Genomic DNA, 144,179 nt, shown 5'->3' with positions numbered 1-144,179 from the left:
AAAATACTGGACTGGAGGCATGGCTCAAGTGGTAGAGCATTACCTACAAGCAAACAAGCCGAGAAAGATTTTGAAGTCCTGAATTTAAGCTCTGTACCAGCACACATACACATACAAAAAGAAATACTATAACATACATTTAGATATTTGCCAAGAAGATAGTGTTAAATATGTATATATATGCATTAAAATATGTACATAATTACAAATATGTAAGGTGGAAGAAACTTTTAGAGGCCTTTTGTTGATAACTTCACATGTATATGCCTATTGAATTCATGAAGCTGCATGTATTACAGTTTTTATATCAATTATACCTCAATAAGTGAAAATTATTTTCTAGCTAGACATGGTGATACATGCCTTAATCTCAGAATTGGGGAGCTTGAAACTGAAGGATCATAACTTGAGGACAGGCTAAGTTAAAAAGAGAGAACCTAAGTTCCTTGTGGAGTTTATAAAGCCCTTTTGCTGGTAGATTATGAAGGCTTCCTTCTTCAGCATCCTAGTTTCTATACTGAGTATTCTATCTTATGTGACCCCTCCTCAAATTCAAGGTTTATACCACCATGTTGGATCATCCATTCAATTGCTGGTTTTTATTTGGTGGAAATCTCAAACACTCCAATGTTGTGCTTGGTGAAGATGAAGGGCAAGTTCTAAGCCCAATAAATAATGTCATAACTCTCTATTCTATTAGACTTTCACACTCCTTAAAATCTCCTTGATGATTCATTTTACTTAATGATAATAACAGACACTTAAATATCTAAAGAAGGGGCCAGGAGTTTGGCGTAGTGGTTAAAGTGCTTGCCTAGCATGCATGAAGACCCAGGTTCGATTCCTCAGTACCACATACATAGAAAAAAAAAAAGCCAGAAGTGGTGCTGAGGCTCAAGTGCTAGAGCTCTAGCCTTGAGAAAGTCCAAGGACAGTGCTCAGGCTCTGAGCTCAAGCCCAGGACTGGCAAAAAAAAAAAAAAAAAATCTAAAGAAATAGGAGGGGCCAGGAGAGTGCTTGCCTAGTATGCACAAAGCCCTGGGTTTAATTCCTCGGTATTACATACACAGAAAAAGCCAAAAATGGTGCTCAAGTGGTAGAGTTCTAGCCTTGAGAAAGCCCAAGGACAGTGCTCAGGCCCTGGGTTCAAGCCCTAGGACTAGCAAAAAAAAAAAAAAAAAAAAAAAAAGACAAGAAAGAAAGACAGAAAAAAAGATATGAGAGTTAAGGAAATGACTTCTCATGTATTCTAATACAATTAAGCAATAGGATTTGGAAGGGCATCATACTATAATGGAAACTGAAAAGTAGGGTGTTATTAAGCAATTACATCTTGAAACTATGGTGGAATTAAGTCCATATATCCATATATATACATATGTATATGTACATATATATGTACATATATATGTGTGTATACACACACACAGATCCTATATTGAAATTCTTGAATTACAACTGAATATAAAAGATGTGGCCAGGGGGCCAGGAGTTTGGCCTAGTGGTTAAAGTGCTTGCCTAGCATGCATGAAGACCCGGGTTCGATTCCTCAGTACCACATACATAGAAAAAAGCCAGAAGTGGTGCTGAGGCTCAAGTGGTAAAGCTCTAGCCTTGAGAAAGTCCAAGGACAGTGCTCAGGCCCTGAGCCCAAGCCCAGAACTGGCAAAAAAAAAAAGGTGTGGCCAGGTACTGGTGGTTTATGCCTGTCTGTAGTGCTAACTACTCAGGACACTGAAATCTAAGGATCATGGTTTGAACCCAGCCCAGGCAGGAAAGTCCATAAGACTCTTATTAAGCACCAGAAAAGCGGAAGGGATACTGTGGCCCAAAGTGATAGAGCTCTAGTTTTGAGCAAAAAAAGCTAGGGAGAGCACCTAGGCCCTGAATTCAAGCCCCACTATTGACAAAAAAAGTTTATGTATGGTAGCAGAAGTTGAGCAAAAACAGCTTTCTGAGTAGGCATGATTGTTCATGTCTATAATTGGGAGATGGAGATAAAAGGGTCATTGTCTAAAGCTGTCCAGTAGTGAAAGTGAGAAACCCTATCTAAAAAACAAAAACAAAAAAACAAAACAAAAACCCTGAAAACAAAAGGAAAGTGCTCAAGTGGTAAAGTACATGAGGCCTAGACTTGAATCCCTAGTACTATACAAACAAATAAACAAGCAAAACACAAACAAAAGCCTAGCTCTCTGACCATGACATGTGTATGGTATCAGAGTAACTAGTTAGTTACTGTCTGAAGAGCTAAAATGGGGATGTGAGAATGATTACTGCCAGAATTGTTGTAAGGATAAACATGGACATTCTGCTTCAAGCAGTGTGGCACGTTAGTAAAATACTGGAGAAAAATCAATGACAGCAGTTCTCAGAAAAAAAAATCCTAAGTAAAGATGGAAAATGTACAGAGTTACAAACAGTAACAGGTAGTAGGATGGTGGCCGCTGTTGTGCATTTAAAAAGGAGTATGTGAGCCTTATGCAGAAGAAATGCTCTAGGGTATTGCTCTTAACACATCAGTCACTATCTTTGGTAGAATTAGTTAAAAACTGGCTGTTAAGAAAACTTAAACCCAAAATATAGTTTTATTAAGAAGCATTTCAGTATAAGGTGTATGATTGTTAAATGAAATCACACACACATCACAGATAAGAGTCTCATAAAAGTCCATCAGTCTCTTATCTCTAATTAACTGCCCAAAAACCATAAGTGGTACTGTGGCTCAAAATGGTAGAGTGTAAGCCTTGAGCTGAAGCTCTGGTCCATGCCTATTGTAAGGTCTACCCCGAGAAGGTGGTTCTGGAGTCCCCCTCCCCCCTCCCCCATGCCCTCCTCCCCCCAAGTCCAAGGACAGTACTCAGGCCCTGAGCTCAAGCCCAGGACTAGCAAAATAAAAAAAAAATTTAATTTGGACCTCTATATTTTTCTATGCACAAAAATTGACTCAAGCCTGGCACTAGCAGCCCATTCCTGTAATCCTAACTAATCAGGAGGCTGACACCTGAGGAGCTTACTACTTTCTTAACCAATAGAACATAGCAGAAGTAAATATGCCAGTTCTGACCGAGTTCTTAGAAAGCTTTGTATTTTTTCCTCTTAGTCCTGGGGACTGCTGCCTCCACTGTGAGAGTAAGGCTGGGAACAGCCTGTGGGAGATTACAAGGATGAGTATTTTAGCTAGAGCCACTAGTTCAGTCAGCTTTCAGCCAACCTGCCCAACAAACTACATACACAGTAATCTCCACTGAGAGCAACTCAGATCCAGAGTTGTGAACAGAGATAAATATTTCATATACCAAAAGAAACAAATGGAAAAATGTTTATCATTGAATCTTGGCTAATAAATGTTTTGGTTTTGTCTAGGGTACTAGAGATTGAACCCAGGGCCAGCTCAACTACTTGTTGGAAAGTGTTGTCTCTATATATCTTGTCATCAAGGCAGTATTCACCTGAAAAGCGTAACCCTGTAGAATCAGGATTGCTAGCATAATCAGCTCATATGCTCATATCTATGAACTTTTCAGAATTCACAGCTCTTAGCCACAATGATCACCTAACAGTATTATGAGAACTTTTAAAGAAAAGAATATAAGTAGTTGTTATTCCAGCTATAGGATGTCTTATCCTGGAGATCACTGGAGCTGACCTGTTTGCATAACAAAAGAATTTGAATCCCCACTGGTAAATGTCCTGTTTGGAAACAGTTAATACAGTAAAATCTGAATGTTGTTCCCCAGGACTAACAAGAAGTGAGGTGTTTTACAGTATTTTCTCAGGTAGCTCTGTAGGTCTCTGGTGTTTCCTTCATGATTTGGAGAATGTCTATGCCTTTTTTTTTTTTGTCAGTTTTGGGGCTTGAACTCTGGGCCTTGACTCTGTCCCTGAGCTCTTCAGCTCAAGGCTAGCACTCTGCCACTTGAGCCACAGTGACACTTTTGGTTTTTGGTGGTTAATTGTCGATAAGACAATTAACAGGCTTCCATGTCCTGCCTGGCTTTGAATTGTAAACCTCAGCCTCCTGAGTAGCTAGGATTACAGGCATGAGCCACTGGAGGCAGGGATGCCTTTTCTTTTCTACTGAACTGAAATTGTTCCATCCTGTCCTGGTAGGTCAGTCATTTATTTGTTCTGGGCCTCAGTCTCCTCATCTGTAACATGAGGTTATTGGATGTTTTCTTAGTCTTCTCATATCCTTGTGACTTCATGGCAATTTCAGATACAAATTCTACTTTTTTTTTTTTTCCTGTGCCAGTACTAGGGTTTGAATTCAGTTTCTGGGCACTATCTCTGAGCTTTTGAGATCAAAAATAGTGCTCTTCTGCTTGAGCCACAGTTTCACTTCTGGTTTTGAGATTCTTAATTGGAGATAAGAGTCTCCTGGAATTTCTTTCCCACGTTGGCTTCAAACCATGATCCTCAGATCTCAACTTCCTGAGTAGCTACGATTACAGATGTGAGCAAACTGTACCTATACAAATTCTCTCTAAAAAAAAAAATTGCTCACAATCATCAGACATTTATTTCATGTCCATCATGTGCTAGGTACTTCATTATCATTGTTGGTAAAGGAGTGAAAAATGAGACAACCTTGTTCTAACATCAGTCCATCATCAAGAATATTCACTATATTGCCCCATTAAGGGTTCTAAAATACTTTCCCAGGCACGTGTGTCTGAGTGTGTACACATGTGTGCACATGTGTGTGCAAATGTGGGCATGCTGGTCCTGCAGCTTGAATTCAGGACCTGGGACTGCCCCTGAGCTTTTGTGCTGGAGGCTAGCAATCTGCAACCACAGCTCCACTTCCAGCTATTTCGGTGGTTAGTTGGAGATTTCCGTGGTTAGTTGGAGATAAGAGTCTCATAGACTTTCCTGGTCTACTTGGCTTTGAACTGTGATCCTCAGATCTCAGCCTCCTGAGTAGCTAGGATTATGGGCATGAACCACAACAGCAACCCAGGCAGCTTCATATTTGACCCTCAGTGCAGTGCCATTAACTGGTTAGGACAAATTTTTATGATCCATGTTTTACATATGAAAAAGTTCAGATAGAAATATGAAATAAGTTGGCCAAAGCTACATGGAACTGAATCAAACCCAGGGTGGTCTGCATTTGAGGTAAATACTCTACCCACAAGCTTTTCTTCTGGTTCCAGGAGTTCATAAAATTATTGTGAAATAACAGTGTAATTCTGCAATAAATCAAAAAATGTGTAATTATCAAAACTTTGGAAATTTATCTTCCTACTTCATTTTTACTTTATAATATTTGAAGCAAATCCCCTAATTCATGTTGTTTCAATCCTTTTAATCAATATAAATCTTTTTAAGAGGAATAATTGTAATATCTACACTCAAATACTTTTGCACCTAATACTGTTAATGATAACTACATTATCCCATTTAGAGATAATTCTTCATGTTCATTTAGATAAAGTTTTTTGTTGTTTTGTTTTGCTTTTGTTTATTCATTTGTTTGTTTGATGCTGGGTCTGCAAAACCTGGGGCTTGAACTCAGGGCCTGGGTGCTGTTTCTGAGCTGTTTTGCTCAAGGCTAGTGTGCTCTACCATTATGACCCAGAAATAAGAGCCTCATAGGAACTTTTGCCTGGCCTGGATTTGAATGACAATCCTCAGATCTCAGCTTCCCGAATACCCTGAATTACAGGCATGAGCCACCAGTAGCTAGAGTTTTAAAATAATGTTACTATTCTGTTGAATATTGGCTAATATTGGCTAGACTGTCTCCCCACATTCTTGCACTGGGGATTAAGCTTTTAACATGAGACTTTCCAGGGGACAAATATACTTAACCCACAGCACTTAGTGATATATCTTTTAGCAAGAAACACGGTCACAAAGAATAGAATCTTCTTGCAGCTAGGTTTAGGCAGGTGAGTAAACTCTGGCCCATGAGTTGTAACTGAAGCAATGCACTGAGCTTCTGGGAATATGCTTCATGGAGAGCATGGTTTCTTTGCTGACTAGAACACAGAAACAGTAGCAGGCACTTAAACACCTCCACCCACCAGGCTGTGTACTAAGCAAAGGAAGTGAGGTATGAAGAAAGAGACAATGATCTCTGCAGATCATGGAGCCATCACACCAGTTTGGAAACAAATTTCTGTCTTGCAAACTTCAAACCAATGTATTTATCTGATTGTTTTCACACAGGTAGCCACATGAATTCTAACTAATATGTATTTCTGCTTCCCCATCCCTCAATTATGGTAGAGCTAGACACAGCAAAAAAAGAGGGAGGTACACTCTGAGCTAATGTGCTTTCAGGTAATATAGCTATTTGTAAAAATGTAGTCCATAAAACCATGTTTTAAAATGGTAGATTTACACCTTACAAACCTCTCTCCTTCGGGACTGCTTGTTTTGAAATCAATATTTTTCTGCCTTCTTAAGTGATAGTCTACCCACACATACTAATTGCTTGGTTTTTAAAAAAAAACTGTTTTGTTCCTAAAGTTTTCCAGAAAGATTTTCAGAAGGCTGGAAGAAGTCTGAACTACTTAGAGTAACAAAATTGGATCCTGAAACAACTAAGTCTTCTAACCTGCTTCAGATCTCTGAAAATACATTGCTGATTTCAGAACTAGTCTGGTGAGCTATGCCAGCTGTCACTATTGATGCAATCATTACCAAAAGATCACAGTCTATGGACAGAAGTCCAAATATTGTCAACAGTTCTACATTTAAAAGGTTTCGTATGTAATTTTACAGTTGGTAAATCAACCCCTGATGACATAGTGAAATAGAACCAGGATATTAAAGCATTTAAACATGGGTTTTTAATTTGTTAACCAAACATTAGGACATTTCCATAGTCTCTTTTCATACATAAAAAAGAAAGAAAAATAAAGGAAAAAGACCCATGGTTAACAAAGGAAAATAATTAAAGATTCCCTTTTTTTTCTTTCAGGCATATTTCCAGTTATTTCAAACCCTTGGATTTGGTCATCAAATGAAAGCTAATAAAAATGAATGCGCAACTGAAGCCACATACCTGTGGTTCATGCCTATAATCCTAGTTACTCAGAGGCTGAGACCCAAAGGATCTAGGTTCAAAGCCAGCTCAAGAGGGGAAAAAATGTCTGTAAAACTCTGTCTCCAATTAACTAGCTGAAATGTTGTACTGAAGGTGTGACTTGTGGAAGAGTGCCAATTGTGCACAAACAAGCTGAGTAAAAGCACAAGGCCAGGTACCAGCATACCCCCACACACACACACACAGTGAAAACACTGCTTTTTTTAAATATGGACTATTTCATAAATCTTATTTCTAGTATATATGCCACTAGAGTGAATGCTAGTATTTTTTTTTGTACTATCAACTCTCTATTGAAATAGTCTATCTGGGTTTATGTTAAAGCAATGATTGAACACATTCTCCGCTGCAGTGTTTTCAGCCAATGAAAAACTCCTGTAAAATTTTGGGTTTCTTGCTGTTTATTTGCTCATGAGAAGCTTAACGAATTTGAGCTGAGAATGTGACTTAGAGGTAGAATGCTTGCCTAACATGCATAAAGCCCTGGATTGGATTCCTCATACCACATAAACAGAAAAAGGAAAAAGTGGCACTGTGGCTCAAGTGATAGAGTGCTAGCCTTGAGCAAAAGAAGCTCAGGGACAGCTCCCAGGCCCAGAGTTCAAGCCCCACAACTGACAGAATAAGGAGGAGGAGGAGGAGGAGGAGGAAGAAGAAAAAGAAGAGGAGGAGGAGGAAGAAGAGGAGGAGGAGGAAGAGGAAGAGGAGGAGGAAGGGAATGATACAAGGTCAGAAAATACCCAGTGATTCATCTTGCACTCTTCACTATAGGAATTCACATAACTTGTATTAAGAGTCCAAACTTGTATTAAGTCAGGAGAGGTGGCTTACATCAGTAATCCTAGCTACTCAGGAGGCTGAGACCTGAGGATCATGGTTCAAAGCTAGCCCTGGCACTAAAGTCCCCGTGAGACTCTTATCTCCAATTAACCACTAGAAAACTGGAAGTAGCGCTGTGGCTCAAGGGGTAGGGTGGTAGCCTCGAGCTGAAGAGCTGAGTCCAAACTAGTCCACCAAGAAACCATATAGTAAGTGTCCCAAATATGGTATGGGCCGGGAGTTTGGCCTAGTGGTAGAGTGCTTGCCTAACGCACGAAGACCCGGGTTCAATTCATTGGTACCACATACATAGAAAAAAGCCAGAATAGGTGCTGTGGCACAAGTGGTAGAGCTCTAGCCTTAAAAAAAAAAAGTTCAAGGACAGTGCTCAGGCCCTGAGCTCAAGCCCAGGACTGGCAAAATAATAATAATAATAATAATAATAATAGGTGGTATCATCTGCCAGATATGTGAGTGAAGATGTGCCCTATAATTCCAGCCCTCAGTCCTTCAGTGTCTTACCTTCCCCAACCCTGGAGCCTTCCCTAGTGAGGTTTCAGATATTACAGAGCAAAGACAAGCAATCTTGTCTGTGTACCGACACTGCCTGAATTCCTGACACCCAGAACCTGTAAGCGTGGTTGTTATATTACCATAGTAATGATAGTTTCCATTTCTATAAACTTCCCCTGAATGCAGCAAATTTTATGTAGTCTTTAAATACGAAATAAGAACAAGAGAATTGGAAGTACAGCTCAATAGTAGAGTACTTCCCTAACATGGGTGAGGCCTTGAGTTCAATTTCCAGCACTGTCAGAAAAGGAAAAGAAAAAAAAAAAAGAAAGAAAATAGTGTATGATTCTCATCTTGCACATTAAAAGACCAGGATATAGAAAGGTCACCAATCATACAATATTGTATACTTTTGTTATGATTAGAACTAAGACCTCTGTCTTCTTGTCCCTTAAGTTAAATCCTCAGTCAAATTTGTCCCATTTAGTTTCTTCCCCAAATTTGTCTCCATTTGCAGTCTCTTTCTTGAGTTATAAGCCTTTCACATCCAAAGTAGCTTAAGTTTTATTTAATTTATTTATTTATTTATTTATTTATTTATTTTTTTTTGGGGGGGGGTCAAGGGCTTGAACTGGCCTGGGCACTGTTCCTGAGCTCTTCAGCTCAAGGACACTGCCCTACCCTTGAGCAAAGCCCCACTTCCCATTTTCTAGAGGTTAATTGGAGATAGGAGTCTCAGGTTCTTTTTTGCCCTGGCGAGTTTTGAACCTTGATCTTCAGATCTCAGCTTCTTGAGTAGCTAGGATTACAGGTATGAGCCACTGTGCCAGGCTTAGCTTAAGTTTTTCTATTTGGATATCCCCTAATTTTCTCAAACTTACTTGGTTTTAAGCCAAACTCCTAGTCTTCTTTCCATACTTAAATCTTCTGTGGGAATAGTAAGGTGATGTAAAACATTAAAATCAGTGGATCTGATAAAGAATACATCAAAGTGTTTATTCATATGATACTTGCAACTTTTTTGTAAATTTACCATTATCGAAAATGTTTTGTCCCAGAGTTTGGCCTAGTAGTAGAGTGCCTGCTTAGCATGCATGAAGACCAGGGTTAGATTTGGGGGTACCACATACATAGAAAAAGCTGGAAGTGGTATTGTGGTTCAAGTGGTAGAGTTCTAGCCTTGAGAATGCCTAAAGACAGTGCTCAAGCCCTGAGTTAAAAAGCCCCAGGAGGGTGGGGGAGGGTAATGGGTACCAAGACATGTGAAAGGGTATCAATATATGTGAATTAATGCACCTTCTATCTGGCAAATATCTTGTAACCCTTTTATTAATTACAATAAAAAAAAAAGCCCCAGGACTGGCAAAAAAAAAAGTGGATTTTGTTTTGTTGTCAGTCCAGGGCTTGAGCTCAGGGCCTGAGCACTGTCCATGGGTTTCTCAAGGCTAGAGCTCTACCACTTGAGCCTCAGCACCACTTCTGGCTTTTTTCTATGTATGTGGTACCGAGGAATTGAACCTGGGTCGTCAAGCATGCTAGGCGAGCACTCTACCACTAGGTCAAACTCCCGGCCCTCCCAAAATAAAAAAAGTTTTAAAACAACACTAAGGACCAGAAGAACTGACTCTACAACACACTTCTTTAATTCTGGTAGTGAATCTCTATTATTACTGGCACTGAAACTTTCCAGACTAATCCTTCTTTCAAGATTTCCTCAGCTAAGCTGCGTTTAGGTAGCTAATGCCTGTAATCCTAGGTACTCAGGAGGATCTGAAGATCACAAACCAAAGCCAGCCTCTGCACAAAAATCCATGAGATGCATCTTCAATTAACCACCAGAAAATTGGAAGTGGTGCCTGTGGGTCAAGTGGTAGAGTGATAGCCTTGAGCTGAAGAGCTCAGGGACAGTGCCTAGATCCAGAGTTCAAGCCCCACTACCAAATAAATAAATAAATTCCTCAGCTAGAGCCTAGTGGTAGCTCAGGCCCATAATCCTAGCTACTCAAGAAGCTAAGATCTGAGGATCATAGCTCAAAGTCATTCTGGGCAGAAAAGTTCATGAGACTTATCTCCAATAAACCACTCAGAAAAAGTTGGAAGTAGAGCTGTGGCTCACGTGATAAAGTGCTAGCCCTGAGAGTAAGCTCAGGAACAGAGCCCAGGCCCTGAGTTTGAACTCCAGGACTGGAAAAAAAGAAAAGAAAAGAGATTTCCTTAGCTTTCTGTCTAACCAATCAAAAATTTTGCCTTTCTTTACATTATCTATAGTGAACCTTTTTTCTTTTTTGTCTTGTCATATCTCATTTCTCTTCTTCAACTGACAGAGAGACCAAATAAGTTTGGGATAAATATGGAACATCCAAGTAGAAAATCTCAACCACTTTGAGAGTGAAAGGCCTAGAACTCAAGAAAGAAATGAAGTTACAAATGCGAAGAAATAACTAAATGGGACTAAGTTGGATGAAGACACAATTTAGAGTATAAGATTCTAGAAAACACCAGGTCTTAGTTCTAAAAAGGCATATGATGTATGATTGGCCATTATCCCATATGTTGGTTTTCCTTTACTGTACAGGTTTTCCTTTGGCGAACCATTCTTTTTCCAGCTTGGAATCTTTGTGTAAGAGTGAAATTCAATACATTTCGTGCCTCTAGGAATGGAACTGTAACACAGGTTTAGCATGGCACAGATGATCAATAAATGACCAGTAGAGGCCTTTCACTGTTCAACTAGTTAAGGAAAGTCCTAACTGCTGTTGCTAGGTCTGCTCCTTTTTCTTCCATTCTATTCTTCCTTAGATAGTAATGTGCATGCACTTGCAAATAAATATTCTTCAAGGTAAGTGTACTGTAAAAAATTATATTTTCTACAAACAAGTTGATATTCTATTTCTTTTTTTTCTTTTTCTCACCATGACTCAAATATCTCAATCAAAATATCATATTTAGGGGTTGGGAGTTTGGCCTAGTGGTAGAGTGCTTGCCTAGCATGCACGAAGACCCAGGTTCGATTCCTCAGTACCACATACATAGAAAAAGCTGGAAGTGGTGCTGAGGCTCAAGTGGTAGAGCTCTAGCTTTGAGAAAGTCCAAGGACAATGCTCAGGCCCTGAGCCTAAGCCCAGGACTGGCAAAAAAAATCGTATTTAGTCAGTAGGCAGGGAAATCTGAAATCAAATTCCAAGGACCAGAACCTTGAGCCTTTATATTACAAGAATGACTCTGATCTCTTCTGCAGAATCACCAAATAACAATCTCCAGAAGACCCACAAAAAGAGGAATCTTACTAAAAGGGGAACACCAGGAGAGAGAATGGGGACCAAGACATGAGAAAGGGTATCAATGTTTGTGAAATAATGCACCTTCTATCTGGTGAATATAATGTAACTTCTATTAATTATAATAAAATATATGAAAAAGAAAAGAAAAAAAGGGGGGTGAACCACCATTCCACACCACTCTTGCTATTTTTTGGGTTGATTTTCCAAGTCTTGAAGCTAATCTTTCTTTCATTCAAGAGAAGACATTTCGATATTAATTGAATTAGGTCAGTTTATTTGTATTTAAGAAAGGATCATAGAACTACTAATATTAGGGGCCACAATTGTGAAGAGGATTTTTGTTCCAAAGCAAGTAAATGTTTTTTCACCAATATTCAAGGTAATCGCTCCAAGAAGTCCTCATGTAGAGCTTTCCCTGTTGACTCCTCACTACTTCACCTTTGAGATGCCCAGGCAGGGTTCCTCAAAGTTAACAATACTAAGTGCATCTCTCCTTCTCTCCGGTTGTGGCACTGTCATCATCCTTCTCTTTGGCAATGGCACACCTACCAAATATTTCTGGAAAGATGTTATAGTAGACTATTGGCTCTTGAACTATTTTCCCCTTCTTGCTAAGTCCCTGGAGACCGATCTTATCCCCTTTACCCATCCCCCCTCTTTTTTCTTTCTGTGCCCTTTTTAATAAGTGAAACCTTTACATTTCGTTTTTCTTCTCACCTAGAGGTTCCATTGGCAGGTTGGGGCCCTTGTGTGGTATCCGGTGATCAAGCTGAATCCCATCCTTACTGGTATTTGCTCCTTGGAGGTGAAAAAAATAAATGTTTTATAAAGCTCAAATTGGCCTTATCAAACAAAACATCTGCTAGATGAGTGAATGACTGGTGGCAGCAGGAGACAGCAGTGCTGGCCTCTCCTCTAGAAGTCACTGCAGTTAATGGAAGCTATTATGGGAAAATTCTGCCAACAAGTTTTCTTTTCCTTTTTTTCCCCCCTCTAGACAGCTAAAAAAAATTTTTTTCAAGAAAAAATGTATTCAGTTGCTAGGGTAACTGTGGTTTCAAAACTACCGTAACAAAAGCCAGATATCACATATCAAACTACCAAATTGTTAATTTGACTGGTTTTTAAAATAACTACTTGAAAGAGATATTTTCTCCTTATCAAGCTACAGAGAACAGAGGAATGTGGAGAACAAGAAGAAAATGGGAACAGAAGAAAAGGAATCTGGTAGAGATGTGGAAACAGCTTTTTGCATTTAAACATTGGTTGGAAATAAAAATGCATTCATGTTTTAGATATATTTGCATGCAGGAACTATTTGGTTATATTCAAGAAATAAAGAGGATAATAGGTTATCCTGTTTTCAATTTCTTTCCCCAAATTTCAAACCTTGTCTGGGTTTTAAGTGAACAGTTTTCTGTGAGTCCTTCGAAAACAACAACAACAACAAAAAACAACTCATTACTTAAGGGAGTCATGCATTCTGTAAAGTCTTTTATGGCGCTGGTGTTTTCCTATGTCTTGCTTTTCATCATTTGACTTAAGGTAATAAAATCAAGTTGTTAAGTGGTTGGTCCCTAGAGTCAGACATAGCTGTGACTGAATTTTTTTTAATCCATTACTAAATTTCTTTATCCTTTCTAAACATCACTTTCTTCATTAAAAAGAAAAACAAAACATCAGGACCAATGGCTGACCTAAATGAACAAATAAAAGGAGGGAAAATAAAATTAGGGGGTTATTTACTATAAAAAAGAAAAATGAGAAGAATCTACATATTAAAATACTTCAGACAAGTAAATATAAATGTTATTTTTGTGGGTATTTCGATCTAATAAAAGTTGTAAAATATGAGAAACCTGGAGACTTTACTATCTATTAGATAATATTAAAGGATTGTTATAAACATGATCAGATATAAATATAATGTGGTGTTGTGGGTTTTTTAAAAGATACCTGACATTTTATGTGGGTTGCAATATGTAGAAATAAAAGGACATCATATCTGAAATTTACTTTAAAATGAGGCAAGAGGAATTGGGCATGAAATAAATTGGGCCACTGATGACACTGAATGATGAACAGAGTTCCATAAAATACTCACTTTTAAATGTATATTTGGCATTTTCTATACTAAGAGTTTAAAAAGTGATTTCAGTAATGCCCATGTGATAAGATTATTGTGTATATTAAATGAGAACCCATACATAAGGCAGTTGTAATAATGCCTGCGATCTAACTATTACTCAATAAATGTTAACTATTGTCCTCAAGAGACAAGATCTTCTGAGATTGCAGGAACTAACTTTACTCCTTCTACATCTGGCAGCTGCTGTCTGCCATTGCATCTCCATGCAACCTGGTACTGTACTGGGCCCAGTGCTCTCTCACCCTAAACAACAGACTGCAGTTCTATCTCAGAGTGACTGTTGGCTTTGCAGTTTTTCCTTAGAGTGACTGTTGGTATTTCCACTGAGTGGTATTAAGTGTTGAACACATTGTTAGGAATTTAACCTTCATAATAGTCCTTCAAACTCAACATTATTAGCTTTCCTTCAGAGAGATGAAAACTGACAAGTCTTGAGGCTGACCCAAGCCCAAAGCATTAAGTGGTAGATTTTAATTCACAGATAGATCCTAAGATATCCAAAAGGCTGTGCTCACTCAGGGGCCCTGGCTATCAACACCCCCACCCATCTTTCTTTTCCTTCTTCTAGCTGAGAAACAATCACAACTCAAAAGACCATGTCTAAAGAATTTGATTCCCAATCCAAAGAAGTCTGAAGCATATTCATCTGTCCTATGGTTGCAGTCCAGGTGTGTGGTATGGTGGTGAAACATAGGCAGAGAAGATAAGGGATTGGGATTGTTGGGGCAGGCAGAAGAGAAGCTCAGGAAGAATCACAGAAAAAGGCTTTGGGAATTGCACTGACATTTGTGTTTAATCTTCCTCTTGTTCCAAAAGCTACTCTACTTTTAAGAGAAGAAAAAGGCAGAGAGAGAAACAGAGACAGAGGCAGAGAGACAGGAGGGGGGGGGCTTTATACAAGAATTGCTCGATTCCAAAAATTAAACGCAGCCAGCTGCCATCCCGTCCCGCGGGCTCCGGCTGGAACTGAGCTTAGGCACTGCACGACGCCTTCCTCTTGCACAGGACGGCTTGACTTGAGAATCTTCCGTAAAGAGAGGCGGTTCCACGCAACACGGGTATGTGGTTACAAGCGGAGTGCTGGGTTGTTTTCGTGGGAACGGAGCGAGACAAGAGGGGAAGCGGCGTGGGTGCCCAGACCCGAGGGCCAGCCTCCCGGCTCCCGCCCCAGGCGTTCTTTTCGAAGCCTCGGGAAAGATCCCGGGTTAACCCTTTCCCTACCGAGGCTCCAGGCCCTCCGGGGCGGCCGCTCCCCGCCGTGGGAAGCCCACTCAGCCCTCGCCGGGGCGGTGCCCAGTCCCCCCGGCCCTGCGCGCCCGAGCACAGCCTTCTCAGAAGTCACCCCTAACTCCGGGGCCAGGGACGAGGTGCCCGGAGCAGCCAGGGAAGAGAACTGGGGGTCGGGTCCACCCAACTTGGAGCCCCGCCTGCAGCCTGCTCGCGTGGCCAGGACGGGTGCGGGGTGGGGGGGGCTCCTCGCCCCGGCAGATTGGGGTGGGGGAGGCTCGGGGCTGCCTCCGAGCCCGCCGCGCGCTCCGGCCGGGGTCGGCGCGGGACGCGAGGCTCCTCTGCTTACCTCGTGGCGCTGGCCCTCGACCTCGGGGAGGGCGCTGGCCCTCGACCTCGGGGAGGGCCCTGGATGGCTCCGGTCCCCTCCTCCGGCTAGCCCGAGGTCGAGGGGAAGATGTGGCATTAGGCTGGAGTGAACCTTCCGCCTGCTCTGTAATTACGCACACGCTGAAATCTTCACAGTTGACTTAAGTTACTTGGCGCGGCGCGGGCTGGGCCCTGCATATGATTAAACGCAGCCTCTCTTTACCTAAAGAACGACGGTGGAGATTCGCAACGTTCACTTGATCACAATAATGGGGTTGACAATTAAGGGGCAATGCATCCCACATGCCAGGAGCCCGAGGAAGGCTTCGTGTGCAGGGTGTGGGTGGGCGGGCCGTGGGAGGGGGGCTGCGCGGGGACCAGCGCCGCGCGGAGCAGCCAGCCGCCCGGCCGGCCGGGAGTGGAAGGGAGGCCTCGCTGTGTCCGGGTCACGGCTCCTAGCCGGGAGGCTCTCGGCAGGTTTTGAGGGGCTGAACACTCCCATTACCGAGTTGGCTCCGGAAGCTCAGAGCCTGACTCCCTGCTGCGGCTGCGATGTCACCTGCGTGAGGCCTGGTTCTGGGCTGAGGCCTGGCTGAGGAGGAGAATGGTCACCAATGGCATGTGGCTGGGTGAGTGTGCGTGTGTGTACGTGTGTGTGTGTGAGAGAGAGAGAGCGCCAGTTTACCTTCTTGCTTGCAGAATCAGGGAGGTGGGCTAGAGGAAGGCCCACACGTCTAAAGGCGACAACCCTCTCTGTGGGTGTGTGTGCTTCCTCATTCCAAACTCTTGAAGACTGGAGTCTGGGGGGAGCCCCTCTACCTGAGGCTGGAAGATAGCGGGTGTGCATCAGAGGCCATTCCTCCAGGGCAGGGCTCTAGGGTGACTGAAATCAAGAGAGCACCGGGGTGTGGGCCAGGGCAGGCCCATCCGTGGGCGCGTCACCGAGGCCCTCGGACTCTTGAGGAAAATCTCTTTCTTTCTGAGGGGTCCTGAGCGAAGGGATCCCAGGTAGGAGGGGGTGGAAAGGAACTTAGAAGCGCACTCAGCAGAGTGGGATCTGGCGAAATAAGGACAGATGAGATGGGGATGTTGGTGAAAACTCATCGTCCTTTCGGATGTGTTTCTAAGTCCTTTTCTCCCGTGGCACGGTGGCCCGGGTTTGTCGTTGTTTGTCTGTTGTCCTGTCTCTCCTCCTCCACGTTCCATCACCACCCCAGAAGGTTTCCCACGCCTCGTGCACACACAAACAAAAGGATTTGTTCCAGACACTCATGAAGCAGCCAGGACGAAGCTCTTTCCCGCCAAACCGAGGCCAGAGGGTAAACAGCGCCTGCCCAGGCCGCTCGGCGCGGGAGCCGGGCCGCAGCCCTGAGTGGTGGGAGACGCGGGGGGGGGGGGCAGGCCGGGACCGCGCGGGGCTGGAGGAGGAAGAGGAGGGACCAGCATGGGCGGGGCTGCACTGGGGGTTCCGTCCGTGGCAATCGCCCCCTCCCGGCCCAGGGTCTTCCCAGCTCCTCGCCGCCTCCCCCACCGCAGAGCTGGAGGCGGACGGGGAGGAGGAGGGTAGACAAAGGGAGTCCTCCTCCGGGACGGTGACGCGCGTCCGTCCTCTCGTTTCAGGCTCTGGAAGACCAGGCCGGAATGTCCTGGTCCTGCCAGCGGAGACCCCTCTACAGACGGACTTGAAGGAGGGCGCGGGTGGGGGGACAGCTTTGATCGCCCCGGTTCTTCCGTAACGTGGTCCTCGCCGCGGAGATCGGCTGGGGGCGTCAGCCTTGGCGCGGAGCCGCGCCCTTCCACCTCACCCCGGAGCCAGCTCCCTGCTGCTCCCCAAGTCCCGCCGGAAACTTGAGGAGCTCCGGGTTCCGTGACCCTGCAGTAGGTGGAAGGCCGCCTGCAGCTCCCCCACACCCCGTTAACCGAGTGTGTGAGCCCCCGCCCTCGGCGACCAGCCCCGGGGGAAGAGCAGCAGCCGGCACCCTGCCGTGCTGGGCCAGGAGTGGACCCCAGGCTGCTGGCGGCCGCTGCTGCGCGGGGCCTCGGTCGTCTTCAGCTCTTAGAAGAAAGAGGGGCGAAGACCAGGCATCTCGCCACCCACCGGACAAACCGGGGAAACCTGTGTGTCTTTGCTTGAAAACTTTCCTAAATAAATCATGCTGGTGGTTCTCAGCTGTGATGGACGGGGTCTGGGGTCCCCTTCCTCTGCACAGCAGTGCCACGGATATAAAGGCTACAGGGCCATCCTCCCCCACCGCTTTCTTTCTTCTTCATATAAATCAGCCATATAAATCATTCACATTGTTTAAGGTACATTGATCAATCTAATGGCTTGTAATAGGTTCCTAATTGCTACTTGCAGAAGCCTAAAGGCTCACATCTCAACGGGGAAGGTTCTCGATGCCAGCCAAGACCACCTTAAGCTTGAGACTGGGTCACGACAGAACCCAGGAAAAGCCAGCAGGGCCCAATCAATACAGTCTCAGTGGCTGAGGAAGCGAGAAAGAAAAGGGAGCATTTGTAGGGATCTTGGCAATTCTTCCCCCCTGTCAAAACTTATGTTCAAATGAGCAAAGCTCAAGCTGCAGTTTGATTGCCAATTGAAGATCATTTTGGTCATATTAGACAGGAAACCTTCCTTATTTGTATGTGCTTTAAACAAAGTATGTTTTAAAAACTTCCATAGTTATCAACCAATATATGCTGTGAGTATTATCCTTTTTTTTTTCTTCAGATCCTGAGGCTTGGGCTCAGAGACTGGGCTCTGTCAAAGCTAGCGCTCTACCACTTGAACCATAGTGCCACTTCTGGCTTTTCTAAGTGGTTTATGAGGATGAGTTTCACAGACTCTTGCTTCGGCTGACTTTGATCCACAAACCTCAGATTTCAGTTTCCTGAGTAGGTAGGATTACACTTAACTTACTTTTTTATCAACAGTAATAGGATGTAACATAGTAGGGGGCATGTGTTCAAGGGAAAGAAGGAAAATGAAGTTTTGGGAGGGTCCTGGAGGTTTGCCTGAAAGCTTGCTTACCTCTTGTGATTGTCCAGTGTCTTCCTTCTCCAAACCCTGAATGGGGAGCAAAGAGTTGGAAATTGGAGAACTGCTCCAAAGCTGCCTATCACATAGTGAGACTGAGGAAATGAGTATCTTAGCTGGGAGAAACTGATTAATGACCAGAATCTTCTGGCCTCTGGATTTCCTTGATATAGCTCAAGATTAAATGGAAAAAAGGTCTTTTAATTTCTTCAAGGTGGGTTCCATTAGAGTTGGTTGAAACAACAAATATGCATCATTTTGGTAGATATGCTCTTGAAGGAAGTCAACACTAAATGCCATTTTGCTTAGGCCTAGAACCCGAATAGCCCCCCCCCATAGTTTCCCAGGAATGCAGTAAACAAATCTATGGTGCTTGTTGAATAATCTTCCAATAATTGCCATCATTAAAATCATCACACACAGTCTACCATCACCTTCCTTCCTTTGACACACCAGTTTTTCCTTTAATTGTTAATACCTTTTTGGCTCTGATAAACAGATCAAAGCAAGCTTAAAATATATTGCCCAGATACATCTAGTAGCAGAAAATTAGTTGTGTAGCCAACATTTGGACAGTACTTACTTAACACACTAAGGATTTTCAATTTCTCCAACAGATCTTATACAGGCACTGAAGATTTGCATCTGCTACCATCTCTAAATCTTAGTGATGCCTCTGAGATAGAAAAAAAAAGGTGAAAGTCTAATTGGCCTACTTATTCTCCCTTCGTCTTTTTTTTTTTTTTGGAACAGTTTGGCTAACATGAGGTAAGCGTTATAGAACAAATATTAAATGAAAGCTCAACTGAAATTGTGGGAGAGTTCCTCTATTTTTAATTAATTTTCTTGATCCATTTGATCTCAATGTTGGTGCCTTTAAATATATAAATATATGTTAACTAAAACAGATTCCTTTCTAATCAAAGGCTGCATTTCATTTTCACTCACTCTGATAAACCCCAACGGTGGAAAAAGATTCATGGGTTTAACAGGCCTTATACTGGTCTTTCTTCTTGCTCATAGCAGAAGACAGAGGTACACAAGCAGCTATTGTTATTATTTTTAGAACTCAGGTTATTAATATATCTTCCCCAACTTCCACATGCTGCTGACCCGAGGATCACTGCTCTCCTAAAGATCATGCAAATGAAATGCATAATTAATTGCACAAATGGGGTGTTGTCTTTTTTTTTTTAAGGAGCTCTGTGGCTTATCAAATGAACGATAAAGAAATAAGTCAGGTGGGAAGACAGGTCAAAGAAAACCTTTCTAGGGACTCCTTTCCCTCTTAACCTCACGTCCCCAGACCTGCCCCCTTGCAGCCAGATTGGCCAATTCGAGAACCTTTGCTTCCTCTTCTCCCAGTGCCTCCTCTTCCTCCCACATCCTACGGTCTCCGGAACTCCACATTATTCCACCCCTGTGCTGTGTTATCCTCTACTAAACTCTGCCAGATCAACGCTGTCAGGAGACAGGCAGCCACCTGATATTTACCCAGCTACAAGATCGAGAAGTTCAGACAATAACTGGTCTTCCGGGTCGCCACCCTGCTTGGTGCATCAGGGAGAGGCGTTTTATCTATGGCGTTGGAGCTCCAATCCTTCCACGGCGCTAATGATGGAATTGTTTCTCGGCTCTGCCTCCTAAACACTGCAACTTGAGCAGTTGCTCAGATCAAAGCTTTCGGGAGAGCTCTGCAAGATGGGAGAAACAATATTTGTTCAAAGGAAGTGAACTCTTCCCTTTAATTACCCTATTCTTCTTTATTAGGATTCATATTGAATTTTTTGCGAAAAATTATGTTGATTTAACCATAGTGTATTTACGATGTAAATATATTCCAAGATGAAAACGTGACGGATCAATTGTAAAGGACCCGGATACATAATTTTAAAAAATCAGTTTCAGTGTATATGAGGTTCTCACCCCACTTTCTCTGCTCAGTCAGATTTGTTTATGCAGAATCGACATTTAATAGTGCTAATTGCACTCCAGTTAAATTGCCCTGATTGCAGAAAGGGAAGCAATTTTCGTGCTCTCTGTCTGGGTTTGGAAGAAATTGTTTTATATTCACCTCTTTATAAAGAAGTGGAGATAAGGCACCGGGGCCTTTGCACAAATTGCACTTAGGGGCTGACTGGCAGCATTCAGGCGCTATAATAGAGCATTATTTGGCCGTTTTGAATAATGTAAAGCGTTTGCTGAAAGCTATTCTCCTGAAAATTGCTTTAACTTTTAAAAGGGTGATGATTCACTCCAAACCAGGCCTTTGTTACATTGTCATTATTTCCCCAAATGTTTTAACAGTCAGCTCAACACTTTAGCATAACACATTGATCTTTGTTTAAAAACTAGATTTTTTAGAGGATTAAAAAAAATCTGTCAAACGAAAAAAAAAAAAACAACAAACCGGACTTCCTCCGAAAGATTTCCTTGGGGGCCCCACTTCAGAGTTGAACTGGCCCGGGTGTTTGCCTGTGTTCCTTTGGAAGATTTCCCTAACTTTTATTGTGACGCTGACGCGTGTGTCTAAAGGAATATGCGAATGCCCTCGTCCGACAGGCTGACAGCTTGAACTAGGTGGAAATCGAGGGAGGGTACCAGGGGGAGGGAGACCAGCCGGGCGCTGGGAGCCCGAGGCGCCCGTTTTAAATGGTTGGCTTGAAAATGTCGCCAGTGCTAAATGGCTTTTTTGGATTGTCTTGTTTATTACTTTGTCAGGTTTCCTTCAGGGGAGGGTGTGCTGGGGGTGGGGGAGGAGGAGGACGGGGAAACCTCAGTACTTCCCCTCCCGGGCTGCGCGGGGCGCGTCGGAAACGCCTGGCTGCCACTTAACAATCCCCCTATTAGTAAATCGACGCGGAGACTCCACAGGAAGCCGAGGACCAGTCTCCCGTTCCAGGGCAGAAATCACCTGTTGGGAACGGTTCCTGGGTCCCCCTGCCGGGCTAGCCTGCTCTTCCAAGCCTCCTGATTTCCTTCAACTTTCCACCCTGCATCTTAGTGGCTTTACACACACACACACACACACACACACGCACACACACGCACCCCGATACCCATCCTACTCTCTCAGCTTCTTTGCAGCTGTAAGGGTTTCCCCTCTATTTATTTCTTTATAATTTCCTCGGTGCTTTCTCTACCTTAAAGCGTTTTAAAAAGATGTTCTGAACCTAAGCATTCTAATGAAAAGCAAAGGAAGCGACCCCATAGCCCTCCCCCCACCAAGTGCACGGGGTGCTCTCCGGATCCATCTTAGGGCAGAAGGCATCACTATGGTGGTGGTACTTGGGGCTAAGAGATCTTGTAGAAGAGAAGAGAAAAGACATTCCGCATCCTCCACGTTCTCCTCACTTGCTCCCCCTTCGCCATTTGTCTCTGGCACCCGAACATTTGGAGTTAGTAGTTATTTTTTGAAGATCAAGATGCGGGTCTGCAGGGGGGTGTGCTACGTTCAAACCAGTACCAGATCTGTTCACGGACACTGCTGTTTCTAGTTCAGAAGCCTCTGGCTACCCTGGAGAAGAAAGAGAAAGTGGAAAGCCCAGCAAGAAAAAGAAACAGCTCAGCTTTTGCACGCGCCAAGTGTGTGTGTGTGTGTGTGTGTGTGTGTGTGTGTGTGTGTACAGCTCTTTGGGCAACAAGGTCCGGAGAGGACTTCAGGATGCTTCCAGCATGTCGAGGCGCCCACGTGTGGCCTGGTCCTTGCCCAGCGGGGTGACTGCCGAAGGATTCGTCCACACGTCTGAGAAAAGGCAGAGTACAGAGGATGAACCGATCTCTTAATCCCACGCCCTAGCCCTGCAGACGAGCCTGAAGGCCCTGGCGAGTAGGGTTGGGTTGGAGCTGGGGGCCAGACAAATGACTCCAACCCTCCCCCTAAAACTCGACTCCAGGCTGCAGCGCGGCATGCAAATCATCGCCGGGTTAAACAAACAGCCGAGCGATCTGCAGCTTCAGCGGGGGTGGCGGTGGGGGCGGACTTCGCTCGCGCCGGTCTCTGTTTCCAAAGTTGTTACAATGTGAAAATAAGCGGCTTCGTGCAGCTTGTTGTATGGGCTGATGCCTCCCACCCCCACCCCAGCCCCCAGTAAAACCTGGCAGATAATCAGCACGTCCCACTGTTTAGTCATATTTGACAACTGGGTTAACCTGGTATCCAGGCGCTGGCGAATCCGTACAAAGGGTGCCCTTAATTACCACCAGAAGCTTCTGGCGTGAGTGGCACTTGTATTACCCCCCGGGTCAGAGGCCAGAGCAACAATTAGGAAGTCAGTTTAGTCCGCTGGAAGGAAATGGCGGGATGCAGCAGGCCCTCCCAACAAGTCTGTGGGTGTAGAGTTGTAAGGAGAGGCCTATTTGTCTGCTCTCGGAGGAGCTGTCCCTTCGTGCTCTCTCTTCTATGTGACTCGGAGAGTAAAACTGACTCCAGGGGGAATGAGAAACTTGGTAGACGAACAGCGGCAGTGATAAGATCGCGAGCGGCTGCCGGCTGAAGTTGGGCTCCGCAGGCAAGCGCCTGGACACACCGAGTGAGCGATGACATTTCCCTCTCCACCCGAGCCCTCCGCCTCCGCGCCCCCGCCCCTCCGGCCTGCTTTCCCACAAGTGGGGAGTAGGACTGTGAGCCCTAACTTGTAATATCTTGGGATGGCTCAGGGGGGCCTTGTAGCTCTGTCGCAACGGTACTTAAACCTGGCTTGGTGTGTGAATGTGTGTAAATTTTTAATTGCACTGTAATTTCTTCTGTCCCCAACCCGCCCTCCCCCCCCCCCGCCCTCTCCCACAGACTTGACTGGCACGCGCCGGGAGCCCGGGCTCGGGCCCTTCGGCGCGTCTGATTGGCTGCAGGGCAGCTCCCGTCTGCTCTGCCTGCGCCCTCATTGGGCGAGAGGCGCAGCCAGCGGCACTTCAAAGCGAGTGCTCCTCGCACTTAGGCTGAGTTTAGCCGGCGGGAGCCCGGAGTCCGCTTGGCGCGAGCGCGGGACGCGGGAGCCGCGCGGGACCCGAGCAGCTTCTGCCACCAGCCGCCAGGCTCAACTCGGCTCCTGGCCCCGCTGCACAGCCTAGAGACCTGCTATGGCCACGTCTATCCTGGGGGTAAGTTGCAGGCGAGGCGCGTTTGCTTTCAAAAAAAAAAACTATTTTTTTTTTTCGTTATGGCTTCTCTGGTTCCGTGGCTCCCAAGAAATGTTGCTGGACTGCAGATCCAGCTTCCTTTAAGCACTTTCCACATACCCGGGGCTGGTTCCTTCCAAGTTAATTGGACCTCTGAGATGCTTTTGCAAGAGGCTTTTATTTGGTTTTGGGGAAGGAAAAAGGTTGGAGGTTTCCTCCCTTAGAGATCCCCCTCCCTTTGCTTTGGGGATTGTTGCAATGAGACGACCGTGGAGTTTCCAGAAAAATATTTTTGCAGTCTATATAGTCAGGTTAATAAACATACGCATTTTGTCGACTCCCCTGCTCATCCGTGACTTTGAAAACCGTTGTTGGATCGTTTATCCCCGGATTGTTTCTGTAATCGATGCGTGTGCGCGTGTTGTGTGCAAATATTAAAAACCACAGTTTTCTATTTCAAAGCAGTCAAGTCGTAACCCCCCCTTGGAGCGAGGGTGCTCCAAGTTTTGAGGGTCCCCAGGTCGCTGTTGGGGCTTCTTCCGCCCGCACCCGGTGTTTGTTGTCTGTTTATCTTCACGCTTCACCCGGAAGGGCGACTTAGGGGCTTCTGGGAGAGGAGTCCGCTTGTAGGCTGGGGTTGCAGCTACTCCGGTGGAGAAAGCCCAGGCAGTCATCTTTGATTTGTAACCCGCCCCCCCCCCCCCCCGAGGAGCAACTTTGCGGAGCCCGGGACCTTCACGCGGGCGGTCGTTGCTGCTCCCGGCTGGGTGCGGCGCTTGGGGAGGAGGCGCGAGCCGGGGGTGCCACGGGTCCCCGGGCCCAGGCGCTGGGGGCCGAGGCCGCTCACGGGTGCACTTTATGTCTCCCCCCCACTTCCTCCTGCCCCCTCCTCCTCTTTCTTGCTCCCTCCTACTCCCTTCCCCCCTCACCCCCCAACTTTAGGAAGAGCCGCGCTTCGGAACCACCCCGTTGGCCATGCTGGCGGCGACCTGCAACAAGATCGGCAACACGAGCCCGCTGACCACGCTGCCGGAGTCGAGCGCCTTCGCCAAGGGCGGCTTCCACCCCTGGAAGCGCTCCTCGTCCAGCTGTAACCTCGGCTCTAGCCTCTCGGGGTTCGCGGTGGCCACGGGCGGCCGCGGCTCGGCGGGCCTGGCCGGCGGCTCGGGCGCCGCCAACAGCGCCTTCTGCCTGGCCTCCACGTCGCCCACGTCGTCCGCCTTCAGCAGCGACTACGGCGGCCTCTTCTCCAACTCGGCGGCGGCCGCGGCGGCGGCGGCCGGGGTGTCCCCGCAGGAGGCGGGCGGCCAGTCGGCCTTCATCTCCAAGGTGCACACGACGGCGGCCGACGGCCTGTACCCGCGCGTGGGCATGGCGCACCCGTACGAATCGTGGTACAAGTCAGGCTTCCACTCGACGCTGGCGGCGGGCGAGGTGACCAACGGCGCCGCGTCGTCTTGGTGGGACGTGCACAGCAGCCCCGGCTCGTGGCTGGAGGTGCAGAACCCCGCCGGGGGGCTGCAGAGCTCGCTGCACTCGGGCGCCCCCCAGGCCTCGCTGCACTCGCAGCTGGGCACCTACAACCCCGACTTCAGCTCGCTCACGCACTCGGCCTTCAGCTCCACCGGCCTGGGCTCGTCGGCCGCCGCCGCCTCGCACCTGCTCTCCACCAGCCAGCACCTGCTGGCCCAGGACGGCTTCAAGCCCGTGCTGCCCTCCTACTCGGACTCGAGCGCCGCGGTGGCGGCCGCCGCCGCCAGTGCCATGATCTCGGGCGCCGCGGCCGCCGCCGCCGGGGGGACTTCGGCGCGCTCCGCCCGCCGCTACTCGGGCCGCGCCACCTGCGACTGCCCCAACTGCCAGGAGGCCGAGCGGCTGGGCCCGGCCGGGGCGAGCCTGCGGCGCAAGGGCCTGCACAGCTGCCACATCCCGGGCTGCGGCAAGGTGTACGGCAAGACGTCGCACCTGAAGGCGCACCTGCGCTGGCACACGGGCGAGCGGCCCTTCGTGTGCAACTGGCTCTTCTGCGGCAAGCGCTTCACGCGCTCGGACGAGCTGCAGCGGCACCTGCGGACTCACACGGGCGAGAAGCGCTTCGCCTGTCCGGTGTGCAACAAGCGCTTCATGCGCAGCGACCACCTGAGCAAACACATTAAGACGCACAACGGGGGCGGCGGGGGCAAAAAGGGCAGCGACAGCGACACGGACGCCAGCAACCTGGAGACGCCCCGCTCCGAGTCCCCCGACCTCATCCTGCACGACTCCGGCGTCAGCGCGGCCCGGGCGGCGGCCGCGGCGGCGGCGGCGGCCGCGGCGGCGGCGGCCGCGGCGGCGGCGGCCTCGGCGGGAGGCAAGGAGGCGGCGAGTGGCCCCAACGACTCTTAGAGGCCGGAGGAGAGGCGCGAGCGAGCGAGAGGTTCGAAGGGCGAGCGGAGCCGCCGGAGGGCGGGGAGCTTAGGGACGCCCCCCCCCACACCCCGCTCCTCGCACCCCATCCGGGCGCGAGGTGCAGCCTCCTGGGGCTCCCCTGGGTTGTCTACGCCCAGATGGGAATCGAACGCGTGGTCCAGAAATAACAAAAGCGAACTGTCCTCCGAGCGGCAGACACTTTCAGAACCGCACACAGCCACCCACCCACCCCGCTCCTCCCGGAGAGCCGCAACCGCAAGTACTCACGCGCGCACGTCCACTCCACTCGCACAAACTTCTCCAGCGAAGAGCAATACACGGAATCGCTCCCTCCCCCACGCCCACCCCTCCACTGTCCTCTGGCCTTTTCTCGAAAACTAGCCTCCACCACCCAGCCACCCAGCAGAGGACTGCCAGAACGGTTGAAAACGAACGGGACCTAGAAAACAGACCCTTTGTGTGGATTATATTATATATAAAATGCTCCACGTCCTGCTTGATATCTACTTGCAATGAGACTTTCCCCCCCCTAAAAACAAACAAAAAAAAGGAAACATCAAAAAAGGCTTAAGGTGAGAAATTAAACTGGAAGTCTAGCGACAGTTTCTCTGTATTTCATGACATCTGTATAAATAGGGTTCAAATGATTGTGTTCTCTTTTTATTTTCTTGTAAATGTTCATTCAAATAGGTTTTTGGTGATTTCCTGAAATTCAGGGAGTTTTTTTTTTATTTTCTGATGCACTTTGTGAAAGTCAGTATATATGTAAAAGATATTTAAGATGTTGAGTTATCATTTCACTCAAACACGTAAGTTAAGGTCATCTAAAGAAATTAAATGCGTTTATCTGTATGAAGAAATCTTGACATCATATTTTCATTTTGGTGTTATTAAAGAACGCTGAACAATACACCCTCCCCCTTTAAAAAAATCCTGTTTCCCCCTCGATAACATTTATGTGGGGTCGATTTTTTTTTTGAATTGGGAAACAATTTCCTTAATGTTAGTCATAGGTAATGTAAAGTTTATGTGGGTTATAAAAGCCATAATACATATACATTTTGAGAAGTCAAAATTATTTATTTGTATATCAACGACGTAAATTAAATCGGGTTATAAGAACGTGTAGTTGTATTACTTAATGGGAGGTCTCTCAAAAGGTGACGTCTTAAATCTTGGACCACCTAAAAGAAGGAAAGGCCCTTCATAGCTTTAACCAAGAAGGTATCCATATCTCCCTTAGGGATTAGAAAACTCTGCTTGGGTTTGTTTGTTTTAAAGAAGTGATTTTAAAGCAATCAGTTAAAGGGGAAAAACGCTTTTTAAAAAAAAGTAGTCTTTTAGCTCCCAAGACCCTATGTTGGGGGGGGGAGTCTCAAGGGAATAAATCGCTAGAGTCAATACCCCGGAAAAGACATTTCATGCCTAAATGAAAATCTTGTTAAATGTTATTAATTTTGACTTAGAGCACACAGCAGCCCCCTGTGCCTTGTATTCCCTTATTAGGGATTCATGTCTTATCAAATATCTAATTAATCTCCTAGACATCATTTGTTCTGGCCAACTTTATCTCAGCTGGTCCACGGGGAAAACTCCAAATATTCTCTGTGACAAAGCTCCCTTGAAGATCTTTTTAATTGTCTAAATTAACTGCACCAAATTTGCATGTCAAACGGTAAAGGGCAACCTGAGATAAAATGTAAACGTTTTAAAAGCCCCCAAACTAAGCACTTGATTTGATAACTAGGCTTTTTAATGTTATGGAAGACAACTGCTCCTTTCCTTTTCAAAGAGGGCTGATCTATGCAAATAGTGAATTGGAAATGCCTGGGTCCCCGCGCCGTCAAATGGCCCTCGCAGGTTATTTGAATATCAGTGGCTCTGCTTCTGAAAAGGTTCAAGGATGCTCTCTGACTTCTTTGTGATTACTCAGTGCGGCGTCTTATTCTGAAGAAAAAAAAACTCAGGAATAATTAAAGGCTGGGATCAGGCCTGGGAACACATTTGGGACAGGAATCTCATTTAGACAGTCTCTTTCAAAATAAGGCACAGTTAAATTGACCAGAAGGCAATTATTGAAATGAAAATTATTTTCACTCTCTTTGTCTTCTGACCACCAACTTAACAGCCCTAGTTGAAAAGGGGAAAAAGGGAGGAGAGGCGAAAAGAAAATTGGTAAACGAGACAATTTCGCAATTTGAGAAAAAAAATGTTCATTTGGAAAATAAAGTACATATTTAGAGAATAGGAATATTTCTAAAAGGCTTCCACACACTAGGAAATACAGGCAAAGTCAGCACCAACAGATTTATTTTTTGATTACTGTCCTTCTTGGAAACTTGAACGACGGTTTTGACTGCTAGAATGGAATACATTATTGCGATTAGCAGTCAACAAAACTGTGCTTTGAAAAGCCAAGTAGCAAAGAAGCGAGGAAAGATCTCCAGCGGAGCGTTGGGCAGCGTGGGGGTTCAGCGGCTTCTGCCCTCAGCTCCTGGCGCTCCGGGCGCCTCCACCGTCGCGTCCTTTTCTTCCACTTTCTCCGTCCTTCGGTCGTTCCCCCTCCCCCATTTCCGGGCACAAAACACCCCCACCAGACACTCTCTGGGCGCCCCCTCCCAGCGCCTTTGAGTTGGGGTGTGAACCTGGGGGAGGGGGGGCTGGAAGGGTGCGTTCTCTCCAGCGGCTTGGCTGGTGCGGAGGGCGCTGGGTGCGTTTTGGGGGCCGCAGGCTGGCGGTTCGGAGGTGAGGGTGTGGAATGAGGGCTCGCGGGCGCCGGGCCCTGGCTGCTTTGTTTCTGGTGGATAATAAAGGCAGATCAAAGGGCCTGGCCCTGCAGGTCCCGCGGGCCACGCGGTCCCCTCCGCAGGCCAGTGATCAAGGCCTGTGCGCGCTGCCTCTGCCCCGCGGGTCAGCCAGTGTCCATCACGCCGGCTCCCAGGAGCCGCGGGCGGCCGCCCAGTCCGAGCGTCCAGCCGCCGCTCCGAGGGCGAGCCACGGATCCGGGAGGGAGCGGGGGAAAGCCGCCTGGGAACGCAGACCCCTGCGCCACCGCCCCGGACCCCCTCCCACCCCTGCACTCCCCGGGCTGGAGGAACCCGCCGGCCGGCCCCTAGAGCGGGGGCACCAGCGGGGTCCCCCGCGGAGGTGGGGCGGTGCCTCCCTAGGGCCATCTCGGGAGGGGGGGGGCCGGCGGCCAGGGCTGGTCCAACCCCGGGCCTGGGGGAGGCGGAGGTCCTGACAGGGTCCCCTGCAGCGAACGAGGGCCCGGGCCTGGCGGAGGTCAGCGAGGAGCCGCGGGCTGCGGCTCGGGCCCCTGAGCCCCGCTGCAGCCGGGGTGAAGGGAACTGAGATTTCGAGTCAGCGGGTTTCCAGGGGCTTCCCCTGTTCTCAGCTTCCCCGGCCAAGGAGGAACCCAGACCAAGTTTTCCTGGCTCCGCTCTCCCCCCGGCCCCCTCTCCCCAGGCGCTTTCCTCCCCACCCTTGGAGTGAACCGGATACTACCTGGTGAGGAAGAGAGAAAAGACATATTTTTTTTCTTTCCTCGAGGAGGGAAAACATTATTTTGACGAGATTAGATTGTGCACCTGAATAGCGTGTCTGGACATTCCGTCAAATCGTTGCAAGTCGTGCAAAATTGAATTTCTTTTTATTCAGATGGAAACTTTATTTATTTTAACTCTAATCTTATTTGCATCTATTATCTGTATTCACCAAGGCTCTCTTCCACTACAAAAATGCAGATGAAGTAAATCTCACATAAATCCCGCCCATTTGTGTAATTGGTATACTAAGTGTTTATTTTAAGTGAGAATAATTTAGCTACAAATTTTCTTAAGGAATAACATTCTTAACACATTAAAAAAAACTGAAAACTCTGATTTGCTTTTATGTTTGACAGTAGCTCTTGATTCCCTTAAGAGGAGCGCGGCGAGGGCGGCTCGCGGGCGCCATCTAGAGCTCGGAAGCGAGAGGACCGCGCCGGGCGCCGCGAACTCGGCTCTCGGCGCGCGGGGACCAGCTTTCGCCGCCAACTGTAGCGACCCGGTGAATCAAGGCAAAGAAAGGCGAGGTTTGGGGTTCTTGCGGGGCACGGACCTCGCTACTAAAGGGGACCGCTCAGCAGTGACTCCCAAGCATGGGGAAAGTTCTTGGAGTGTGCTAACGGAGAAATGCAAGCAGAATAACGCCTCTCTTGGCTCTGGTTCTTAGCATTGTTGCATTTAGCATCCTTTCCAAGGCAACTTCAGTCTTCTGATTCAGGGACGAGAACGCTGAGCTCCGGCGGCCGGAGGCGGCGTGGCCCTAGCTGTGGGCACAGCAGCCCGTTCGCCCGCCGCGCCCGTGACTTCAGACCGAGCGACTTGTGGCTGGTGGGAAAGCCCACTTGCACTAGCTAGGGATGGCCGAAACACAGGCCAGCAAGGCCGCGCCACGTCCCCCGGCCCCCTTGGAGGGGAAGGGAAGGCCAGGGACCCAGGCCTTTGACCAGCTCGAACCCGGAAACGGCGGCAGCAGCCTTCTGCTTCGCTGGCCCGGGTGGGCACCTCGGGCCAAGTCGCGCGCGCGGGGGGGCGTCTGGGCAGGCGGAGGCCGGGCTGGGTAAGCACGCCCCCCGCGAGAGCAGCGCCCGGAGCCCTCCGGAAGGGTGAGCACACTCTCCCGGTGCAGGCCCACCCCTTTTGTCCAAGCCTTTTCCTTTGAAACCCAAATCTAAAATCAGATAACAGTTGGGGGCGTTGGCCAATTTTCTCTCCTCAGTGCCTCGCCCTCCCCCCGCCGCCCCTTTCCCTCCTCTTCCTAGTCTACGTCCCCACCCCCGTCGCCGTCCCCAGCCGCGGTGCACTGATTTCCTCCCCTCCCCCTCGCCGCAGTTATTGTATTTTAATTTTAAAAGCAACACTTTCCAACCCCGCCGCCCTAGGCGACGGAGGCGCCCTCGCCCGCCTCGGTGGAGAGCCGGGCCGAGGCGCCCGGGAGCGGGGCTCCCCGAACTCCCGCCGGGGAAGAGCAGTGCGTTTCCCAGAACTCGCAGCACCTTTGCAGCAGGGACTCGGCTGGGTTTGTATTTGCTGTTTTAACACAAATCCCGCCGCAGTGCCTATTTCAAAGATGTGCTAATTACTACTTGGATAGCAGGGCGCAAAGTCCTTGTCCATTTCCCAGTACAAAGTAGGTTGCTAGAAAATTTGAAATTGCCTTTCAGCCTAAAGCTGCCTTACCTGAATGTCATAATTACAGTAATTATGTACATCCAAATTACATGCTAATTAAATTAGAATCAAATCGTTCTAAATCGAAATCAAATGAGGTAGTGAAGAATTAATCAATGACAACATAAATAGAGAGCTTCCTTCAGAGATATTTATTGTAACGATCCAAGGAGGAATCTGATCTGAAAAAGTCACCTGTTTATTTACTTTCAAATTAGTAATCAGTTATTATCCCTTCTCCACAATTTTAACCGTTCAGCGTTATTTACCCCCCACCCTTTCCAGACGCTGGAGTTTGTAGAAATATGTATGAGGTAAATACATACAGACATGCCTCTCCCATATATTATTGATATAAATACATATGGGGCGCTTGCCATTCTAGTTAGGGCGCTCTCAGAATGTCCGTGGGGACAAATCTGTGGTTCTAAGGGACCCCAGAAAGCTGTGCACCTAAGAGTTTTCCGCCTCGTGACCCTGGTTTGGAGATTCAATCAGGGGATGCTGCCAAGCTTTTGCAGGTATTTCAGGGCGATTCGTTTGGAATAACAAATGAGACGCGGTGGGCGCGAGTTCCCGGACTGTTTCCACTGGGGGACGGCGGGCGAGGGGCGGCCTTCACTCTCCGTCCCCCCCCCCGGAAGGAGCGGCTCGCGCTGGCTGGGTGAACCGCCCTTCTTCACCTGTGGAGCCCGAGGGAGCAGAGACGTGGGCTCGCCCGCGCAGCCGCCGCCTGCGAGTTTCCTCCGACCTCCGGCGGGCGGCGGGCGAGGGCCTCGCCGAGTGGCCTCGGATTTTCTGCCTGGGTTTGGGCCGCCCCGAGCCCCGGGACCCGGGCTGACAGCTAAGCTGGGCGCTTCCCGGCGCCGCCGGGCGGAGGAGCCGGCCTCGCGGAGACGCGGGCACACCCGCTGGGAGGGCCGGGCCCCCTCGTTCCCAGCCCTGCCATTCCGTTTTCCAGTGCTCCCCGAAGGTTGCCAGCTAATGCCAAAGAGGGCGGGCTCCAGAGCGCAGGGTGGCACAGCCTGGGAGGTGGAAGGGGGCCCCTCTCCGACCCTGGTTTAGGGAGAAGTCCTGGGCTGCCGGGGTCTGGCTGGCACGGGACTGAACCCCCCTACTAGCTTGAGCTCCATTGTCTGCCCACTCCCCTCGGGACGTCCTCTGGGCTACAGGGCCAGGGATTCTCCGCGTCTGTAAGTGGGGCACAGGCGGCTCCCGGGCAGCGCGGCTGCTGTGCCTTCCCATTTCCAGCAGCAGTTTTGTCCCCGCTGTCTCCAGGGGGCTCTGGGGCCCCGAGCGTAGAGGGAGGGGAGGGGAAAGCGGTTGAGCAGGTTCTTGGGGAAGAGGAAGGTGGCAGAGGGGGGGCTCTCACCTGCCCCCGGGTTCCCCAGTCTCCACCCCCACCCCTAACTTCCTTTTTGATCTGAAAACGCTCCGCAGCTTCGCTGCCGTGGGGCAAACTAACAAAGGTTACTTTCCTGAAAATACAATGGAGATTTGTGGAATACCCTTCAGCTGCGGAGCTAAGGCCGCCGCTTTCTTCCCGGTCTGGAGCTCAGGTGTGGAGGGGCCTGGCGGGGGGACCAGCACCAGCGCGCCGCTGGGGCCCTGTTTAGGCGAGAAGAGGAAAACTGCACGGGCCTCGAGGCGAACGCACGCGCCGCGTTCCGCGATTTCAGCGGAGAAACGCCGGCGCCCATAGCGGGGCCTGCTCCGTCTCCCCCCCACCACAGCAGTCCCCTGAAGAAACTAGCACGAAAGATCTCTTGGAACCTTCCAGATAAAACTCTCCCTTCAGATTGCAGACCTAAGATTCAAGGCCATGGATAAAAGGGCCTGCCGCTTGCTACAGCAACCTCTGCCTTTTTAGCATGGAAAAAGAGAGCGGAGGAAAGAAAAAGGAAGAGAGAGAAAGAAAAGAAAAGAAACAGATCAACTGTGGATGTACCCAGACAAGCCAGTCCTAACGTAGCTATCTGAATTTTCCTGGCCATTTGTAAATCGACAGCACCTCCTACAGGAATTAATTTGCCAGTGTTGTGTTAAATGTTCGGTTAGGGGGAACAGGATGGAGGTGTGTACTCAAAACCTTTGGACAGTTAAGATATGTCAGCTTTCCTTAAAGGAATTTCACCATACTGGATTTCTAAAAAGATGTCTTTGTCAACTAGTTTCGGTTTCTAAATCTGTTTAACTCCGATCTTCTTTGGCTTTTCCTAATTAAGGTGAATCCACATATGCAACTAGTCTTCCTTTTTATTACAAGATTCACCTTTGTTTTCTAGGTTGCATTTTAACTGTGAAAGTAGAATTAGATGCCTAAAATCTATTAAAAAAACTTCTAATTATCACCCTTCCCCCAGCATCATGCTATAATTTAGTAAGCTTTTTTTTTTTTACAGCTGTTTATTGTGACGGTGTGAGAAAATGTCTCCCATCCATTTCTAAGTTTGCAAAGTCTACCTGGGCTTAACACTGGTGACCAAGGCTGAAAGCTGAACTGCAAATGGCTATCCTCTGTAACTACATGGGATCTGTTCCCTCAGAATTAGGTAACTAAGGATATTAAAGCATTGTTTTTCAATCTTAAGATAAAAAAAGACACAAATATATGGCTATTTTTAAAAGCAGACCACACATCTATGAAAGTCAAATTGACGTATAAGAAATAATATATTTAATACATTCTTAATTACAGGATATATTTCAACATTTCCCTTCATGAACACTACATTGGTTCAGAAACCCTTTTTAAGGCAGTTAAGTATTGCATAGGTTTTGACATTACAAAAATTATAAAGTCTAAAAAGGTGGAAGGTAGAAAATAATCACTGCAACACTGATGAACTCAAGGTGTAAATTAGCAGTCTTTATCAATTGCAAATGCATGCTTTTTTTTTTTTAAAGAAACAGAATGGAACAGGATCTTTGCAGTGCACACTAAGTTATTAAAGAATACTGTAGAAGGAATTCAAGTTCTCCCACTCTTCCTCTTAAGTCTATAAAATCAAGAACTGTTTATACCTTTAACTTAGCTTCTTCAAAATTATTGTATAATTGTTTTATGCATACAGAGACAAAACAAAGATTAGACAACATGGAGTGGCTTTATTTAAATGTTGCACTTATTTACTATCTTACAGAATTCAAGAGACTACCAACTATCAAAAGCCATCGATCAATAGTTGCCTACTAAATAACATTTTTAAAAGAACCCTAATAAAAATACCATGTGAAGTGATTGTAAAATTGCATGTTACTTTCCATTTGTATCCTTTTGTTCCTATAGTTTTCCTTCAGTATATCCTTGGCAATACATGGGAAAATCTGCAGCTGAATTTTAAATATGCTTCATATATTCACAAAATGTCATTTGTATTTCATTTCTGTCATCTATAGATGATTAATCTTTAAAAAAAATAAAATCTTATAGCAGCAGAAAAGATGCATGGAAGATAGAAAAATAGACCCTCAAAGATGTATAAATCTTCAAGCCCTGGAACCTGTGAATACATTTCATGAAAAAGGACAAGTAAAGTTGCTTATCAGTTGACCTTATAATAGGGAGATTATCTTAATAGGAACAAGTAGGAGAGGAATGCAGAATCAGTATCAGCATGGCTAAAAGTGAAAAACTGACTTCTTTTTGTTAGTTTCCAATCAAATGGAGACAAGGAACTAAGAGCCAATGACTGTGGGCATTATCTAGAAGCTGGAATAGGCAAGTAAAATTTTCCCTAGTTTCCAGGAGGAACCTCTATTTTAGTCTAGGGAGACCCAAGACAGAAAGCTGATCTCCAGAACAGTTTTTGTATGGTAGTACAGAAAACAAGCAGATCATTCAATAGTAAATAGCTAATTCAGTGGAATAAGACACCTGAGTTTAAAAGGCTTCAAAATATATCAATTCATGCTCATTGTTTAATTCACACCAAATTTCAACTACTATACTTTGCTCCCAGCAAATTTAAATCTTAGAAGTAATAAACATAAACTGATAATAAAGAAGAAAAGTTTTAACTGTTCAATCTGCAGTCACTCTTTTAATGATGTTTTTGAACAAAGAAAATGTCACAGAGTTATTTGGGGTTAAAAAAATACATAGACGTCACAAAAAACAGTTATCAACAGAAAATATTTCTAAAGCCCACAGACTGCTATAAATATTTGCAAAATTCATTCTTAATGGTACTCATATAATTTTTGTACTTGAAATGACAGTTTGCACTGATAAAAGAGCTTTTTTAAAAAATAACAAATAGCCCCATACTTCAGCTCTTGCTGCAGATATTTAACAAGAAAGCAGAGCTGTCTTTATTCTCAGGAAATTGTTATACGTCTCTTTACTGTCTGCATCACTTCAGCGTGCTCTCTGTGTGTTCTACACAAATCTGTGCCATTGCTTTCTTCTGCTCTTTACTGGGACTTGGCTATCGCTGGTTCCTTGCCTCCCTCTCCTTACAACCACCAGGACTTCTGCTACGGCTCCTCCTCCATCTCCTCTCATCCCTGCTGTGGCTTCTGATGCTCCCCCCATTTCTTTCAGATCCTCTCTTCTCTGGACTGTGATGAAGGCTTCTGTACTTTTTATCAGAATCATAACGGCTCCATTTGCTATTCTCCCCAGAACTCTCTTGTTTTAAAAACCTAGGTTTTTCTTTGCTCCTTTCTTTGTTATGACTGCTAGAAAGTTCTTCAGAAAGTTTTCTCTTCTTATATTTGTCTTCTTCAGAGTCATTGGTACTATTTCCTGTGCACTTGATTTTCTTTTTTTTCTTCTTTTCTATTTGCTTTTCTTTGCTGTCACTCTCACTGCTGCTTTCAGAAGTCTCAGTAGAAGAAGAGGAAGAGGAGGAGGAGGCAACTTTGTTTTTATGTTTTTTATGCTTGCTTCTGCTCTTATGTAACTTCTTTTTTTTATCCTTCTTCTTCTTCTTCTTTTTCTTTTCAAGCCTATCCAATTTCCTGAAATTGAAGAAAAATAGTAAACTGAAAAACAGTCCTATTATTGACAGTCATAAAATGACTAATCAATAGACAACATATTTATTTATTTATTTATTTATTATTGGTTGTGAGACTGGGCCTGGGCGTTGGCCCTGAGCTCTTCAGCTCAAAGCTACCGACTGCCCTACCCCGTGAGCCACAGTTCCACTTCTGGTTTTCTGATGGTTAATTGGAGATAAAAGTCTTATGGACTTTTTAGTGCCTGGGCTGGCTTTGAACCTGGATCCTTAGATCTCAGCCTCCTGAGTACCTAGGATTATAGGCGTGAGCCATCACACTCGGTGACAACATATTTTTTAGAAACTACTAAAATAGTGTTCATATTTCAACATGTTAATTACTTTATTGGATGATATACTTTTTTTCCTTTTAAGTTATTCAAGGCATAATTTAAGGAAAGTAAGTAATACATGCACTGGATGCTGGTGGCTCACACTTGTAATAAATCCTAGCCACTCAGAAGGCTAAGATCTGAGGACTAAGGTTCAAAGCCAGCCTAGCAGGACAGTCTGTGAGACTATTTCTAACCATCAGAAAACTGGAAGTAGCACTGTGGCTCAAAGTGGTAGGGGACTAGCCTTGAGCAAAAGAGCTCAGGGACTGAGCACAGGTTCTAAGTTCAAGCCCCACACTCACTCTCTCTTTCTCTCTCTCTCTCACACACACACACACACACACACACACACACACACACACACGGAAAACGAGAGAAGCCTACTTTCTAACTATACTTGAATCAATACTGTAAGTAAATGGTCCTTCTGATTTAAAGCTCATGAACAGTGTGAAACACTGCAAACTCAAATGCATAACTATAAACAGGTAAAAACTAATTATGTGGATGTACTATTTTATTTTATTTTTTTATTTTTTTGCAGTCCTGGGCTTGAGCTCAGGGACTGAACTCTGTCCTTGGGATTTCTCAAGGCTAGAGCTCTACCACTTGAGCCTCAGCACCACTTTCGGCTTTTTCTTATGTATGTGGTACCGAGGAATCGAACCCGGTCTTTGTGCATGCTAGGCAGGCATTCTACTACTAGGCCAAACTCCCGGCCCCATTACTATTTTAAATATAAACATATTAGTCAAAATTTAATATTCTCCAGAAATGCTGTATAATACACTTTTTTTTTCAAGGCTAGCCCTTTGCCACTTGTGCCACAGCACCACTTCTGGCTTTTTTTCTACATATGTGGTACCAAGGAATCGAACTCGGATCTTTGTGCATGCTAGGTAAGCACTCTACCACTAGGCCAAACTCCTGGACCCCAAGAATACACTTTTTGGTATCTTTTTTGTTAAGACAACATAATAGAAGACTAGTTTCTAAAAAATAGTTTTATACATTAATAGAGCAATTATTAAAGCATCCTGAATTTCTAGACTGCTTCATAGTCTCAGAGGAGGATCTTGTTCATCTGGTACAGGTGATGGTAACGAAAATCTCATGAGCTCCCTCTATTGGACTTGACAGATATTTCTTTAATCCGGAGGTATTTTTTAACAAATGTCATATTTACCTTAAAGATTATATTTTAGCATTTCTCACATAATTTTATAAACTGTGAAAACATACATAGCCAAAATATTTTCTAAAAACAAACTGTACAAAGATATATTCTTTGAAAAAGACAAACAAGCCTACTGTTAAGTGGTATGTTCTGAAAAGTACCACTGTTCTAGTCACTTTCATATTACTGAAAAGAAAGAACACGATGAATCACTCCAGTTGAAGATTTAGTCAATAAAAGCGATGGATGGTTCAAGCATCTTCATGAGCTCTCAAGAATATGATACCAAGGAGAAACACAGGAAAAAATAAATCCACTAAAGATATTCTTTTAAGATAACCTGAGAATAGGACCGGGAGTTTGGTGTAGTGGTTAAGAGTGCTTGCCTAGCATGCACAAAGAGCTGGTTCGATTCTTTGGTACCACATACATAGAAAAAGCTGGAAGTAGTGCTGTGGCTCAAGGGGAAGAGTGCTACCCTTGAGTAAAGCCCAAGGACAGTGCTCAGGCCCTGAGTTCAAGCCCCACTACTGGGCAAAAAAAAAAGATTACCTGAGAAGTTTCTGTTTTTGTTTAGTTGTTAGTGACTTTAAGAATTCCACTTCTGGATCTTCTTCACCTTCACTTGCAACATATTCCTGAATAACAAAGACATTCAATGACTAGATTTTAGAACAAACAGTTCTGAGATAGGAAGGGTTTACATTTGTAAACAAGACGTTTTATAGATTAGCATGATATAGTAGATAAGTACAATATTCTGTATTGGAGAAATGGAAGGGAATTAAAAATTTTAGTCTACCTGCTAAGGTAGGTTTGAAGAAATTAACACAACTGCTTTGCCCACATCAGAAAACTTTTATGAAGACAGAGAAACACAGATAAGCTTCCACTCTATATTTCTTACATCTGCTTGTTTAAATACTTCCCCCCCCCCCCCCAGCTTTGGGCCCTGTCCCTGAGCACTTCAGCTCAAGGCTACAGTCCTACCCTTGGGCCTGGGCGTGGCTACTGCCCTACTCTGGGAGCCACTGTGCCATTCCTGCTTTTCTAGTAGTTAACTGGAGATAAGAGTCTCTGGTCTTTAGGGTCCAGGCAAGCCTTGAACTGTGATCATCAGATCTCAGCCTCCAGAGTAGCTAGGATTACAGGCATGAGTCACCGTGCCAGGCTTCTGTCTAAATACTTTTAATATAAAATGAAGATCATATGGGGGTAGGAACATAGTTTAGTGGTAGAGTACTTGCCTAACCTGGATTATACCCCAGACCACCACTGAATAAAACCTAAAACCCAGACTCCAAAACTCTTTGTTATCAAACATGAAATTAAACAAAGATCCAGGAAGTTGAGAGCATGGCCTAGTGGTAGAGTGCTTGACTAGCATGTACAAAGCCCTGGGTTTAATTCCATGGTACCAAATAAACAGAAAAAGCTGGTGGTGCTGTGGCTCAAGTGGTAGAGCACTAGCCTTGAGAAGGCTTAAAAACAGTGCCCAGGTTCTGAGTTTAAGTGCCAGGACTGGCAAAAAAAAAAAAAAAATCCTAATTTCTAGCCTGTATAATTTCAATAGCTATAATTTAAATCCAGCCATTTTCTAAATTTTATGAAGTTTAATTAATTTTTCACAATTTTCAGGGGTTTGTTTTAAAATAATTTTTTTCTATTAGTTTGATTTAATGTCAGCAAGGGGTGAGTTAGAAAAAAGGAAGAAAATAAAAATCCAACTCCAACAATCTTATCACCAGTTCATTCAGATATATTATTCATATAAACCTGAAAGAGGCATTTCACTTACTGAAACATAGGTTTATAAACAATTTCTCATTTAGGTTAAAATAATAAAAAGGCAAAAATCAAAATACATTTTGAGCATTTTCTTTGCTCTATCTTACTTTCCTATGGATATATGCATATTGGAAAGCATTAAGTAGCAATTCACAAGCAATCACATTTAGATTTATAGACATTTTCGGCTTACTGATAAAAAGATCATTACCTGTGATGGATCATTTGCGGTCAAGTTTCTCCCCAGTACATTTCTTTTCAGTGCAAACCCACTGTTTCTCATCTCAGCTATTAGCTCGGAGGGGTGCATCGATGGCCCTGTTCACAAAAAGCACAGTTTGAATGTATCATTTATATCTCTCTACCTTTCTCGGACTCCACAGTAGGAATGCAGTTGAAGCTTTGTTAAGTAAAATCACAGCTAAATCAACTCAATAATCTTCTGCTGAGCAAATAATCAGATATGATTTTCTAAAACAGCAGTGTGGAGATTCAGAATAGAAAATAATTGCATTTTTCTTTACGTGCAAGGGGAGTCTCTTATGTAACTTTGTCATACAGAAAAAGATAACATTTAGATGTTGTCTGGTTAGAAGTTTTTGTATAAAAATAAACAGAAAATGATAAAAAAGTACAATTAAACTTTTACTAGTTATTCTTTCAGCAGGAATCACTTAATCTTTTCCTCAAATACCAATACTGAAAGTATTGCCTCACTCTTGATAATATCAACCACTTGCATACATGTGCATATATTCTCTGAGTGACTAACAAGCACTTTAGTTAATCTCATTTATATACACCTAGATTTTCAAATTTTTAGTAAGTACTTGGGGGTTGGTAACAAGCAATTTTAGGTTGGCTATGTTTTAGGTTAGGTATGTATTATTTTTCATAAGCTTCTGTTTTCCACTTTTGCAATATTTTCAATTTTAAAAAGTTTTTGTTTTCATAAGTGGACTAACAAATGCTTTTAAAATGTAAAAGTATGCAACTTTCCTCAAACATAGGCTTATATGAGTGAGATTTTCCTCTTAATCTATTCCCACTTCATCTTATGTTCCCTGTAGGTAGTACATTAACTGGCAGCCTCTCAAGGCATCTCTAGACTTTTTACCTTATTTATCTACACTAACTATCTTGGGCAACATATCTGTAATAGAAAATAGGAATAACAGAGTTACTATCAACAAGGACTTCATAGTTTATTGATTAAATACTTTTTTTTCCTGCGTTATCTGTCACTTATCTATATGTCACTTACAGGTTATCATGGAAAGTCAAAAATGTTCTTCATTCAACCCAGTCATTTGTCAATGGAAATTCTGTTAAAAAAATTTTTTTTGGTGGGAAAAGTTTAGGTATAGGTCAATACTTTACTGTACTCTTTAGGCTGCATCATTCTCTTAATATTACCAAGGACAATTGAGTATTGCTCCAGTGTAGAAAGGAAGACAGAGGGAAAACTGCCTATTATTGAACTATGGCAAAGTAATACTCAATTCCTATGGGCTTATTATTATTATTATTATTTGCCAGTCCTAGGGCTTGAACTCAGGGCTCAGGGCTTAGGCACAGTCTTTGAGCTTTCTCAAGGTTAATGGTCTACCACTTGAGTCCAAGCACCACTTCTGGCCTTTTTTGTGTATGTAGTACTGAGGAATTGAACCCAGGGCTTCATGCATGCTAGGCCATGCTCCCAGTCTCCTATGGACTTAATTCAATGGTCGTTTAATTACTCAGTTTCACTGTTGATGATATTGATAAATTTTTAAATAATATTTGAATTTTAAATATTAAGATTAGTGGCCTCTAAGTGGCATAAAAGTGTTCATGTAATTATAGCTTTGAATGAACAACAGAATTCGTTTTGGTGGTTGTTCAAATTTCACATATAGGAACATAGCTTTTTTTTTGTTTTGTTTTGTTTTGCTTTTGTGGGTCATGGGGCTTGAACTAGGCTTGGGTGCTGTCCCTGAGCTCTTCAGCTCAAAGTTATTGCCCTACCCTGGAGCCAAGCCCCATTTCCCATTTTCTGGAGGTAACTGGAGATAAGAGTCTCGGGTCCTTTTGTACCTGGGATAGTTTTGAACCTTGATCCTCAGACCTCAGCTAGGATTACAGGCATGAGCCACCGCGACTGGCTAGGAACATAGTTTTGTAAAGTAGAAAATACACCTTTGGAATTATAACATTTCCTTTTCAACCACTTTATTAGACGTCAAATGAATTCAGAAAGGAAACATGCCAAGAATTCAGAGGGAAAAAAACCCCACTTCTTTAGTAAAGGGCCAAAAAGATAAGAGGTTACCATTAATTTTATTAGTTTCCTTCACAAGATGTTAAATTTAATAAACTGTCCTATAAAGTAAGTTTTTAGCAAAGGAAAGGATGACATTATCCAAAAAGATATAACTATGAAACAATAATCCCTCTGTATAACACCTTAATAATAACTAAGATTATATTAAAAAAAGAAAATGATCTCTGTATAAAATCTGTGTGACAGTATACAGAACATAAAATAAACACACTCTTCTAACATTTACAGGTCTCTAAATGCCCACTGAACATTATATAATTATATAGCATGTAAACATCACACTGTAAGACTCAACAAATGCTAGGCATGATAGCTCATGCCTGTACTATCAGCCTGTAATCTCTGAGGGAGGCTGAGATAGCAGGATTGAAAATTCAAGGTTGTCCTAGGTTACATAGTGAGCTTGTCCAAAAAGCAAAACTTTAGTAAGTGCCTAAAACAATACTCCAAAAAAAAAACCCCTATAAATCAACAGTTATCATTTTTCCCAGTAGGTATATAACCTTCATGACTATCTGGATGGTCAAGATATAGCCTTCAACATAATGTTGTATTAATAGATTAACGTTTCACTTATTTAAACAAGCAAATTTAAGAAATACAGGGTGGAAACTTATCTGTGTTTCTGTCTTCTTCATAAAAGTTTTCTGATGTGGCAAAGCAGTTGTGTTAATTTCTTCAAACCTACCTTAGCAGGTACACTAAAATTTTTAATTCCCTTCCACTTCTCCAATACAGAATATTGTACTTTTCTACTATATCGTGCTAATCTAGTGATTTAAAAAAAATAAAGTGCCTTAGCCAGGCTCGGTGGCTTACAGCTGTAATCATAGGTACTCAGGAAGCCGAGATCTGAGGATCATGGTTCAAGGCCAGCCTGGGCACTAAAGAACGTGAGACTCTTATTTCCAACTAACCACTAGACAACCTGGAGTACGGCTGTGGCTCTCAGGCTGGTAGCCTTGAGCTGAAGAGCTCAGGGACAGTACCCCGGCCCAGAGTTCAAGCCCCATGACACCCCTCCCCCCCAAAAAAAAGCGCCTTTGGCTTGGAGTTTGGCCTAGTTTGTGTATGCCTAGCACAAAGCCCTGGGTTCCATTCTTTGGTACCACATATACAGAAAAATTGGGAAGTGGTGTGGCTGATGTGGTAGAGTGCTAGCCTTGAACGGAAGAGCTCAGTGACAGCACCCAGGCCCAGAGTTCAAGTCTGACTACCAAAAAAAGGGGAAGGGGGGTTTGTTTGAAAATGTAGAATTGAGAGAGCTCCTTTTTAGATACTTTAAGTGAATTGAGTTAGGTATGCACAGCATGAGAAACAAGATTGTGGAAAAGCAGGCCCACTGAAGGAACACTCAACATTCCTCTACTTTGCAAACTTTTCTTTCTGCGATACATGGATGTGTCCAAATATTGATTGTGACTATAGTGTTCAGTTCTAAATATTAATTAGGCACAGACTACTTTCTCCCAAGAAAAATCCCATTTAGTAGTATGTCAGGAAAGAGAAGAGTTTTTAGAAAGTGAATTATGCTATACAAAACTGTAAAGGGCTTGCTCTACTCACTAGCAGCAATTATAGAACTAAACAAAAGCAGCACAATTGAAAGTGTTCCACAGTTAAACAGGGATTTTATCAGAGGATACATTAATATACCTGTTCTGGTTATAAGGAAAGGTCATGGAACTGACTCCACAACTGGAGGACAGCAATCCAAGCCAAGTGCAACTTACTAATGTGGTATCATCTGCTGGGTAAACGCATTCATAATTTTCTTCAAAGGAAGCAGTGCTAGTAGTAGAATCCAGGGCTTGCTAGCTAGCCAAGAGATTGACCACTGAGTTAGTACGCAGCCTTTACATATTTTATTTTATTATTAATTTTTACCCAGTCTTGCTATATAGCCCAGACTAGCCTTGAAATTATGGTCTTCCTGCCTCAGCTCCTTGAATGCTGGTTCAAAGGAAATAGTATTGTCTACAATTTTATAGTATTATGTGAGAGAAGAGGGGGCAGTAAGCTGTGGTTAGGTAAGGCTACATTAGAATTGTCCTTTCCTCTTTTCTCCAAACACAACGCATTACTTAATTTCTAGGATGCTTAAAAAAAGGAACAATCCTGCTATTCCTAATATGAATATACTTTTGCTTGTTTATATTTGTGCTGCTGAGACCAAACTTAAGGCATCATATATGTTAGGCATATACTCTATCACTGAGTATTTTCCTCATTGCTGAGTTTTTTTTTCCCCTTCAGCTCATGTGTGTTTTATTTTTTTTATGCTATGGAATATTTCAAACATGTATAAATCACACAGCTTTAATAATTAAGAATACTTTACCATTCTCATTTTATCTACTACTTCTAATTTTGGAAGTCTATTTTAAATAGGATCTCAGATATCACTTTAGCCTAAATCACTGATAAATAAGGACTACTTAAAATTGCAATACTTTTCTTGTACTTATCTGTAAGGATAATTTAAAAATATCATCTACTATTGACATTTAAACTTTTCCAACTGCATAAAAAGTATCTTCTTTATAGTTTAGATTCAAATGATTCCCATACAATGTATTTGGTTTACAGATCTAAGTCTCTTTCATCTAAAATACTGTCCCTTGCCTTTGGTCGTTATTCATTTGGTGAAGAATCTGGGTAATTTGTTTTGTAAACTCCCCACATTCTGGACAGTAATGCCATTTAATATGCCCTCGTAGCATGTGTAAATTGGTAGTTAGATCTAAAAGCTTATTCTTATATCATTTTGGCACTTTATACATACTACATACTTGAAGGAGCATATGTAAGTCCCTAAAAGTGTAGACTCAAAAAAAAAAAAAAAAAATGACCGCTTCAAACATTTCAAACTAAGGAAAAAAGGCTGAAACATCCACTTGTTATGTTCTTGTAAGCTCTTTCATCATGTATTTATTGCAGTCATAGTAATAGCAGCTAAAAGTTTAAAGTATATATATATATATATATATATATATATATTTTTTTTTTTTTTGCCAGTCCTGGGCTTGAGCTCAGGGCCTGAGCACTGTCCTTGGACTTTCCTCAAGGCTAGAGCTCTACCACTTGAGCCTCAGCACCACTTCTGGCTTTTTTCTATGTATGTGGTACCGAGGAATCGAACACGGGTCTTCGTGCATGCTAGGCAAGCACTCAACCACTAGGCCAAACTCCCGGCCCCTAAAGTATATATTTTAAAATGACCACTCCACTCCTCCCAAGCAAGGATGCAGCTTAGTCTAAAATGTCTAAGATCCTCCACTAAATCCCCAGCCACACGAAACCAACCCAAAAGTATCCCTTTGCCCGATGGTACAGTTTATTAACAGAACCATTCATGAGACCCTGGGTTTAATATTTATACCCTAAGTCAAGAAAACAAGTCTCTAAATATAGTCATTAATAAGATAATCATTTCCATGAAAGTATAACCTGTTTTTTTTTCCTTCAAGTTAAATTCACTAGTAAGTTATTCATGCCATAAAATAAAAAAGGATACTTCCTACTACTCGGCAGACAGGTAGGATTACAGAACCCAAGGAACTCAAGGATAGCCTGGGTAAAAAGAGTTAGTGAGTCCCTATATCAAGAAATAAGCTGGGGGCCAGGAGTTTGACCTAGTGATAGAGTGCTTGCCTAGCATGCACGAAGACCCAGGTTTGAGTTGTTGGTCCCATATATATATAGAAAAAGCCAAAAGTGGTGCTGTGGCTCAAGTGGTAGTGCTCTAGCCTTGAGAAAGCCCAAGGACAGTGCTCAGGCCCTGCGTTTAAGCCCCAGGACTGGCAAAAAAAAAAGGAAAAGAAATAAGCTGGGTCTGGTATCATAAGGTTGTTATACCAGCTACTCAAAGGCATAGATAGGAGGATCAAGAGGATCACAGTCTGCGACCATCCCTGGGCAAAACCATAAGTCTACCTGAAAAAAGAAGTAGAAAGTGCTGTGATCATGGTTCAGGTGGTAGACTTGTGTAGCAAAGGCAAACTCACACTCATGAGCAAAAAAAAGAACTATCTTATATTTGATTCCTAGTATTACCATAACTACTTTATTTTTAAACAAGCTCACAGAAAGTTGCTTTTAAGGGACAGTATATCATGAAGCCTAAGTCCCAGGAAAAAAGTGAACAAAACTATTAGTAAAGTGTGTGGGTGATTTTTATTTATATAGATGTGTGCTTTATGTATAGTTTTGTAAAGGTTATGTAAGAAACCAATGTACTGAATTCTCCATACTGATAATTTTCCTGACACTGCCAGTTTGTTTCAGTGGAGGCCAGAAACAATACCATTTCTTATTGCCCATACCCAAAGTTCATACTGAAGCTAAATGATTTCTATTAAAATCTACAATGTAAGCAGAAAGCAAATATTTCATTATAGTCTTTGTTTGAAAAATACAAAGGCAAAGTAACATGAAACTATCCTTATTGTATGCTAGTAGAAATTGCTATCTATCTATCTATCTATCTATCTATCTATCTATCTATCTATCGCCAGTCCTGGGCCTTGAACTCAGGACCTGGGCACTGCCTTTGGGCTTTCTCAAGGCTAGAGCTCTACCACTTGAGCCACAGCACCATTTCTGCCTTTTTTCTATGCATGTGGTACTGAGGAATCGAACTCAGGTCTTTGTGCATGCTAGGCAAACACTCTACTACTAGGCTAAACTCCTGGCCCCTAAATTACTATTTATTAAAAACAGTTCTGCCTTACAAAACAGTAAGAAGATACCTGACTTAAATTTGATTGTCTTTTAACTTGTGTTTTCAACTTAATTTATATGCAAATATTTCAAGTAGTACCACATCTGGCATTATCAAAGTGAATTCACCCCAGGGGACTAAGAAAAAACATTTGTGTTGTGAAACCATGAAGTATTAGAGTCACTACTACATATTTTAATACCATTATAGGAATATGAATGCCCTAGAAGAGTTTGTAACCATGAGCCTCAGAAACACTACACTGAAAGCTAGGCACTGATGGCTACTCAGAAGGCTGAAATCTGAGGTTCATGGTTTGAAGCTAGCCCAGGCAGAAAAGTCCCTGTAAGACTCTATCTCCAATTAACCACTCAAAAAACTGGAAGTGGTGCTGTGCTCAAGTGGTAGAATGGTTTATTGGAGATAAAGTCTCATGAACTTTCCTGCCTTTGTGTCTTCAAACCACGATCCTCCGATCTCAGCCTCTTGAGTAGCTAGGATGACAGGTATGAGACATCAACACCTATATTAAACTTTAAGAAATTAGTACAGAAAGACAGCTGGAAATCCTCTAAATAGCCATAAATTAAACAACACTGAATAACGTGTGTGAAGGACATCTCAGGAAAGAGTAAAAACTATTTGTATTTGTGTGTGTGTCTATGTGTGTGCTGATCCTGAGGCTTGAACTTGGGGCTGAGGTTCTGTCCTTGAGCTTTTGTGCTCCAGGATAGCATTCTCCCACTTGAGCTATAGGTCCATTTTTGGCCTTTTTTAATAGCTAGGATTACAGGCATGAATCACGGTTGCCCATCTAAGTAAAAAGTATTTTGAATTAAAGAAAATGAAAACTTAATGGCTGTGGAATATTTGCCTGGCCTATGTTCTCAGCTGGATGGATACACTAAATCCATGAAATTTCCTGAATAAGGGTATCTTTGTTATTCGTGGTATGTGAATAACAGGTACCTTATAGTTTATGTTAATGAGCTGACTCATGGATGGCTCTTACACAGATCATGCTAAAAAGACAATTCAAGATGGGTTAGGCTTGGAGCCAGTTAACAGCAGACCTCTGGGGAGGGTAGAAGGGCTGGAGATTGAGATGCCTTTGAAATTAAGTCTTAATTCAATCTAGGCATCAGTGGCTCATGCCTATAATCCTAGCTACTCAGGAGGCTAACCTCTGAGGATCACTGTACAAGGCCAGTCAGAGCAGGAAAGTCTGTGGGACTTATCTCCAATTAATCACTGGAAAATTGGAAGTTGCACTGTGGCACAAAGTGATAAAGAAGTAGGCCTTGAACAAAAGAGCTTAGGGATAGGGTTGAGGATTTAGCTCAGTGGAAGAGTCCTTGCCTGGCAAGTGTAAGGTACTGAGTTTGGTCCTCAGGGACAGGCCCTGAGTTCAAGCTCCATAACTGACAAAAAAAAACCCCAACCAATTTCAATTGATAACAGTGGAATAAAACTCTGCACTGAGATTTGAATGAGTATATTAGTATGCACTGATTTACAAGGTGAGTGACAGGTCTTGGTGACTTTATGGGAAGAAGAAACTGGAAGCTTTAGGTTTGAAACCTTGTACCTTGTCCTATGTATCTCTTCTTTTGGCTAGTCCTGCTTCTTTTTTACTATAATAAAACTGTAATCATAAGTAAAGGCTTCTCTGAGTTCTGTAAGTCAGTATAGTGGACTGTCAAACATGATGTGGTAGAAGGAATCCCTGAATTTGTAGGAGGTTCAGTGTATGTCTGGGAACTGCAAATATGCAGGTGCTATTTGATTTCAGGGCAGTCTTTGGAGGACTATTAACCTGCGAAGTTGGGCCTACCTTTGGGTAGTGTCAGGCAGTATTGCAACAGAAGGTATAAAATTTGAAGACACAGCCAAAACACCTTTAAAGAGAAAATTATAGTACTGATTGCACACAAAAAAGGAGACATACTTAAAACCAATTATCTGGGGCTGAGTGAGTAACTCAGTGGTAGAGGACTGGCAAGCATGTGCAGAAAGACCTTGAGGTTACTTCCATAGCACCACAAAAAACAGTTTTTCACCTTAGGAAACTAGAAAAGAACAAATTAAATCAAAACTGAGAGACAAATAAAATTGAAAACAGGAAATGAAGAAACTGAAAGCTGGTTCTCTGAGGAAGATTAGTAAAACTGATAAAACCCTAACCAGGCTGACTAAAAACTAATAGAAAACACAAACAAAGATTGATACTACAAGTGAAAAGAAGTACCATCACTACAGGTTCCAGGACTATTTTAGAGAAGTAGTAAAGGATTATAGTAAATAACTCTATGCCCTTTCTTTCAAGATAGAAAGCTTCAGGCCTAGATCAATTAATTGGTTAAACTTATGAAACATTAAAGATATTAATATTCTAAAATCACTTCTAGAAAATAGAAACACTATCTACAACTCATCCTATGCATAAGCCTAATACCAAAAGTCTTATAGATATGTGTGAGTGACTCATGCCTATTTTCCTAGCTACTCAGGAGGCTGAGATCTGAGGATCTCAGTTTGAAGCTAGCCTAGGCAAAAAAAGTCTGTGAACCTCTTATTTCCAATTAATCAGCACAAAAACTGGAAGTGTAAGTGTGACTCAAGTGGTAGGATACCAGTCTTGAGTGGAAAAGGCTAAGGGAGAGCACCATGGCCCAAGTTCAAGCCCAAGTACTGGCATGTACATGCACACACATGAGCGTGCAGACACAGATATTATAAGACAGGAAAGTAATAGACCATTCTCTCTCATGAACATGAATTTGTAAATTGTTAACAATCTATTAAACTAGTTGAATCCAACAATATATATACAAAAGCAATTATATGCCACAAAACAAGTAAGATTTAATCTAATATGCAAAGCTGGCTCAACATTTGACAATTAATGTAATCCATCACATCATCATCAAGCTAAAAAAATTATGATTGGGGTCAGGAGTTTGGCCTACTGGTTGTGTTTGCCTAGCATGCACGAAGATCCAAGTTCAATTCCTTAGTACCACATACATAGAAAAAGCCTAAAGTGGTGCTGTGGCTCAAGTGGTAGGGCTCTAACCTTGAGGGGGGAAAAAAAAAACAAACCCAAGGACAGTGCTCAGTTCCTGAGCTCAAGCCCATGACTGCCAAAAAAGAAAAAAACTATGATCGGGCTGGGAGTGTGGCCTAGTGGTAGAGTGCTTGCCTAGCATGCACGAAGCCCTGGGTTTCATTCCTCAGTACCACATACACAGAAAAAGCCAGAAGTGGTGCAATGGCTCGAGTGGTAGAACGCTAACCTTGAGGAAACCCAAGGGCAGTATCCAGGCCGAGTTCATGCCCCAGGACTGGCAAAAAAAAAAAAAAAAAAATCATATATTACTTTTATAAACATGGTATTCAGTTTAAATGCTTCCAACAAGTGCATTGCAGCAGGCCATAATTTGAATACCAAGCAGTATGAGGAATGCAGGGCCACACATTCACTTTCAGTGCTGGTCCAAGGCTGAATGAAATGGTAGTTAAGAAGCTGAAGCAGGGTTGCTATGATCTACTAGTGCTTCAGCAATTTCTAGTCTAGCTGTCACACACAGGGATTCCTTATAATTATGTGCTTGCTTTCTGAGGAGAAATCTAAAATTTAAACCTGCAGATTCACAAGGTCATATATAAAGAAAAGAGGAGTTTAAGAAATAAATTCTGAGCTCCACACGGTGGCTATGAAGCCTATAATCCTAGCTACTTAGGAGGGAGAGATCCAGGGATCCTGTTAGTTCCAGCACCAAAGTTTGAGATTTTATCTCAACCAATGGCCTTGATGCAGTGGTACATGTTTCTTAGCCCATTTACAGGGGAAGTAATGGCTGTGGGAAGTGGTGTGTGCCAGTTAGGATACTCTAACGGTTCCATATCTGCATGAGGATGGCAGCCCAGAGATACCTGGGTATAAAGAAGACCCTACCTCAAAACCAACCAACAAAAATGAGGTTGAAGGAAAAGGCTCAAGTGGTAGAAATAGATTTTTGAGCTGGTTATGATGGCTCAATCCTTTGGAATTATTTTCTTTAAATTTATTGTTATTATAAAGGTGATATAAAGAGGTTACAGTTACATTAGTCAGATAGTAAATATATATCTTTCTGGACAATGTCATCCCTTCTCTCATTCTTTCTCAGGTTTCCCTCCTGCCCCTTCCCACAAGTTGTATAGTTCATTTTCAACATAGTGTCTAGTGAGTACCACTGCTAACTACATACCCTTTGTCCCTCCATTTCAAAAGGAAATTTTTTTGTTTTAAATGCTTAGTAGTAGGTCTTGAACTCAGGGTCCCACTCTCTTGCTTGCTTTGTTACTCATGCTTGGTGTTCTACCTCCTGAGCCATGTCTCTACTCAAGCATTTTACTATTTAATTTGAGATAAAAATCTTGTAGAGGGCTGGGAGTGTGGCCTAGTGGTAGCATGCTCGCCTAGCATACATGAAACTCCATGGAGTCCCTGGAACCACATACACAGAAAAAGCTGGAAGTGGTGCTGTGACTCAAGTAGTAGAATGCTAGCCTTGAACAAAAGTGTCTAAGGACAGTGCCCAGGCCTTGAGTTCAAGCCCCAGGACTGGCAAAAAGAAAAAAAAAATCTTGTATACTTTTCTTCTTGGGCTAGCTTTGAACCATAATCCTCTAATTTTCTGCCTCTTGAGTAGTTAGGATTACAAGTGTGAGATACAAGCACCAGGCTAAGAAAGAGCATTTTGTTTTAAATTTTATGTACATAATTTATATACTAATTATTTTTTTCTGTTCCTGGGCTTGCTCTCAGGGCCTGGATGCTATCCTTGAGCTTTTTTGTTCAAGGCTAGTGCTCTACCACTGGAGCCATTTCTGACTTTTTGGTGGTTAATTGGAAATAACAGTCCAAAGGACTTTCCTGCCTGGGTTGGCTTTGAACCATGATACTCAGATCTCATCCTCCTGAGTAGCTATGATCACATACATGAGCTACCAGCTCCCAGTTTATGAATGTTTTATAAATACCTATACATAAACTCATATTGTTGTGGACAAGAATTTTTAATTACTATATTGTATATATGTTTGAACATAAAAGGAAAATACACTCCACAAAATGTCCAGATAGGCAAATCTATAGATGGAAAGTAGAGTAAAGGTTACCTAAAGTTGGGAACTAGAGTATAAGGCTAAGAGGTATGGAGTTCCTTTTTAAAATAATGAAAATGTTCTAAAATTGGGCCGGAAGTTTGGCCTAGTAGTGGAGTGCTTGCCTAGCATGCACTAAGAAGACCCAGGTTTGATTCCTCGGTACCACATACATAGTACAAAGTGGAAAGTGGTGCTGTGACTCAAGTGGTAGAGCTCTAGCCTTGAGAAAGCCCAAGGACAGTGCTCAGGCCCTGTGTTCAAGGCCCAGGACTGGAAAAAAATATTCTAAAAGTGATTGGTGATGGATGTATGACTCTACAACCCATTTTATTTTTTGTCAGTTATAAGACTTGAACTCAGGTACTAGGTACTGCCCCTGAGCTTTTTCAGCTCTACCACTTTGAGCCAAGTGCCACTTTTGTTTTTCTGGTAGTTTATTAGAGATAAGAGTCTTGTGGACTTTTCTGTCTGGGCTGGCTTTGAACCAGAATCCTTAGATCTCAGCCTTCTGAATAGCTAGGATTACAGGCATGAGCCACCAGTGCTTGGCTCTAAATTCCATTTTAAATAGGTAAATTAAACTTTAATAAAGCTAACAAACTCATTTCCTCTGTTGAAATATCCCATTTTTTTAAAGATGTTTAATTTTAATATGTATTAAAAATAACTTCAGATGCTAAGAGTTAGCAATAAAGATAAAGGCTATAAATAAAAGGCAAGGTAGACTGACCATTTAATTATATTACAGAATAATATATTTTATTAAAAAATCACCACTGAAGCATACAAGTTTTATAGATAATTTTGATATGTCTAGAGTAGATGAAAACTTACAAAGTTAAGATGATCTTATCAGTAGAAAAGATATTCTAAACCAGCTTAGCCCAAAGAAGCATTTTGATTGCCTAATTTAACTTTGTAAAGGAGAAGTAAATCTTATAGCTGGTCTCTGTAAACCTCACAGCTGGAACATTCTAACAGCACCTCGCAGTTTCCAGTGATCAAAGTAAGTTACTTTATATACTAAACTAAAAATTTCATAATAGAAATAATGTAACACCAGGGGGTACCGTTATCATGAAATAATTACACTCCTGGGAGATTACAGGCATAAGGCTGTACCCCAGGGGTGTGATTATCCCATGATAACCACATCTACTGAAATTGCCTTACTGCAAAAATAATCTCTATTCACTGGTGAGACATTATTCAATAGGTGATTTTTTTTTAAATGAAAAGAGTTTTTCTAGCTTGAATCAGCAAGTGGATTAGGAAATTGGTCAGTTTATTTTTCATTGCATTCAAATTCAGAATATAACATCATTATTTGCTTTCCAATTTGATAAAGAAGACTTTTTTAAAATTTCATTTTAAGAAGCCGTTAAGAGTTTCTACTAGCTTTAGTTAAGTACTATTGCTAAATTTAGGTCAAACTTTAAAGGCATTATTAGCTGAGCAAGCCAATTTAAATAATTTATTTCCTATCAATATCCATCTAAACATTTATAAGTACCTTACCTAATAGTTAGAAATACAGATATGGAAAAAGATGAAGCAAAATATCTTACCTACCTCTCAAACATAACCACTGTTAGTATTTTGGTTTAGCTTCTTCTAATCATTTTGCTAAATGTATCTGTTTCTCTGTCTATATGTCTACCTAAGATAAACACAAATGTAACTTCTGATTATTAGGATCTAGTGGTTCAACCCAAGACCGGTGAATACTAAGCAAAAATAACTTATAATTTGCTTTTTTTATTTGGGAGAATACTGTAAACAAAGTTTGTATTTTAAGCCATTTTCATACCCTTTGTGTGTGTATGTGTGCTTGTCCTAGGGCTTGAACTCAGGGCCTGGCACTGACCTTGACATGCTTTTGTGCTCAAAGTTAATGTGCTACTACTTGAACCACAACTTCACTTTTGCTCTTTCAGATAGTTAACTGGAGATAAAGAGTCTCACCGACTTTCTTACCTGATGGCTCTGAACTACAACCCTCAGATATCTTAAGTAGCTAGGATTATAAGCCCAATGACACCCACACATTTATATAGTTTTAATAGCTATTGTGCATGCATTTTTTGGGGGGGGGTCGGTTGTGGGGCTTGTACTCTGAGTCTGGGCGCTGTCTCTGCACTCTTCAGCTTGACCCACAGCACCACTTCCTGTTTTCTGCTGGTTAAATGGAGATAAGAATTTCATGGACTTTGGTGCCTGGGCTGGCTTTGAACTGCCATCCTCAGATCTCGGCCTCCTGAGTAGCTAGAATTACAGGCATGAGCCACTGGTGCCTGACTCATGTGTATTTTGGTGCTAGCACTGGGGCTTGAACTCATGGGTTTGGGCTATATCTCTGAGCTTCTTTTTGCTCAAGGCTACCGTTCTACCACTTGAGCCACAGCATCACTTCTGCCTTTTTCTGAGTAGTTCATTAGAGGTAAAAGTCTCATGGATTTTTCAGCCTGGGCTGGCTTTGAACTACAATCCTCAGATCTTACTCCTGAGCATCTAGGTTTACAGGTGTGAGCTAGCAGTACCTTGGCTTAAATGATGCTTTTGCTTTTTTCTTTTTTTGTGGTTATTGGTTGTGGGGCTTTAACTCTGGGCCTGGGTGCTGTCCCTGAGCTCTTCAACTCAAGGCTAGCACTCTACTCTATGAGCCACAGTGCTGGTGGTGAACTAGAACTAAGAGTCGCAAGGACTTTCATGCTCAGGCTGGCTTTGAACCTCGAACCTCAGATCACAGCCTCCTGAGTAGTTTGTATTACAGGCAATGAGTCATCGGTGCCTGGCTTAGATGGTGCATTGTTAACACAATTTTATCACAGTTTTTTGTTGTTGTCCAGTTATTTTTAGATAAGTTATAAGATTTAAGAAAGTAAAATACTTCATTGTATGTAGTATTATTTACTCTCACATACCATGTCAGTCTAAAAGGTGAAAAGGTAGAAATGGAAATTTTCCTAACCCCTTATTCTATAAAGACTGAAGCAAAGAATTAATTCAATCTGCTAGTTAGCTCTTATCATGAACATGCCTTTTATAACACACCAGTACCTTTCTTCTTTCTTTTGCTGTTCCAATTATTCTCAAAATGAATTTAATATGGACATATAAAGGAAAAATTTATTGCTCTGAAGAATATCATAGGACATTCAGCATTTGAAAAGCCTACATTGGAAAATTTCTTTTCCAATTTTAATCATAATTTTAATAAAAGAAAACATCATGTAATTTCAGCAAATTAACATATTAACTATTTTCATTTTTCCATGTGTCCTTCCAGTCCTAATTTATCTGTATGCAGTTTTATATTAGGGTCACAGTGCAGATTCAATTAGTATTGGTTAGTTCACTTAATATATCAAGTTTATCTTGCCATTCCTCTAGTGCTAATTAAATTGCCAGTAAAAATTAAGAAATATTAAGAACATGCTTCCTCTTTTAAAAAATAAACATTTTCAATATATTACTATATTTCCTTTTCCTCCACACTATTTCTCTTCCAGAAACATGCATACAAACATGAGCATTGCTCTTTGTCATTAACTTTTCTTACAATAGCTTTCACATCAAGAGCATGAACTGAGTATAACCCTGTCCCACTTTCTCTGGACTTCCATTTAATAGTCCCCTTGGATAAGGGCTTGGAAATAATACTTAAAATACTTAAATGATTCCTTACATTATATATGTTTAAGAAGCACAAGTTGCAGCATGAACAGCTAAACTCTTTTGTGCAGTTGTTTAAGAGACATTCAAATCTGATTTTTCTCAAAGTAATTCTTTGTACTTATTTTTTTACTTTTCATCTTTTTTGGAGCGGAGGGGGGGGTATCATTCTTTCTGTCTAAATTTTACTTCTCCAAACATCATTTAATTCCATCTTCTCTGTAACCACCTTATTTAACAGTTATTTTTTTTTCTAGATTGTATATGGGGTGCTCTTATGCTTTTGAAGCCAGCCTGGCTTCAAACTGTGATCCTCAGATCTCAGCCTCTTGAGTAGCTAGTATTACAGGCATGAACCACCAGTGCCTGGCTTGTTCTTGGGCTTTCTCAAGGCTAAAAGCTCTACCACTTGAGTCACAGCACCACTTCCAGCCTTTTCTATGTATGTGGCACTAAGGAACTGAACCCGGGTCTTTGTGCATGCTAGGCAAGCATTCTACCACTACGCCAAACTCTCGGCCCAAAGCTTATGTATTTTAAGAGCTACAACATAAAGTTTAAAACAACAACAACAACAACAAAGAAAACCGCAAACAACCTTGCTACTTGGATAGCAGAATGGGGGAATATTTGGTTCAAGGCAAGCCCCAGCTAAAGGTCATGTCCCTAACCCCATCTAAACCAATAAGCTACTTAAAGTGTGCATCTGCTATCCCAGCTACAAAAGAAGTGTAAAAAAGAGGATCATAGTCCATGATGGCCTGGGCATAAGAGAAAAAATTTTAAATAATAAAATTAAAAATTTGTTATTAAAACAAAAAGCACAGGGGGTTAAGTCTCAACTATGAGTGACCATGAATTTAAACCTTCCCGCTCCCCTCAAACGTAAGTATTTATCTTGTTTTTCTTGGCCACCTGTGAGCCTGTGCACCAATACTAGGGCTTGAATTTAGGGCGTGGGCATTGTCTTTTAGCTTTTTTCTGCTCAAGGCTTGTGCTCTACCATTTAAGCCACCGCTCTACTTCAGACTTTTGGGTGCTTAATTGGAGATGAGTTTCACTTTCCTGCCCAGATCTTAGCTTCCTCAATACTAGGATTACAGGTGTGAGCCGTAGGTGTCAGACAACATTAGCAACTTTTTTTTGGTCAGTTGTGGGGCTTGAACTCTGGACCTGGGAGCTGTCCTTGAGCTCTTCAGCTCAAGGCTGGTGCTCTACCATGTTGAGCCACAGTGCCACTTCCAATTTTCTGGTAGTTAATTGGAGATAAGAGTCTCATGGAGGCCAGGAGCGTAGCTTAGTGATAGAGTGCTCGCCTACCATACACGAAGCCCTCAGTACCACATACTCAGAAAAAAACAGAAGTGGTGCTGTGGCTCAAATCCCAGGACTGGGAAAAAAAAAAAAAAGAATCTCATGGACTTTCATGTCCGGGCTGGGTTTGAACAGTGATCCTCAGATCTGAGCCTCCTGAGTGGCTAGGATTACAGGTGTGAGTCACAGGTACCCGGCCATTTAACATCCTTTTAAAAATTCAAATTTTTATTTGGCAGAAACAATTCTGAGGCTTACAGTCCAGTCTTTTTTTTTTTTAAACAATTTTACCTAAGTAAGAAAATTATCCTATTTTTCCCGGTTACTTTCATTCTACTAGCTTAACTGCAGTTATGGTATCTTTTTAAAAAATCAAATTCATAGGGTCTTTGGTGGGAAGAATTAAAACTTTAAGTGTTAAACAGCATTTAAATTCAGCAAATATCAGTTTCTCACTGATTTCTTTTTTCTTTTTTGTAATGACTAAAGGTGGCTTGGATGGGGTAAGCTCTCTAACTCTGAACCTCAGTCCCAAACTTAATTGTTGTATTCCAGGGATGTCATTTGATCCAAAATAAATACATACATACATAAATAAATAAATAAATGTAAAATAAAACAAAGTAATACCTACAGAGATAAAAGAAAACATTATTTAATCTTTCCTTATCTGTCTACAGTCTAAAACAAACCAATCTTGTGCAGTACTTACCTGAGCCATCAGTAGGAACTGAACTTGCATTGATTCCGGAGAGACCAAAGAGAGGACATTCTCGATCTGTGTTGACATGACCCCATTTGTGGCATTTAATGCACCTCACATTCCGAACCTGAGTAATCGTAAACAGTCTTTAAACTCTCAAATTCTAAGAACTTAAGTAACATTCAACTCCTTTTTTGCTGTTTTTATTTCCTTTTCTTTTTGTGTTAGTTGTCTATATGTCTTTGGAAGAATAAGGAGAGCACAGAAGTGGAAGGAAAGGGTAAATAAATGCAGCAATAGTACTCACTGGACATTATATTGAAAATGAACTATACAAGCTGTAGGTGGGAAGAGAGGGAAAAGCTGGGAGAGATCAGGGAAAGGAGTAACATTGTTCAAAAGGAAATGTACTCTCTGCCTGGCTTATGCAGCTGTAAGCCTTCTGTTTTTAGCATTTTAAAACAATAATTAAAATATGATAAAAATAAAAGCTAAATGGAATCCTTTGACTCTTTTTATTTTTTTTGTCAGTTGTAAGGCTTGAACTCTGGCTCTTTAGCTCAAAGCTAGTCCTCTACCACTTGAGACATAATGCCACTTCAAGGGTTTTTTTTTCCTGAGTTGAAATCGTGGGGCTTTAACTCAGGGCCTGGGCACTGTCCCTGAGTTTCTTTTTTGTTCAAGGCTAAATTACATTCCCAGCCCATAGCTACATTATTCTTAAGGAGTAAAATATGTGTCACTTGCCTGAATTCCAAAGGGCTGATCTCTGATGTTCATATCATCTTTGGCGTATCTGTTAAATACATTATTAAGAATAATTTAATAAATTCAATGGAAGCTTATCTGAAAAAGTACAGATTTTACAGTTTGGCATACTTTATAGTTCTATATAGCTAATTACATAAAGAAAACTATAATATACACACACACATATATATGTATGCACGCGCGCGCACGCGCGCACACACACACACACACACACACACACACACACACACACACACTTTTTTTGGCCATTCCTAAGCTTGAACTCAGGGTATGGGCACTATCCTTGGGCTTTCTCAAGGTTAGCACTATACCACTTGAGTCACAGCATCAGTTCTAGCTTTTTTTGTGTATGTGGTACAAAGGAATCAAACCCAGGGATTTGTACATGTTATGCAAGCACTCTACCACTAGACCACACTCCTGTCTGATATATATACTTTAATGTTAATTTGGGATTTTTTTTAACAGTACTAGAGTTTGAATTCAGCGCTTCATGTTTTCTAGACACTACTATATTAGCCAGGTTCTCAGCCGTTTTTTTGCTTTACTTTTTAGATAAGGTCTTACATCTTTGACTAGGGCTGGACCCTTGGATCACAAACTCTCTACCTATGCTTCCCTAGTAGCTGGAAGAACAGGTATGTACCAACACATATAGCTTATTTAATTAAGATAGTATTTTGATAACTTTTTGCCTAAGAGCTGCCTTTGATCTTTATGATCTCTCTCAAGTAGCTGGGACTGCAGGCCTCAACCACTGTGTCTGAAAATAATTTGTGATTTTTTTTCTTTTTCTTTTTAAAGAATGAGACAGTGCTGGTGACTCATGCCTGTAATTCTACCTACTCAGGAGGCTGAGATCTGAAGGTTGCAATTTGAAGCCAGCCTAGGAAGGAAAAGTCTATGAGACTCAACTCCAATTAAGCACCAAATGGTAGAGTGCTAGCCTTGAGCACAAGAGTTTAGGGATAGCACGGAGGACCTGAGTTCAAACACACATACACACACACACACACACACACACACACACACACACACACATATACACACACCCCTGAAGTACTTTTAGCCAGGCACCAGTGCTTATGCATATAATCCTTCTAACTTAAGAGGCTGAGATCTGAAAATCATGGTTCAAAACCAGTCCTGGCAGACAAATCTCTGAGACTCTCACTTCCAATTAACCAGTAAAAAGCCAAAATTGGAAGTGTGTGGCTCAAATGGTAGAATGCCAGCTATGGGTGTAAAAGCAAAATTAGAGGCTAGTTCAAGCCTAGAACTGGCACAAGCACACACAAAAAATAGTTTTTTATATTACTTACTTTCTCTAATTAATGAAAAGACAACAAAGTAAGAGGAGATTGCAGGTAAAGTTAATGAAATTTTATCATAAAAGAAAACCAGTCCTACTTTTCTCGTGGTGCTCCTTTCTGCCATTCAAATTTGTATTCTGTCTCTCCTTCTGTCTCTTCTTTCTACAACATTTAAATTTCGTTTAATTTTTCCATAAAAATCACGATCAATTTTAAGTATGTACAAATAGAAAATAGCGCATTACCTCTTTGTTTTCTTGATTGAGAATCAAAAGTAAAGGGGGGGGAAAAAAGGTAAGTCAAGTTACAAAGTTCAATATAAAAATCAATTAAATATTATGTATCTTGTTATTTATAATTTGTAAGTTTTTCTAAACAAGATAAAAATTGAAATCACTTTTAAAATAAAAAAAAAAATCAAAGCCGGGGGTGAGGGTGGGGTTGGGGGGAGGGTTATGGGTACCAAGACATGTGAAAGGGTATCAATGTATGTGAATTAATGCACTTCTATCTGGCAAATATCATGTAATCCTTTCATTAATTACAATAAAAAATTTAAAAAAAATCAAAGAGATATTACTTACAAAGTATATTAATTCCTAATTTTTTAAATGCTTTTATGGGTTTCATTGATAGTGAATATCATGTTTTTTATTTATGTTTACTAAAGACTAAAAATATAGATGTAAATTATGAACAAATAAATGTACTTCTGCTACTACTGAGTTTTTTCTTCCCAAAGAAGACAAAATAATACAATATTAGGAAAACATTTTTAATATTTACATCTAGAAGAAATTTATTTCTATATTTATTATATTCATACAACAATAGTATCTAGAAGAGAACAACTTTTAAAAACATCTGGTCAGCAGTTGTCAAGTTTTATATGTAAACATACAGGAGACTTATAGGAAATGGGACAAGTACCTTTTTTAGCTCCTGGTGGAGCCTCATACATGAAATTAAGGCCATTCTTTACACGTTCATCTCCCATAAGCAATCTAAATAAAACATTAACAAGTTTAATGTCCCTCTTTCCAATATAACCCTAAAGGAATGAAGAAAAAAAATTCTGTTAGATGCAAATCTAAAAGTAAATTCCACTGACTACAGAGGACACAGAAATATCTGAAAGGAAGCCAGTGATACCTCTAGTAATTGGTTATAGGTTCTAAGACTATCTGAGAGTTCCTGGGGCAAGAAATGACATGCTCACTCTTATACAATTTTCATAAACTTTGAAGTACTGTTGAAACAGTGACAACTTTGAAATTCTACATGCCATTATAGATTTTATTAAGTTAAAGGATGTCAGTACTTTCTTAATTGTGAGATTAAACTGTTTTGAAAAATGAGTCTAGGATTTCCAAGTCAACAAGACTCAAATTCTTTAGTGAGACCAATACAGGGAAATAATTTAAAGAAATTCTAGAATGGGCTACTAACTATGATTGAATCAGTGTCTACTATATCTAAAAAAAATCATGTTTTACTGTTTTAACACTAAAACTTTGCTGTTTGGTTTCCATTTATATTGAGAGAAGTTAGGCTGTTTAGGAAAACAACAAAAACCTAAGCAATAAACTGAATGAAGTGAAGCATTGTTGAAAAGATTATAGAGAGATACTTTTGTATCTCGGAATATTTTTTAACAATAAAAAGGAACAAAGAGGGCTGGAATTTGGCCTAGTGGTAGAGTGCTTCCCTAGCATGCATGAAGACCCGAGTTTGACTCCTCAATACCACACACAAAGCTGGAAGTGGTGCTGTGGCTCAAGTGATGGAGCTCTAGCCTTCAGAAAGCTCAAGGCCAGTGCTCAGATCCTGAGTTCAAACCCAGAACTGGTTAAAAAACAAAACAAAACATAAAGCTGATATAAGTCACACCATGGATGAACTTCAAACACTATGCTAAATGAAAGAAAGCAGTCATGTAAAGACCTATATTACCTAACTAATATGACATCTCCAAACTGGCAGATGTCTAAAGACAGAAATAAACTGGTGATTGCTTTGGGCTGATGTTTGTTTTCTCCCTCCTGATAAAAGGGGCCAATGTTGGGAACTGGGGCATGGTCGCTAAAGGGTACAGATTTATTTTTCAGCTGGATGGCTCCCGCCTATAATCCTAGCTATTCAGGAGGCTGAGACCTGAGGATTGGTATTCAAAGCCAGGCAGAGCAAGTAGGTCCATAATTCCCTTATCTCTGATTGACCACCAAAAAGCCAAAAGTGGAGCTGTGGATCAACTAGTAGTACCAGAAAAAACTAAGGGGCAAGACCCAGACCTTGAATTCAAACCCTAGTAGCAGCATAAAAACAAAGATTTTTTCCCTAAATGATGAAAATATTCTAAAATTCAATTATGCTGATGACTCTAAAACTCTAATATATTTAAGAACTAATGTATACTTTAAATAGGTTGGTAAATTTTGCCTTAACATCAGTTAAAAAATTTAAATCAGGGTACATAAAAACTCAGCACCACGAGACATTATAGAAATACAAATTAAAACAAAGCATAAGCTTGCACTCGGTGGCTCATGCCTGTAATCCTACCTACTCAGGAGGCTGAGACCTGAGGATCATAGTACAAAACCAGCTCGGGCACAAAAGTCATGAGAGTATTATGTCCAATTAACCACTAGAAAATCGGAGGTGGCAATGTGGCTCAAGTGGTAGAGCACTAGTTTTGAGCTGAAGAGCTCAGGGACAGCAGCCAGGTCCACCTGGAGTTCAAACCCTATGACCAACAAAAAAATAATAAAAGAAAAACAAAACCAAAACCATAAGACGCTATTGCATACTAATCAGGATAAATAAAGAAAAAACACAAATGTTCAGGATGTAGTTACTAAAACTATTCTGTATGATCTCCAGGATATGGAAACAAGAGCTTTATATTATGTGATTGTTGTTCTTAATGTACTGTTATTTCTCTTTTGTTGCCCTTTGATTAATCTCATATTGTTACACTATCTGACTTTCTTACCTGGCATATTGTATATACATTTATTTGAAATAAGAAAGGGAAGGGGGTAAAACAAGATGATTGAGCGGGGGTGGGAGGAGGGGAATGGGGACAAAAACATGAGAAGGGGTATTAATGTGTGAGAAGTAATGCACCTTCTATCTGGCGAATATAACTATAACCTCTCTATATATTACAAAAAAAAAAAGGTTGGTGGTTCTCTAAAAAATAACTTAGAATTGTCATATAATCTAGCAATTTTACTAAGTGTAATCAAAACAGGTAATTGAACAGATACTTTTATGTCATTTTTAGCAGCATTATTCATAACAGTCAAAGTGCAAGGAATTGAAATGTGCAGAAAAAGATATATGTTCTAAAAGTTTTGGATGAGAACAAACTTTAACTCAGAATAGACTATGTAACCAAAACACTGTGATATATTAACCAAACTGGCTTCAGTTGTAAACACAAAGTGACAGCAACTAAAGCACAGGCACCATGCTGGAAGAAACCAATGAACTCTAGCCATAATATAAGGCCCATGAGATGTTTCACTTTCTTCTTACTTTTTTCATTTTAGTATATGTTAAAGAGATACCTTTTTAAGAGGTTAAAATATAGCAGTTCAAATACAGGTATTTATTATTTCTGAAAGTCTTGCATTGAGAACTTGCTCACAGACTGTACCTAAGTTGCTTTAAGCTGTATTTTTAAGTGAATTGTGGGTAAAGTTGAAGAGATATCCACCTATGAGAGTAAAGAAAATTCAGGAAGCAATTATTCTCACATAATTTATTATTTCATTCTAAAAACATTGACATGGTGCCATTTCTTACCTGTTATCATATGATTCTTGTTCTTTAAGGTATTGTTGCATTAATTCTTCTTGTTTCTTTTTATCATAGGATATTTTCTGTTCTGCCATCCATACCTAAATTAGTGAAGTAAATAAAAAGTATAAATTAAATAGTTGGATTTATTACTTTTTTTCAGTCATGAGGTTTGAACTTAGGGCATAGACACTGTCCCTAAGCTTTTGCAGTCAAAGATAGTGCTCTACCACTTCGAGACACACTGCCACTTCCAGTTCTCAGGTGGTTAATTGGAGATAAGAATGTCACGGTCATTAAACATAGAGCTCCCCTATGTCCCAGCAATTCCACTCTTTGGCATTTACCCAAAAGTCCAGAAACAAGAACATACTAAAGCCACTAGCACAAGGATGTTCACTGCAGCACTCCTTACCATAGCAAAGATATGGAACCAACCCAGATGGCCCTCAGTAGATGAGTGGATCAAGAAGATATAGTACTTATACCCAATGGAATTCTATGCTGCCATCAGGAAGAATGGCATCGCCCCATTCATAAGGAAATAGAAAGACTTGGAAAAAAATCATATTAAGTGAAATAAGTCAGGCCCAAAGGAACACAGGCTCAATGGTTTCCTCATTTGTTATAATAATAAGTACATATCTAGACTCTCCTAGCAGAGGATTACAATAGCTCAAAACCTATGTATAGAAGGTCATAGAGGATGAGACTAAATGAAATGAACTCTAGGATATGGAAACAAGAGGTTTATCCCGTGTTTATCTCTTCTCTTTTTTGCCCTTAAAGCTAATCTCATGTTGTTACTGTATCTGACTTTGTTATCTTGTATATTGCATATACATTTATTTGAAATAGGGAAAAGGGAAAAATAAGATGATTGGGATGGGTGGGGGAAGGGAAACGGGGACAAAAACATGAGAAGGGGTATCAATGTACAAGAAGTAATGCACCTACTACCTGACGAATGTAACTGTGACCCCTCCACACATTATCCTGACAATAAAATTTAAAAAACAAAAACACCCTCACAGTCTTTATTGTCTAGGCTGGCTTCAAACTGCAATCCTCAGATCAACATTCATATATTCCACCCCCCTCCTTGAAAGTCCTGGAGCTTGAACTCAGGGCCTGAGCACTGTCCTTGGGCTTTCCCAAAGATAAGAGTTCTACCACTTGAGCCACAGCACTACTTCTGGCTTTTTCTATATGTGGTACCAAGGAATCAAACCTGGGTTTTCATGCATGCTAGACAAGCACTCTACCACTAGGCCAAACTCCCAGCCCCCTCAGATCTCTTGAATAGCTAGGATTACAGATGTTGGATAGTTAGACTTTGTGCATGTGTGAGATAGGGCTTGAATGCTGTCCATGAACTCTTTTGCTCGAGGCCAGTGCTTTAGCACTTTGAGCTACAGCTTCACTTCTGGCTTACTGTTAGTTAAGTGGAGATCAGTCTTACGGGGACTTTTCTGCCTAGGCTGGCTTTGAACCAAGGTTCTCAGATCTCACTCTGCTGAACAGTTAGGATTGCAGGTGTGAACCACCAGCACTAGCATCAATAATTGTATTTAAATTAAGAATATGCTTTATTCTTTGCTGGGCGCAGTGGTGTGGTGGCTCACACTGGCACAAATGAGAACTGCAAGGCACATTGCTTGTCAGAGTAACATACTACTTCCAATAGAATATTATTTATTTAAAGTGTTAGATTTTCTATTACTCCATAGATCTCAACTGCTCAAGAAATCAAATTATGCAAGTTGTTTTAGACAGGCTCTCACTATGTAGCATGGCCGGCTACAAACTCAATTTTCTCCTGCTTCAGTAGAAAAAGTTCTGGGATTACAGCCATGCACCACGATACAACAGGTAAGGTTTGTTATTTGCTTTTATTAAGTATATTCACAGGTAACTAGTATTATCCATTTATTGTGTATGTTTCCAAAAAGGGCCCAATGGACATACTTGTGAAACCTATGTACACAACATACATTTTTTACATGGCTGGTACCATACATCGCTCATCCCAACTGATTTTAAAGACAACTAAAGCTAATTTATTTTTAGTTTTGTGTGGAAAGGCATTTAATATATGCTCCACTACTCCTATGCCATACAGTATACCTTCATTTTACTAAAAATGGTTTTTCTACACTTTCCCATTTAATCTTCACCACGATTTTACAAGTCAAGCAAACTAAACACCGGTCATTCTTCACTGGTAGAGTGAGGATTTGTGATATTCAATAGTTTATTCTAGGCCTCCGGGCTGAAAGTTGGCTGTGCTGGAATAACCAGAATCCAGGTCTACCTCCAAAGTTCAGGCATTTCATACTTTATCACTCAGGTTTTGGTGTTTTTTTTTTTTTACTACCATCATTTTCCACGTGGACTTCACACTGCACTTAGATTCGGCATTCATTTAAAACACTCAACGTCATCTGAAATTGGATAGGGAACGGGGGAAAACAAGATGAGGGGTGGGGGGAGGAAAATGGGGACCAAGACATGTGAAACGGTATCCATGTATGGGAATTAATGCACCATCTATCTGGCAAATATCATGTAACCCTTCTATTAATTACAATAAAAATATATGAAAAAAACCCACTCAACGTCACTGAGCTCAGGGGGCCCTACACTAGCCAACCAGAGGGACGGCGGGACGTGATGTGAGTTTCACCTATTCGAGAAGCGCGCCCAGAGCCGCCGAGCACCGAGGACGTCGGGTGCGTCTCCCTGTGTGGATTTCCCCTCGAGCCCGCGGAGCCGGCGGGGGGTGCGGGCCTCCCGCCTCGCGGCTGCGGCGTCCACAGAGGACGCGCTCAGCCCCCCAGGCGCGCGCCGCGGCTCCAGGCCTAGGAGGGGCGGCCGACCCCGCCACCCCGTGACGCCTCTCCGGATCCCTCCACTCACCTTCTTGATGTTGGATTTAGAGGCGGGGTGGAAGTCCTTCTTGCACATGAAGTTGGCGAAGGACTTGCCCATCTTGAAGTGCGAGCGAGGGAAGCCAGCCGCTGGGTGTGAGAGCGACGTAAACAAACTCTGCCGCCTAGTCGGAACTGCACCGCCAGCTGCAGCAAGAACTTCCGCGGTCAAAGGTGACAACTTCCGGCAACTGGCGCCTTCCACTCCCGCCCCTTTCGGCTGTCGCTCCGGCGAGCTCCGAGGCGTGAGTGAGGGCGCGCACAGGGGGCGGGGCGTGCGGAGACGGCTGGCGGGAGTGGAAGGCGCGCACAGGGGGCGGGGCGTGCGGAGACGGCTGGCGGGAGTGGAAGGCGCGCACAGGGGGCGGGGCGTGCGGAGACGGCTGGCGGGAGGGCTTGGGGCGTGGACTTCGGGCGTAGCGGCGCCCGTCTGCGGTGAGCGCAGCTGGGTCCGCGGTCGTCCTGGTGGCCCGGTACCCGAGGGCGTCACGCTCAAGCCTGCGTTGCTAGTGACATTAGTTGCTAGACCTTTTCTGCACGGCTTTTCTCCTGTTCGCTGGAGATACTTTGTCCTCCCCTTCGTCCTCGGGTGAGGCTTTTCCAAAAGCACTGGATGAAGAGTAGAATGGCATTTCCTCGGGAGCAAGTGCCCTGTGCACAAATATATTGAATGGTAAATACTCGTTGCGTGGGAGTGGGGGGTCAAAGTTTCATCTCGCTGGAGACTAGGTATCCCCCTAACTGGGTCTGGTAACGAAGGCGCCCATGGTGACCCTTTAAAGGTCACCAGTGGTTGTGCTTTTTGCTTTTTAGGCCTTGGTTTTGTGATACTAAGGTTTGAATTCTTTTCTTTTTCTTTTTTTTTTTTCTTTTTCTCCAGTCCTGGGCTTGAGCTCAGGGCCTGAGCACTGTCCTTGGACTTTCTCAAGGCTAGAGCTCTACCACTTGAGCCACAGCACCATTTCCGGCTTTTTTTCTATGTTATGTGGTACCGAGGAATCGAACCCGGGTCTTCGTGCATGCTAGGCAAGCACTTTAACCACTAGGCCAAACTCCCGCCCCCCCCCTTTTTTTGGTCCGTAGAGGGGCTTGAACTCTGGGCTTGATCCCTAAGCTCTCCAGCTCAAGGCTACCGCCCTACCCCTTGAGCCACAGCGCCACTCCTGGTTTTCTAGTGCGAGATAAGTGTCTCACGGGCTGTAGTACCTGGGCTGGCTTTGAACCTTGATCCTCACAACTATAATCATAGCCATTTGGGAGGTCAAAGTCAGCCTGGAGAGAAAAGACTGGAAAGTCTTTATCTCTAAAATAGCCATCAAAGAAGCCGGGCTGGAAGTATGGTTCAAGTTGGTCGCACACTACTTGAGCAAGTGGGAGGCCCTGAGTCTCAAGCCTAATACTACCAGCTCCCTCTCCTGAAAACAAGAAGTCATTTGTTGAGGAATTTATTCTTCTGCTAGATAATAGTAGTTTTTTTTTTATTTGTGAGTCTACTGTGCATGGCTTGTTGGATTTTCCTAACAGACCACATAGTATTTTAAAAATTATTTTACTACTGAGCTTGGAAACAGAGGGATTAAGTAGCCTGTCAAAAGTATGTAGTGTAGGAACTGATTGGATAGGAGAGTGAAGATGGAAGGGTTGAAATATACTAAAAAACAAACAGAAAGAATGTAAACCCCTTTTCTGATCTTAAGATTTCCCCCCATAAATTCATGGTAGCAACACAAATATTAATAAAAATATTCTTACCTCTCAAGGATCTTACTGTCCAGTAACAGGACTCATGCAAGTACACAAATATAGTAGACTATGGCCTTAACAATACTATATTAAGTGTAGAGATCTCCAATTATAAAAATAGTGAAAAGAAATTAAGGGAAGTGGTTGGGAGTGTAACCTAGTGGCAGATTGTTTTGCCTAGTATACATAAAGCCCTGGGTTCAATTCCTCTGTACTATATATGGAGAAAAAAAAAGCCAGAAGTGATGCTGTGGCTCAAGTGGTAGAGTGTTAGCCTTGAGCAAAAAAAAAAAAAAAATCAAAGACACTGCCCAGGCCTTGAGTTCAAGCCCTAGCACTGGCAAAAAAAAAAAGGAAAGACAGAAAGAAAGAAGAGATTAAGGGAAGACTTTAGAGAACAAATTTGACCTGTGGACCTGAAGAAGGTATATTGATTCTTGTGTCTGATTGATTCCTGTCATTTTTTTTGTCAGTTGTGGGGCTTGGACTCAGGACCTGGATCCTGTCCCAGAGCTTTTTCCCTCAAGGCTAGGGTTCTACCACTTTGAGCCACAGCTCCACTTCTGGCTTTTTTGGGGTCATCTTATTGGAGATAAGAATCTCACAGACCTTCCTTCCTTGGCTGGCTTCAAACTGTGATCCTTAAATCTCAGCCTCCTCAATAGCTATTATTTCAGGTGAAAGCTACCAGTTCCTGGCTTCTGTCATTCTTTTTACTTTAAAAATTTTTAACTATAGTATATGATGTTTAAAACTTTAATGAATACTCTATTAGATATGACAATACTAGCCTTTAGTCACAGAGGAAAACTGTGTATACTTACAATGTTTTCTCTTTTTATTTTGAAGTTTCTACATGATTTTCAGGTTTTTTACTTTTCAAAATGGAGCCTTGTTCCTGTGACACTTTTGTGGCATTACCTCCTGCCACCACAGATAATAGGATTATTTTTGGAAAAAATTCAGATAGACTCTGCGATGAAGTACAAGAGGTAGTTTACTTTTCAGCTGCAGTTCATGATAATTTGGGAGAGAAGCTTAAGGTAGGTGATATACATGTTTTGCTTGCAATTTCTTTAAAAGAATCATAAATGATTATTCTTATCATTAGCTACCAATTGACAGAACACTATAGAAGCTGAAATTCAAGAGTTTAAATGTGAACAAGAATTTGAATAAGATATAGATTTCTGTCTTTTATGTCAATAATTTAGAAGTTGGAATAATAAAATTGTTAACTCTTTAATCAAATATTTCAATGCTTTTTTCAGTTTTTTTTATATGCTATTGTGTTAGGAAGGGCTAATAAGTCTTGGACAATATCTTATAGGAGCTTAGAGTCTAGGAATAGGCTATATTTACAACCAACCCCAGTCTAAAATTAAGGGATCAATAATGATTGACTGTGGAGCTGGGAGTATGGCCTAGTGGTAGGATGCTTGCCTAGCATGCACAAAGCCTTGGGTTTGTTTCCTTGGTAACACATACACAGAAAAAGGCAAAAGTGGTACTGTGGCTCAAACAGGAGAGCATTAGCCTTGAGAAAGTTCAGGGATAGTGCGTAGACCTTGACTTCAAACCCCAGGACTGGCAAAAAAAAAAAGAGAATGTTTGACTAGGAGTTGGGGTTTCCTTTGTAGTTTGATAGATAGGAAAGATTCTCATCAGTATAGAATGTGTCAAGGTTAATGTATTTATTATTGAAATTTTTGATTTAGTTGTATTTACGTCCTTCATAAGATCATAACTTCTGAATAATGTTTTAAATTCTGAGTTTAGATAACTTTTTTTAAGTTTTGTGGTTATCATATAACTTTTTCCTCTTACAGTGTACTTACATAGAAATTGATCAAGTTCCCGAGACTTATGCTGTTGTCCTCAGTCGCCCAGCTTGGTTGTGGGGAGCAGAAATGGGAGCCAATGAGCATGGAGTTTGCATTGGGAATGAAGCTGTATGGGGGAGAGAAGACGTTTGTAATGAGGAAGCACTACTGGGCATGGACCTTGTCAGGTTATACTTTTTCACTAGAGAACTTGTTTAAATTTAAATTTTGGTATAACTTACCTACTTTATTTTCCTTTCTTAGAAAATAAACTTACCTGTTTTCTCTTTTTTTACTTTTATACTTTAGAGTTTATGTAAAAAAATGCTTCAGAGTGCCAGCATGAACTTCTGTGACTCTCGAATATTATTGAGAAAAGAGAATTTGGAAATGATGATTCATTGGTGGGGCCTAATGTATTTTATCAAAAGGTTAACTGATTCTTAGGCCTGGAGTGTGGCCTAGTGGTAGAGTGCTTGACTAACACGCACAAAGCCCTGGATTTGGTTCCTCAGTACCACACACACACAGAAAGCTGGAAGTGGTGCTGTGGTTCAAGTGGTAGAGTGCTAGCCCTGAGTCAAAAGCTCAAGGAAAGTGCCCAGGTCCTGGGACTGGCCAAAAAAAAGTTAACTGATTCTCATAATAATATCATAGAGCATATGTTATGAACCTCAATGAGGCTAATAACATCCGAAGTTCAGAGATAAAATAACTTGCTAATCAATTACCAAGATGGAATTTGAACATATGACTTTAAAAAACTTGACTGCAAAACATTTATTGGATTCTAAACTTATTTGTCATAATTCCAAACTGACTTCAGAGGAAAAGTTTAAAAGTTAGATTTCATTTTATCTGCTAACCTGAAGGACATTTTACTTTGGATGTAAACACAAAGTCTCAGAAATATGAAATGAATAAATGACTAAAATAAATCATAACACATTTATTTTAATCTGAAAACTTCAATATTTTTATTTTAGACTTGGCCTTGAAAGAGCTGATACAGCTGAAAAGGCCCTCAATGTCATTGTTGATTTACTCGAAAAATATGGCCAAGGTGGAAATTGTACTGAAGGAAGGATGCAGTTCAGCTATCATAACAGCTTCCTGATAGCTGATAAGAAGGAAGCCTGGATTCTGGAGACTGCAGGGAAGTTCTGGGCAGCAGAAAAAATACAAGGTATGGACAATTCTGTGAAGAGCTTCGGGCTATTCTACAATGCTTTTCATTTTTCAATAACCCCTTACCATTTCTTTTCTTTAAAACTTTGAGCTATGGGCCGGCTGTTTGGCCTAGTGGTAGAGAGCTTACCTTGCATGCATGAAGACTCGGGTTCGATTCCTTGGTACCACATACATAGAAAAAAAGCAGGAAGTGGTGCTCAGGCTCAAGTGGTAGAGCTCTAGCTTTGAGAAAGTCCACGGACCGTGCTCAGGCCTGGAGCTCAAGCCCAGGACTGGCTATTGTTCTTTCTACTACTAAATTAACCCAAGAACTAAATGGTTGCAAATGTCCTTAGCACAAAGAAGTAATTAATACCTGAATGGATAGATATGCCAACTACAATCTAATTTGATCATTGAACATTGCATTTTTCATGTAGAAATGTCACACTATATGACATAGTATATTTAATACTATGTATTAATTAAAATGTATATGTTAATTTTAAAAAGCACTAAATTGTTAAACTATAGGAAATTATCTGTTAGATTGGGAATTCTTCTTTGCTGTCTCTGTGATTGTTCCCTTTATTTTATTTATTTATTTATTTATGTTGCCAGTCGTGGGCTTGAGCTCAGGGCCTGAGCACTGTCCTTGGACTTTCTCAAGGCTAGAGCTCTACCACTTGAGCCTCAGTACCACTTCTGGCTTTTTTCTATGTATATGGTACGGAGGAATTGAACCCGGGTCTTCGTGCATGCTAGGCAAGCACTCTACCACTAGGCCAAACTCCCGGCTCCCTGTTCCCTTTATTTTTATAGTAAGAATATCCCAAGTATGATTTCATTAGAGTGATAATTGATTTGACCTTAACAGACTGTCATTTTAATCAGTTTTAAAACATAAATTGTCATTTATCATCTGCATCATCTATTATCTCTTTAGAAAAAACATTCATATTTTGTATTTTAGTTGAAAGTTTTGTTTCAAGCTAGTGCTATAATATTTTTGGGAGTCTTATATTCTGGACCAAAATCATTTCTTCATTCCTTATAAAAATGTACAGTCAGCTACTTAGAAACAGTTTAGTAGTTTCTTAAAAAAAAGTGAGGATTGTTTGGGGCCAGGAGTGGTGGCTCATGCCTGTAATCTTAGCCAGCCCGGGCACTACAGTCAATAAGACTCTTATCTCCAGTTCACCACTAGAAAACCTGAATGGTGCTGTGACTCCAGGGATAGGGTCGTAGCCTTGAGCTAAAGAACTCAGGGATAATGCCCAGGCACAGGGGTTGGGTGGTAGCCTTGAGTTGAAAAGCTCAGGGACAGCGCCCAGGCCCAGAGTCCAAGCTCCACAACTGAAAAAAAAAAAAAGAATTATAATGTACAGATTGAGACTTTATACTAAATATATTTTTCCTCTGTTTTTCTTTCTTCTTTGAAATTAGAGGGTATTCGTAATATTTCTAATCAGCTTTCTATAACAACCAAGATTGATCGGGAGCACCCAGACCTGAGAAAATATGCTAAGCAGAAAGGTTGGTGGGATGGTAAAAAGGAGTTTGATTTTGCTGCAACGTATTCTTACCTTGACACGGCCAGGATGATGACATCACCAGGCAGATACTGTGAGGGCTACAAGCTTCTGAATAAACACAAAGGTAATTCTAGCATCCAAATAATACCAGAATAAAGTTGTGTAGTGATTATGTAGGAATGACAAAAATCTATTTTGAAGATTTTATATTTATATATATTTATAGTTAAAGTGAATTTTTGTTTTAGGAAAGCATATATTTAGGTCCTGATTTTGTTGTGTTGTAGCCACTCTGAAAAGTTTTATCTTTTAGTTAGAATGTATACTTTATTAACATTTAATGTAGGATAGCCCTGGTTCCGTATAAGAGAGTAAGTGTGCACTATGAAGTCTTTCTCAATATAAGTAAAAGCTTAGAAAAGACACATGGAGAAACTTTCTGAAAACTCATAAAATTGTAAGATAACAGGCAGAAAGGGAGAGAAATCAGAACTCAAAGTAGAAAAGGAAAGTTCACTCATGGCAAATTACTTGCTTCGTAGGGTATTTTCCCACAACCCATATCATCAGGTTTGGTATCAGATAATATCTATCTGAACTGTCCAGTAGGTATGGGAAGCAAGAGTTCTAACAAGCCCTTTCCTGGTCTCAGGAAAGGGAAGTTAGGCTCCAACATACCAATGAGAATTCCCAAATATTCCTTTTGTTTTGCCTTGTTTTTTTCTTTCTTTCTTATTCCAGGTCCTAAGTAACTTCTAATCTTGAAACTGCAGTTCAAAACTATGAAATCGGCATGGCTCCTATGGCTCACATCAGTAATCCTAGCTACTCAGGAAGATTAGATCTGAGGATCACAGCTTGAAGCCAGCGGAGCAGGAAACTCCAAGCCCTAGGTCTAGCAAAAAAAAAAAAAAAAAGGCAAAAAGAAAAATAAAATATGGAATGCTATGAAAAATCATGATTACCAGGGTTTTTTGGGGGGGGTGTGGTCATGAGATTTGAACTCTAGGCTTGGGTACTGTCCCTGAGCTCTTCAGCTCAAGGCTACCACTTGAGCTACAGTTCCACTTCCAGTTTTCTGGTGGTTAATTGGAGATAAGAGTCCCACGGACTTTAGGGCCATGGCTGCCTTTGAACCATGATCCTCAGATCTCAGCCTCCTGATTGGTAAGGATTACAGCCGTGAACCACTGGTGCCCAGCTTACCAGGAAATTTATAGCATTAAATACTTAGAGTAGACAATAAAAAATCCCAAGTCCATAGTATAGATTTCCATTAATGAACTTTAAAAAAAAGGAGAGAAATCTCAAGCAAGGATAAGGAAGACATTTTAAAGAAAGGAGCCAAAATCAATACAGTTGCTAACAAAATAATAACAGAGAAAAAGCTGTTTTTTTAAAAAGTTGGGTGCAGTTGATAAACTCAAGGTGACACAAATTACCAGTGTTGTGAATAAAAGAAAACATTTGTCATAAATCCCACAGACATTAGGGAGATCACAAAGTAATGCTCATCAACTGACTACCTTAAGGGAAATGAACTCATTTCTTTTTGGGGGTTGGTCGCAGGGCTTGGACTCTGGACCTGGGCTCTGTCCCTGAGCACTTCAGCTCAGGGCTACTACTCTACCACTTGAGTCACAGTGCCACTTTTGGTATTCTGGTGGTTAATTGTTTACCCTGGACTTTCATGCCTGGGCTGGTTTTGAACCATGATCCTCAGATCACAGCCTCTTGAGTAGCTAGGATTACAGGTGTGAGCCACCAGTACCTATGAACTCATTTCTTCAAAGCATATACTATCAAACCTTAATTTGAAATAGGTTAACTCTTGTTTTAGCAAACTATTTTAAATTTTTTTCCAGAGTATGAACAGTTTGGCAACTCATATTTGAAATAAGTCAGTTCTTTCTTTCTTTTTTTACTTATTTATTTCTTTTTGTTGGTCATGGAGCTTGAACTTGGGGCCTAGGTGCTGTCTCTGAGTAATTTTGCTCAAGGCCAGTGCTCTACTACTTTGAGCCATATCACCACTTCTGTTTTTCTAGTGGTTAATTGGAAATGAGTTTCACGGACTTTCCTGACTGAAAAGTCTAAACTGAGATTCTCAGATCTTAGCTGGAATTACAGGTATGAGTTACCAGCACCTGGCTCAGTCAGTTTTCTTTTCTTTTTTCTTTTTGTCAGTTGTGGGACTTACACTCTGGGCCTGGGTGCTGTCCCTGAACTCCTCAGCTCAAGGCTACTGCCTTACGCCTTGAACCTCAGCGCCACTTCCAGTTTTCTAGTGGTTTATTGGACAGAAGAGTCTCACAGACTTTAGTGTGGCAGGGCTGGCTCTGAACTGTGATCCTCAGATCTCAGCCTCCTGAGTAGCTGCTAGGATTATAGGGACCTGGCTTCAGTCAGTTCTTTCATTCTTAGCTAAGCTATTATTACTCAGAATCAGATGAAGATTTAGGCTCTTTATAGAATTTAGAGGCTTTCTCCCTTGACTCTCCTCTTTATGTTGGATCCTACAACTTTTTTCTTTGGGGCAGTATTAGGATTTGAACTCAGAGCTTCATACTTGCTAGGGAGGCACTCTACTGCTGAGCCAGTTTTTAGTATTGGTTATTTTCAGATACTGCCATGCCCTTGAGCCAAGCCCCACCCTTGAGCCAAGCCCCATTTCTCTGTTTTCTAGATAAGAGTTTCAGGTCCTTTTGTGCTTGGGCTGGCTTTGAATTTTGATCCTCAGATCTCAGCCTCTTGAGTAGCTAAGATTACAGGTGTGAGCCAGTGCGCACGGTTGATGAATTTTTTTTTTAACCAGTCCTGGGCATTGAATTCAGGGCCTGAGCATTGTCCTTGGGTTTTCTCACGGCCAGAGCTCTACCACTTGAGCCACAGCACCATTTCTGTTTTTTTTTCTTCTATGTATGTCATACTGAGTAATCAAACCTAGGTCTTTGTGCATGCTGGGAAGCACTCTACACTAGGCCAAACTCTTGGCCCCCATATTTCTTTCTTCTCTCCAAAACCCTATAATAACTGAGGCTAGATATGCTTCAGTGGTAGATCATTTGCTTATCATGCATCAGATCCTGGATTATCCCACAAAGACAAAGAGAATATAAAAAGCACAATCCTTCCATTCTCATGATAATCTGAAGGTTTAATAATGAAAGGCTCACATCAAGTCTCTACCCAAATTATAATTTTGTACTACTTCAAATTAGAAAAAGTAACTTCTATTCAACATAATCTAATAATAATCTGAAGTTCTTCCATCAATTAATTATGAAAAACTATCAGCTATTCTATATTAATAGTAATGGATTTATACAAGCATATACATATCTAGTTCCTCCATAATGTCTCCATGACTTCAAATTCAAGAAAAATAACTCACTGAACTAACGGATAATTTGTGTAGAAGTCCTATCTTTCTGTTAATTTTGAAAAATAAAGGGAGAACTAAAAAGGGATAGGCCTAAAAGCAGCCATGAATATTAAAATTCAATATTAAAGCAAAATCTTCCCATCCACACATACCTATAAGGCACATAGCTTCAATATCTAGTGAGATTTAAAAATGATTCAAGTCTAAACTCCTATAAATGGCAAGTTTTAATAAAAACAGTGTCTGAACCATAACACTGTGATAATACAGGTATTATAAAAATGCTTTCGGCATTCAAAACCTACAATTCTGAAAATGAAAGGAGGATTTACATGATCACTTGAGGAGGATGGCTATAAGTAATCCACTAGCAAGCATTGAATAAGTACCAAGACTACAGTAGCAGGGTTCAGTAAAATGAATGCAAAACACAGGGTGCAATTTCATTGCAATTTAAACTAGTTATTTAAAATACATGAGTGAATAGAGATACAATTTGGGTATACATGCAGCACAGTTAATAGCTATCAGGTAGGAATAGTTGGAAAGGAGAGAGGTAGGCTCATCTTACCTAGAAAAATCATAGGAAAAATTAACCATAATGTACTAGTAGACAATTTTCTATGAAAGTATTGGAAAGACATTTATTCTTTTGGTAAAGCACAGAGAACTGGGTGAACTGTACTTCACACTTAGGAAAAATAGACTTGTTGAATATATCCATTACTATAATCTTGTGTGCATTTCAATCTATGATTCAGATATTTTGTAGTTAAACATAGCAGAGTTAATTATGTCAATATAATGGTAATCAATTTGTCCAAAATTACTCTAAATATTAGGGTTCTTACTGTATGCCACATTATTAGGATCTGCACCTCCCTCCCCCACTTTTCTCTACTACTGATTCACACCTTAAGTCCTTTCTTTATTTGCTGAACTCAGGATCAGACTTGTATAAGTCTGGTGGCTTGCTAAACCTCTCCTAACTCCCTATTTTCTCTCACAGGCATTTTCCCCTAACGCTGTGGGCCTTGGTAGAGTAAGGAGTCCCAGAACTCTAGAGGCTGCTGATTCAGTGAATTTGGCCAGAATGCCAAACAATCAAACAAAATGCTGCTGTGTTTAATTCCATGATGTGGCATCTGCTTCTCAGAATCATAGCACAAAAGATAGGAGGCAGTAGCTTGAACTAAGTACTCTAAGTCCTCACATTAACTGATAAGTGCAAAATGACTCTTCTGGTAGTATTGGGTTTTGAGCTCAGGGCCCCACCCTCATGGGGCCAACCCTCTAATCTCTGGAGCTGCTCCTCTACCCTTTGTTTTGCTTGAGGAATGGCCTGAAACCACAATCCTCTTGATCATCTCCAGAGTAGCTGGCATTACAGGCATGCAACACTACACCTGATTTTTGGAGTGTTTCTTAAGATATTAATTTGTATTCCAGCTTTTTCTTTACCTCGCAAGTGATTAGCCTTTGATTCCAGCACCATTTATTAAATGAATTATATTTTCTCTACTGACTTGAAACACTAACCAACTTCCTTAAATATCTTGTCACAGTGACATGAGTTTAAGCAGTTAGTACAAAATTGTTCTATGGTCAGTGTCTATATTTACACCCAAACCAGTAAATCTTGCTATATATTACCAGCAGAGAAAGCAGTTTGTATTTGCAAAGCATGAATATGAGCATACATAGTTGATGGTTTTAAAAATTTCTTGCTTAGGAAACATAACTTTTGAAACAATGATGAAAATACTCCGAGATAAACCAAGTGGCATTAACATGGAGGGAGAATTCCTGACCACTGCAAGCATGGTTTCTGTTTTGCCTCCAGACCTCAGCCTTCCTTGCATTCACTTCTTCACGGGGACTCCTGATCCTGAAAGGTGAAGCCACAAAATTCTGTGAATAAGCAAGAGGGGATGGGATGGGGTAGAATCATTAGTATGCTGATGATTTTCTCAAGCTAATTTTTTTATTACATGAAGTATATATTTTCAGATTTGATTCTTACAATTCCCATATGCATATAATTATTTTTTGTTTTATAGGTAAGGCTAAGAGATTCTTGCATGAAGTTAACCCTCCCTCCTTTTTCTCACAAATATATTTAACATTGTAAAGAAAGAATATTTATAAGTTTTCTTAGACTTTAGACATTGTGACTTTAAATGACTAATAATAGTAAACAATTTAAGTCATGCTGTCATGCTAGATTTACTTATGCGTTTATTTATTTTATTTATTTATTTTCATCGGTCGTGGGGTTTGAACTCTGGGTCCAGGCGCTGTCCCTGAGCTCTTCAGCTCCTTACCCTTTGAGCCACAGTGCCACTTCCCTTTATAGATTTTTAATTTAAGTCATTTGTATTTTTTTCTAAAGTATATTACATGTAGAATGATTTTCATGACCTTTAGTCTTTCACATTATTAAAGATGTTTTTTCTTTCTTTCTTTCTTTCTTTCTTTCTTTCTTTCTTTCTTTCTTTCTTTTTTTTTTTTTTTTTTTTGCTGGGCCTGGTGGGCTGTGCTGTAATCATAGCTATACAGGAGGCAGAAGAGGGAGAATTGTGCTAAGAGGACATCTTGGGCAAATATGCTTGCAAGACTCAGTTTCAACCAATAAAATGCTGGATGTGGTGGTACATGCCTGTCATGCCAGCCACATGGAAAACCTAAATAGAAGAAATGCTGCCTGTGGGGGAGGGATTGGAAGCAAGTCTTGTGTGTGTGTGTGTGTGTGTGTGTGTGTGTGTGTGTGTGTGTGTGTGTGTGTGTGTGTATGTGCATGCGCTGGTTTGGGGGCTTGAACTCAGAGCCTGGGTACTGTCCCTTAACTTTTTTGCTCAAGGATGGCACTCTACCACATGATCCACATCTCCATTATTGCATTTTTGGTGGCTAATTATAGGTAGGAATCTCTCAGGTTTGTCGGTTTGAACCTTCATCCTCAGCTCATAGCCTCTTGAGGAGTTAAGATTACAGACATAAGCCATTGACTTGTCCCATCTTGGAACCTGGGCACTGTCCTTGAGCTTTCTCAAGGCTAGTGCTCTACCACTTGAGCCAGAGCACCACTTCCAGCTTTTTCTGTGTATGTGATTCTAGGGCTTCACATGCTAGGCAAGCACTCTACCACTAGGCCACGTGGAAGCAAGTCTTTATCTGAAAAAAATATCAAAGACGGAAAGGGCTAGAGGCAGTCAAGTGGTAAAGTGCCTGCCTAGCAAACACAGGGCCTCTAGTTTAAACTCTAGTACTGCCAAAATACATAAAGATGTTTTCACAGAAATGTAATGAAACTTGTACCCCTTAAGTAACTTTGGTGAAAGCCAAGCATAGTGGTTCATACCTGTAATCCCAGCTACTTGGGAGGCCGAAGTAATAGAATCACAGCTCCAGACCAGACTTGGCAAAGCTAGTGAGATCCTATCCAAAACAATAAAAAGACAAGGACGGAAGCTTGATTTGCGTGGCAGAACAATTACCTAACAAGTATTAGGGTTCAGTCCCTGTACTACAAACCAATGAAAACAAAAACCACTTCAATCTTTCAGATAAAACATAATCTTCATTTTAAAACATCTAAGATTGTTCTTGCCCTGTAGAATGCCAAACTACTAGTTCACTGGCACCGATGATTCCCTAAGCTCTGTGTTAAATCTATGAAAATGCAAGTCTAAGTAAAACTTTATCCCTTTCCCTTAAAGGAATTCAAGCGTATCAGATTAGAGGGGTATATTATTAGTAAACATTTCTAGTTAGAGGGAACCTTCACAATAATGCTTAATATAATTGCATATGTTGACATGCCAATTTAATGAAGACTCTTTCTTCCAGATCTATTTTTAAGCCCTTCATATTTGTACCACATATTTCACAACTATTGGATACCAGTTCACCAACATTTGATCTTGAAGATCAGGTAAAAAAGAAACCACACTTTAAGCCTGACAGAAGACACCCACTCTACCAAAACCATCAACAAGCATGGGAGGCAATACTTAAAAACGAGGTATGATTAGATTACATTCATCATTGTATCATTAAGAATACTTTAAAATGTGTTTCAATCCATATTTTGAATTCTGGAGTATTAGATTTTTTTTCTTCCTTCCTTCAAGTAAAAGATATGCTTAAAAATAATTTAGAAGGGCCAGGAGTTTGACCTAGTGGTAGAGTGCTTGCCTAGCATGCACGAAGACCCAGGCTCGATTCCTCGGTACCATACACATAGAAAAGGCCAGAAGTGGTGCTGTGGCTCATGTGGTAGAGCGCTAGCCTTGAGAAAACCCAAGGAGAGTGCTCATGTCCTGAGCCCAAACCCAGGACTGGCAAAAATAATTAATAATAATAATAAAAATAATAATAATTTAGAAGTGAGGTGTCAGTAGTTCATGCTTGTGATCCTAGCTGTCAAGAGGCTGAGATTTGAGGGCTGAAGGTTGCTGCAGCCCAGGCATGAAAATCTGTGAGACCCTTATCTACAATAAACTACCAAAAATCTAGAAGTGAAGCTGTGTCTTAAGTGGTAGAACATTAGTCTTGAGCAACAAAGCTCAGAGTGCTAGGGCCTGAGTTCCAGCTTTAGGACCACATACACAAAAGACAAGTTTAGCTACTCAAACTCCAGTAGTGGTATTACTTTTTTTTTTGACAGTTTACTGTTTTTTTTATTAAAGAATTTATTAACGTTGATTTTTACATCATATTTTAAATGACAAGCTTAACAAACAAGTGTTCAAGGAGGGAGTCTCTATTTACAATCAGTGGGACTTAGTATTTAGAACTTAATCAAAATTAGGCTAAGGGTTTGTATGTCATAGAAATGTTTTATGAAATAAAACATTATGTCTATAGAGTCATAGGTTTTTATGTCTATATAGTTATGTTTATATTTCCATTACCATGTCCATAGCTTTGGGTATGCAGTTATTGAGTCCTCGCTCTTGTACTCTTTGGATTTAATAGCCACATATTAAGGATACCATGCGCCTTTTGTTCCTTAGGTCTTGACTTGTCTCACTCAACATGATTCGCTCTAGATTCATCCACTTCCCTGCGAATGCCATTATTTTATCTTGTCTGTTGGCTATGTAGAATTCCATTGTGTATATATACCACATTTTCTGTATCCATTCATCTGCAGTAGGGCATCTGCATTGTTTCCATCGCCTGGCCATTGTGAATAGTGCAGAGATGAACATAGCTGAGCATGTGTCTTTGTCATATATTGGGTCATGATGTTCAGGATAGATGCCCAGGAGTGGTATGGCGGGATCATAGGGAAGGCCTATATTCAGTTCTTTAGGAAACCTCCACACTGCTTTCCAGAGTGGCTGAACTAGTCTACATTCCCACCAGCTGTGTAGTAGGATTCCCTGTTTCTCCAAAACCCTGCCAGGAACTGTCATTGTCTGAGTTCAAAATCTTGGCCATTCTTGTTGGGGAAAGGTGGTATCTTAGGGTTGTTTTTATTTGCATTTCCTTTATGACCATAGATGATGAGCATTTTCTCATATGCTTTTCTGCCATTTTAATCTCTTCTTCTGATAAATCTCTCTTTAGTTCCCTTGCCCATTTAGTGAATGGTTTATTGGGTTTGGGGGGGATTAGTTTCTTGAGTTCCCTGTAGATACTGGATATTAAGCATTTGTTAGATGTATTGTTGGTGAATATCTTTTCCCAGTTGGTTGGCTGTCTTTCTGCTTTTGCGACTACGTTTTTATCTGTACAGAAACTTTTTATTTTTAGGTAGTCCCATTTATTGAGTGTCTCTCCAATCTGTTGTGACCCTGGGATTCTGTTCAGGAAGTTTTTGCCTGTGCCTATGAGTTCCAATGTCTCTCCTACTTTATCATGTAGCAGTTTCATGGTTTCCGATCTGACGTTGAGGTCTTTGATCCACTTTGAGTTAATGCTTGTGCATGGCGAAAGGCTAGGGTCAATTTTTAGTTTTCTGCATGTGGCTGCCCAGTTTTGCCAGCACCATTAATTGAATAGGCTGTGTTTGTTCCACTGTATGTCTTTGGCTCCTTTGTCAAATACAAGTTGCCTATAGGCATGTGGTTCTATTTCTGGGTCTTCTGTTCTGTTCCACTGATCTTCTGGTCTATTTTTGTGCCAATACCATGCTGTTTTTGTTATTATGGCTCTATAGTAGAGTTTGAAGTCTGGTATTGTAATACCACCTGCATTGCTCTTTTTGCCTAGGATTGTTTTGGCTATTCTAGGTCTTTTCTTGTTCCATATGAACCTTTGGATTATACCTTCTATTTCCGTGAAGAATGTCTTTGGGATTTTGGTGGGGATTGCATTGAATTTGTATATCAATTTTGGCAGTATAGCCATTTTCACTATGTTGGTTCTCCCTACCCATGAGAATGGGATGTCTTTCCATTTCCTGCTATCGTCTTTAATTTCTTTTGTTAGGCTTTTATAGTTTTCATTAAATAATTCCTTTACGTCTTTGGTTAAGTTAATTCCTAAGTATTTTATTGTTTTGGGGGCTATTGCAAATGGGATCATTTTCTTGATTTGGCCTTCTCTTTGTGTATTGTTGGTGTTCAAGAAGGCTACTGACTTTTGCAGGTTAATTTTGTATCCTGCCACTTTGCTAAAGTGGTTTATTAATTCTAGGAGTTTGGGAGTGGGGCTTATTGGGTCACTCAGGTAGAGGATCATGTCATCTGTGAATAGGGATAGTTTAATTTCTTCTTTCCCTGTGTGGATCCCTTTGATGTCCTTCCGTTGCCTTATTGCTCTGGCTAAGGTTTCCAGCACTATATTGAAGAGAAGTGGAGAGAGTGGGCATCCCTGTCTATTTCCTGATTTTAAAGGTAAATGGTTCCAGTCTTTCTCCATTTAGTATAATGGTTTGTCATATATGGCTTTAATTATATTAAGGAATGTACCTCTTATTCCTATTTTTTCTAGTGCTTTCAACATGAATGGATGTTGTATTTTGTAAATGCCTTCTCCGTATCCAGAGAAATTATCATATGATTCTTATATTTAACTCTATTGATATGATGTATTACATTAATTGATTTGTGAATGTTAAACCAGCCTTGCATCTGTGGGATGAAGCCTACTTGATTGTAGTGTATAATATTTTAAATTTGTTTCTGGATTCTGTTGGCTAGTATTTTTTTTTTTGGTAATTCAACATAGATTTTATTTTAATATACTAAAAGAAAACTCTGACAAAGATTAAATAGCCTTCTCAGGGATACATTCTCTTAAGGTGAAAAGATTCAATTTCAAATTTGCAAGTGAATGTAGTTCTGAGAGTGCCCTTTTGTTGGCTACTATTTTATTGAGGAATTTTGTGTCTGTGTTCATTAAAGAGATAGGTCTGTGTTCTCTTTTTATGTTGGGTCTTTCCCTGGTTTGGGGATGAGTGTAATATTAGCTTCATAAAATGAGTTTGGTATGGCTCCTTCTGCTTCTATTTCTCGGAAGAGTTTCAAGAGTATAGGTATTACTTCATCAAGAGTATAGGTATTACTTCATCTTTAAAAGTCTTGTAGAATTCTGCAGTGAAACCGTATTGACCTGAGCTCTTTTTGGTTGGCATTTCCCTGATTGCTTCTGCTGTTTCATTGTATGAAATTGGTTTGGTTTGTTCAATTTGCTTACCTCTTCTTGGTTCAATGTGGGTAGCCTATATTTATTTAAGAAATCATCCATTTCTACTAGATTTTCCTGTTTCTCTGAATATAGGCCCTGGTAGTACTTTTTCATAATGGACTGAATTTCTTGGATATCGGTCATGATTGTTCCTATAGGGTCTCTAATCTTGTTTATTTGAGTCTGTCCTACTAAGAATTCTTGATGCTGTTCCTGCTTTTTTTAGAACCAGTTTGCTTGCACTTTGGAACTCAGTCTAACACTCTTGTAGGCTTGTTGATGTGAAGTAGGGAGCAAGCAATCACAGCTGCTTTAGCATGCCAAGTGTGGGCCAATCCACTGGGCCAGAGAGGTTGTCCATCTCCATGAGCCTGACTCATCTCCAGATAGTGCAGTGAAATAGTCAGCTCCTGGTTCTCTAGTTTTTGTGAAAGTCTCTTAGTGATACTATTGCAAGAGATTCTACTCTGGTTCCTTTACTCTTTGAGTAGCCTCCATTCAGCCTTCATTGCTCACAATAGCTTAAAGTTTTCAGCTCTTTTTTCCTATAATATTCTTCTGGGAGGCAAGTTTTGTACAAATCAAGTTTTGTTAAAATCAATTTCTAACTAACATTTTAATATTGAAATAAAGCCTTGAACATGTTTACTATTTTAGGTTTTAAAAAGTAGCATTGTTTATTTTCAATGTGAAAGTAGTAGGGAAGATGATTAAAATTCAAGGGAAGCATCAAAGATCTTGATTCTAGTTCTGACCCTGTAAATAACAACTTGCATTTAGATAATCCTACTGATGGCTTAATTTGCAATTCTTGGTTACTAGTGAGGTTAGTAATTTTCTGTTTATTGTTCATATTTCTTCTTAAATGAGTTGGCTAAGTTTTCCTCTAGTTTATTTCTGAATTGATCCTAGATCAGATTCTGAGATATGTGTGTATGTGTACACAATTAGATTGTTTTATTTTACTTTTTTGAGAAGGGATTTTGTTATATTGCCTAGGCTAACCTCAAAATCCTGGGCTCAAGTAATTCTCCTGGTTCAATTTCCAAATCTACCAGTATGTACCACCATACTCAGCTTATACTGTACAATTTTAAATCTCAGTTTGTTGATTGACATTTAACTTTTTGTGTCAGATAAAACATTTGAATTTAGTAAATTACATTTATTAATCTTTTTCTTACGGCACCTTTCCTACATGTTTTAAAATACCTGTCTAATCTCAAAATAACCATAACTTATGTAGTTTCTTCCTATATGAATATATGTTTAAAATACTTAGTTTTTAAATTCATTTAGAATTTGTTTTATGTATGATATGGGGATTCTAAACTTGTTTTCCAAAAAGCTAAGAAACTTTACTTATAGAACAATTTAATTTCCTCTGGTAATATGAAATGTATTCGTCAAGGAAAAATGCACACAGTTTCATATTTAAGTCTTTTCATATTTAATAATCTTTTTTAAATTCCTTTTTTCATTTTATTTTTATTATCAAGGTAATGTATAGAATGTATAGAGGGGTTACAGTTGTATTCACCAGGTAGTAGGTGGATTACTTCTCACACACTGCTACCCCTTCTCATGTTTTTGTCCCCATTGCCCTCCCCCCACACCTACGTGAAGAATCTTTTGTGGCATTTTGCCCCATAATGGTCTAAACTTCTTTTTTAAACTTACATTTACTTTATAGCAACTACTTTCATATAACTACACACACAAACATATATAGATAAATTTTTTCTTTTATCTTCAGACTCCAAGATGATAATTAAATTTGTTAACAATTTCTTTTTTTTTTTTTTTTTTTTTTTTGCCAGTCCTGAAGCTTGAATTTAGGGCATGAACACTGTCCTTGGGCTTTTTTCCTCAAGGCTAGCACTCTACCACTTGAGCTACAGCACCACTTTCAGCTTTTCTACATATGTGGTACTGAAGAATCAAACCTGGGTCTTCGTGCATGCTAGGCAAGCACTCTACCACAAGGCTGCACTCCCAGCCACACAAAGGTATCTTTTAGCAAACTTTCCCATGTAAAATTAACAGAAAATTATCATTTGTCCTTTTAAAAAAGTTTCTTGATTATTTATTGGACGTATGTAATTGTTTTTATATTTTCTACTCAAATAACTAATACCTTGGTCTCAAGGCACTCACTCAATATAGTGATTTTCCATGATTTTCTTAAAGAATTTGATTCCTAATGATTTCATGATTTGTTTACTTCTCCACGAATCATTATTTGACATAAAAGGGCCTCAACACTCTGGAGAGTATTGTCAGGTGAACAAGGTACCAAATATTATATGTAGATTGACTAACTTGAATTTTTAGTGTTGTTGTGAGTCCACAATTTGCTTTATTTCTAGGATACATTAGAGGTACATTAGAGGTAATATATTTGTATTTTCTTTCTCCTTCAGTTAATGTTCACAATAAAAACCATGCTATAGCAAAAAAAAAAAAAAAGCATTTGATTTCTTCTCTATCTATACAATAGGAAAGTAACAAAACAAGAAACCAGAATGAACAAACCTTTTCTGTAGATATAGGTTAGAATTTGGTTAAATTCATGTATGTTGGCCAGGAGCATGGCCTAGTGGTAGAGTGCTTGTCTAGTATGCACAAGACCCAGGTTTGATTCCTTGGTACCACACACAAAGAAAAAGCCAGAAGTGGTGCTGTGACTCAAGTGGTAGAGCTCTACCACTTTCCTGAGAAAGCCCAAGGACAGTGCCCAGACCCTGAGTTCAAGCCCCAGGACGGGGAAAAGAAATTCATGTATGTATGCATTTACTTTTATTATTTTAATTGTTTAGGAAAAAGCCAAAGCAATGGTGGACATCATGAAGAAGATGGAGAAAGCATTATTCCAAGAGATGGACTCAATCCTCCAAAACAAGCATCTTGATATGGATAGAATGACTAATCTCTTTCCTCAGTGTACAAAAGATGAAATTGAAATTTATAAGTCAAATGTTAATTCTTAGAAATCTTCCTTAAAGTCAGACTGCCTCAGCAAATGACATAAACCCACTCTGCTTAGCCTCCAGTTGAATTCAGGTGATAGTTACCTTGACTCTTAAACTTTTTTTTTAAATTTTTTATTGTAATTAGTAAAAGGGTTACATGATATTTGCCAGATAGAAGGTGCATTAATTCACATACATTGATACCCTTTCACATGTCTTGGTACCCATTTCCCTCCCCCCCCACTTGACTATTAAACTTATATACAGTCTTGATAAAATACTGAGAAAGAAAACATTAAAACCAGACACACATATTTTAGGATAGACAAGTGTTACTTCAAGTAATATACTTGTATAATTGTTATTGTATTTTTAGTCACATTAACTTTTTTTTGTCAGTAATACAATTTGTGGTTTATATTATCATGCAAAATACCTCTTTTTTTTTTGGTCATGGGGCTTGAACTCTGGACCTGGGCATTGTCCCTGAGCTCTTCAGCTCAACACTAGTGCTCTACCCCTTGAGCCACAGCGCCATTTCTGGTTTTCTCCTGGTTAATTGGAGAAAAGAATCTCATGGACTTTCCTGCCTGGGCTGGCTTTGAATGAGGATCCTGAGATCTCAGCCTACTGAGTAGCTAGGTTGGCTGTGCTTTATATTCTTTATGTAAACATTAACAAGAAAAGATTGTATATTTACGTATCTTTATCATCACAATGTAGTCTGCTGACACTTTTTTTTTTTTTGCCAGTCCTGGGCTTGAGCTCAGGGCCTGAGCACTGTCCTTGGACTTTCTCAAGGCTAGAGCTCTACCACCCGAGCCTCAGCACCACTCCCGGCATTTTTCTATGTATGTGGTACCGAGGAGTCAAACCCAGGTCCTTGTGCATACTACACAAGTACTCTGCCACTAGGCCAAACTCCCGGCTCCCTGCTGATTCATTTTTACTAAACTCAAATATTTGTCAGAACTTGGCTGGCTGGTGAACTTATACCTCTAATCATCTAGCCTCCCTTTCTTTTCATCCCTCAGAAACCATTGCTTGGTCTTTATAGTTTTGCTTTCACATAATATATTCTTTGTAGATTGGCTTCTTTAACTCACTATTAATATACATTTAAGGTTTCTCTATGTCTTTTCATGGCTTAATAGTGCTTTTCTTTTTGACACTGAATAATACTCTTTATTGGATAAACCATTACTAAAGGACATTTTACTTGCTTCCAGTTTTTGGCAAGGATTAAAACAAAAAACATAAACATCCATGTACAAGTTTCTGTGTGGATATGAATTCTTACTTCACTTGTGTAAATACCAAAATGTGTGTAATTGGGCGAGGAATGTGGTTTAGTAGTAGTGTGCTTGCCTAGCATGCATAGAGTCCTGGGTTTGATTCCACAGAACCATATAAACAGAAAAAAACAGAGGTGGTACTGTGGCTCAAGTGGTAGAGCGGTAGCCACAAGCAAAAGAAGAGACGGGACAGCATCCAGGCACTGAGTTCAAGCTCTAGGACTGGCAAAAAAAAAAAAAAAAAAGTAAGGAAAATTAGCTAGACAAGACACCTGTAAAACTTGATAGCCGTTAATAAGTTGCATGCTCACCTAAATTTTTTTTCATATTAAAAATGGAAATAAATCCACAGATAAGTGCAAGAATGATTAATATAATGAATATAAGAGTAATTTATAAAAGTCTTGAGATATTTTCTCTGTAAAATTATAACATGGTATTTGGGCTGGGTTGTGTATATTTGTGTAAGAAATTAATGATGGGGTATATTTTACAAAATTTAAGGTTTCTTAAATTTCATGTGTCATGGAAGAATTATAAATATAGTGCTAAATTAAGCTTTTTTGGAGTCAACCCTATAATGATGTTTTGTTCAACATTACTTACTAAACCAAAAGAATAATTTATTAAACTGAATATTTTACCAAAAGTTAGTTTGCTTCATCTTTGCTGAAAAAACTAGTTTATTTTAATCATCAATAAAAAAATGTGTCTTTTGGGCTAGGAGTGTGGCTTAGTGGTAGAGTGCTTGCCTAGCATGCATGAAGTCCTGTGTTGGATTCCTCAGTACCACATATACAGAAAAATCTGGAAGTGGTGCTGTGGCTCAAGTGACAGGTTGCTAGCCTTGAGCACAGAGAGGCTTAGGGACTCAGGCCCTGAGTTCAAGCCCAGGCTTGGCAGAAAAAAAAATGACTTTCAAATAATTCTACAGTCTGTTATAGTGAGTTTTCTTTTAAGTTAAGTACTGCAGATTTTATCTTACCAGTTGATAATGCATCCACTTGTTTCTGATGCATGTTGATAACAAAGATTTGCATGTTTTTTATCCCACACCTCTATTCTTGGACAGGAATGAGAATTACTTCTGCTCAGTTGGTACTCAGTCTTATTATTGGTTCGGTAAGTCTAAGGGGGAAAATGACCTAGTTTGGAAGTTAAAACTTACCTCAGCCATCATATTCTATCATCCATCAAACTTCAATTTATGTTTTTAAAAGTTATCTGTTTTCTTTATAGCAGAGCTTCAGTTAAATATAATAGCCATCTAGCAAAGCTCAAACATGGCAGGTGCTTTTGTAAATATAGTTACATTTTATCACATCACATGTTGATATGACAGTTACTACATAAAAATCTTTTAAGACCATTATTAGAAAAGATTAAAAACACCACTGAAAGAAAAGTAAACCCATATTCTACATGCAAAAAATTTGCAAAGGAAGAATCCACAAAAGGGGGACTATAAAACAGAAAGAAATGTTATTTAAATTGGAGAAAAAGAAAACATTGAGAAAACTTATTTTACCAAATACTCTATGAAAGTTCTGCATCATTCTGATTACTCAAAGATATCAACAATTCAAGTTAAAATAGATGACTTTATTGACGTGCTTTGTCAGTGAGAAAGTTACAATTACAAATATTTTCATTTAATAAAATTAATATATCAATTCTAAAAACATCTCTTTATTATCTGAGACTGCATATCATATCATTCTGATCCAGAGTTTTCTTTAGTGTAGCCCATGGAACCAAAGTCCACTTGTGCAAATCCAGAAAATATGGAGTATGATTTATTCACACAAATTCACCACTTGAGCTTGAGTTGCCTAAATCATGCAGATTCTCTTTACTCAACCATGAAAATCTCCTAGTAAAACAATGAGCTTTATGCCTACTCCTGAGCATTCAGAGTCATACTGTCAAATGTAATTGAAAGGTTTCATAGCAAAACTACTCTGCTTAAAACATCCCCATTCCCTAATCATAACATAAAATTGGTATATGTTAATGTTAATAGTACACTAAAGAATAAATTCCTTATTAAGTGCATTCAGCTTCCATGCAGGTTCTTTTTCTTTTCTTTTTTAATGGCACTAACCTTATAATTTTCTAAATGGTTTTTTATATATGAAACACTAAAAATATGAGATATTTGAATGATTTAAATAAGTTAAACCAGCACTGAACCTAATAATTCTAGTTGATGTTGATGTTCAAAGATCACGTAACTGTATTACTTTTTAATTTTTTGAAGGTAAAGTTTATCTGAGATTGTTAGGGACTGAAAGTTTCTGTCTCCCCACAAATTCATGATGTGAAGACATGGGGAGGTAATTAGGTCACCAGGGTAGAGCCCACAGTATGGGATTAGGGCCCTTTTAAAGGGTCAAAGAGATCAGAGTTCTTCCTTTCCACCATATGAGACACCATTTGTATACCAGAAAGACAAGAAGATACCATCTGTGAATCAGGAACAAATCCCTAACCAAACACTGAATCTGTTCTTTTACAGGGCTAGTTTTCTTTATAAGTCATCCAGCTTCTACCATTTTGTTTCGTCAGTTTTAATGGATTGCAATAGCAACAATTAGTAATTTTTCAAGTTTTATACACGGACACTTTAAAAAAACTTCGTTGGCAATAGGGTTTGAACTGAGGCCTTACTCTTGCTAGGCTGTCATTCTATCACTTGGGCTACATTTCCAGTACTGCTTTTTGCTGGTTATTTTGGAGATGGAGTCTACCAAACTTTTCTGCCTAAGCTGGCTTCATGATTCTTCAGATTTCAGGCTCCCAAAATAGCTATGATTATAAGTGTGAGTTACTGATGTCCAGCTACATAGCTACTTTAAAAATGAATTCTAAACATAGTGGTAGACTAGTAGATTTAAAAATTTAAAATCTTGTCTTCATACATGTATGTATAGTTTTTTTTCCTCTCACTGTAAGAACACATTAGTGCTAGAATTATTATTCTACATTATAATAATTTGCAAATTCCAGGAATAATATATTATATAACAATGTGTGTTGAACTCAGGGCTTGGGCTCTGTCCCTGAGCTGCTTTTGCTCAAGGATAGTGTTCTACTACTTGAGCGACAACATCATTTCTGAACTTTTTCTGATAAAGTGGTACTGAGGAATTGAACCCAGGGTTTCATGCATGCTAGCAAGCACTCTACCACATTCCCAGTCCACAAAGCAATAATTTTAATAACACTTGATTGAATCTGCTCAAATTACTTATAGTAAAAAAAAAAGACCAGGTTATACCTTTGTTGAAGGACTGTGGAGATAGTAAATGTCTCTGAGGTTATTTCCTTCTTAGCTCCTTTGTTGGTTCTAGCACAGTAATGCAGCCACTGGTACACTCTTGCCTAAAGAACATCTCCTGTCTTAGAAAAGCCTATCCTGTTTGACTAAATGCACAGCTTCAGGAAGGATACACATTGAATGGTGAGGGAAGAAGGAGACACACAAGTAGCCTTGCCAGCCAGGTTCTGGAATCAGCCCTGATGAGCAGTGGGGAGACAGATGCTACAGTTCCACTGAGCTCTCATCCATCCACTTCCTTTCCTAATGACATACACTTCAGTACTTTGCGTAGAAACACAACAAATACTAACCTTAAAAAGTAGTTTGTGAATGAATAATATTTGTTAAAGAAATGGGGAAAAAAAGAATAAGGATCTTTTAGAATTATTAAAATTATTTTATAGAATGCTATCAATAGTGTAAACTGATACAATTTAAGGTGCAGTATTAATTTACTGAATTTGACAGTTTAAAGGGTACTCAATGTTGATTTTTAAATTACACCAGTTATAGGAAGAAATTACTTTAAATGTTGACATATTAATAACCTAATAATTATTTATTAGCAGAACCTGAACTTTTGGTTTGGTTTTCCCTTTGCCTTAAACAGTTCCCTTTGTTGTTTTGTTTTTTTATGTGTGTGTGGGTCATGGGGCTTGAACTTGGCCTGGGTGCTGTCCCTGAGCCCTTCAGCTCAAGGCTACCGCCCTAACCCTGGGCCTGGGCATTGTCCCTGAGCTTTTCAACTCAAGGCTACCTCCCTACCCTTGAGCCAAGCCCCACTTCCTGTTTTCTAGAGGTTAATTGGAAATAAAGAGTCTCAGGTCCTTTAGTGCCTGGATTGGCTTTGAACCTTGATCCTCAGATCTCCGCCTCCTGAGTAGCTAGGATTACAGGCCTGAGCCACCACACCAGCTTCCTTTGTGTTTTATATACAAATAAAATCACTTGATGTCGTTTGGGGTGGAAATGCATGTTACCAGATTTTACAGAAGAAACAAAAGCTGGAACTTGCCAAAAAGTGACAAACGTGATTATTCTTGTGGGATTCCCTACTTCATAATTTAGGTCTTAGGGGAAAGTGAGGGTGGGGATGCATGCTCAATTACTTTATAGCTTTCTTGTTGGGGGGTGCTTGCATGAGTTGCAGTAGGACTTTGTTCAGGAGTCTTTTGGAGAAATCTGTAAAACAAGTACTCATCCCGAAATTCATAGTCATTGGTAATATGTTGGATGACACCCCCTTGTACCAGTCTGTCTCCATAGATCACAGCTTCACCACGGTCAGAGGCAAGGCCAACTTCAATGAGCCAATTCACCAGGTCACAGCCACAGAAGGTCCCAGCAGAAGTCTTTGCACCACACCTGTATGTCAAAGGAATGATTCACCCATATGTTCTGTAAATCTGGTATCAGCACTGCATGACAGGCAAGCAAGGAAAGACGGAAACAAGGAAAGACAGTGTGATGGTTATAAGTGTGGCAGGAATGAAACTATTCTGAACATGAAGAAGTAGCTAACATCTGATGCTAGAGTGATCTCTGGAGGGAAAACAAAATAAGCTACTAATGCTTGTGAAGACAGAAAGGCTCAAGCAACACCAAAATGACATAAATAATGTAAATGTATTATCAGAGAACTATTCTTTTTTTTTTTTTTTTTTTTTTTTTTTGCCAGTCCTGGGCTTGAGCTCAGGGCCTGAGCACTGTCCTTGGACTTTCTCAAGGCTAGAACTCTATCACTTGAGCCTCAGCACCACTTCCGGCTTTTTCTATATATGTGGTACCAAGGAATTGAACCTGGGTCTTTGTGCATGCTAGGCAAGCACTTTAACCACTAGGCCAAACTCCCAGCCCTTGAACTATTCTTTTTATGGAATCATGGCCTCTAATGATGAAATCTGTCTTGTAGACAGGTGAATATTATATTTTATAAATTATTACACTATGATCTCTGTTAGGTAACTCATCAGAGAAATATTAAATACTTTCTTTTTTGTGGGTCCTGGGGCTTGAACGCAGCCTGGGTGCTGTCCCTGAGCTCTTCAGCTCAAGGCTACTGCCCTATCCTGGAGCCAAACCCCACTTCCCATTTTCTAGGTTTTCTAGAGGTTAATTGGAGATAAGAGTTTCAGGCCCTTTTGTGCCCCGGCTGGCTTTGAACCTTGCTCTTCAGATCTCAGCCTCCTGAATAGCTAGGATTACAGGCATGAGCCACTAGGCTGGCTTACATTTTTACAAGTTCTTAAGAAGTGTCTAGTTGCTACTCAGGAGGCTGAGATCTGAGGATTGTAGTCCCATGAGACTCTTTTTTTATTTAAATAAAATGTTAGTTTACTTCTGTTTTTACAGTAACTTTCATCAAAATTAACTTTAATTATAGATAAAATATGGAAAATTTTCATGGTGTATTCAAAGAAGGTTATAGGCATACCATTGATTAACCCATGAGACTCTTATCTCCAATTAATCACCAAAAAACCAAAAGTGGCAGCGACAGTGGCGTGGCAGTGGTGGTGCTGTGGCTCAAGAGTAGAGTGGTAGCCTTGAGCTGAAGAGCTCAGAGACAACGCCCAGACGTTGTGACTATTTGAGTTGGATGTAGTGGTAAACTCTTGTAATCCCCAAGTGAGGATGGAGTTTGAGATTATGAGGCTGTTCTTGGCTACATATAAATGCAAAAAATAAAAATTAAAAAACCCCAACAAACAAAAATAACTTCTACTTTTACTAAGCTACCCAAATCAAACTTATTTTTAGCTTCTGATGACCGCAAGTAGCCTTTCTTCTTGCTCTCAACAAGCAACACAACCATATTGATGTGTTTGCCAGGAACTTGCTTCATTAGGAAGCAAAAAAAAATGAGCTCTGTATTGCTACAAATCTAAGATTTAAGAGTGTACTTTAATTGTGAATATACTTGGTGATTATTTAAAATTTGTCTTCCTAATGGAATGGAAAATACCTTAAGTGTGAGAAAATAAAGAAAAAGAAATGCAAAAACTAAAATAAATGACAAAAGATGGCCTAATTACATGAATTCTGTCCATTTAATATAAATATGCGTTAGACAATACGAATCTGCCCACAAGTAACAATGAAGATGTAAAACCTAAAGTGCTTGACAAGAGGAAATAATGAATAGAAGAGCAATATGAAATGAGAAGTAATGGAAAATTTTAAGCATTTTTCCATCAATCAAATATTAGTTTCATGTAAAATGATTAAAGATTAATATTCATTTGAATTACATAGAATTACAGTATTTTGACCCATGTCAGAGCTTTCTTTCTGTCTAATGCCTTGCGTCCCAGAGTAATATTTTTTGATGAGTGTGATCAGACAGCTGTAACAGAAACCTATGAAGCTGGACAGAGAGACAGATAATGTGACACTGTACAGAACACAGAGACTAGAAATGGGAACACTAACACACTGCCATACTACCAGCTGGTGCCTTTCCAGCCATGTGGGAACAAGGCTGCTGGTGGTCCTGCAACTGGCAAGAGCTGTGCTTCCAGCACTTGGTGAGCGACACAGACCTGATGGCGCTAATAATTTCCTGTTTTTCAGTTTCAAAAAACAAATTTAAATGGCTGAAACTATGCAAGGTAACATCTTGAAATAATTGTGTTCAGCCCTTTAAGGTAGAAGAAAGCTCCATTGTTTCTCCATAGTCATTGCCAGAAACGGGGCTAGTCCCATCAGACATTTTATCACTTAACTCAACCTTAAAAGTAAGTTTTTGGGCAAGGAGTTTGGGCTAGTGGTAGAGTGCTTGCCTAGCATGCATGAAGACCCGGGTTCGATTCCTCGGTACCACATACATAGAAAAAAAGCCGGAAGTGGTGCTGAGGCTCAAGTGGTAGAGCTCTAGCCTTGAGAAAGTCCAAGGACAGTGCTCAGGCCCTGAGCTCAAGCCCAGGACTGGCCAAAAAAAAAAAAAAAAAAGTAAGGTTTTATTCAGGAAGCTAAGATCTAAGGATCATGGTTTGAAGCCAGCCCAGACAAGAAAGTCTGTGAGACTCTTATTTCCAAAAAACTACTCAGAAAAAGCTGCAAGTGGTGCTGTGGCTCAACTATAGAACACTAGCCTTGAGCACAGAGAGGCTCAGAGACAGAGCCCAGGCCTTGAATTCAAGCCCCAGGGCTGGCAAACGAAAAATATTTTAAAGAGAAGGAAAGCTAAGAATAAGAACTGAATTTGCCTGCAATCACACATCCATGTATTTCAGTAATAATCCATATCCAACATGGCTACCACCTATATCATTTGCTTATGTTAAAAAGAGTGGCACAGTTCATGGAACTAAACCATCCTGAATATTAACCTTCATAATTTTTATAGTCAGAAAACACATAAAAGGAATAGGTTTTTAACATTTTATACTTCGTTTCCTTTTTTGTGACAACAAAAACTACTAGTACTCCAACATCTGCTCATTCAAAGTTCATCATTTCCTACTGCAGCATATTCACTCCAAACCTCGGGGTTTAAAACAATAAATGTAATGCCATAGACTAAATGTTAGGATTTGAGGTGATAAGGAGAATTATTAGGAGGTAGAACTTCCATTTTGTTTTCTTTTTTCGTTCATCATCGGGGCTGTCTCTGAGATTCTTTGTTCAAGGCTGATGCTCTACCATTTTTGAGCCACAGCTATACTTCCAGTTTTCTGGTGGTTAATTGGAGATGATAGTCTCACAGACTTTCTTTCCCAGGCTGGCTTTGAACCGTGATCCTCAGATCTCAGCCTTCCGAATAGCTAAGATTACAGGCGTGAGGCGACAGTGTCCAGCTCCGTTTGTGTTCCTGACCATAGCACTAGGATATGAGAATATAAAATCACTGGGAATAGCCTAATACACTACCATTAGTAAATAGCCAACATGACATAAATGTTGACATTCTGCCACGTTCTACTTCGCTTTAAAGATTCACATTTTATATAGAAACAGAAATTATATGACTTTTAAAGGACATTAAAATTGTGCTGGCTGCCAGAAGCTACTCAGATGGCTGAGATCTGAGGATCACAGTTCAAACTGGGCAGGAAAGTCTTTGAGACACTTATTCCAATAAGCTACTGAAAAAAAAAAAAGAGGCTAGAAGAGAAGCTGTGGCTCAAAGACAGTACCCAGGCATTGAGTTCAAGCTTCAGAAATGGCGAAGATAAATAGATCGATCAATGGATAGATAGATAATTAAAAAGACAATGAAATCAAAGTGATGTAGCTTTTTTTTTTTTTGGTTGGTTGTGGGGCTTGAACTCTGGGCTTGGGAGCTGTCTCTGAGCTCTTCAGCTCAGTAGCTCTTCAGCTACTTCTGAAGCCATAGCTCCACTTCCAGTTTTCTAGTGGTAAATTGGAGATAAGCGTCTCTGGTCTTTATGCCCAGCTGGCTTTGAACCCTGATCCTCAGATCTCAGCCTTCTGAGTAGCTAGGATTACAGGCATGATGTAGCTTTTTTATATGCCATTTCTTAAACAGTAAATGGACTCAGAACTGTTAGCCTGCTGAAATCCAAAATTAATCGTGTAAAATATAATTATCTGGAATCTATACTGGTAATGGCTTACCTTCTTTTCTTGACAATGTTTCTGATACAGAGGTCACGATGATAATGGATAAATTGTTGACAGGTCATTTTTATTTCCTCAGAAACAGGAGAGTCTCTGTTTTCTGCTGTTTCTTTATTATTCCATAGGAATTCAAGTCTGGAAAAAACCCCCACAATATTTAAGTAGCCTGTGTAAAGCACTGGGAATCCTTCCTGATCTATTACATATTTCAAAGCTAGCTGCAACAACCAGACACCTTCAGTTTCACCATTCACTTTCCTATTTTAAAAAAGCTGGGGGGGGAGGACCTGATCATTTTATAAAGGTTATGAAAATATTAGTATCTCAATACAATGGATTTTCACCTTTAGAGGGACATAGATTTATTTCAAAACTAAATTTACCTTCTTTTGAAAGGTAGGATGATTAAATGCTTGTCTAATCCAAAGATTCCAAAGGAAATAAATCCCTAGGAAAGAAAAACAAAGTTATTTTTTTCTGGATTCAACAATAAAATTTCAAGATTTATTATCTCTGAGTTCTTTCATTCAATGCTGTGCTCTACCACTTTGAGCCACAGATTCATTTCTAATTTTTTGGTGGTTAATTGGAGATAAGAGTCTTTCCTGCCTGGGCTGGCTTTGTGTTGTGATCCTCAGATCTCAGCCCCCTGAGTAGCTAGGATTAGCTGTGAGCCATCCAGCACCCAGAAGGCCTACTAATTATGACAGGTGATACAGATAAGCAACGAGCAACCATATTTCCATGGCAGTTTGCTGAAGAAAAATGAAAACATTTAAGGTCTACACATATTTCTCCTTCTTTTGGAAAAGAAATTTTTCTTACTCTGCTTATTTTTTAGTTGAAACTTTGGAAATTACAAAATTAATATAATTAAGATATTTTATTATAATAAATTAACTGTTACAGTTGGAATGTGAAGTGTCTCCCAAAATTCATGTATTAAAGGTGTAATCCCTGATACTCAATGTTAAAGGTAGAACTTTGAGAGGTGATTGGTACAGGAGGCTCTAACTTCATAAATGGACTAATCCATTGATGAGCTCATAGGTATTGGGAGAGAGGATCTAGTTGGAAGAAGTAAGTCACAGAGTAGAAGATTATCACTAAGGGTATCTCTGCTTGTTTGTCCTCCCCCCTCCCCTGCCCCCGGCTTCTCTTCCCTCTGTCTTTCCATCTCTCTCTCTCTCCTTCCCACCAGTTTCATAGGATGAGTATATACAGTAAAGAAAGTACAAGCTAAAGGCTTATGCTTATAATTCTAGCTACTCAGGATGCCGAGACCTGAGGATCAAGGTTTGAAGCCAGCCCAGGCAGAGAAGTCCATGAGATTTATATCTCCATTTAACCAGTAAAAGGTGGAGTGGTAGAGCTCAAGTGATAGATTGCCAGCCTTGAATGGAAAAAACCAAGCTAGAGCAGAAGGAACTGAGTTTAAGTCCCAATACTGGCACAAAAACAAACAAACGGGATGATGATATCTAAATGATGATGATATTTGCATTCATTGCTCTGGTGTTTAAGTGAGATAATGGTTGTGGAGTGTTTAACTATGATTGCCCCAAAGTAGACTCTCGTAAAGGCAACTATTATTTTTGATCAAAACTTATTTACATGCCACATTATACACTTACTATATAAGAAACATCAAAACATAAGCCAAATGGTGTTATCAACTCAAGTGTCTAAAGACTTAGAGAAGGTATTTCCCAAGGAGAATTTCTAAGATCATGAAAAGTTTAAAAAGAAAAATCAAGGCATCTTGTTCTTGCTTAAATTACTATCTTTTCTTCAAAACCAAAGTAAAGAACTGTTTGACACTTCTGGTTGGAGTACCCAGTGTACACTTTGATGATTTTAACCAATATGATAACTCACCTCTATGATAGCAGCAGCTATCAGCTGTCATATATACCAGCAGCTGGCAAACACAGTAAACCTTTCAATTCACCACCATCAAATTCACCCAGGAAAGCAAAAACCCCCTGAAGTTCTCAGTAAGTAAATACCTGGCCAAAGTTAAACACAGCACAAAAAAACTGCAACTCAACATACAGTTTTCCAGGCTCTTGGTTGAATAGCCACCACAAGCAACTAGAAAGATTCTGTAAAGAAAAGAAAAAAAGAATACTGAAGCACGCTAATAATTTCTCTTCATCCAGAACATAGTACAATAACTTGTCTACTTAATGATTAGGGGGAAAGATGAAAGGGGAAAAACACTGAGAGACTATAAAGGCTTTGTCGTTCAAACAAGAGGTTTCAACCTCTCCTCCTGACAGATGTCATTCAAACAGCATCTATTCTCATCAGACTTGAAGCAAGAAGACATGAGCCATAAAACAGAAGCTTACATAATACACCAGGACTGCCAACTAGCCTAAGACAGGACAGATTTTAAAATTAGTCCCACACAATGAAAACAATTATATCACTAAGCAATAGTTCTTGGCAACATGTCTCATTTTTTGGCTTTTGTTCTTAAGCAGCGGTTAAAGTGCTGTTAGCTGATATCATACTATATAAGTAATGAGAATCCTAGTGTGAAAAGATTTCATAGGTTATGCAGTCCATCTCCCATCTCTTTAGAGCCAGTTACGCTTGCACCATGTTAAAAAATATATTACAGGGCCAGGAGTTTGGCCTAGTGGTTAAAGTGCTTGCCTAGCATGCATGAGGACCCGGGTTCGATTCCTCGGTACCACATACATAGAAAAAAGCCGGAAGTGGTGCTGAGGCTCAAGTGGTAGAGCTCTAGCCTTGAGAAAGTCCAAGGACAGTGCTCAGGCCCTAAGCTCAAGCCCAGGACTGGCAAAAAAAAAAAAAAAATATATATATATATATATATATTACAATGACTGAAAATTCACTAAAGAGGATATGCAACTAATTTTAAAACCCTTTAATAATTAAAGAAATGCATGTATTCCAAAATAAGGTGCTATCATTCATTTATAAATTATTATTATTATTTTTTTTTTGCCAGTCCTGGGCTTGAGCTCAGGGCCTGAGCACTGTCTTTGGACTTTCTCAAGGCTAGAGCTCTACCACTTGAGCCTCAGCACCACTTCCGGCTTTTTTCTATATGTGGTACCGAGGAATCGAACCCGGGTCTTCATGCATGCTAGGCAAGCACTTTAACCACTAGGCCAAACTCCCGGCCCTCATTTATAAATTATTAAGTATTTAATAATATCTAATACTAGTCAGGGCAATCTATAGAGCTAGACTACACTTCTGAAAACCAATTTAATACAATGAGCTCCAGGGGCCGGGAGTTTGGCCTAGTGGTTAAAGTGCTTGCCTAGCATGCACGAAGACCCAGGTTTGATTCCTCGGTACCACATATAGAAAAAAGCCGGAAGTGGTGCTGAGGCTCAAGTGGTAGAGCTCTAGCCTTGAGAAAGTCCAAGGATAGTGCTCAGGCACTGAGCTCAAGCCCAGAACTGGCAAAAAACAAAACAAAACAAAACAAAACAAAACAAAAAAAACAAAATAGAATGAGCTCCAAGTGGCAGATGTTTATATGCTTTGATCCAGGTTTCTCAGCGTTGGGAATCTACTAGTAAGTAACCTGCATGGAGCTATTTATTAGGACATTTTTTTTGTCTGATCCTTATATTTATTAGGACATTTTGAAAGCATGCTAGTGAGGTGATGAATGCCTGAAATCTTAGCTACTTTAGAGGTGGTTCAAGGCTAGTCCCAACAAAAAGTTCAGAAGACCTTGTCTGAACCAATAAGAGCTGTGCATGGTGGCACATGCCTGTCATCCTAAATACACAGCAAGCATAAAAAGGAGCATCATGGTCCAGGCCAGCCTGAGGTCCTATTAAAAAATAAAGTGAGCCAAGCACCAGTAGCTCACACCTATAATTGAAGCTACTCAGAAGGCTGGGATCTGAGGATCACAGTTCAAACTCAACTCAGGCAGAAAAGGTTGTAAGACTTTTTGGGGGGTGGGGGTGGGATTATGGGGCTTGAAATAGGCCCGGGAGCTGTCCCTGAGCTCTTCAGCTCAAGGCTACCGCCCTACTCTTGAGCCAAACCCCACTTCGAGTTTTCTAGAGGCTAATTGGAGATAAGAGTCTCAGGTTCTTTTGTGCCTAGGCTAGCTTTGAACCTTCATCCTCAGATCTCAGCCTGCTGAATGGCCAGGATTACAGGTGTGAGCCACCAGTGCTGGGTTAAGGCTATAGACTCTTATCTCCAATTAACCACTAGAAAACTAGAAGTGACAGTGTGGAGAAAGTCCTATCCCTGAATAAAAGGGATAGCACTCACTCAGGTCCTGAGTTCAAGCCCCAGACTGACAAACAAACAAATAAAGCAAAAAAGGTTTGGGGCATGGCTCAAGTAGTAGAGTGCCTGCCTCATAAATGCAAGGTCCTGAGTTCAAACTTCCTGAAAAGCCATTTAAAGCAATGGTTATGGACACTAGGTAGTAACATTAAAATAATGAAATAATTGAAAAAAAACTGGTTAAAATGATGAAAACTATGTTAAAAATTAGAAACAGACTCTATATCATAAAAATAAAAACAATAGAAGCAGAGGTAAGAGTGTGAAATCTAGTGGTGGTAAGCACTTAAATCTTAGCATTGAGCTAGCTAAGGCAGAAGGATCTAGAATTTGAGGCCAACCTGGGCTACATGGCAAGGTAAAGATCAGTCTCAGTTACCTAGTAAAACCCTATCTCAAGAAACTAAAGTTCAGGAGAGGCAGAAAAGTTCAAGACCCCTTCTCAACACACAGCTGGGTGGTGTGGTGCCTGGCTGTCATTCCAAGCTACATGGGAGGAGCTCAGGGGTGTGCTAAGGTGGGACACAAGACCCTATCCTAAAAATAACCAGTAGAAAAATGGCTGGAGACATGGCTTGGCAACAGAGCATTTACATAGCAGTTTCATGGCTCTGAGTTCAAACCCCAGTACTACAACAAAGAAAAAGAAAAGAAAGGAGTAGTATATTGGATTTCTTAAACTTTTCTCTATGGATGAAAAGCTTATTTTCATAATTAAAGTTAGTTTTTAAAGTTTCTTTTGTGAATGTGTGTGTATGGCTAATTAGAGATAAGTCACACACAAACAGACTTTCCTGCCTAACTTGTCTTTGAACCATAGTCCTCAGAATTCATCCTCCTGAGTAGCTAGTTTGGTAGGCAGGATAATTTTTTTGCAACTGCCTATCCTCTCCTTTTGGTCAGTCAAGTACATTCAGAGTGACTTTTCACCTAATGTGGAAATGCATGTTTCTGCCAAATCCTGTCTTCAAAGAATGAGAAACAAACAAGTATGTGAAAACAGAACAGCTGAATGGAGTATTTAGACAGCAGAGTCATGTGAATGAGTTTGTTCCCTGCCCTATGGCTCAAGACTAGAATTCAGATGGCCTATCTACCATACTCATGAAAAGAGCCCTGAAACAAAAATAGATGAAACATTTACAGCAAACAAGCCAATAATGAGAAGAAGACACAGCAGGACATGTCTTGTCAGTTGCTGATCCCCACTCTGCAAATACTGTTCTTCTTCTTGGGCTAATATGCAGCTCTGGGAGTTACACCGGCTCACACAGGGATCATCTGTGGAACAGAAAGCACAAGTTGTAATCAGAGTGGTTTATTTGAATGCATTTTAAATTTATAATGACTTCCTAAGTGAAACAACAAGGAACCATGTTCAGCTAAGGATCAGTATTTAATGTTTGATGAAATTGGAGAAGAGCTATCTCATGCTGTTAATTATAGTTTTTTGTTTTTTTTTTTGCCAGTCGTAGGCTATGAACTCAGGGCCTAGGCACTGTCCTTGGGCTTTTTTCTCAAGGCTAGTGATCTACCACTCAAGCTACAATACCACTTCTGGCCTTTCTATGTATGTGGTACTGAGGAATTGGACCCAGGATTTTGTGCATGCTAGGCAAGCACTTTACCACTAGGCCAAACTCTTGGTCATATAGAAAAGTTACCTTTATATAATTTAGCAATTGTCTATGAATAATTTGTCATATCAATGCATTGTATATTAATATTTTAAATAAATTTATATGTAATTTTTAAAAGTTAAATTAGTAACTCATATGTCATCTATGAGAAATCTGTATTTGAGCCACATGTACCCTATTATAATCTATTTTGGCTGACAGTAAAATATACTATTACTATTATCCTTTATGAAAGAGTTTAAAATTTGCCCTAGGCAGGGCCCTTAAGCTGCAAATAAATATTATACACTAAGTTTTATTCACATATAAAACCAAACCTAAATCACCCTTATCTCTCCTGAAACAGAAATGAGGGAACTTTCATAAGAAATTTCAATCTTATCACTACACTAAATATGTCAGTAAAAGTAAAGGAAAATACTTTCACATAATACATTAATGTCCAGTCTTAAACAAGTCAGTTTTAAAACATAATTTCATAGCTCTTACCCTCAAACTAAAAATTTGTATTTTTAGACTGCTGTAAATAATAGGATATAGACAGTACAAAAAAGGTGCCTCTGACAGGCTGAGCACTCCGTGGCTTACCTCTGTAATCTTAGCTACTCAGGAAGCTGAGATCTTAGCACTGAGGTTCGAAGCCAGGAAAACCCATGAGACTCTTATCTCCAATAAATGGCCAGAAAAACAAAAGTGGTGTTGTGACTCAAAGTAGTAGAGTGCTAGCCTTCAACACAAAAGCTCAGGGGCAGCAGCCTGAGTTCAAACTCCATGAGTGATCAAAAAAGTAAAGAAAGGAAGTAAAGAAGGAAGGAGGGGAGAGAGGGAGGGAGGGAAGGAGGAAGGGGGAGAGAGAGGAAGGAAGGAAGAGAGAAAGGAAGACAGTCTGAAGAAGGGAGGGAGGGAGGGTGGGAGAGAAAGGAAGGAAGGAAGGAAGGAAGGAAGGAAGGAAGGAAGGAAGGAAGGAAGGAAGGAAGGAAAAAAGGAAAAAAGGAAGGAAGAAAGAAAGAAAGAAAGAGAAAAAAGAAAGGAAAAAGGAAAAATGGGCCTTTGCAGCCCTGACTCATCTAATTCTAGCTGCTACTCACAGGCTGAGATCTAAGGATCTAAGTTCACCGCCAACCAGGAAAGACAGTCTGTGAGACTCTTATCTCCAATTAGCTGGTGAAAAGGTGAAAATGGAGGTGAGGCTCAAGTGGTATATATATATATCAGTAGCTCAATGTGTATACATATATAATATATAATATATATCTAATACATGTCTGCTCATTAAATATATAGTAGCTCTCTCTATATATATATTTTATATATATTCAGAGTTTTGTGCCTGCTAGGAAAACATTCTTCTGCTTGAACTATGCCAGCAGTCCATTTACTTTTTAGTTTCTCAGAAATGTCCTCATGCTGACTTCTCTGGGCCGACCTACCATTGTGGTCCTCTATCGCTTCCTCTTCAGTAGCTGGTACCAGAGGAATGCACCACCACCTTTAGCCTAAAAGATTATTTCTTTCAAAGATTTTTTCCCTCCTATATAAAGACATATTTAAAGCATAAAGATTCATAATTAATTAAGCACTATTTAATTAGTCCTGATCCTGTGGGTAAAGAGAGGGGAAAGTCTCAGCTTTTAAAACAGAACCAGAAAGAGAGAGAAAGACAGAAAGACAAGACAGACAGACAGAGACAGATAAACAGAGAGAGCCACAAAGGCAATGCTACCTTTAGAGTAGACTTCTTAGATTTATGAGATAATTTTCACCCTCTAGGGATTGTATCCAGGGCTTCACAGATGCACTCTACTACTCAGCTACATCCTTAGCCAATGAGTTAAACTCGTTGGAGAATGTGTGTGTGTGTGTGTTTTGGTGTTGTTCTCAGTATTGAAGTTTAAATTCAGGGCTTTGTGCTTGCTTTGCAAGTGCTCCTCCACTTGAACCATGTCCCCAGCTATTTTCTCCTTTTTAATTATTTTTCAAGTAGGGTCTCATATTTCTGCTTAGGGCTGGCTTTGAACTGATATCCTCATATCTCCACTTCCTGAGTAGCTAGGGTGCTACCCACTTGACCAGAACTTCATTTTTTCTCCAGTGACTATTCTATCGGCACTATCCATCTGTCTGTCTGTCTGTCTGTCTGTCTGTCTATCTATCCATCTATCTTTTTTTGTTGGCTGTGGGACTTGATCTCTGGGCCTCAGAGTTCAATGCTTAATGCTGCTAGTGTCCTACCACTTTGAGCCACAGTACCAGTGCCACTTCTGATTTTTTGGTTAATTGGAGATAAGAGTCTCACAACTTTCATGCCTAGGCTGGTTTTGAACCACGATCCTCAGATCTTAGCCTCCTGAGTAGCTAGGATTACAAGGGCGAGCTACTATGTGTGGCAACACAATTATCTTATCAGCACTCTTCCCTATCATACTTGACAATCCATATCTTTAATCCATATTCTGTAGTGTTACAGCTTCTATGGAAAAATCCTATTCAGAATTCTCTTAAAGCCTATGAAAAAGGACTCTTCTGTTCATGAATCCTGGAGACACTTACTTTTCTCAAATGAAGGAGTCACAGGTCTACTGCTGCTTGTGTTTGCTACTGGTTCTGTTGATGGACAGTGTAATTCCCCATTTCCTATAGAGCAGGAGCAGCAACCTATACAGATAAAATAATATGAAGGTGGATCTCAACCACACAAAAACGGACAAGTTCAAAAGATGCCAGAGAAAACTAAACAAACCAGTCCCCCTCATGCAGCCTCCATAGAAATGTTTCTGTGTGATAACTATCAAGAAATATCCTCTACAAAAGTTCACATTTAAATAGTGCCAGGCAGTGTCAGTTCCTTTACCACATTGTCCCCTCACTGCACGAGATAAGGAAAAATACTTTTATCCATGCTGTTTTTCTTCCACTGTGCTTTGAGAACCAAAAATTCAAACATTTTCCTAAAACATTTTATCAGTCCTTAAAAAAAGTATACATCAATGCACTAATGATTAGTGTGGAAAATTCAAACTTGCTGGCCTAAATTTGAAAGCTTTCATTCTGTGACTTGGCCTCTCTCCCTACCTGTCTGCCCAGCCCTTTTATTCAATGAAAAGCCTTCTCTTCTTTCAAGACAATTCTTTCGAGTCCTCAACAAGTCTCATCTGTGCCTGGGCTGATAAAATCCTCTCCTTTAAGTTCAGCTCACAATTCACTTCTTTTAAGAGCCTGTATCCTATTAGTATAGAAGATTCAGCAAAAACAATTACATACTTTTTTCTTTTCAAATATATACTGCTGAATATGTCTTGCTGATTTATAACCAGAGGGTTTACAGAAGTCACACTGAGACATCTGCTATAGAGCTATGATTTTTCCTCTATATAGTCAGAGGAGTGCATGAAGGACACTTTAAAACATCTCACACTTACATAGATATGGGTTATAATAGAATAATAACTTCAATGATAAACTTAAAATTTAATATGCTAGAAAAATGATTCATTCTTAGGCTTAACTTCTCATTGATAATGTGTTAAAATTCTGCAGGGATAGTCTCAAAAACAGAAAAGATTTCAAAGCATAAAATTAAACTATTACAAATGTCTTTCTAAATTTAAGATAAAAATTCTACCTCAAGGTTATTATAGAATCACAGATTAATACAAAAGAAAATAGATTATCTGACCCAGCTCTCTTGAAATACATGGTGCTTAAATAAGCTAATATTAAGAAAACATATATAAGCCCAGCCATTCCAATGACATATGTATAGGGAATGAGCCCATGAATGTACACATACACACACGTTGCGTGCATGCATGCACACACATATACGTGAACACAAGCACACAACAGCTATCATAAGATATTATGATAGGTTCTCCATGACATGCATAGGGTTTATAAATAGCCCATCAGTTTTCTCTTTATTAACAAAACCACTGATCTCAAAATAGGCTAATTTTCTTCCAATCCTAATTCCACACTAATAACACAAATGCGTAGCAAGGAACAGAGATAAATGAGCATTTTTAATGACCAAGATTTGGGAAAGCTAGGATAGACACCTAAGTACAATATGTGTTAATACCTCTAAAACAGAGGATCAGGAGTTAGGAAAGAGAATATTTTCACCAAGTCTTTTTTTGTTTGTTTGTTTGTTTTGTTTTGTTTTGTTTTTGCCAGTTCTGGGGCTTAAACTCACAGCCCTTAAGCCCCGGGGCTTAAATTCATTGTCCCTGGGCCACTTATTTTTTTGTCAGTTGTGGGGCCTGGGTGCTGTTCCTGAGCTCTTCAGCTCAAGCCTAGTGCTCTACCTCTTGAGCCACAGCACCATTTCTGGTTTTCTGGTGATCAAATGGAGATAAGAATCTCATGGACTTTCATGGCTGTGCTGGCTTTGAACCATGGTCCTCAGAGCTCAGCCTCCTGAGCAGCTAGGATTACAGGCATGAGCCACCAGTGCCCAGCTTCCCTGGGGTACTTTTGCTCAAGGATAACACTTGAGCCATAGCACTACTTTTGGCTTTTTCTGTTTATGTGTACTGAGGAATCAAACCTAGGGCTTCATGTATGCTAGGCAAGCACTCTACCACTAAGCCACCTTCCCAGGCCTAAACACATTTTTTGAAATAGCAGTATCCAAGGCTACTTCAGAGAATCATGACCTAACTTATTCATCTACTTAACAAATGTCTGTAAGTATACTTAGGTCCTGAGGTTATAATGACAGGTTAAGTCAGACCCCTTATTGTATGCTAGGTTATACAAACCTCTTAAAAAAGTAGATAGAGGGGCCAGGAGTGTGTCCTAGTGGCAGAGTGCTTGCCTCACATGCATGAAACCCTGGGTTCAATTCATTGGTGTCACAGCCAGTGGTGCTATGGCTCAAATGGTAGAGTGCTTGCCTTGAGAAAGCTCAAGGAGTATGCCCAGTCCCTCAGTTCAAGCCCCAGGATTGGCAAAAACAAAAACAAAAATATCCAACCCAGTGAGATAAAAGTAAGCTGGGCACTGGTGACTCATGCCTGTAATCCTAGCTACTCAGGAGGCTGAGATATGAGGATCACAGTTCAAAGCCAGCCTGGTATAAATAAGACTCTGTGAGACTCTTATTTCCAATTAACCACCAGAAAACCAGACGTAGTGCTATGGCTCAAAGTGGTAGAATGCTAGCCTTGATCCAAAAAACTCAGGGATAGGGCCCGGGCCCCACATTCAAATCCCATAACTGATAAAAACAAAATTCAGTGAAAGGATCAGGGGTGTAAACTCTTCTAGCAAGCACTGAGGTCCTGGGCCTAATTGCTAATATTACTAAATGACATAATTCCTGAACTCAGTTTTGAAAAGGAAAATGGTCAACATGCTCACAAGAATAAAATTCTGATGACATTAGAAATGACCTAACAGAGAAATCAATAAATTTGGATTTGAAAGCCATGAAGTAGAATAAAGACAGATGTAAGTGACAGTTTGGGGCAAAGCATGGGGTTCAATAGTGTAGACAGGAGAGAGCGGGAGGGGGTGGAGGAAGAATAGGGTCCTCGCAGGGCATGGCGAGGTTAAGGAACATCTTAGACCTTACCAACATACTCACAAAGACATAAAAAGTAAATTTGAAAGCTCTTCCTGTTATGACCGTGATTCAAGTTCTTATGAAAATACCTATAGGTGTATAGCATAGCCTGATGATAGAGTGCTTGCCTAGCATGCATGAAGCCCTGGGTTTGATTCCTTGGTACCACGTACACAGAAAAAGCTAGAAGTAGTGGTGTGGCTCAAGTGGTAGAGCACTAGCCTGGGGAAAGCTCAAGGACAGTGCCCAGGCCATGAGTTCAAGTCCCAGGACTGGCAAAAAAATATTCAGAATAATTCAAGGAATGTCCTTTACACAAAACTCTTAGGATTATATACTATAACGATACGGGCCAGGTTTTAAAAAGTATAAAGGCTCACACCTGTTTCTGGGATAGAGCTTGTGAGAAGTTCTGGTTCATTAGTTGGTGCTGGACTCTCCTCAGTAGCAGTGTTGGCAGGCTCCACTGGTTTGTGGTTCTGTGGCTGGCCAAAACCTTCGTAGTGTCCTGCCTGGGTAGTGCGGTTCATGCCCATGAGTGACACACCCGCTATCAGGATGCTGCAGAACAGGGTGACTGCTGTGGTGATCATCTGCCGGCATTTGGAAATGATGTTAGTTTTTTTTTCCTCCCACAATCCCATCATGTTGCTAACCTAAGAGTAGATTAAGTGCAGTGTGTGTGTGTGTGTGTGTGTGTGTGTGTGTGTGTGACACCTGTATTTAAACTCAGTATCTTATTCTGTCACTCATTCTAGCACCTGAACCATGTTGCCAACTCCAATAATATTTTTGACAGAAAATAGATTGGCATAGTTTTAAATGTAACAGTGGGTCTTAAAATTGGACAAGATGAAAGGAATGTAAATTACTTATAAAGAAATTAGGGTTTACTTATACGTTTTTTCTATATGCTTTGTGGTATAAAATTTGGTTAGTGTTATAGCCCTCAGTTTCCTTTATGAGTAATGAGAATGATTATTTGTAGACCTTTGCTTGACTGTTAAGATTTTGCAGTAGTTCAAGCATAGTTCAACTAGAGGCTTCCTTATGGCAATGATAATAAAAATAAGTCATTATAGCTAGCACTTAGTAGAACTAATGAGAAACTAGCACTAATGTAAATCTTTATCATAAAATGAAATTAAATTCAAAATTGAAAGACAGAGGAAAAGGGTAAGAAATCAAAATCACTGGAAGATATTCCTGAAAAACACATATTCTTTGGTCCTATCCTAAAGTATTCAGCAGGTCCCACAGACCATATACCTTAACACTATTCTAATACACTTCAGGTACATTTTTTCTGAACTTAATACTTTTTTCATGTATTTTTATTGTAATTAATACAAGGGTTACATTTTATTTGCTTAATAGAAGGTGCATTACTTCACAAACATGATACCCTTTCTCACGTTTTTTTTTTTTTTTTTGCCAGTCCTGGGCTTGAGCTCAGGGCCTGAGCACTGTCCTTGGACTTTCTCAAGGCTAGAGCTCTACCACTTGAGCCTCAGCACCACTTCCGGCTTTTTTCTATGTATGTGGTATCGAGGAATCGAACCCGGGTCTTCATGCATGCTAGGCAAGCACTCTACCACTAGGCTAAACTCCCGGCCCCCCTTTCTCATGTTTTAAGCCGCATTTCCCTCCCTCCACCCTGCCCCTCATCTTGTTTTCCCCCTTTCCTATCCTATTTCAAATAACCAAATAAGTATATACACAATATATCAGATAACAAGGTAAAATACTGTAACAATATGAGATAGCCAAGGGGCAGCAAAAGAGATGAGAAATAACATAGTACATTAAAGACAACAAACATTCATTATATGGCTTTTGTTTCTATATCCTGGAGGTCCTTTCATTTAGTGTCATTGTATACGGCCTTATGTATCTAGGTTTTTTTCTATTGTAAATCTCTGCTAGGAAAGCCAAAGGTTCCTACTCATTATGACAAATGAGAGAAACCATTAAGCCTACTGAACTTTATACTTTTAAAAGGATTAAAAGTCAAGAGTCTGACATTTACCATTCTTGCTCAGTTATTGAGTCGTCTTAAATGAACAGGTTTTTCTCTCCAATAAAGGAAATGGAAAGTGTTTTACAGCAGAATTCATTAAGTTTTGAACATTTAGAAATCCTTGCGGAGCGCCGGTCACACACAGCTAAGCTACTCAGGAGGCTGAGATCTGGGGATCATGGTTCAAAGCCAGTCCAGGCATGAAAGTACGTGAGACTCTTCTCTCCAATTAACCATGAGAAAACCGGAAGTGGTGCTGTTGCTCAAGTGGGAGTGCAATAGCCTTGAGCTGAAGAGCTCCAGGAGAGCGCCCAAGCCCAGAGTTCAAGCCCCTTAACCAGCAATAAATAAATAAATAAATAAACTCCTCAGCTAAAAATACTTAGACATATTTAGCATATTTTGAAGTGTCACAAAGGGTATAGGATCACTAATGTGATATAAAAGAAATTAGATGTGTTAAACTTGTCATTTGAAATATGGTATAAAATCAATGTTAATAAATTCTTTAATAAAAAAGAAATTAGATGGATTTTTAAAAAATTAACTTTAATGTAAGTATAGCAAGGTACATTAGCAAGCTCAAAAAAGACATTCTCAAGAACATAACTGCCAATAAACTCCTCTCACCTGCTCTTTTCCATAAAAGAAGGCTGAGTCAATGCTATCTCCATTGTGTTTCCCAGTTATCAAAAGCACACCAACAAGGAGAGCAGGAATTCTAAAATAACAAGGGTGATTGAGCGAAAAGAGTGAATGGCAACTCAATTATGTGTAAATAAGGAAACATGAGTAAACATGGAGAAAACTACCAACTTACCCCCAGCCAGATATTATGATGAGTCCAACAGGAATTTCAATACTCTCTCTTTTTTTCAAAAGAAATAAAGAAATTGCCAGAAGGCCTGAGAATAAGAAACAAAGACGGAAAGAAAAATAATTATTCTTGATAGCTTCCCTTGAAGTTAGGGCCAGGGTGCTGTCCTTGAACTTCTTTGCTCAAGGCTAATGCTCTGCCACTTCAGCTATAGCACCATTTCCAGCTTTGGAGGGGCAAAGTGGAAATAAGTGTCTCATGGGGATTTTTCTGCCTAGGCTGGCTTCAAACTGTGATCCTCAGATCTCAGCCTCCTACGATTACAGGTGTGCACCATCAGCTCCCAGCTTTCTTCTCTTTCTTCTTTTTTTCCTTCCTTCCTTCCTCTCCTCTGCTTCCTTTCTTCCTTCCTTCCTTCCTTCCTTCCTTCCTTCCTTCCTTCCTTCCTTCCTTCCTTCCTTCCTTCCTCTCTCTCCCTCCCTCCCTCCCTTCCCTTCCTTCCCTTTCCTTCCCCTTCTCTTCCACTCTCCTCCTCTTCCCTTCCCTCCCTCCCTTCTTTCCTTCCACCTTATTCAGCATTACAGTATAGATTTGCCCCCAGATTTCCTTCTGCTAAATAAATGCTGTCCAAAATATTTTGGAGTGAGTTTCTTTAGTTTAAAACCATTCATGTATCCCTTTCCATATTGTTTCTTAACTCAAATTGTGTTTCATCAAAGAAGATGTTTTTAAAAAGAATCTATTTTATTTTTTTGACTAGTACTAAATTTAAGTACAATAATTGAAGCTATGGGGCCAGGAGTGTAGCCTAGTGGTAGAGTGCTCACCTTGCATGTAGGAAGCCCTAGGTTGATTCTCCTGTACCCGGGAAAAAGCTGGAAGTGCTGCTGTAGCTCAAGTGGCAGAGCACTAGCTTTGAGTGAAAGTGTCCAATGACAGTGCCCAGGCCCTGAGTTCAAGCCCCGGGACTGACAAAAAGAAAAATTTAAACTATATATGGTAGATTCAGGGGAGAATTCCAACTGTATAACTCCCCTGAGCAATGTAGTAATAATATTTAATGTATATATATGAAAATGCAACCAGGTAAGTTGAGGGGATGAGTGGTGTTGGGAGAGTTAGGTGACATTGATCAAGATGCACTATAGTCACAAAATGACATGTTGAACTGACACTGATGTATAATGAAAGACAAGAAAAAAGAAAATATTAACTATAAACAGAAATATTCTAAGAACATTCCATTCTTTTGATGCTATGACATTCTAACAATTCTTCTTCTTTTGGGAGGGAGGCAGTCCCAGGGCTTGAACTGAGGGCCTGAGCGCTGTCCCTGAGTTTTTGTGCTCCAGGCTAGTGTTCTACCACGTGAGCCACAGCTCCACTTTGGTGTTTCATGGGTGATAAGAGTCTCACAGACTCCTGCCTAGGCTGGCTTCAAACAGCAGCTCTCAGGTCTCAGTCTCCTGAGTAGGATTGCAAGGATGAGTCACTAAAGCCTGGCTACAAGTTGTATTTTTAGGAAATGTGTCAAGTTTAGTATAGTGATGGAATTGAATACAAACATGGTATATCATGTTTGTATACTGTCTACAACATACCATATATAACACAAATATCAAAATTTTCAAATTCTTGAACTTTCCTTATACTCAATCTTTAATACAAGTGACACCTTATTTAATAAATTCTATAGAACTATAAACTGGGAAGGGACCCATGTTTCAAATTAACAAATTAACATCTTTTTGTAGATCAGGCAACAAGGGTTTGCCAAGTCACATAACCAGCAGAGGGCAGAGCTGGTTTAGAGACCCACTCTTCTGATGCAGGAAATAATTCAAGTACTTCTCAAACTTAGATCTGGGATCCCTGGAGGTCCTAAGCTATATTTTTTCAAGATTTGTAAATAGATTTATATCTAAGAAGCCTCTTTGGTTTATTTTTAGTGATCACCATCTGATCCCCACCTAATAGCCAAGTACAGCCTGGTGATTTCAGAGCTTACATTTGACTATCTATTGAATTTGAGTAGAGAAAGCTAAATGATATCCAAACATGCAAAATTTCTGTGGTAGTTTGAAGTAGTAATACAACCACATCAAAATCCTTTATATGGAGGTAAAGACCAGCAAAACTAAAAACCAGGGAAGTGAATTCCATTTTACATTTCAAGCTATGATGTACATCAACAAAACAATAACAAAACAAGATCTTTTGTTATCTTTATTAACACTGCTATGTAAAATTACTGGGCTGGCAACTTCATTTGCATATAACCCATAAATGTTGCTTTCATGGGTGAATATAAACAATTCATACCTAGATTTCAGATTGTGCAGATTAAATAACACTGTGCTAGAATTAACATAAATCTATCGTTAGGTCCTCAATACATTTGTATACTTTCTAGTGTCAGGTTTTCAAAGTACCAGGGAAACAAATGACAGATCGCAAAGGGGGACCGATTGTGTTACGATCATCAGGTCACTCTTCAAGACTCTACTGTTTACCATCCTGCCTTGTGAAGAGAACCAAGTACTGCAAGGCAGAATCTAGTCCTGTGTTTTGTGAAGGAAGCTGTGTGGTGTCCTGCTTAAATCTGTTTAACTCTTTGGGCCTGTTTTCCTTTTGCTTTTGCAAAAGCAAAAGGACTTAAACAAGATTATCACCAGATTATATTTTTGGAATTGTTATACGTTTAATGTGCATTTGAACAATTTCTAATTAGTGTGTGAAACCTCTACTTCATTGACATAGACTGGATTGAAGTTTAAACACTAGTTCAACTTTAAGGAAACTATACAAGTGGTATGCAGATAAGACAAAAATTGGTAGGAAACTCTGCAAAAGAGTAAAACTAAAAATGAGTGCACAGGCAATTTTAAAATATGCTTTTGAGTCTACAGTTCTGCTGTACGTTAGTATTCTGAAGGTTACAGGGACACTTCATTGGAGTCAGAACAACATTAAACAGATTTTGGCATGTATGTGTGAACAAGGGGCAAGCTGGGGCTTCTGATAATCTATTTACTGTCCTACTCTCATGATAAATTTTACCTGAATAAAACTGGGTATTAGAGATCAAGTTGGTCCACCTATATTTTGGAATGATTATCTTAGGTTCCTTTAATTTGCCATCCCATAAAAACTCTTATGTTTGGCGAGATGTACTTGCCTGAAGAAGCACAAAGCAAGTTAGGTGCTAGTTGGTATCTCTTTATGGGGCTGAGATCTGAGGATCTTGGCTGAAAGCCAGACTCAGCAGGAAAGTCTGTGAGACTCTATCTCCAATTAACCACTAAAAAGCCAAAAGTAGAGCTGTGACTCAAGTGATAAAATACTAGTCTTGAGCAAAAACATACAGGGTCAGTACCCAGGCCCTGAGTTTAAGCCCCAGGACTTTGCACATGTGTACACACATACATACATGGCATCACTTGCACTAAATTTTCATCTGCAATTCTTCATCATATTGTTGCCTCAACTAAAGGCTGTGGATCTAGATAGGACTTGCTTTTGACCCTGAAGACATGAAATCAGAGGTTGCCTTTTGTAGCTACTTCTAGATACTAGATACTAGCCTCCACACCATGTTCCTTTCTGCAATATTTTACAGGTTTAAATTTATAATGTGAATACAAAGTAGCCAGACAATTTTTCACAAATATACCAGAACGACTGTATTTTTTTTTCTTTTTTCTTTTTTCTTTTTTGCTAGTCCTGGGCTTGAGCGCAGGGCTTGAGCACTGTCCTTGGACTTTCTCAAGGCTAGAGCTCTACCACTTGAGCCTCAGCACCACCTCCACCTTTTTTCTATGTATATGTTACTGAGGAATTGAACCCGGGTCTTCGTGCATGCTAGGCAAGCACTCTACCACTAGGCCAAACTCCCGGCTCCAGAATGTCTATATTGAAATATACTCCATACTTCAAAATAGCAAGGAGTTGAAACATTTTGAGTATGTTTTCTGGAATGAGAAACAGTCATTCTCATTGAGTTATGTCCTATTTCCATACGCTTTTGTTTTTTTTTTCTACTTTGCTTGTTCTCACATTACACTCCCGTATGTTTATTAACGAATATAGTACCACTGGAGGAATGCCTACCATGCACCAGACATAAATTCCCGTTCTTCCTTTTATCTTTCAAATAATGCTGCTGTAATTACATTTCATAGGCAAAGACACTTTAGTCCTACAAAATAATTTGTATAAGGCATAGCAACAGTTTTCCAGTTCAGCAGGATTTCAGTGATAAGCTCTGGAAAATACCTCATACACTTCTGCCCACTCTTGCCTTTCTCCACCTGCCTCTAAAACTTATCTTCTTTGCCTTCAAAAGGGAGCTCTTGTGCCTTCAAAGGGGAGTTATGCTAAGAGTGGCCTAGAGCTAATGACGCCAAGGAAAAGGACAGTGTGGCTGGAAGGCCTGTGAGCCCAGGCAGAAATGGAGCACATCAGAAAACAGTACTCAGCTTTGTAGGCCTTAGTGAGCACCTGGATCCTGTACCAACTGATTTCAAATAAGTCACTAGAAGCTGAGTTCCTCTAGGAGTGAGAGAGAGGAGAACAGATCTTAGTGTTCATTCATGATCCAACTTACCTGTCCACAGGTAGGTGCTATACAGGGAACTGTACAATAGAACAAACACCAAAATTTGTCCAACAAAATTTTTTTCTTTAACAAAATTCCATATCATCATTCCAGCACAGACAATAGACTAAAGAAAAACATTATTAAAAGATTTTGTAAATAGCTAATCCAATCGTATAATGCGTTAACAAAAATAACTTTTAAGCTACTCATAGAAAATATCATTCATTTTCAATTATTGTTGAGCAATTATAAACTATTATAAACTAGTTACACTAACATTTCAAGTTTTGTGATGATAAATCTTTTTATAGTCTCTAATAAAGTATATATTCAATAAAATACATGACTATATCCTAAATTTCAACTTTATATTTAGTAATGGTGTACAAAGAAATTGCTAAGCTTCTTTTTTGTATTAGTTGAAAGATGCAAAGATTCAACTAGAAAAATATGGCTGAGTTCAGGTTTTAATGAAAATGTGATTTTTATTAAAATATAATTATTATCCATTTCCATTATTAGCCTCAACTTATTATTTAAGGCCTATTACAATATTTAATATATCAGTTCATAAACAAATCATAGGGTATAATTTTATTTGGTAATAATTCTGATTTTATAACTGAAAAAACATTTCAAAGGAATTTTTTCCTGTTCAGTGGAATAGTTTCCCTGCAAACCATAGTCCCATTGGTACAAAATATCCACAGATATACTAACCTGGGCAATGAGTAAGTTGGTAGTAAGCATATGCGGAAGCTGTTTATATTTCTTACTCAAGAGAAGAATAGCCAGAGACCAGATCTTAAAGACAAAAGGTTCAAAAGTTATTGCTGCTTCTGAATCTTTATAATTATTTCTTAAATACACATTGATTAGCACTTTTGTATTTTGAGATATTGGATCAAACTTAGGGCCTCCTGCATGCTGAGCAAGGCCTAGGAGCTACGTCTGAAGCCTCATGACAGTATTCCTAGACAATCTTCTTTATTCTGCATCAGAAAAAAATTCTGCTTCATTTATTTTAACTTAGGTTAAAGGAAACATTCCAAAAGAATGTTAAGGTAAATTATTCATCCCAAGTAAAATAAAAAAGCATGGGGAGATCCCATGGTAAACTAACTGTCCAAAAATTACAAGGTCTTTAAGAACTAATGCTTTACCAGGGCAATGTTCATACTATGTGTACTTTCAGTGGTTAGGGTGGAACAAAGAATCACAGCCAATTAGAAAGGAATCTTAGTGGGAAATGTAGCTATAATATACTATTAGTCTAAGTTTCTCCTCTTTTGACTTCTACTATACTGGTTCATGAGGGATCTAAGTTCTAGGTTATGTTCAAAATACTAAAATTAATCTTTTGCATTTCTCAAAAGGACATTCATTCTCTCTCTCTCTCTCCATGCAAGCTAAACATATACTCTACCACTCTACTGCTAATCTACATAGCAGCCTCCAGGATTGCTATGTAAGAAGTATGCTGGTCAAATTTAGTCTTTCTCCCTGCATTGCTCTTAGAAATCTGTACTGTTTCTCCCCAAACACTCTTCCCGCTTACTAATGTATATATATATATGTATCTATATATGTATCTATATATGTATCTATATATGTATCTATATATAGATATATATATATATATGCTGGGGTTTGAACTCTAGGCCTGGGTGCTGTCCCTGAGCTCTTTAGCACAAGGCTACTGCTCTACCCCTGAGCCATAGCAACATTTGCAGTTTTCTAGTGGTTATTTGGAGATAAGAGTCTCATGGACTTTAGTGCCTGGGCTGGCTTTGAATGGTGATCCTCAGATCTCAGCCTCCTGAGTAGCTAGGATTACAGGCATGAACCACTGGGGCCCAGCTTGCTTTCCTGCTTTCCTCCCTCCCTCCCTCCCTCCCTCCCTCCCTCCCTCCCTTCCTTCCTTCCTTCCTTCCTTCCTTCCTTCCTTCCTTCCTTCCTTCCTTCCTTCCTTCCTCTCTCCCACTCCTCTCTTTCCTTCCCTTCCCTCTCCTCTCTCCTCTCTCTGTCTTTCCCTTTCCCCAACTCTTGAACTGGGGGTTTGAACTCAGGGCCTGGGCACTGTTCCTGAGCTTTTATGCTCAAGGCTAGCGCTCTATCACTTTGAGCCACAGCTCTACTTGTGTCTTTTTGTGCTTAATTGGGGAAAAAAAGTCTTATAGACTCCCTTGCCAGGGGCTTTAAACCAGATCTTAACCTTCTAAGTAGCTAGGATTACAGGTGTGAGCCACCAGTACTTAGCTTATTAGAGGGTTTTTTATAAAAGGGTTTCATTTTGACATGTCTCTCTATATATACAATATACCTTAATCAGACTCATAAATCAGTCTCCCTCATCCTTCCCCTTTTTCCCCAAACTAATTTCAACAAATCTCATTGTTCCATCTTACACAATTGCATAAACTATTTTGCTTGTATTTGCTCTCTTTTGCCCAGTTTGTCTTCTCCCCTCTCACTTATATCCACATCCCAAACAGGACTTGAAAAAAAACTTTTATCAATTACCAGTCATTCTCAGACTCAAGCTGTGTTTTCATCAAATTTTAAACTGAAATATACTCACCAAAGATACCAGGCTGATAATACTTATATCAAAACTAACATTCTGGATGGCATACGCCAGTGGCTTAGGGTCCATAGTGGGAAAGGTCAGCAACCAAGCAGAAACATACATGATTGGAGCAGACACCAATGTGCTAATTACCATCCCAGAAGTTATCTATAAAAAATGAGAACAAACAGAAATCATATTTTCAATTGCACAATCACCTTAAACCTTAAAAACCCGCCATATATATTAAAGCATTCTCAAATAAAAATGAGTCTGACAAGACATTATAGAATCCAGCACATCGTCTAATATTTCTCTTTTCTGAAAAATCCTTAAAAGAAACTGCAGGTAAATTTCCCTCTTCTAATCTATGTCCCACATTTATTTCAACATAAGAAACACATTAGAAATTTCACTGTTGATAATCATCTTCTAGGCTATAGAAAGTATACTCTTTAAATGATCTGATTCAACTTATGATCAATTTCCTTCCATACTACTTCATAAAATATAGGGCAAAAGAGCAATTTGCAAATAGAAAAATGACCATAGAAGTAGTTTACAAATTAGATAATGGAACTGACCTTATCAAGTAATTTAATTCTTTAATAGTACAATTCAAAATCCTTAATATTATAGGTAGTATGTATAATACACTTAGCTATTGTTAATAATTTGGGTTTGATTTTAGCTATTTGCTCCAATTGATTAGGCACTACTTTGTATTTGATGACTAAATTATCTAGAGTAAAACAGAATTACATAATTTGATGGTAGGGACAGGAGAGAGAAAATGGGGAAGAAAAGAGGAAGGAATGACATTAATCAAGAAGTATTATACTTACAACCTAACTTATGGTATTGTAACTCTTTTGTATAGCTATTAACAAGTAAATAAAACAAAAGGATGTTTTTCTAAAAGTTTCAGAAGCTATCCTTCTATAAATAACTTTAAAGCTTAAATGTAAGTGTAGAAACAAAATACTTAAGACTAATAAAAAAGCAGGGTGAATTAAAAGCCTAGATGAAATAACTATTGTTATGAATGTTACATGATGCCACCTTCTTCAGAAAAATAGCTTAGAGGTATCAAATTCTCCTTAGAAGAATGTTGTGTTTTGTGTTTTTAACAGTTCATCTGTCTATTTATCACAGAAACAATCACACTTAGAAAGTAGTATATACATACAATCTCTACTTCCATGTTGAACTGTGATGCAAAGATAGCCACTCCTGGTGCTACAGGGAAGACCCCATACAAAAATGCATAATTCGATAAACTTGTATGGTTTACTACACTGTCACCCTTGTCCAAGAGTTCCACCATTTCTCTGCACAGAAGTGGAAGCACCAGGCTGAAGAAAAAAGAAACGCACGATTTACTTGATATTACAGCATTTTTGTTCCTAAGTAGCAGATTGCTATGATGAATAACACTCTGTTTTTCTTCTCTCCCCAAAGGTATATGTCTTAATATTTAAATATATATATGTATGTATGTATATATATTTATATGTAGATATTCTGCAGATGACTATGTCTCTGGACACTGTTGAAAGAATTAAGACTCTGCTGGGAAACATTTCGAGTATAACAACATTCTGGAAATACTTCAAACCTCAGGAGGGGAAAAATTTAGATTAAAACATTTACAAAAATCTTTATAATTAATAACAATGATTCTCAATAAAATTCTCAAAAGCCAGTAGAAAAATATCTTACAATGATCTTTTTATCTTTGTGAATTAGATACAAGATTTTAGAAAAAGGAGCTGAAAATAATGAGGTAGAACAAAAAATGTGAAATGTAAATTTGTGAAGAGTCAATTATTAACTTCTTCACGATTCCATGGGTGTAACACTAAGTAGCTAAACTAATGGACTCTCCTTTAAAAACAGAATAGTTTGGTTGATACCTCTCTGGCAGCATCTGGAGGGAAGCACAGGAAGGAGTAAAGAACTACTTTTATATGTGAATTTTCATTAGAAAAAGTAAAATTTAAATTATTAAAGAAATTATCTAAAAAAGAGATCTATGGCCAGGAGTGTGGCCTAGTGATAGCGTGCTTGCCTAGCACGCACAGAGCCTCAGGTTTGATTCCTCAGAAAATGGCAGAAGTGCTGCTGTAGCTCAAGTGGTAGAGTGCTAGCCAAAAGAGAGAGAGAAGAGGGGGGAGGAAGGGAGGAAGCGAGGAATGGAGGAAGGAAGGAAGATAGGAAGGAAGGAAGGGGAAATAAATCTAATAAAAATCAAAGAATCAGGAAAAAATCTTGGCAAGGATTGAACTCAGAATTTGTTCTACTGATTGAATCTTCTATACAAGCACTCTATCATATCAGTCATGTCTCCAGTTCAGAAATAAAAAAATTAATTGGAATACTTATAAGTTGAAACTGGTAATACTATTAGTGTTAGAAATATATATATATATATAGATAGATAGATAGATAATTTTTTTTGCTAATTCTTGGGCTTGAACTCAAGGCCTAGACACTGTTCTTGGGATTTCTCAAGGCTAGTGATCTACCATTTGAGCCACAGCACCACTTCCAGAACTATAGATATGTTTTTACAATTCCAGTATTAATACATTGTTTCTGAGAAACATAGTGTCATCATAATTTTCAAAATTTGATTCTTATTTATTTTAAAAATATGAATTTCACTACATGAATTTAAATGTCTATACAAGAGCTGAATTCCATAGTTAAGTATGTCTCAAGTACTTCGGGTTAATACCAAAGTAAAATTATGTCAATTGTGTCATAAAGTATAAATCCAGAGCTAATGAGCCAAGTCAGCTGAAGTATTATTAACAGGGGAGCTAAAAAGAATTTATTATTTGCCAGGCTAGAATCTGATCTCTAATGATATTCAAATTGATGTGCCTATATTTTTAGAAAGCTCAGCCAAGCTCAGAATTTAAAAAATTTCCCTATGCATTTGAAGAAGAGCTTATCCTAAAATTATTATTCATATATTAAAATACATGTTTTTGCTAGTCCTGGAGCTTGATTCAGAGCCTAAGGTTGGGCTTATTCCTCAAGGCTAGAACTCTACCACTTGAGCCACAGCATCACTTCTCGCTTTTCTATGTGTGTGATACCAAGGAATCGAACCCAGGTCTTCGTGCATGCTAGGCAAGCACTTTACCACTAGGCTAAACTCCTGGCCCTTTAGAATACTTTTAACTTTAGAATTCTGAAAAGACCTAGGGTGTAGGGCTCTAGAGGCTGTAGTGGCTCACAGATGTAATTCTAGCTACTCAGGAGGCTGAGACTCTGGGGACAGCAATTGAAAGCCAACCCAGGCAGGAAAGTCTGTGAGACTAATGTCCAATTAACCACTCAAAGCCAAAAGTGGAGCTGTGGCTCAAGTGATAGAGCTCTAATTCTCAGAAAAAAAACAAAACAACTCAGGAACAGTGCCCAGTCCCTGAGTTCAAGCCCCACAACCAGTATAGGCACACATAAAATGACCTAGGGAATGAGGACGTAGCTCAGTGGTAGAGTGATTACCTAGCATGTGCAAAGCTGTAAGTCTGATCCCCAATTGTGCATAAATAATAAATAGGTAAGGAACTAAGTGACTTAACTGGGACATTAGGAGATATTAAAAGGTAAAAATAGGGGCTGGAGTCTGGCCTGGAGCCTAGTGTATAGCCTAGTGGTAGAGTGCTTGACTAGCATGCACAAAACTCTGAGTTTGATTCCTTGGTACCACATACTCAGAAAAAGGCAGAAGTGGCGCTGTGACTCAAATGACAGAGTGCTAGCCTTGAGCAAAAGGTATCCAAGGACAGTGCCCAGACTCCGAGTTCAAGCCTCAGGACTGGCAAAAAAAAGGGGGAGGGTGGGTAAAAATAAAAAATCTGAAGGCAGCTGAGTGGTAGTGGGTCATCGTAGTTATTCGGGAGGTTGAGATCTAAGACTGGAACTCTTAACTCCAATTAACCACCTAAAAATGGAGCTGTGGCTCACAGAGGTAGAGCACTAGCCTTGAGGAGAATATTTCACTGACAAAGCCCCAGCCCATGTTCAAGCCCCATGACTGATTAAAAAAAAACAGCTGAAGAAAGGGTATCAATGTATGGGAATTAATGCACCATCTATCTGGCAAATATCATGTAACCCTTCTATTAATTACAATAAAAAATATATGAAAAAAACAGCTGAAGGTATACTAATAGTCTATAATCTTGATAGTAAAAGGGAAGAATAATCTATGTGGATAAGGAAATTACTTTTTACAATACACTAATATCCCATTTTCCTTTAAATTGCAACCACTGTACTGGGGAAGATTAATAATTAGAGGAAAAAAGTCATATACATATCCCAGTAAGTTGGCTAAGACTTTTATAAAGTATAATTTTCCAAGTTAAACATGCAAAACTTACAGTTTAGCTGTGATGAGAAGAGTTAGTACAACAAATGCTGATTTCTTCAGTTTCCTTAATTTTCCTACCATTGTAAGACCAAGATAAAATAGGGCTGATCCAGAAAAAGAATTTGCAAGTCCATCCAGAAAATTTTCCATATATACAGGCACCTTTTTGTCAAGAATAAAGTTGAAGGCAATACCAATGAAGACCATAAACACTATTGGGTTCTGTAACACATGAAGAAATCCAAGTCCCACAATTTTTACTTTGTTTTGTGAAGCATTTTGACTTTGTTTAGATTTCTGGATTTCACAGAAGATAAACCCTATAGGGTTCAGCATCATAAGAGATATTGGTGCCACTAAATAAATGTACTGAAGATATTCTGGGTACGTAGTTTGATACAAAGCTTCAACTGTAAGATAAAAGTTGAAATTAATTTTAAAAGATTACCACAGAAATATATAATATATATAACATTTTGTCTGTTTAATTATAGCATATTGCAAATTAATTTCAATAGTGCTGAAAATACTCATTATTAATCACAAAGCTGAGAAAGAAAAGAAAGTTATATCTTACCTCATTTATAAAATGACAATCAACTTAAAAAGTTACCTTTTGTAAAACATAATTTGTAGAGGCTAAAATTAGTCTTCAAAAAGAAGGGAAGAATTATAAAAAATGTAAACAAGCAATTTAAAATAAAAGTCCAGTAAGTAATAAACTAAGTACTTAAGTAGAATGAACACTAGAGTAGTTTCCACACTTTGTAGGAATAGTCATGAAGATGGGAGATAGCTTATGGAAAGAAGAGAGGCAAGAGACTAGAGGTGCCTTTGAAGTATAAGAATTCAGTACAGTTGCAAGTTTAGGTGTTAAGAATTAGTCAGTGAGCTGAAGTACGTATTTTTCCAGATGAGTAGGCTGAGGATACAGTCTTGAGAGTTGGTGGCTGAAAGAGAGTCAAGACATCCCTGGAGAAGAAGAGACCAAGAAACTGAGAGGCCAGAGAATCTGCTGGACAATAGATAAGGATGCTGCCGGTTGCAGTGGCTCACGCTTGTAATCCTAGCTACTTCGGAGGCTGAGATCTGAGGATCAAGGTTCAAAACCAGCCCAGGTACTAAAGACTGTGAGACTTTTATCTCCAATTCACCACTAGAAAACCGGAAGTGGTGCTGTGGCTCGAGGAATAGGGTGGTAGCCTTGAGCTGAAGAGCTCAGGGACAGCTCTGAATGGCACTTAGAAGAAAAAAATTCAAGAGTTCAAGCCCTAAGACTGATTGAAAAAAAAAAAAGAATAAGGAGGTTAAAGTCAAACAAGGGAATGGCAAAAAGAGGACAGAAAGCCAGATCTGAACGTTGCAATGAATATAAGGGAATGAGTATAGTCCCTGAATATAACAGAAATGAAGATCAGCAAACCAGGATAGCCTTCAAAATAGATGTTAACAAGAGTACACAGTAATAGCCTAAAGTACAAGGATGCCAGAAGGATGCGGAGGCCAGTCTTCCCTGTGTGCATACGACATGCAGGCCGTAGGTAAGGAATAGCCTCAACTTTCAGAGGGATGAAAGGCCTTCGATACTTTTAGGGAAGACCAGTGAAGATGTTAAAGAGGTAGGGACAAAAAAAACTGGACCTAAGAAATGTTTGGGAAGAGGGAAGAATGGAGTCACAAAGAGGTGTATCTAATGCAAATTCAACTACACCTTTGAAGGAACACAAATTCATTACTCTCCCTGTGTTCACTGAGGAACAAATTCATTACTCTCCCTGTGTTCACTGAGGAACAATGCTTGAGAAAAATCTGTGCTTGAGGTTTGAGAAATGGTATAACCCAAAGTCCATAAGCAGCATGATATGGGTGATGAAAGACTTTCCATATGTGTGAGGGGCATGTGGTGGCTTTAGAATCTAATCACTGAGAAAGATGTGTTTCCTTGCAAGGGTAGAGTTTTTTTCTTCTAAGTGCCATTCAGATATTTATTTATTTTTAAATATATTTTTATTGTAATTAATAAAAGGGTTACATTATATTCGCCAGATAGAAGGTGCATTACTTCACAAATATTGCTGCCCTTTCTCATGTTTTTGTCCCCATTTCCATTCCCCACCCCCATCTTGTTATCCCCCTTCCCTATCCTATTTCAAATAAACAAATAAACATATATACAATATATCAGATAACAAGGTAAGATACTATAACAATATGAGATAACCAAGGGACAACAAAAGAGATCCATTCAGATATTTATATCATTTGTAGGCCATATAAAATTATCAATAGAAGGCAACGGCCAAGAGTAGCTGATGAAAAATTGTATGTTGAAAAATCAAATGATGTTTATAGGCCAGATGTTCCCCACCCATGAAGGAAAGTTGGTTAAATTAAATTTCTAACAGTTACCTGGAAGAGATGAGGGTAGATTGCTAGGTTAAGGGCACATGGCAACTTACAGCTATGGAATAAAACACTCTTGGTTTCCAGGCATGTTTGTGGACATGGGTCATGAAATTACACAACCTACAGCATACAAAAGTTGATTCATAACTGAATTGAATTTGAGAAAGATAAAAGGTGAACTCCCACAAGTGATTCCAAGCAGAGACTCAATCATGTGGAAAAAGGTAAATATTAGGTTTCTCAATTTACATTGAGACAAAGTGACACAGGTAGGAAAACACAGTTGTTTACTTTCTAGGACACATAAGTACCATTAATGTCATCCATGTGACCTGCTAACATTGCATAACTAGATTATATAACCTTTAGAAGGTTGCTTGATCTCATTAGCCAAATCTACTTTTTATAAGATCATTTTTTCCAACTAAGCACATATGGAGGTCTATATTATTCCAAAATGAGACAGAATTTAAAACATATTTGATTACATAAAATTTCATGATTGATTTCTAAATTAGCTATGCTAGCTTTGTAACTCTTGTAGTATTCGTTCATATTTCTTAGGATTTGTTCAAATAAAAATCAGTGCTACCCATCTGGGTGGATATTCCTTTTCTAAGAGAAAGCTGTCCATACCAGCCTATCACTCAGTTTCAGAGTATATATTTTAGAAATGTCTTGTGTTTTCAGTCTGGTTACAAGAATTTTTCCTCAGTGGCTTCAATATGATACAAAGGTTTGTTTTGACAACTTACAGCTGTAGTTCTGTTGTCTAATCAGAGTCCCTAATATTAATGCCCTTTCCAGTAACCTACTTTCCTAGCACATTAGTAATCACCACTTCATAATAGATTCTCACTTTTTAAAACAGCTCAGTGTAAACTTAGGCAACAGTTTTTATTGAAAATATAGTAGTCCTCCCTTATCTTTGGTTTTACTTTCCATTAGTTTAGTTACTTGACAACAAGAAGGATTAATGTTGTACAATGAAATATTATTATTGTTGATCTCATATTATGCCTAATTTATAAATTAAACCTTATCATAGTTGTGTACACACACACACACGCACGCACGCACGCACGCACACAATATAAAGAGTTTAGCCCTACCCGTTGGAGATCTTGTAATATAGTCCTGGCAGATACGGAAACTACAATAATTACTTCTTTTGCAGCATGCATTTGCATTTTCTCCGTTTGAGTCCTTCTATTATTATAAGTTAAAAATCTCAAAATTAGATCACATAATCTGTTTACTAACTTATGTGCTTGTGTTTTTCCAACCACTTTCTTCACCCATTTTACCTACTGCTAATAGTAACTAAAAAATCATATCTTTCAAAGGTGAACATTTTCCCACAGTATTGCAGGAAGAGCTATAAAATCTTTTTTTTTTCTTTGAGCAAAGCCAATCTTCACAATTGGCCTCTTACTTACCCAAGCCATCCCTTATCACTCCATAATGCAAAGACTCCATCTGCTGTTCTAATATCATAGTCACATCAAACACCATGCTCATAACTACCAGATTATCAGCAGACCTTATCATCACCTTCTAACTTCTTGGAATCTTTTACTTATCTAAATGTGCCTACTACATAAGGCAAGTTTCTTATAGTTCTTGTTCCACTGAATCTTCAGTCTGCTTCACTAACCTCCCTTTTTCTAGAATGCTAGGTTACTTTGTGCCATATTTGTGCTTCTAAAGAACTTCTATACTCCTTGGAGGTTTAGTTTTATACCTTAGTATAGTGTGGGGAAGATCTGAAAATATTTTTTAACCAGAATTAGCTAACCCAGGGGCAGGGAATTTGGCCTAGTGCCTGCCTAGCATGCTCAAAGACCAGGCTTCCATTCCTCAGTACTGCGTCCATAGAAAAAGCCGGAAGTGGTGCTGTGGCTGAAGTGGTAGAGCTCTAGCCTTGAGAAAGCCAAAGCACAGTGCTCAGGCCCTGAGCCCCAGGACTGGCAAAAAAAAAAAAAAATTAGAATTAACTAACCCATCAACAAATGCTAAAAATTCAGACCTAATTAAAATGTATTTATTTATTTATTTTTTGCCAGTCCTAGGCCTTGAGCTCAGGGACTGAGCACTGTCCTTGCGCTTTCTCAAGGCTAGTGATCTACCACTCAAGCTATAATACCACTTCTGGCTTTTCTATGTATGTGATACCGAGGAATCGAAGGCCTTTGTGCATGCTAGGCAAGCACTCTACCATTAAAATGTATTTTTAACAGACAGAAATTTATGTCTAATTATCAATTTTTCAGTCTTATAAATTTTTAACTTCTTTGTTTTTCAAAGAACAATTTATTTGTATTGGCATATATATGACATGTTTGTTTTTAAATGTGCACATTATAGGATGGGAAAATTAAGCTTACTAACATTAATTTCCACATATTCTCATTACTTTCTTTGGTTGAGAACACTTATAGCTTACTCTTTTAGCAATTTTCAAGAATATAATACACACGAAGAAAAACAAAGAATATAATGCACAGTTACTAACCACAATTCCCAGATCTCTTGACCTTACTCCTCCTAACTGAAATTTTTGTATTTTATTTTTTACTTTTGTACCCATTCTGAGTATTTATAGAGCAGAATGCCACTAGAGTCTTTTAACACAGCTGAACAAGTACACAAAGGCAAAAGAATGCAGTCTGTTGGGAGAGTAAATGTTGTGATTAAATAAATACTTGTAAAATTACTAAAAGAATAGAGTCCAACATGGGAATTTTAGTCTATTTCTGCTATTCATTTGCATAATTACTTAACATTACATTTCTATCTATAAATTGACAAGGCTTTCCTTTTGTTATCAATCTGAAGATAGCTTTTCAAATCTGAAAATAGATGAATACAGTGATCTATATAAGTAAAATTAGATTAATAATCATTACATCTACTATCAAGTCCTAATTTATTAATGATTATAAATAAGGCTCTTGAAGGGAGGGGAAATCCCATTATAAGGAGTTATTATATAGCTTTGAAGAGCAAAAAGATAAAATTAACCACCCACTGTGACTCCTATTTTGATTCCTGCAGGGTTTCAATCTCTAGCAAATAACACAAAGACCCCGACATGATCATTCTATTATTTAATGGCATATAGTTAAATGCTTCATTTCCTTTCTGTTTACAGTTCAAGCACTAGAGCATAATTATGATTAGTCGGGGCACTTATGCTATCAGCATTGTTTGAAGAATAAATTATAGGACTTAACTATACCCTATTAGTATCTTTTAATGACAGAGGCAGGGATCCATTCTGATTTGCTGAAATCAACATTTCATTGTGGTAGATTCTTACACTTTCATTTTTCAAAGTATATTTGAAAAGAATTACTTTAAAATATAGTGAGTTCCTTTTAGCCTATAGCAAGGTACTATTCTGTCATTTGAGTAAAGATAAATCACATCAATGTACTTTTATAGACCATTATAATTGGTCTAATTTCTTTTTACTTTCCTTTCTTCCTTCCATCAGAATGAGGATTGAACCCATGGTCTTGAGTATAGTAGACAAGTGATCTACCACTGAGCTACGCTGTCAGGCCCAAATACATTCTTGAAAAGAACATTTATTATAACCTGTAATTGATGTTCCTCTGTAAGCAAGACTTTGGCTTCCTGTGAAAGGCTGTGAAATAAACACAAAGAAAGGAATTCTCTCCAGCTACAGAGTTTTTTGTTCATCCATGTACAAAGGTAGAAGGCAGATGGATGCAGACAGCAATAATAAATGAGTTCACTAGGAATAGCTATACAGGCATTCACTTCTGCACCATACCTTCCAATTTCCAGGTAGGTGAGAAAGTTATTTACATTAGCAATTCTTAATAATATTGGTATCTACAATGTAATATTGTAAGAGTTCTTATTATTTGTGAGTAAAAGCAAACAGACTATAACCCAAAATGACAATCATACTCAGGGAAATTAAGGTTAGCATACTGCTAGGAATATCATTACTAGATCCACTGCTATGATATGGGATATAAAACAAATAGTGGGCAGGAGGCATTGGCTCTGGCTACTCAATAGGCTGAGATCTGAGGATCATAGTTCAAAGTCAGCCCAGTCCCTGAGACTCTTTTTTTTTTTTGCCTGTCCTGGGCTTGAGCTCAGAGCCTGAGCACTGTCCTTGGACTTTCTCAAGGCTAGAGCTCTACCACTTGAGCCTCAGCACCACTTCCGGCTTTCTTCTATATATGTGGTACCGAGGAATCGAACCCGGGTCTTCATGCATGCTAGGCAAGCACTTTAACCACTAGGCCAAACTCCCGCCCCCTCCCTGAGACTCTTATCTCCAAAAAACCACCAAAAATCTGGAAGTAGAGAAGTGGCTTTTGTGGTAGAATGCTAGCCTTGAGCAGAATGCACACACACATGCGCACACACACACACACACACACACACACACACACGGATAAGCCATATGAGGGTGGTTGATGTCTGTAATCCTAAACTACTCAAGAGGATAAGATGTGGAAGATCACAGTTCAAGGCCATCTGGAACAGAAAAGTCCAGAAGACCCCATCTTCAAAATACTCAGCAATTAAGTCAGATTAGAGATGCTACTCAAGTATTAGAACAGCAGCTGTATAAGGCCCTGAGTGTAAACTTCAGCTGTGTCAAAAGAATGAGAAGCAGTGATAAAAATAGCTGATCATACATACATACATATACATATATATGTGATGTGTTTTTTGGGGGCCAATCTGGGGCTTGAACTCTGGGTCTGGGAACTGTCCCTCAGTTCTTCAACTCAAGGCTAGAGTTCAACCACTTGAGCCACGGCTCCACTTCCAATTTCTTGTGGTTAATTGGAGTCTCACAGACTTTAGTGCCCAGGTTATCTTTGAACCTTGATCCTCAGATCTCAGCCTACTGAGTAGCTGGGATTACAGGCATGAGCTTGATTATATTTTTTATTTGGAAATTCTTTTTTGATATGAAAACAAACTTACTTAATAATTATTTTCATACTATAGTTCATTTTATAGAATACTGTTAGAATACTGTAAGGCCAAAATGTTTTTATTCTGCCTGAAACTACCATATTACAAGGGCTAGTTGGTTATTCTAAGATCACTCAGTGTCATATATAGCTTCGGCATAAGGAATGCCCAGGATTTAGAACCAGAAAACCTAGATTTGAGGCTCCTCTATTAGCTGTATAATCTTGGATAAGACAATCTTTGAAAATTCTTATTTGAAAATGAGAATAATATCTGCCCTTTTCGTAACATAGGTATATAAGAAAGTACTCTGTAAACTATAAAGTTACAAGTGTTAGTTCTATTTAGAGATAAGTATATCAAAAACTATTTGGTAAACTATAAGGTCACAAATGTTCATTCATTTAGCTTAATCCTGAGCTGGAGGCAGCAAATCTAATGCTCTATGTTCAAACCCTAGTACCACCACAAAAAAACTCTATACTGAAGAGTGCCAATCTACGAAAACATCACCATGTACTTCTAGCTTATATCTAAAGTGAGATATTACAATATTAAATATCTAATACTATGGTACTGAGCATTACTCCTTAAACTACAAACACAGTGACCAATCTACATGATTAATTCTCTTGAAGAAATGGCCAAACATATGAACTCCTTCTCTTATTTCCAAAGGTCTTCGTTTCACCTTAAAATTTAGTAACCTTAAAGGAACACATATTTACTTTCTTACTATTTATAGCTTAGTTACCTAACAGCCTAGATTCCCCTCCCCACCATCTTAAGCTTCCTGCTTTACTGATCACTTATCATAATTCTTTGGCATTTTTCTATTTCTGTTAAGCAAGGTAGTGGAAGATCAAAGGTGGACAAAGGCAGAAAGTATAGTTGACTGCAATATTTTTGGTGCTAGTGGGGAAGTAAGTTAGGAGTGGGAAGAGAAAAAACTATTAAAAGAGAAACATTAAAGCCAGTTGGTGATTCTGCTTACCTAACATGCATATGCAGATATTTAGACGAAGCTGGCGATAGTAGTGCCATGATACGAGCCTTAAAGACAATCAGTCATTAAGGTCCCTGAGAATGACTACAACAAATTTAAGTATGTGTAAGACCACCTCAGTAGTATAAAAGTGCTAAGAAATTGAAATGAGACTTCAAAACATTAATCATTTATACGTGACCTTTTTTTGAAGGACTATGGCAAAGAGTCTCAGGCCAAGGACGTCATCGAAGAGTACTTCAAATGCAAGAAATGAACAAATAAAGAAAAAAGTTGAAAAAAAAAAACATTATATAATGTGAGATTGTTGTTTTTAATGTACTATGTTATTTCTCAACTCTTTTATTGTCCCTTGGTTATTCTCATATTGTTACAGTATCTTACCTTGTTATCTGGTATATTGTATATACGTTTATTTGTTTGAAAGAGGAAAGGGAAGGGGGGAAAACAAAATGAGGGGAGGTGGAGGGAGGGAAATGGGGACAAAACATGAGAAGGGGTATCAACGTATGTGAAGTAATGCACTTTTTATCTGGCGCATATAACTGTAACCCTTCTATTAATTACAATAAAAAAAGAAAGGAGTACTGGGCTCATGGCATAAGTGGTAGAGTACCCATGTAATAAGCATGAGACCCTGAGTACTGCCAAAGAAGAGAGGAAGCAAGAAAGAAGGCAAGTTAGTTAAAAGTTAATGGTAGATCTGAATTGTCAATTCAATATTCAAGCCCACACGAAGAGACGTATCATCAGAGAGAACTTACCTGACCACATTACCTCAATTAGCATCACTTCATTCCTCTACACTAATTATGTACTGTTTTTGTTTTTGTTTTTGCCTGTCCTGGTGCTTGAGCTCAGGGCCTGAGCACTGTCTTTGGGCTTTCCCAAGGCTAGAACTCTGCCACTTGAGCCTCAGCACCACTTCCAGCTTTTTCTATATATGTGGTACCAAGGAATCGAACCTGGGTCTTCGTGCATACTAAGCAAGCACTCTACCACTAGGCCAAGCTCCTGGCCTACTCATGTACTTTTATGGCCCTTGTTACTATCTGTTAGGGTTTTGCCTTAAATTTTATTATTTGTCCCATGAAAATAGAAAATCACTATGTAAGAATTTTGTTCACAGAAGTATTCCCAGTATCTGGCTCAGCCACTGGTAGAGAACAATTCCCTGTAAGTGAATGAATAAATATATCCAGAATAGTCGAATCTTCACAAGACCATACATGACCAAAAAATACATAGCTTTAATTTTAAAACAGAAAAACGTAGTTGCCAGGTTTATACTTTCTCTGCAGCAGAGTGTCCTGAAAAGTACAATGTTTCTTTTCAGGATATTCTAACATTCCAAATTGTTGATATCTTAAGTAAATGTTTCATCAAAAAAACATATATGCATAGAAACAAAATTAGGCATCTTAAAGTGCTTGAAAGGCAAAAATGTCCTCATGATTTTTATTCTTTCTTTTCATGGTTAGTGCTCAAAATTCATTTTAAAATAACCACTACTGTCTTAGAGAAGTTTTAGGTTCACAGAAATTAGAGTTGTCATATACTTCTTTTGTTTCTATAACTACATGGCTTCAACCATTATCAACATCCTTCCTCAGAGGAGTGCATTCATCAACACTGGTGAGCCCATACATCATTATCACTCAGACCCCCCCAACACACAAATTATGGGTCTTGCACATTCTATGGATTTAAACAAATACATAATGACTTGTATCCATCATTACAGTAACATACAGAATATTTCCATTATCCTGACTTTTCTGTGTTCTATCTGTTCAAGCATCTCTCTCTTCTAATGCTTGGCATATACTTGTAACCATGTAGTATGCAACTTTCCAGACTGGCTTCTTTCTTATTAATATGTATTTAAGATTTCTCCATTATAATTTTGTTCTTAAACAAGAATTTAACTTCAACCAAATGACAGTTACATTTTGAATTAAAAGAACTCTTAAACAAGTTGTAATGTAGTAAAAGAATGTGTTTTCTACATTCTAAGAAGAATAACAGAGGAAAATTGTTCATAATTCCTGCTGCTAAGTTACTTACTAATGACTATTTTATGTAGACATAAAGCCTACATTTTTTACATATCTTAAATCTGAATCTGATTCTTCTAGAAATTAAATTTATATCATTTGTAATTATGGAGAATAAATGGAATCCTTTTTAGAAAGAGAACTCACAAAGCCAAAGAAGATATGATTCTTTTAGGCAGATGCTTAAAGGGTCCTTAAACTCTGAGACTGAGGGGAAAATATAATCCATTGCAGTTTAAAACTGTTTAACGGAAAAAAAAAACACTTTTTAGACACAGGAATAAGAACCTGTTATTAACAAATGTTTAAAGTGAAAGTTTATGTTTATTATCTCCCCAAACACTAGAATTGTTTATAAACTTGAAAATTAAAAAAAAAAACTTACCTATAGGGTATCCCAATGCAAAGTCATTACTTTGTGTAGCAAAAATAGGGAATAGTCCAGCTTTGCTAAATCGATTCTCAGGACTGGCAACCAATAAGGTTAACACACATACAATGAAAAATACAGCAGCTTTGCCAATTAAGATACTATATAAAAAAGACCAATCCACATTGGAAAAATTAAGTACAACCATGTTTTTGAATAATAGAGCTGGAAGTGCAAATCTGGAGACAAAATTTCCCAGTCCTTTGGCCTGGGTTGATGTTATAACATTAGCCCTTCCTGCTATGTAGCCACAAAGTACTATGCCAAAGCATTCTAGTAAAGCTGGGAAAAGCCTTGTTATTGACATTGAAGGTGAGTCATTAGTGGAATTCAATCCATATGTTACTGTTGTAGACAAATTATTGGTCATATTGACTATAATAGTTGAATTCTCTGCAGATAAATTAGGAAAAGAATCCATCTTTTTTTTTTTTTTACTTCCAATTCCAGCCAGATTTCTGGAAAGAAAAAGAGAAAGAGTCAGTATGACAATCAATAATGACAGTTCTAGCTGAAAGAAAACACTAAAATCTACATTTATTTATATGTTAAGTGGCCAAAGAAACACGTATTTTAACTACCATCAGGGAAAAATACAATGGAAAAAAAAGTGGAACCATGTTCCCAGGAGCCTCAAAGACAGGTAATTCAACTATTTATACTGTGATTCAACAGCTAATGACCGACATGAATAAAATAAAGTCCACAGACATTACAGCTGCAGTGATATTCTGGTTCTCCTGGGTGATCCACCAGGTAGGAGCAGAGGCTCCGAGTCTGCTGAGCATCCACATTTACATCCAAGCCTCTGGAAATGCCCTGAATGTTTAGGGCTACATTAATGAGTCACATTGGAGTCAGCCTGTGATCATGCATGAGCATAAGGAAAAATATAGTAGGGTATCACTGATCAATTCTGAACCAGTAATTTTAGTTTTCTTATGCCTAACTTCCTTCATCTAATGGCAATATTAGCACTTGCGTCATAGAAACTTTCAATATTATTCAAGTAAAGTTCTTATAACTGAATCACATCTGGCACACAGTAATGACTTAAAGCCAAATATGGCCTTTGGTAGAATGTAAGAAAGCCATGAAAGAAAAAAAAAAAGAAAAACATGGTATTCTAGCACCCTCCTCGTAGCTCCTGCTGTACTGCACACATACATAATCTCGTTACGCCAATAGGCATTTTGAATATACAGTTCACTCCAAAATATTCTCTACCTACTCATTACTCCTTCTTCACCTGCTTAACATTTCTTCAACATTCAAAGTCAATTATAAAGTTCAGGGGTTATTTTGTCTATTCTAGCTCCGTAGCTTCTCTAGTTCCATAGCTAGGCCATGATTCGTTTTCAAACAGAATCATCATCTTTACCTTTGAGCCACTTTTCTACTCAATTGTATCATGCATTAGAGTGACTAGTTGATGTAGGCATCCTTTTCTAGACTGTAAATATCCCAGCAAAGACTATGAATGGTGTTTGCTTACTGCCGTATCCCTAACATCTAACATAGTATCTGGCATGCAGAAGACAATGGGAAAAAACACTCCTAATGAATTAATAAAAATAATAACCTGCACTTAAATAAATCTCCTAGCTTTTAATAGATCAATATTTTCATTCAGGAACTCCCTAGTTCATGGATTGACAATTATTTTTCTAATGACAAGGTTTTTCACTATAGCAAGAAGTTCAAGAATACCAAATGTGCTCTAAAATTTTCTAAAGATGTTCAGAAAATGTTAAAACATAAAAATTATGTAGCAAAATGTTCTAAAGATGTTCAGAAAATGCTAAAGAACAAATTCTGTTGGCCTCCTAATCTTTGATAAGGGAGCCAAAAACACAGAATGGAAGAAAGATAGCCTCTTCAAAAAGTGGTGCTGGCAGAACTGGTTAAGCACCGCAGAAAACTAAAGTTGGATTCTTCTCTGTCAACCTGCACCAGGATTAATTCCAAATGGCTCAAACACCTCGAGGTAAAAGCAGACACCGTAAAAACTTTACAAGGAGGAATAGGAGATACACTAGGTCTCCTTGGAACAAGTTGAAACTTTCTTAATAAAGACCCAGAAACACAACAAATTAAACAAAGTTTGGGCAAATGGAACTGTATTAAACTGCAGAGCTTCTATATGGCCAAGGACATAGCTAGCAAGTTAAATAGAAAGCCCACAGAATGGGAAAAGATCTTCACTAGCCCTACAACAGATAAAGGCCTCATATGTAAAATATATCTACAGCTCAAAAAAATTGAATCTCTCCAAAACAAATCTTCAAAGAAACAACCATCCCATTAAAAGATGAGCCAAAGATGTAATGAGAGACTTCTCTGAAGAAGAAATAAGAATGGCCTATAGACACATGAAGAAATGCTCAACATCTCTGGCCATAAAAAAATGCAAATCAAAAAACCTGTGAGATTCCTTTCTACTCCAGTTAGAATGGCCATGATCAAGAAATCCAGTAACAACAGATGCTGGCTTGGATGTGGCCAGGAGGGATCACTACTACACTGTTGGTGGGAGTATAAGTTTGTTCAACCACTATGGAAAGCAGTATGGCAGTTCCTCAAAAGACTAAACATAGAGCTCCCCTATGACCCAGCAATTCCACTACTTGGCATTTACCCAATCATCCAGATAGGAGGACATACTAAGCCATTAGCACAATGATGTTCATTCAGCACTATTTACCATAGCAAAGATATGGAACCAACCTAGAAGCCCCTCAGTAGATGATTGGATCAAGAAGATACATAATGGAATTTTATGCTGCCATCAGAAAGAATGATATCACTCCATTTGTAAGGAAATGGAAAGACTTGGAAAAAATCATAATAAGTGAAGTAAGTCAGACCCAAAGGAATATAGGCTCAATGGTTTCCTTCATTTGTAATGATTAGTATAAACCTAAGACTCTCCTAGCAGAGGATTACAGTAGCTCAAAACCCAGATACAAAAGGCCACATAGGATGAGGCTAAATTAATGGACCTCAAGTGCATGGAAACAAGAGCTTAATTATGAGTGACTGTTTTCTTAATGTACTATGTTTTTTTCTCTTCTCTTGCGTTGCCCTTTGGTTAATTACATATTGTTACAGTATTTTTGTTACCTGGTATATTATATTTATATATATATGTTTATTTGAAATAGGAGGGGAAAAAAGAGTAGGGGAAGGGAAGTGGGGACAAAAACATGAGCAGGGGGTATCAATGTGTGAGAACCAACGCACCTTCTATCTGGTGAATATAACTGTAACCCCTCTACACATTAAAATAAAATTAAAAAAAGAACAAATTCTGTATGCTAATAAGACAATAACTATCAAATTCTCCTCTTGCTGCCAGGAACACAATGAACAGGAGGCTTGGACACCTCTAAATTAATCAGTTCTCATTAGTAAGCTGAAATTAATACAATGACAATTGCTCATTTGAATAATTATATTCTGATTTACCATCTTAAGTGTCTTTATGTAAGGTAGAAAGTAAAAAATCTTGTGCTTTCTAAAATGTGCAATATCAGGTTGAGTTCTCAAATATCCACATCATTTTAAAAAGACTCAGATGGCAGGCCAAATATCATCTACTAATGCATGGGGGTGTGAGAGAATTTTTTCTATACTTTCCTTGCATAAACTAAGCCACTTAAAATAAACTTTATATTTAATCTGGATTAGGAGAAATATTTTTCTACCAGGATTAGATAGGAGTGGTCAATATAAACAAAACCTGCAAATTCAGTTTACCAAACAAGCATCAAATTATGTCCTGGGAAAGCTACTAGTTGGTATAAATACCTAGACTTAAAGGAACTGATAAACAATTAAACAAAAAGATTAAGCATTTAGAGCCCTTAAGGATTAGATACTTGGAAAATACTGGTAAGATGAAGGTGATAAATGAATCTGGCCTTTGGCTGCTCTTAAAAAAAATTCCCTATGTTTCTTTGCTTGCCTTGAATGATTATTCACAGAGCTCAAAACCTCTTATGTGAATGGCACAAGCATAACAACATTTTAAAATAAATTTGTATTAGTTAAGTGAAAAGAATCTAACAGATTCTTAGCCCTAACTCCTTGAGTCAGTTAGTTCTCTCTCCTTAAACCTGTTTCCTCCACTGTAAAAGAGGCATAACAGGGCTGGGATTGTGGCTCAGTGGTAGAGTGCTTGCCTAGCATGCGCAAAGCCTTGGGTTTGATTCCTCAGTACCACATAAACAGGAAAAGCTAGAAATGGTGCTGTGGCTCAAGTGGTAGAATGTTAGCCTAGAGCTCAGGGGCAGGGCCCAGGCTCTGAGTTTATCAAGCCCTAGGACTAGCAAAAAAGGAGAAGGAGGAGGAGGAGGAGGAGGAGGAGGAGGAGGAGGAGGAGAGGAGGAGGAGGAGGAGGAGGAGGAGGAGGAGGAGGAGGAGGAGGAGGAGGAGGAGGAGGAAGAAGAAAGAAGCCTAACAATACTAAGTGGAATGGATGTATGTGTAGCTTATCACAAAGTAGATCTTCAGGAACTGGTAGCAGTTACTATCAGAACTATTAGTCCTAATGACATTGATAAGAATGGTAAGAAAGAAAATAAAATTCATTGTCCTTTGACTGTTCTTCAGACTTCCTTGGCATTAAGAGTTCTCCAACAAAAATAGAGGAACAAGCCATGGCATACTGTGTCCAGTTTCTGTTTCATGCCAGCCAGTGAAGAAAAGTCGAATTCAGTTTGATCTTAACAACTGATTGTTGGCAGTGAAAGGAGAGCTCTTCATTTTTTTCTCGATGTGATGGTCAAAAAGGTGTAGCAATGCTCAGGTTTAATTTTCGATGAATTGAAAATTCAAAGAGCCACTGTGAAAGGTAACCTGTCCCTCTCCAAGTTTCTTACCGTGTGTTCAGTGTACCTACTAGCTAAAGGAGGTAAAATAATCAAAATGACCTCCAAAGCTTTATCTAATCCTATGTTAAACATGAATAAAATTGTGCTTTCTACCGCATGTTTTTAAATCTACAGGAACCACAACAAAGGAAGTTAAAAATGCATCCAGTTTTTTTTAAATCTATAAAACAAAGCTCACTGCAAAACAAACAGGTTGACCTGTCATAGTAAAAGCCGGGTCCCTGGGGTGTGATGTATACAAACCATCTGTGCACTTCGTAGTCGGCTTAGGGGACACATCGACAAATCACTGAAACAGTAAATAACTGCTCTTAGTAGGTGAAGGTGTGGGGAGGAGGTGCTAACTTTAGGCTGTCCATTTCCCCCGACACCTGATATCCTTTAATCCCGTGGGAAAAGCTTAATACACTGTGGCACTATTAAAACACTCTCCAACATCAACAGTCACCCCATTCATCTACTCCCACTTATTTGCAGGACCAAATGTCCTCCCTGGAGATTCATGATGGCAGTGCTGAGCACAGCCTTTTCCCTTTATCTACAGGGACAGACTTTGGTCCTCCAAGATAAGGAATGCGGGGGAGTCCCTGTCCTAATAAGATCGCCCGAGCGCCCAACCCCGGGGAAGGCCAGAGTCAAGTGGAAAGCAGCCTGGGCTGCGAGCAAGACCTTTGATCACCTTCTAGACCCGACGAGTCCCAACATATGGTGACCCTGCTCCAAAAAGGGGGAGGGAAGGAGAAATGCTGCCCAGTGCTCCAGGTGCCTGGGCACGGGCGGATACGAAGCCGCCCTCGGGTTCCGGCGAAGAGTCCCAGGCTGACAGGCTCGGCGCTCCCTACTCTGGGGGTGGCATCCCGGCCCGGAGTGGGACAAGTCGTCCTTTCTGCACAAACCTTCCCTGGGGGTCCTTGCGTCCCGGTGGGCGGCGCAGGCGGCGGGCCGCGACGTCTGGGCGCTCAGGGCCGGGAGCTCCCACCTGCCCGGCCCCAAAGGGTGGGGGTTCACCGCGGCCGCTAGGCCGAGTCCGGACCCGGGGGGTTTTCACCCCGGGGGCCTGGCTCACCTGCTACCTCTGCAGTCGTGGGGCCGTCAGGAGAAGGGGACAGGTGCTCTTCGAGGGCCAAAGAGCGGGGAAATCACGGTCATCTCCCGCCCCTTGCCTTCTCCTCTGAGCGCGCGGGGCGCGGGTGGCAGCAGCCCCGGCACGTTTGGAGAATGCGAGCTGGGCTAGCGGCTGCGGCCTGTCAGCTCCGCCCCGCCCCTGCCCTCCCTGCGGCCCCGCCCCTGCCCTCCCTCCGGCCCCGCCCCTGCCCTGCGGCCCCGCCCCTGCCCTGCGGCCCCGCCCCTGCCCTGCGGCCCCGCCCCTGCCCTGCGGCCCCGCCCCTGCGCAGCCTGTAAGCCCGCCCCATTCCCAGGTCCCGCCCACGGGCCGCGCTTGGGCTGCCCTTCAGGCCCAAACTACTTAGTCTACGTCCCGCCTCAGACCCCTCCCAGAACCTTCGAACTGCATAGCCCCGCCCCACTCCCAGACTCCGCCCCTGACCTACAGACCCTCCCGAACCGCCCCTTCTCACTAATTCCCCGCCCTCAGGCTCTGCCTCCCGGCGGGGAAACCTGGCCACGTGACCCCGCCTCAGGCCACGCCCCATCGGCTCGCCGCCCAGACTGGACGCCCCCAGCCGCGGATTTCCGGTCCGCTCCCACCCCCACCGCCCCCTACCACAAGATGGCGGCCGCTGTGCAGGGTTTGCAGGCTTCCTTTCCAGTTCCTTGACTGAGGGCTCAGATCCCTCGGCCTTTTGGTTATCTTCAGCCTCCTCTCCTGCTTAGCTTCGTCTTTGCCCGGGAAGGAATCCTGCCTCCCACCTTGACCTCAGTGCTGTGACCTTGACCTTTCCAAATCAAGAGTGTCAGGAGTGAAGCTCCAGATGTAGCTGGAGAGCAGGGCTCGGTGGGCGGGGGCTCCCTCTCTGCTGGGGGAAGACCCCGGGGATATCCCCTCGCTGTGCTCAGAGCAATCTGCTTGTTTTGGGGGAAACTTCCAGAACGTGGTGCAGTGAAGAAATCCCGTGTACAGTGTCCCGCTTTGACAACTGAAGCTGCTCTGTAATGAGCCTTTTAGAATGATTTCAAACGTAAATATTTATAGCCTGATCCCTCTTAGTATATCTACAAGCATTCATTTTAAAAGAAAAAAAGAAAAAAAGCCCATCTTGCTTTGTACTTTTAAATGTTCTGCCTGGCAACTCTATCTTTCTGTCATCTTGGCAGTTCCAGTGAAGATGCAAAACTATTTGGCTTACTGAAAACAATCATAGTTAACTCACAGCTAATGAGAGGCTAAAGGATATGAAAATTAGTAAGAAAAAATGAGAACTGAAACTATAGAAAAGGCATGCTATCCTACCCCTGATTGCTTCTTTTTTGTTCTTTTGTTTTCTTGGCTTTTAATGGGTTTGTTTCCCTTGAATTTAAGTATATATATATAATATATATATATATATTATATATATATATGTAACCTGAGATTTTTTAAAAGTCTGAGCATCTCAGTTATTTGTAGGGTAAACAGAAAATATAAAGATTAACCCAGTTAAGAACCCACTGTGCTTTAAATTATAGAGGACTACTGGAAGGTAAGAAAGGTATGTTAGGGTCAACATCTAGGATGTTCCTTTAGTTAGTTTGGATCTTATCCCTTGGTCCAGCAAAACCATTGCATTCCCATCTCCTCCCCAGTCCCCTGTGGGAACATGTCATAGTGATCTTAGTGGTTTTGGATGAGTGATCTGGAATCTTTCCCAGGATTAGGCAACAGACTGAAGGCAGGAAATACCATATTATGAATTGGAAAGAATCAAGACATAAGGAAATGTAGACTTTTTCCGGAATGATGGCAGTGAAAATGTGGAATCAGCTTGAAGGAGAGATTACAAAAGCGCCAGTGGCATTTCAGTACTGGCAGGCAGGGCTGAAGAAAAGGAAGGAGTTGATAAGTGTCTATGTATGTCCTTTTCTACTGTAGTAAAGAAAAAGAAATTATAATATTCTTACATAATTCTAATTCTAATGTTCCATTATTTTCTATTATTCTGTTCTCCAAAGATGAAACAATTATTTCAACAATTTTGTATGGCCCTTAATAATGTAAATATTCAAATGGCCCTTGGCAGAAAAAACGATTTCTATACCTGTAAACAAACAACTATGATATAGTTCTTTTACAGCGAACAGATTTCTTATTTATTCTAGCTTTTCAAAAAAAAGGGCTATATTTAAGTTTTTGTTATTTAATCTTTTGTTATTGTTATAACAAAGTAATACTTTCTGATCTGTCAAGATAATTTAATTTTTTAGCTATCAGACATTAATCTTTTAATATGTGCATGTATGTATGCAGTGCATGCTTTTTCCTTCTCCTTTTCATTTTGCTACTGAAACAGACACACGAAATAGTTGAAAGGAAGTGAAAATTAGCCTCTCCCTCGTTATTGGCGTTGTTAATCTTAGGTTTGGCTCAATATGGTTAACTAGCCATAGGCTTTTATCTGGACTAGCACATGAGAAGTTAAGCAGAAAAACAATAAAAACAGAATTGGGTTATAAAATTACAAGTTAAATCAATGGCTTAAAACTAGAAAATAAAGCATGATAGTCTGGAGGGTACAGTTAATCTCTTTCATGACTTGTGATTTTGTTTGGACTTTTTTTGATTTTTGTTTTTTTTGTTTTTTGGAAAGGTCAAAGATCAGGAACATGAAAATAAAAAGAGAAAACACACTAGTTTCTATTCCTAGTTTTTTCATTTAAAACTGGGCTATCTGACAAATGTAATTGGCTCTGTGTGTGTGTGTGTGTGTTAGTTGTTGAGGTTCTCAAACTATACCACTGGGCTACATCTCCAGCACTAATAGGCTATTTTAAAAGAAAAAAAAATCCTACAATTGCAGAGAATTTTCTAATTCGAATAGTTTAGATTAAATATGAACCAATTTTGTACAATAGAGAAATCAGAGAAATCCTCAGGTTTTAACTTTGAAAGCAGTTTCAGCTGCTTTTAGGTAGAACAGGAGTAGAACTATTGGGGGAACAGGAAGAAGAGGAGGGGAAGAAGGAGAGATGAATACAGAGAGGGAGGAGGGAAAAAGGAAGGGAAAGCAGGAGGGTGAAAAAAAGAAGAGAGAAAGGGAGCAAGAGAGGAGGAAGGTCTCAGATCCTCATCCCTCAGAAGCATTTTAGTCAAGTACTTCAGGGTTTCCAGTCTCCTTCCTGGTGGAAGTGGGAGATCCCTCCTTTGTACTGATTTCCATAGTATTCCTATTGCCTAAAATAATGCTTGGCATATAGAACGCACTTCATAAATACTTGTTGACATCTTAACTTTTGAAATTGAAGCTAAATGAGTTTGTAAAGTTTTTGTATTTAGAGAAACAAAAAGGAAACACCTGCACTCTCTTAGCCTACTTCTTTCACTACCAAGGAGGGGAACGGACACAAAATTGCCCAAACAAATCTCTTTATAACAGCAGAGTAACAAGATCATTTTTGTAACTGACAATGGCTAAAACAGAGTAAATGGTGAGAAATTATCATCCCTTGTGACATAAGCTGAATACGATATTGCCCCAATAATTATATAAATGTCCCTAGAATTAGCTGAGGCTTTCTTTTATCCTAATTATATTCAAGCTCTCCTTACACACTTACACACATACACACACACTACACATATGTGCATATGTATATGTATATATATATATATATATATATATAGAGAGAGAGAGAGAGAGAGAGAGAGAGAGAGAGAATGAGAGTATACAAAAGAAAGTAAACTCGTGATTTCTGAACTATAGGAATCTCACCCTGACCTATTGACCAAGAGGCTTGGCACTTGGTTTGCAGACCATTGTTGAAAACTAGAGTTGATCAAAGTGAGCTTCTTTTTTTTTCTATGTATGTGGTACCGAGGAATTGAACCCCAGTTTTTGTGCACGCCAGGCATGCACTCTACCACCAGGCCAAACTCCCGGTCCCTACTTCTGGCTTTTTCTATGTATGTGATATTGAGGAATCAAACTTGGGTCTTCATGCATGCTAGGGTAAGTACTGTACCACTAGGCCAAACTTCCAGCCAAAACTCAGCTTCTTGACGCAGTTTTAACTGGAGTCTAGGTTTCCATAGCCTATAGATAATATCACGATTAACCATTTCCTCAATTACAGTTTAACCCAGACCCTCCAACATAGGCTTCTTATATACAAAGACTTTAGAGGCAATGTTCATAGAAATACTAAAATAACAAAACCCCACCAAAACTCTTAAAAATGTTTGTTCCATGTGTTTCCCTAGTAGCTGGTAAAAATATCCTCTACTCCTCCTAAGATTTTAGGCTCATGCCTGTAATTCTAGCTACTAAGGAGGCTGTGACCTGAGGATCACGGTTCAAAGCTGGTTCAGGCATGAAAGTCCTGAGACTTATCTCCAACTAACCACCAGAAAACCAGAAGTGGTGCTATGGCTCAAGTGGTAGAGCACTAGCCTTGAGCTGGAAACCTCAGGGACAGCGCCCAGAATATCTATGCAAGAGCAAGGCAGAAAGTTTTTGAGTCTTAGTGCTCTACATGAGAAAATGTGTTCTGATTAGAGGAAAAAGGCACATAGAATATGACATCTTCAGAAATCCATTTCAGTAGCTGTTCCCATTTCTTTTTTGGTTTGTCTTTTGTAGGGAAAAGTGAAACGAAGTAAAACTGATCACTGCCCTCATTTCTTGTAAGTACACATTCTCTTCATTATGGTGCCATTTTCAAATCCTAG

General features: G+C 40.1%; 4 protein-coding genes and 1 non-coding gene across 11 annotated transcripts; 3 read left to right on the top strand and 2 right to left on the bottom strand.

The window, feature by feature from the left end:
• The first annotated feature begins 24,548 nt into the window (after positions 1–24,548).
• Sp9 (Sp9 transcription factor) lies at positions 24,549–33,741 on the top strand. The gene is made up of 2 exons (XM_090343082.1): positions 24,549–26,554; positions 33,598–33,741. Exon 1 carries the CDS (start codon positions 24,549–24,551, stop codon positions 25,956–25,958), a length of 1,410 nt encoding a protein of 469 aa, XP_090199208.1. The 3' UTR covers positions 25,959–26,554; positions 33,598–33,741.
• A 542-nt stretch (positions 33,742–34,283) lies between these two features.
• Cirsr (corepressor of RBPJ and splicing regulator) lies at positions 34,284–66,371 on the bottom strand. Of its 3 annotated transcripts, none has more exons than XM_090342612.1 (10): positions 66,204–66,371; positions 63,291–63,385; positions 60,408–60,481; positions 59,723–59,733; positions 59,575–59,639; positions 58,141–58,189; positions 57,403–57,520; positions 39,713–39,819; positions 38,266–38,351; positions 34,284–36,160 (listed from the first exon to the last, which is right to left on the bottom strand). In XM_090342612.1, the coding sequence occupies exons 1-10, from the start codon at positions 66,273–66,275 to the stop codon at positions 35,626–35,628; spliced, it is 1,212 nt and encodes a 403-aa protein (XP_090198738.1). In that variant the 5' UTR covers positions 66,276–66,371; the 3' UTR covers positions 34,284–35,625. The 3 variants fall into 3 exon arrangements, with proteins under 3 accessions (XP_090198738.1, XP_090198739.1, XP_090198740.1); XM_090342613.1 differs by lacking the exon at positions 66,204–66,371 and adding an exon at positions 65,971–66,053; XM_090342614.1 differs by lacking the exons at positions 59,723–59,733; positions 66,204–66,371 and having other exon boundaries at positions 63,291–63,381.
• A 293-nt stretch (positions 66,372–66,664) lies between these two features.
• Positions 66,665–86,926, top strand: Scrn3 (secernin 3). Of its 2 annotated transcripts, XM_090342610.1 has the most exons (8): positions 66,665–66,887; positions 68,807–69,000; positions 69,787–69,968; positions 70,767–70,966; positions 72,397–72,609; positions 77,603–77,765; positions 79,720–79,894; positions 86,331–86,926. In XM_090342610.1, exons 2-8 carry the CDS (start codon positions 68,842–68,844, stop codon positions 86,499–86,501), a joined length of 1,263 nt encoding a protein of 420 aa, XP_090198736.1. In that variant the 5' UTR covers positions 66,665–66,887; positions 68,807–68,841; the 3' UTR covers positions 86,502–86,926. The 2 variants fall into 2 exon arrangements, with proteins under 2 accessions (XP_090198736.1, XP_090198737.1); XM_090342611.1 differs by lacking the exon at positions 68,807–69,000.
• Positions 86,927–91,368: 4,442 nt separating this feature from the next.
• On the bottom strand, positions 91,369–139,567 carry Gpr155 (G protein-coupled receptor 155). 4 transcript variants are annotated; one of them, XM_090342606.1, is made up of 16 exons: positions 139,425–139,567; positions 133,419–133,921; positions 122,601–123,000; positions 119,390–119,555; positions 118,213–118,368; positions 116,352–116,435; positions 115,638–115,755; positions 111,035–111,119; positions 110,845–110,935; positions 108,577–108,787; positions 105,176–105,280; positions 102,130–102,266; positions 98,693–98,788; positions 97,067–97,131; positions 96,681–96,818; positions 91,369–92,465 (listed from the first exon to the last, which is right to left on the bottom strand). In XM_090342606.1, the coding sequence occupies exons 2-16, from the start codon at positions 133,882–133,884 to the stop codon at positions 92,165–92,167; spliced, it is 2,619 nt and encodes an 872-aa protein (XP_090198732.1). In that variant the 5' UTR covers positions 133,885–133,921; positions 139,425–139,567; the 3' UTR covers positions 91,369–92,164. The 4 variants fall into 4 exon arrangements, with proteins under 4 accessions (XP_090198732.1, XP_090198733.1, XP_090198735.1 ...); XM_090342607.1 differs by lacking the exon at positions 139,425–139,567 and adding an exon at positions 139,255–139,418; XM_090342609.1 differs by having other exon boundaries at positions 92,375–92,518.
• Positions 130,941–131,068, top strand: LOC150056183 (small nucleolar RNA SNORA33). Its single transcript, XR_016537373.1, has one exon. It is a non-coding gene; the product is annotated as a small nucleolar RNA SNORA33 (small nucleolar RNA).
• Positions 139,568–144,179: the final 4,612 nt, after the last annotated feature.

The sequence above is a fragment of the Megascapheus bottae genome, chromosome 12 (assembly GCF_031878675.1).
Source record: "Megascapheus bottae isolate mThoBot1 chromosome 12, mThoBot2.hap1, whole genome shotgun sequence".
Lineage (NCBI taxonomy): Eukaryota > Metazoa > Chordata > Mammalia > Rodentia > Geomyidae > Megascapheus > Megascapheus bottae.
The sequence above is the reverse complement of the archived record's forward strand: the minus strand, read 5'-3'. Positions and strand labels throughout refer to the sequence as shown.

What these genes read in the sequence shown, in the direction of transcription:
- Cirsr (XM_090342612.1), bottom strand. Translation starts at nt 66,275, where the DNA reads ATGGGCAAGTCCTTCGCCAACTTCATGTGCAAGAAGGACTTCCACCCC. An exon ending in CAAGAATCATATGATAACAG is followed by an intron (nt 60,482 to 63,290) that starts GTAAGAAATGGC and finishes TGTTTTATTTAG; the next exon opens with ATTGCTTATGGGAGATGAAC. An exon ending in ATCAGCCCTTTGGAATTCAG is followed by an intron (nt 57,521 to 58,140) that starts GCAAGTGACACA and finishes ACGATTACTCAG; the next exon opens with GTTCGGAATGTGAGGTGCAT.
- Gpr155 (XM_090342606.1), bottom strand. Translation starts at nt 133,884, where the DNA reads ATGGATTCTTTTCCTAATTTATCTGCAGAGAATTCAACTATTATAGTC. An exon ending in GACTCCTTCATTTGAGAAAA is followed by an intron (nt 102,267 to 105,175) that starts GTAAGTGTCTCC and finishes TCTGTTCCACAG; the next exon opens with ATGATCCCTGTGTGAGCCGG. An exon ending in AACATTGTCAAGAAAAGAAG is followed by an intron (nt 92,466 to 96,680) that starts GTAAGCCATTAC and finishes TTTGACATACAG; the next exon opens with GTGTGGTGCAAAGACTTCTG.
- Scrn3 (XM_090342610.1), top strand. Translation starts at nt 68,842, where the DNA reads ATGGAGCCTTGTTCCTGTGACACTTTTGTGGCATTACCTCCTGCCACC. An exon ending in CTGGGCATGGACCTTGTCAG is followed by an intron (nt 69,969 to 70,766) that starts GTTATACTTTTT and finishes TTTTTATTTTAG; the next exon opens with ACTTGGCCTTGAAAGAGCTG. An exon ending in GGGACTCCTGATCCTGAAAG is followed by an intron (nt 77,766 to 79,719) that starts GTGAAGCCACAA and finishes TCTTTCTTCCAG; the next exon opens with ATCTATTTTTAAGCCCTTCA.
- Sp9 (XM_090343082.1), top strand. Translation starts at nt 24,549, where the DNA reads ATGCTGGCGGCGACCTGCAACAAGATCGGCAACACGAGCCCGCTGACC.